Source organism: Eleutherodactylus coqui, chromosome 8 (genome assembly GCF_035609145.1).
Source record: "Eleutherodactylus coqui strain aEleCoq1 chromosome 8, aEleCoq1.hap1, whole genome shotgun sequence".
NCBI lineage: Eukaryota > Metazoa > Chordata > Amphibia > Anura > Eleutherodactylidae > Eleutherodactylus > Eleutherodactylus coqui.
In genome coordinates, this window is record NC_089844.1 from 129,670,480 (window position 1) to 129,814,658 (window position 144,179).

Consider the following 144,179-nt stretch of genomic DNA (forward strand, 5'->3'; position numbering starts at 1 on the left):
GTTGGGACCCATTAGCTTTTCCTATTTATGACATAATCAATGCTCCTGCCAAATTTCATGTTTCTACAACATCGGGAAGTGAGAGAATTAGGGGCAATGATGGAAATCGAACGATCTACGTGGGGGGGTCGTAACTGTCGACGATGCTCGCACGCGCGCCATTTATCCTAGCATAAATGTACTATGCCTATAATCTTCCCAGGAGTGTACTCAACAACTTCCCAAAGTTTCATGGCAATCGGATGAATGGTGTAGTAGCGCATAAAGGACAAACAGACAGACACACAGACACGCACGCAGACAGACACACAGACAGACATACATTCAATTTTATATATATAGGCAGTGGATATAAAAAGTCTACACACTCTAAAATGCCATGTTTTTGTCATGTTAACAAAAGTCGATTAAAAAGGAATCATTTCAGATTTATCTCCACCCTCAATGTGACCCATATCTGTATCATTCCTTGCAAAACAAACAAATATATTAGGGTGGAAAAATAAAAAACTACAATATTGTGTTTGCATAAATGTGCAAACCCTAAAACTAATACTTTGTCGCTGTACCCCTTAACTTCATGTCAGCATTCAGTCTTTCTGGGAAGGTGTGGCACATCTTGACTTGGCAACCTTTGCCCACTATTCGTTGCAAAAGCACTGCAAATCTGTCAGATTGCGAGGGCACATCGTGTGTAGCGCCCTCTTCAGGTCAACCCACAGATTGTCAAGGAGATTCAGGGTGGGTCATCCCAAAACTTTGATCTTCTGGTGAAACCATTTTTTTGTTTATTTGCAGGTCTGCTTTGAGTCGTTGTCATGCAGAAAGGTGAAATTCCTCTTCACCTTTTCAGCAGAGGCCTGAAGGTTTTGTGCCAGAATGGACTGATATTTGGAACGGTTCAGAATTCCCTCCCCCTTGACTAAAGCTCCAGTTCCAACAACATAAAAACAGCCCTAGAGCATAATGCTGCCTCCACCATCTTCACTGTAGGTTCGGTGGTCTTTTGGGGATGCGCAGTGTTGTGCCAAACATACCTTTTGGAATTATGGCCAAAAGTTCAGCCTTGGTCTCATCAGGCCATAACACGTTCTCCTACAGATTTGATGTAGGTTTTGGTAAAACCTAGCGGACTTGGATGTTTTTCTTTGTTAGAAAAGGCTTCCTTCTTGCCCCCCAGCTCAGACATAGAAAGTATCTGGGAGATGGTTATCACATGCAGTACACAACCAGTACTTGCCAGAACCTCCTGCAGCTCCTTTACTGTTAGTGTAGGCCTCTTGGCAGCCTCCTGCCCAATTTTCTTCTGGACTTTTCATCATTCAGAGCCAGCGCTTCCTGAAGGTATGATTTTTGAACCCCCTGACCATTAAGCGCTGGCTGAAGACTACATACAAGTGCCGCAGAACTGCTGGAGGGGAAGTGCGGCGGAGCCGATAGTGCCTGTTAGGTAATGTATTTGTTTTTTAATGCAGTTTATTTTAGGAGAAACCATAGGATTCCTCCGGTAAAAGTTGCATCGCACTGTACGAAAACCACAATTTTGTGCGATGTGATGCAAGACAAAAGAAGGCTCCATAGGGAAAACATTGCAAATCACGGCTGCATAGAGCATGCTGCAATTTTTTTTCTCACGCACTGTAGCAGGCTACAAACCATCGCTAACGTGAAGGAACCAATTGGAACGCATTGGCTTCATATACTCCAAAGATTTATTATAAAGTTATATACTGTCAATATTTACATGTAAAACAGTAAAATCCACACTATGTACAGAATATCAGGTAACAGAAGTTATAAAATACAAGTCATAAGGTTAATAAGACATAAATAATCCGCGATGTCAAGACTCATGTAGAAGCCCTTCTTAGGCCTCATTCACAGGCGCTTTTTTTTAAACTTGAAATTTTTTGCAAAGCAATGCAAATTCTTGCAAAAAATGCAGCATGCGACAAAATATGACAAAATGTCACATGTGAATGAGGCCTTAGTGTGTAAATGAGACGACTATATCTTATATAACACTCCCATGGATTTAGGAAAACCATAGGAAAAGTCAGAAGTTCAGACTAATTCACATGTAATGGATGCCATACATTCTCCGGTAATCCATGCAGCTCAACATCACATTTGATCAAATGTAGCAGAGCTGAATTTGTGGCTTAAAGGCAACCTACCACTACTAGGGAGGAGAAATGTCGTATATGATGGGGTCCCCAAACTATCACACCAGCAGTGCTGATGCTTGTTGGACGATCAGACGATCCTCTCTACTGGTGGTCTGTCGGGGGTCCTGAGCCCGGTCACCTTGTGTGCCCTCACACATCCACTGGTCCCAACACCTCCTAACAGTCTGGTCAGACAATCCTCTCTACTGGTGATCTGTCAGGGGCGTCCTGAGCCCGGTCACCTTGTGTGCCCTCACACATCCACTGGTCCCAACACCTCCTAACAGTCTGGTCAGACGATCCTCTCTACTGGTGATCTGTCAGGGCATCCTGAGCCCGGTCACCTTGTGTGCCCTCACACATCCACTGTTCCCAACACCTCCTAACAGTCTGGTCAGACAATCCTCTCTACCGGTGGTCTGTAGGGGGCGTCCTGAGCCCCGTCACCTTGTGTGGCCTCACAAATCCACTGGTCCCAACACCTCCTAACAGTCTGGTCAGCCAATCCTCTCTACCGGTGGTCTGTCGGGGGGTTCTGAGCCAAGTCACCTTGTGTGCTCTCACACATCCACTGGTCCTAACACCTCCTAACAGTCTGGTCAGACGATCCTCTCTACTGGTGATCTGTCAGGGCATCCTGAGTCCGGTCACCTTGTGTGCCCTCACACATCCACTGGTCCCAACACCTCCTAACAGACTGTTCAGAACGGCCTAGATGACGAGCAATTCATAGATCCGACCACCCAGCTTCTCACATCCCAATAATGCGCCCCTCTCAGACTCTGGTAACAGGGTTGAAATCTCTTCTCTACGTCGTAGAGGCGTCTAGTGGCCAACAAGCTCTACACAAGTAGAAGAAGAGGTCACTACAGACAAGGAGCTCCGAGAGCCTTTTATAGGCCAAGGGGGGAAACCACTTTTAGGGTCTCCGGTGACAAGACCGTTCATCTAATCACACCATAACTCATCATGTGTATATCTGTCTGAGATGGAACTGCATGCCCAGTTTTACAGCAAAACGACAACTTCTTCTAGGGGCTGGATTATCTTTTTCAAAGAGTGCATTTATTTCCTGACAGTAAGTTATATGCCTTGAGCTAATTGGAAGATCTGGAGGGAATCAATTCTAAGTACATTTGACCAAGTAGGTTAGCTTGAGAAGTAAAGTACTTATTAAATTTCAGTCCTCCAAACCTGCCAATCTTGGTGGGATCAGACAATTGTTGAATGTCTATAGGGGCTTTTCAACTTTCCCCTGACAGCTGCAGTTCTCTCCATTCAACACATTGGGCAAACCAACGAACATTCAGCCAACAGCTATTGAAGGTTTATGACCACCTTAAAGGGGTTGTCTAGGAATTTAACAAAATGGCTGCCGTCTGTGCAGCCTCCGTAAACCTGTCCTAGGATGCATCTCCAGATGGGAGAGGATGGGTTCGTGTGTGGAGCTTAAAGCCACATGGCCCTGTTAGGTTGAATAGTAAGTTTCACAGGAGCGAATAGTGTAGCCTTAGGCTCTATGTGGCCTGCCTCGCCCAATTACTACTACGGTCTAGAGATGCATCCTAGGCCAGGTGTCCACAGGCTGCATGTAAGGCAGCCATTTTGTTGAATTCCCGGACAACCCCTTTAAATAAATGGTCACTAACTTTTCAAAAAACTTGTGTTTATATAATAGCCAGTGTGATAACTTTCAAAGTGCTATTTTTCCAAATCATGGTTATTCCTCATGTACAAGTTTAGCAGCTTATTCTGAGAAGTCATATAAAATGTTAGGGATGCTTTAAAGCCTGTACTTGGCAGAAGTTGCACAGATATAAGTGTTCTCAATCAAGGGCAGCAATTTTTAAGCAAATCTACGGAGCAGCTGTCATCCAGACCGGATTTCCTGTGGCAGATTTTCAGTTCCACCATATATTATGTACACTATCCTACTAGAAGTAATTGGAAAACCAAGCAAGAATCAAAAGTAGTATTTATTTCCACAGGTTAATACTTACTAGGGCTACGTTGGTCCTTATAACATTGGATACTCCCCATGACATACTTTTTACTAATGTCTAATACACTTTAGCTGGTATTTCCCTCCATTCATCCTGCAAATACCTGGCAAGGTCTCTAAAAGAAGATGGATGCTAATCATATTTCCTGACCCGACGTTCTAGTTCATCGCAAAGATGTTCAGTAAGGCTCGGATCGGGACTCTGTGCAGTCAGTCCAATCGTGGAACAGCCCTACGCTCAAACGTAAAACAACATTGAATTTGTGACAAGGTGCATTGTCTTGTTGGAAGTATGGCTGACCATCCCCAGAGTATTACCACATTGTCAGCAGCACATTATTGTCTAGAATGTCAGGGTACACCTCTGTGTTCATGGTTCTTGTCTCTACAACCAACAGACCGAGACCATGCCATGTAACACATCCCAGACCATAATGGAACCGCCGCTGTTGGCACAACACACTTAGGGCTCAGTCACACGAGCGCTGATCCGCCCGCGTTTCTACACGATAAAATGGCCGCATGTGTTCTTTCTTCCGACCGATGCGGAGAGTCGTCCGCACCTGCAGTGCAGCGGTCTTATCCTGCAGAAACACAGGCAGATCGGCGCCCGTGTGACTGAGCCCTTAGGTAAAAGGAGTTCCCCAGAATCCCCCACATCCAGGTACAGCTATCTGATTTGTCATGATTTGTCATGCCATAGAACGTTCTTCCATTGCTCAAGTGTCTAATAATGACACTCCTTGCACCATTGTAAATGGGCGGATGCATTTTCTTTGTGAGAACATGCCAGGCATTTGCAGGATGAATGGAGGGAAATACCAGCTGAAGTGTATCAGATGTTAGTAGAAAGTATGCGACGGAAAGTATCCAAGGTCATTAGGACCAAAGGAGCCCCATTTATATTAACATATGGAAATAAATTCTACTTTTGATTCTTGCTCAGCTGTCCAGTTACTTTTCACAAGATAGCTGTACTCTGGCCACCTTTTCTGAGAAAAAGCCGCTAAAAGAACACTTTTCAATGCAAGCAGGGGTTTGTGTGTCAAAGAGATTTCACTGCAGTTCCTTCCTGGGAGAACGTTGCTTCTTGATTTCTGGCTTTGGTGCTTACACTACACGTTATTATATCTGGCAAGCTCAGCATTACTACATCATTACTATTGTGTCTGGCTATTCTTTCATAATCAAATTGGATTGAACGGCAGAATGTGGCCATGAACGAGCAGCCGGGGCACAGTTACAGTGATTCTGAACACATATACACGTCAGCAACTCCAGTCAAAGTCACATATAAAGCAGGTAATAAATAAAAGTATAGCAAGACAAAAGAGTGATGTCGGGGTAAAAGTGAAACTTGTAAGATAAGAGGGATCACTGATCGGATTTTATATTAAAACCTTTTACAGGCTGATTTTTTTTTAAAACAAAAATGGTAAAATTTAGGCCACTAAAAAAAAATTGAAAAGTAATGATCCCATTAGGGAACATTGGCATGTAAAAGGTTAAGGCTCTTTTATACGGGCTGATTATATTGGTCGTATGAACATGCCTGCGATCAACCGTCAAAGGAGAAAAGGCTTATTTGTCACCTGATCGCATCTTTCAGCCGGACACTGAAATCATTGGTTGTCGGCAGCACCTCTTCCAGTGTGAACAAGGGTATATGCTGCCAAGAATAAAGAACCTGATGCGAGCGAAAACTAGTTCAGTCCCATATAGTCATGATGATTGCTCCATGTAAATGGAAATAAGCTAATAATTACAGGCAGAAAACCTACCCCTATTAAAGAGGACCTGTCATATCACGATGTCCGGGGTGGGCTGCATTGCTCCGCAGTATGCAGCCCCACTGACTCAATCACTGCTTGTCTTTCATTCATACTCACCCCAGATTCCCCATATGGACTCTTCTTAGTTCCGGTTCTCGGTGATGTGAATCGGTCAAGTGGGCGATCTCATCTGCTCACCGTCAATGAGTAACATCAATGGGTAGAGAAAACAAGACATGAACGACTGACCGTGAGTAGGGAAGACGGCCCACTTGACAGAATCACAGTGCCGATCTACTCCCCGATCCAAGAGCCTGTACAGGCAATAAAAGGGAGAAGAAAGAAAACACAGAAGCAATAAAGCCACAGGGCCATGGATGTACAGCTATGCCATGATATGACTAGAGATGAGCGAACGTACTCGGTAAGGCCGATTTCGCAATCGAGCACCGCGATTTTCGAGTACTTCACTACTCGGGTGAAAAGTACTCGGGGGCGCTGTGGGGCGGGGCGTGGCGTGGTGGAGCAGGGGGTAGCAGCAGGGAACAGGGGGGAGCCCTCTCTCTATCCCTCCCCCCCATTCCCCTCTGCAACCCCCCGCTCACCCACAGCGCCCCCGAGTACTTTTCACCCGAGTAGTGAAGTACTCGAAGATCGCGGTGCTCGATTGCGAAATCGGCCTTACCGAGTACGTTCGCTTATCTCTAGATATGACAGGTCCTCTTTACAGGATCCTTATTTATGTTTTAGTTGCCGATTCAACCAATGATGTTGGATCGAATGACTGTCATATCTGACTGGCCACAACTTCTCCTAGCAAAATCTGCTATTTGTTGAGGGGGCGAGGAGCTATATTCGCTATGAGCAGCTGATTTGCAAGGCAGCCAAGGGGTTGTGTTATTTTATTCTATGTTTGCTGGAAACTCCAGCCTCTAAGACCCTGTTCATAGCAGCGTTCATAAATTCTGTTTAAATCCTGGATGATATAGCACAGCAATGCGGGAACTGAATGGACCTTATTATAGACTATGGCGTCCGCTTGGCTCCGTTCATTTGCCATAACCGGATCCGTTTGGCTAGTAGATTCTGTTCTCCTGCTGCCATAGTAGTGCAGAAAAAGAAACCCAATCTAAACAGGTAAAGGGCATTACAACTTTGGACGAACAGAGCTCATTGTACTTTTAAAGGCTGTAGCTCTGGTTCTATCAGGGCTACCGAAAATACTAAGATTTTTGGCTTTAGAATGATATTAAAAGCATGTTCGTAGCCCTTAAAGAACCAGAGTTACAGCCGTTTGAAGTTGGGTCAGGAAAACATAATTTACAGTTGTCATTTTTTAGTCAGTGTGTGTAGAGGAGAAAGGGAGGGGGAGAGGAGACCAGCCCACAGCAGAGAAGATCTGTGCTTCTCCTGTATATTTTCCTGTCATAGGGGAGGGGTGACATGAATTTTTGTTCATGTCATCACCCCTTCCATCAATTAAAGAGCATACTTGTTCTCCGATATAGGGTTTTCCCCAGAAAAGGAGTGAAATGATGAGGACTTGCTCATCTAATCACTCCTCTACACCGTTTAACCCTGCAGATGCTGCAGTCATTGCTGTCCGTGGCATCTAAATGCTTTTACAGAAAAAGAAAATTGTAAACTTTTATTTCCCCTTAAACAAGGCTTTTAATATAAAAAACTAAAAAAAAAAAACTAAAAAAATCCTACACTTACTTGGTATCACCACATCTATAACAACTCATACTATAAAATATTACATTACTTATTAAGAACAGAAAATATAATTAAAAAAAACCCAAAAAACTCCCAACTAGTCGTTACCCAGATTACCTTGCTTCCCTTAAACAGGAATAAAAAAAAATAATTAAATAGTAATCTATATTCAGAATGGTACCAATAACAATTACAAGTTGCCCCACAAAAAAACTGGCTTGATTCTGTCCTGGAATCCATTATATGCACCCAAAATCGGTTCCTATAAAAGCTAGAACTCGTCCGACAATATATAAAGCTGTCATACAGCTACATTAACAAAAAAATAAAAACATTATGACTACTGGAACACTAAAGGGGATACGATTTACCGGCTCTTATGGCTAAAATTAGTTATGTCACTAAGGGGTTAAAAATGCATTTAAGACGACGAGTTCTGCGTCAAATCTATTTACATGAGGCATAAATTCAAAATCTGTCGAGAGGGTTTTTCCAATTTTAATGTTGGGGGTGGAGTATTTTTTTCTGATCTTTTCATGTACATAAAAGGACGGTTCCTAACATTTCATCAGAGTATAAAAAAAACCATTAAAAAACCAAGATAAAAATATTTTTCAGCACAGATTCCGCGATGAGAATCCGCAGCAACTTACGGCACGTTACATGTGGATAAGGCTTTAAAAACCACTTCTATGTATACTTGTGGCGGAAAAATCTGCGCAGAATTGAGGATGCGCGGTGGATTTTTCCAAATCTGCGGCATATTGATTGTGGCGTGGATGTGGAACCTGTACTACATGTAACGCATACGGATTAGATGCAGATTGGCGGTGACATAAGATAGTCTGCAGCGTGCGGTCCGATGTAGTCGGGCAGCAAGTCTAGAAAACATTTTACTAAAAGGAAAAGGCACCCGCTCAGGTGGTGAAGGCACTAGCGACAGCGTTTCAGCCCTTTTAGGAATAGTCCTTCCTCCTCGCCGGCCGTGATGGAGACACAACGATGATGTCATCAGAGTCGTCGGAGTGCGGGTCTTCGGCGGGTGGCTGGGACTGGTCTGTACAAGCAGAGAGATTTAGATATGTAACAGGAAATGTATTTTAGGAGACAGCGTGTTACCGCACAGTAATCCAGGCTCACATACCAGACGGCGATCGCTGGGACCCTGAAGACCGGGAATGTGACCTCTTGGTTTTAGGCTCCTCTTCTTCTCCAGATACTATTTCTTCGCTGATCTCTCCACTGCTTGGACTGCCTGTGAAATCAAAGAAAAAAATGGGGATTTCTTGTCTGATAGTACACATTGTGTGAGTCTGTATGCCGACGCAATGGTTCTAGTGCCAACTCCATTCCATAGGACCTATGAAGGCATCATGGTGGGCTCAGTCCATCCAAGTACGATTTAGGCCTCCTTCATGGAGAATCCGCGGCGGGTCCCTCCTGCCCCGTGGACATGAGGGCTGAAAATGAGAATAAACTCACCTGCTCCGGGCGATGCGGATCTTCCCTTTTTCGCGGCCGGATCTTCTTTCTTCGCCCCGGGCACATCTGCCGGGCCGAAGAAAGAAGACCCTGCCGCGAAGGTAGGAAGATCCGCATCGCCCGGAGCAGGTGAGTTTAATTCAGACGCGGGTCTCCTGCGGATCCGGACGGCTTCCATAGGCTTTAATAGAAGCCTGCGGGAGCCGTCCCCACGGGAGACCCGCACCTAAATGGAGCATTTCATGCTCCATATTTTTTCTAATTCACTTTTATTGACCATCCGCGGGTATTTATCTACCCGCGGGTGATCAATGCATCCCTATGGGGTGCGGATCCGCGTGCGGGTGATCCGCTGCGGATTTAAATTCTCCTTTTCCCTGTGGACATGAGGCCTTACAGGTAGTCCAAAAGTACGGAGACACCTGAATACATGGAAAACAGTGGTTGGAAACGCCACCCACAAGTATGCAAAATGTACTCTACCCAAAATTTGAAGGGTTCTACGCTGATTGTCTGTCCTTAGGACGGTCCCATGTGCCCAGAATGATATAAAATAAATATACTCACAGTGGCGCCAGAACTTTGTTTTGGCGGACCAGCACCACAGCATCTGACAAGTGAGGTCACCCAGCCAGTAGGCCTGGTGACATTCTTTAAAGCTATCAGGTGAGCTTCTAATGTCTCCTATTGGCTGCAGTGATCACCACATGACCACTGCAGCCTGAAGTCAACAGAGACCAGAGCAGCCGCCAGGGGCATCAGGGGAACGAAGCAGCAAGACGCGAGTATTACTGTTTTTCTTTTTTATATATATGCCTCTTCCTCCCACTGCCACCAATATCTGTTATAAATGGAAACGCCCTTTAATGGGCTGATCTACAATACCAGATACAACAGTATTGGCATCGCTTCACTAGTGCTCCCACTACTCTTCCCTTCTCCTAGGCCATCAATGTCAAATCCCAGAATACCCCTTTAAGGCACTGACAAACTTATGTTACTAATACATATTAGGTAAACTTACATCATTGAATATTGCAGTTGTGCAAATGAGAAAAGTTAAACTTGACTATAAGGCTGCCTGCAGACGAACGGGTCAGATTCCGCATGCGAGAGCGCAACCCAACCCTGTGCCCAGTCGGCGACCCTGCATACCTGACTTTGCCCTTCTTTTTCTGTGCTGCACGTGGTCGAGTCGAACAGCCGCCAGACATGCGCAATGTAAATTTAAAAAAAAAAATGTTTATTTTTTCCGCGCCGCCGTTAGGCGATTACGTGGGTTCCCACGACCAATCCTCAATGTCAATTGCGGATGGGCCGCGGGTCGGACGTCTTCCATTGACTTCAATGAAAGCTGTCCGTGCAGACACCACACAAAAATAGAGCATGCTGCGATTTTTTCCTCCGCTTGTGGAGACCGCAATTGGCTTCCGCGAGTGTGCAGGAAGAAGCGATTTTCCGTAGTATGCTACGAACGGCATGTATGTGGATGTGCGGTGCGGATGCCAACTGTGGATTCTGCAATGCAAATCCGTTTGTGTGCCGGCGGTCTAAGTATAAATAATGGCTGCCGTAATAAGATACTGCGTACAAGATGGATCTACCCCAACTCGGTACACCGTGTCGGCTTCTCAGAAGGAATGGAGGCTCTATAATGACAGCATCATATTAACCAGGGAAGATAAAGCAGGAGGTGGAGAAATTACCCAGCGAGTGCTGCACACTGTGCCCGGAGGACTTCCTGGAGACGGGAGATCTTGTGCCGGATCTGGGACTCGTCTGGATAGGGCCGTCTCTGCCTTTCATCTCGTTATGCCTGAGACCAGAGCTGTCAGTGAAATCAGCAAAGCATGAGCGGCCTTGTGTAACATGTGCCAAGGATCCATGGTTATGTAGACACGGCATAGACTAATGCAAAGTTTAGACCGAACGATTATCATTCCGAAACGTCATTCCCACAAGCAAAACTGAATGATAATGGTTCCGTCTAAACACGAGCCAATGACTGAACACCAAATGAGAATGGCGCAGTTCTCGTTCATCCGGCATAAAAATCAGCGCCAGCTCATTGATTCGTCGGGTGGTTTAAACGCTGATCGCTCATAGGAATGTAAAATACTCAACGAGCAGTGAATGAGAACTGCATGCCGAGAATCATGCAGTCTAAACGGGTGGCCCGAGTGCGAACGAGCTGGTGAGGACTTCACCAGCTCGTTTGTGCGGGCAAATAAGAATTGTGAGATTTGTGGCCCGTGTAAAAGGGCCATAATAAATAAGGTCATCTCTTAAGCAGACCTTCCACAGCCTGGATGTAATTCTGTACAGATACATGGATATGGAACTTGCATGTTGGGAAAGCAAGTACAGTCATAGGGGATATTTACTAAAACTAGTTCAAAGGGAAAGGGAAGGAGATGCCCCCAGAAACCAATCATAATCCAGCTCTCATTCTGCAGCTTAGACAATGACCGTGTCCACCGGACTGGTTGCTTTGGGTAATCCTTCCATATTCTCTTTGCATCAGTTTCATTACAACGTTTAGTAAATATGTGTGATTTATGATGCACAGAACACATTCTCTACCATCGGCTGTGAATAAGATCTACCTTTGCCCAAGTATTTCTGTGCGGGTCAGATGAGCTCGAAACGTGGACTGCAGAAAGGTCAGATGGTCATCATCCTGGTGGAGGTTCTGTAGGGCATGACTGGCGGATGCGCTGCTCTCCTGTAGGAAATGTCACAACATAATAGTGAAGCGCTTCGATTAGCGGTACACATCAGGAAGGTTCCGGCATACGTTGCACATTGACTCCAGCTGTAAAGCAGTATACAGTTTGCGGTGACCCTTTAGGGTATGTTCACACATGGTGGAAATGGTGCAGAATTTCTGCAGCATAAAACACGCATCAAAACTGAGTCAAAAACCATCGGTGTGAATTTTAACAGTTTTTGATGTGAACTGCAGCAGACTTCACCCTTTCAATTGTGGATTTTGACATGGTACCCTAAGGCTAACTTCACACGGGCGAGTGCCATATTAGGCCGTGAATCACGGCCGATATTGCACTCATCGACATGTGATATCCTTGCGGATGCGAGGTGTTTTTATATCAAAACCCCCCCTCACATGATTTTGGGGAAGTAGCAATCCTCCGCCACGGTGGAGGATTATGCAGTTTCTCCAGTGTATTCCATGGGGAAACCTCGTGTTCCACTCGCATGTACCTAACACGCTGCAGCCGGCCTTATTGGAAATAATGGGCGATGCGAGGTCAGTCCAAAGATAGGATGTGCTGCGATTTGTTTCCCTGCGCAAATCTTGTGCATTGTCACACAGCGGAATTCAACTTGGAAAAATTCTTTTTGATGCAGATTTTTGTGTAGATCCATGTGCGGAATTTGCCCTGCCAGTGGGCGAGGGTTTCTCTGGGTGCCGCGCTATACCATGGGTGAGGGTGCCACACTGCACCAGTGAGTGCTGCAAGCCATTCCTTTTGCAGTATCCGATGTCATCAGCACCAAAGTATTAATATATGGAAGTAAATACTAGTTTTGATTCTTCCTCAGGTGTCCAATTACTTTTGCTGGGATAGTGTAACTGTGTTTGAGCCACTTAAGGAGGATAAATGCAAATTAAATCTAGGAAAACCCCTTTAAAATGACCCTCTGAGCCTGAAGAAATAAAGATGGCTGAACTGTCTCTCTGACTACCAGATACACACTGCGTATAGCATGCATTGGGAGTAGTACGCTACGGCTGGGCTCCCACGGGACAGATTTGCCGCGGAAATCTTGCAGCTTGGTCGCACAGAAAAGCTGCAAGATTTCTGCGGGATAACCGAAGCTTCAAAACTCGTGGTACTTCGCAGCGGGTTTTGGAGCGGTTTGGCCGCCAGCATTCCGTTGCGACTTTCTCTCCCCATAGAGAGGAGTGAGGCCGCAAAGGAAAAAAAAAACGAATTGACATGCTGCGGCCATCAATTCCACGCCGCATCGCTAGTTCCGCCTGGCTTTGCTGCAATGGAATGGCCACCCCATGTGGACGAGATTTTTGCAAAATCCCGTCCACATGGCTGGCTAATCCTGGGATTAGGACCCGCGGGCAGATTTGCCGCACAGAAATTCTGCACGGCATTTCCGCGGCAAATCCATCCCGTGTGAATCCAGCCTACATGCTGCTCTGGCTGGCCAGTACTCCATGTGCACAGCACCAGTCAATCAGAGCAGCATGTGGTGTATCAGACTAATGATGCATACCAATTCACAGCGTGCATCAGGCAGTCAGAGAAGCTGGAGTGGCCATCTTTGTTTCGCCAGGCCTGGAATGTCGCTTTAAGGGTACGTTCACACATACTTAGATCTGCTAAAGATCTGCGCCAAATTCCACAGCAAATCAGTGACGTGTGAACGTACCCTAAGGAAAGGCTAGATGACTTCCTAAATACATGACTTGAAAAAAAATAAAATAAGACTGTCCTTACCTGCCGGGCGAGGTTGCCTGATCCCGGAGACCCTATAGGAGAGGCGGCAGCTGCAGATAGCATTCTGTGTCTTGCTAGATGACCCCGCAGAGCTGCCTGAAGGAAGGTTGTCTGGGAAAGAAGGTAGACAGGTGAGTACGTCATGGAGACTGCAGCACATGATGGCGTGTAGCGTGTACTGTAATGTCCATCTCAGCATGCAATCACGTGTGGTTACCGTATGTATAAAGGACATTATTGCACTTTTCCATTTTAATGCACTTCTATGCACTAAGCAGTCGTAAGAGCCTGATAAGTCATATCAGATTATGGCTTGCCCATGTTTTACATGACAGAGCTGAAGACCTGTGATAGACGCTAAAGCTCCCAGTGCGATGATGTAATGATCACATAATCGTCTCCTTTGTCCTGGAGTCCATCTGTCTGCTAGTTTCATATCTGGGACACCAGGTCGGAGCTCCGATATCAGCAGCTGTCTGGCTTCCATTTATCGCCACGTCACGCACTACATTTATATTACGCTACTTACTTTTAGGCTGCTGGCACTAAGAATATCATTTCTATTAAAAGCTTAGAAGTCTCTTCAATGTTTATTAAAAAGCCTCCGGTACAAATTCCTGCCTTTAGTGGCTATAAAAAGAGCGCACGTCGCGTCTTACAAGGCATTATTAATTCTGCCCTTCTGTGCGGTCTGCGATTTTAGGAAGTAATAATGTAATAATAATCTTGATTTGTACAAGCGCCAACTAATTCCGCAGCGCTTTCAAAGCATGGGGGGCACAAACAAGACAGTTACACTTATTTGGGGGGAGACGGGGTGGGGTGGTTCAGGAGCTATAGGGGCAGGAGAGCACAAAAATGTACAAAAATTGTATACGGTATTTAATTGTTAGGAAACAGAACGGGTGGGGGTGATAAGGAGGAACAGGGGCAGAAGATGTATACAATGGGCAAAGTGGAAGGTGTCGGGAGCCATAGGGAGGGGTAGGGGGCATGTTGTGGGGGAAGTAGAGGATTGGATCAGGAGATTTGGTATGCCTCCCTGAAGAGGTGCTTCTTTAATTCCAGACACATGGAACCTGCATCAGAGGTTCCATGTGTCAGGAATTGTCCGATGTCTTGGGGTAGAGCGTTCCAGAGGATTGGTGCTGCTCTAGAGAAGTCCTGGAGGCGAGCATGTGAGGTTTGTGTTTAGTCTAAGTGTGTTAGCAGATCGGAGTGAGCGGGCTGGGTGATGTATGGACAGGAAGGAAGCGATATATGGTGGGGCGGCACCATGGAGAGCTTTGTGGTGAGGTTGCTAAGTTTGAATTTAGTTCTGTAGTGGATGGGCAGCCAATGCAGTGACTGGCATAGTGCAGAGGCGTCCGAGAGATGGTTGGATAGGAAGATGAGTCTAGCTGTCGCATTTAGTATGGATTGGAGAGGGGAGAGTCTGCTGCGCGGAAGGCTGATGAGCAGCGAGTTACAGTAATCAAGTCTGGAATGGATGAGGGCGACCACGAGTGTCTTTAGCGTGTCCGTGTTGAGGAGCAGACTGATTTTAGCAATATTTCTGAGGTGCAGGTGGCATGTTTGGGATGTGGGGGGTAAGGGATAGGTCAGAGTCCAGTGCGACCACAAGGCAGTGGGCATGCTGTTTGGGGGTTATTATGGTGCCAGACGCTGGAATGGAGATGTTGAGGGGAGGTCGGCTGGAAGGCGGAACGATGAGAAGGTCAGTTTTAGAGGGTTTAAGTTTGAGAAAAAGGGAGGACATAGTATAAGAGACAGCGGACAGACAGTCAGTGATGTTTTGGAGGAAAGGTGCAGAGATGTCACGGGAAGAGGTGTATAGCTGGGTACAATAAAAACTTGAAATGGGGCCTCATCCTTTTGTACACTCAGCTCTTCTTTCTCCAGGCCCATCCTTCCCATTAGATAGGCCTGCTTCACACGGACGTATCTGTGCACGCAAAATTTGAAGTGAATAGAATCCATTGATTTCAATGGTCTTGTTAATTTTTGTGTATTTTCGTGCGCAGTTCGGTTGCGCAAGAAAAAACAGCAGAATGTATATAGAAATGAATGGGGATGCAAAATGTGTGAGAAATACGCTAGGAAATGCGTGAAACACTGCGTAATTGCGCAGGAAAAATAACACAGCTGGAAATCATTAGACTAATTAGCCATTTCAATGGCTGGGAGCAGTGGTGCTTTTTTTTTTCGTACGCAAATGCACATTCTTGCAAAAAAAGCAGCAAAGCATACGTCAATGCGCTCGCAAAAAAAGCAGAGTTCCTTCTGCAAATACACTACCGTTCAAAAGTTTGGGGTCACCCAAACAATTTTGTGTTTTCCATGAAAAGTCACACTTATTCACCACCATGCGTTGTGAAATGAATAGAAAATAGAGCCAAGACATTGACAAGGTTAGAAATAATGATTTGTATTTGAAATAACATTGTTTTTACATCAAACTTTGCTTTCGTCAAAGAATCCTCCTTTTGCAGCAATTACAGCATTGCACACCTTTGACATTCTAGCTGTTAATTTGTTGAGGTAAGCTTGTGAAATTGCACCCCACGCTTCTAGAAGCATCTCCCACAAGTTGGATTGGTTGGATGGGCACTTCTGGCGTACCATACGGTCAAGCTGCTCCCACAACAGCTCAATGGGGTTCAGATCTGGTGACTGCGCTGGCCACTCCATTACCGATAGAATACCAGCTGCCTGCTTCTGCTGTAAATAGTTCTTGCACAATTTGGAGGTGTGTTTAGGGTCATTGTCCTGTTGTAGGATGAAATTGGTTCCAATCAAGCGCTGTCCACTGGGTATGGCATGGCGTTGCAAAATGGAGTGATAGCCTTCCTTATTCAGAATCCCTTTTACCCTGTACAAATCTTCCACCTTACCAGCACCAAAGCAACCCCAGACCATCACATTACCTCCACCATGCTTAACAGATGGCGTCAGGCATTCTTCCAGCATCTTTTCATTTGTTCTGCGTCTCACAAACGTTCTTCTTTGTGATCCAAACACCTCAAACTTGGATTCATCCGTCCACAACACTTTTTTCCAGTCTTCCTCTGTCCAATGTCTGTGTTCTTTTGCCCATCTTTATCTTTTTCTTTTATTGGCCAGTCTCAGATATGGCTTTTTCTTTACCACTCTGCCCTGAAGCCCAAAATCCTGCAGCCGCCTCTTCACTGTAGATGTTGACACTGGTGTTTTGCGGGTACTATTTAATGAAGATGCCAGTTGGATACCTGTGAGGCGTCTGTTTCTCAAACTAGAGACTCTAATGTGCTTATCTTCTTGCTTAGTTGTGCAATGCGGCCTCCCACTTCTTTTTCTACTCTGGTTAGAGCCTGTTTGTGCTGTCCTCTGAAGGGAGTAGTACACACCGTTGTAGGAAATCTTCAATTTCTTAGCAATTTCTCGCATGGAATAGCCTTCATTTCTAAGAACAAGAATAGACTGTCGAGTTTCAGTTGAAAGTTCTCTTTTTCTGGCCATTTTGAGCGTTTAATTGACCCCACAAATGTGATGCTCCAGAAACTCACTCTGCTCACAGGAAGGTCAGTTTTGTAGCTTCTGTAACGAGCTAGACTGTTTTCAGATGTGTGAACATGATTGCACAAGGGTTTTCTAATCATCAATTAGCCTTCTGAGCCAATGAGCAAACACATTGTACCATTAGAACACTGGAGTGATAGTTGCTGGAAATGGGCCTCTATTCACCTTTGTAGATATTGCACAAAAAACCAGGCATTTGCAGCTAGAATAGTCATTTACCACATTAGCAATGTATAGAGTGCATTTGTTTAAAGTTAGGACTAGTTTAAAGTTATCTTCATTGAAAAGTACAGTGCTTTTCCTTCAAAAATAGGGACATTTCAATGTGACCCCAAACTTTTGAACGGTAGTGTATATACGGCACTAATGCAAAGTAAATATGCGTATGCTCGTGTGAAGCCGGCCTTAATGGTAAGTCCACACATTGCTGAACTACCGCAGCAGAAAATGTACGACATTTGGATTTTGTTGCAGATTTGCTAAGGATTTCACACCCTTACTTGAAGACGTTAAATGAGCTGTGAAAATTTTCAGCATAAATTGGCATTTTGTGGATTTAACCACTTGACGACCGCATAATGTACATTGACATTGTGTGGTTGTAAAGAACGTATGAAGCGGGCTCAGGAACCAACTCCAGTCCATGCCTGGTGGCCATTAGCGGTTGTTCACTGCCGTGCACAGAGTTAGCTCTGATCACAGCAGTTAACTTGCCCTCACACAGACCCAACGATGGAAAAAAAAAAAGGCATGGGCCTCAGAATAAGGCCCAATACCCACAGGCGGGTTTGATTTGCAGGATCCACAAGAGACACCCGCGCGGAAGATCGGCAAATCAAGCCGGCCATAGAGCAACATGGGCGTCCACAAATGAAATAAAGCATGCAGATTTGATTTGCGGACCTTTTGGTACGGAAAACAAATCGCAGCATGCTACATTTCAGTGCGGATCCCACACGAACGGCTTTCATTGAAGTAAATGGAAGCCGTCCGATCCGCGGCCTGTCTGCAATTGCATTGCGAGAAAACAAAAGTTTAAAATAAAAGTACCGCGCATACGTGCCGACTGGCGCATCTGCAGATCAGGAAATAGAAAACCCGGACAGAATGCAGAAGACAGGTAACGGAGTGTCCTCGGCCCCGGACAGGGTCGGACTCTGCTATCTGTTTTTCTAAAATAGTAAAATATAAAAAAAATATATAAAATTGAAATCCTTGTAATTGTACTGACCCTGAGAACAAGGGTCATGTCATTGTTACTGCACCATGAAATTAATGCCCTTAAAACACCTCCCCCCATCCAACCCCCAGAAATTGTACAACTGCACTTTTTCTCACTTTATCCCATTTAAAAATTTTTAAAGTTTTTCGTTACATTATTTAGTATCATTACAAAATATAAAAGCAGGCCCGCAGACATGGAATTTCTGTGCGGAAAGTCCGCACGGCAATTCCGCCCGCGGCTGCTAATCCCGGGATTAGCCAGCAAAGTGGACGAGATTTTGCAAAAATCTTGTCAACACGCTGCGGCCGATCCATGGCAGCCAAGCCGTACGAAAACTGACATGCGGTGTGGAAGTCAATTCTGTGGCATGCCAATTCTTCTCTCGTTTCCGCGGCGCCCTCTCTCCTCTTATGGGCAGAATGCTGATGGCGAAAGCTCTCCAAAAGCCCGCAGTTTTTGAAGTTGCGCTTATCCCGCGGAAATCTCACATTTTTTCAGTGCGGTTCCACTGAAACTCCGTCCCATGTGACCCCAGCCTAATGAGTTCCTGATGTGTTCTTCTTCTTGTACAATTACATAGTGTTTCACGCATCTCCTAGCGTGAAAACTTCTATGGCGACTCTTGATGCGCAAATGCGCAGGAAATAGAGCATGCTGTGTTTATTTTTGTGCCACCAAAATGCGCAGGTAAATCTGCGCATGTGAACGAACCTATTAAAATCAATCGGTTTTATTCTCTGCGTATTACAAGCAGTAAATTTGGGCTTGCAAATACGCCTGTGTGAAGCTGGTTTCCCTATAGGTGATTGCTGATCGCTGAGGGTCCCAGCAGGGGTACACGCTGTGATCTGCTTATTTTCAAGGTATTCTTCTGAGGCTACTTGTACATGGACGATTAAAGTTCGGATTGAACAACACATGGATGCCCACTGTGTTTGCTCTCTGACATGCGAGACGCTGCACATTTACATGCATCTCAAAATATGCATCTCATGCGCAAATACACACTTGTGAAGCTGGCCTTAGGGCTCGTTTACATGAGTGGGGAATTCACGCAGCTGTTAGCTGCGCAAAAAAACCCCTTTAGCTGCGGAAAAATAGTCAGAACAAGAGGGACTGAAATTATGCGCTGCTGTAGAGACGGATGAGGGGACTCCCCGGGGTTTCCCTTCATCTTCCCAGGAGTTTCCTTCATTGCCAGGGATTCATTTTATCTCAGTGCAGCTGGAGGCGTTCCCTTGCAAGAAAGATAGAGGGATTGCCCAACTGCGTGGCTAGAGGGGTTCCCCTGCAGGGGAGATGGAGAGATTCTCCAGTCAGGCGGCTGGTGTGATTCCTCTACAGGGGGATGGAGGGATTTCCCAGCCACTTGGCTGGGGAATCCCTCCATCTCTCCTGCAGGGAAACCCCTTAAGCCACCCTGCTGGGGAATCCCTTCATCTCCCTTTGCTGGATGGTTCGTATAGTCTCCCATAGGAGTCTATGGACACTTCTGTGCTTTGCACACTAAAGATAGGTCAGGACCTCTATTTTTGCGCAGCATGGAATTTCAGTCGCTCATGTCCTATCATTTTAGCTGCGATTTTTTTTTTTTTTTTGTATGGCCAAAATTCCTTAGTCTGAATGTTTCCATAGGAAACCATTGGTTCTAATAGCTGCATTTTTTTCTTGCGCATGTAAGTTAGCTGTGCAAATTCCCTTTGTATGAATAAGCCCTTATGCTGTGGATGTTTGCTACGGATTTCACCCCTTCAATTGAAATTGTAAATTCCACAGCGAGTCTGAAACTAAATACGTATGCAGCTCATGCAGATCTGCGAAACAATCTGTGATATCATTGAGAGTAGCTGCTCCTGGCACTACAGCTCAAGTGATATGGGATGGTCAGCAGTGCCAGGCAAAGTCACACCGGAACAACATCGCTGTATCACGTACTGCAATCAGGGAGTGCAGTGTACTGAATGCTGGTCACACAGATCTCACCCCACCAATCATACATATAAGCCACTAATGTCATATCCTGCAGAACCCCTGTATGTCTGCTACTCTGGTAGTGCCGCACCTAAAAGTACAACTATATTCCCTCATTATATAATATATATTCATTATTAATATCTGCCGTCAGACAGTAATTTTGGGTGGATGCGGCATTTAAATCTAACAATGTAAAACAGGTTCTCCAAGTACTTTTATTATTAGAAATATCTGAAATCCGGCCAAGACGGAGACTGGCATGAACGGCCTGCTGCCAGCGGGCACCGCCATTTCCGCAACATCAGCAGAATGCAAATCTTGCTGAGCTATTGCAGACAGTCTGGTTGCTATGGACATGCTGCCTGACAGGTAGTCTGTACATCCCTAGCAACCAGCCTATCCCCAATGACTCAGGTCTTCAGGCTGAACCCACATAGAGGAAGACCTGAATATTCAGTCTCCCCCTGTCCAATAAAGTCATTGTGTAGCATCAGGAGATAATAATGCTTTACCTCTTCCAGGTGCTTCTTCTCTTTTTTCTGTGAAAACACGTAGAAGAGAATAAATAGTTAAATAAGGGTTAAATAGTCATTAAATGGTGTTCTCCAAGCATACTGTCCCATCTAAATTGGGGGATCCGCAGGACAATGACAGGTAATAGAACACCTTCCTCTCCGCTACATTGGAAAGACTGGTGTCCCGGAATCGGAGGGTTGTTTTAACCCCTTAAGGACACGACCCATTTTGGCCATGAGGACATTACAATTTTTGGTGGATTTTCATCTCTTCTTTTCAAAATATATTATTTTTTCTTTGGCATCGCTGCATTCAAAGTACCGTAACTTTTTTAATATTCCATGGACGGAGCTCTGTGAGGGCTTGTTTTTTGTGTTATAAGCTGTAGTTTCTATTGGTACAATATTAGAGTACATACGGCTGCTTTGATCACTTTCATTGCACTTTTTAGGAGGCAAAATGAACAAAACAAGCATTTTGGCTTTTTTTTTAGTGTTTTTTAAATATTTTATTCAGAGATAAATGTATGCTCAGTTCATTGTACAGGCCATTATGGATGTGGCAATACTAAACATTCCTTTTTTTTAAATTGACAGTGGATAAAAAAGGTTTTTTTCCTACAAATTTTTCACTTTTTTCCCACTAGTTTTTTTTCCACAACATATATTGTATGTCCCTGTAGGGGACTTGAACCTATGATCATATGATTGCTATGATAACACCTTGCAGTATGTCTGTACTTCAATGTATTCTCGCTATTGCTAGTGATCATATCCCATGGCAGACCTGGATGCCAGGCAATTGCATCCAGTTGCCATGGAGATCCATTGGTCCTCTGCAATGACATTGCTGCAGGCTGATGACATCACAGAGGGAGCACGCTCCTTCTGTGAACCTTCTACATGCCGGAATCAACATAGATTGCGGCATGTAAGAGGTTAACAGCACAGATCGGTGTTCTCAATGATCCCCGCTGGTGTAGTGGAAGGCTGGCTGTCAGTCACAGACAGCTGCTGATGGCATGGGCTAAATCTCTGAGCCTGTGCCATACACGGGACGTAAGTTTACATCCTGCTGTCTTAAGTACCAGCAGACAGGACGTAAACTTAAATCCTGCAGCGTTGAGGGGTCAGGGCTGATTTCACCTACACTCAGCATTTTTATCTACTTTTTTATTTGAAAGCCAGATGTTACTTTAAAATCTATATTGAAATCTGAAATCCATTACCCTATCCAACCAACAGTGTCTGGACACCTGAGCGGTATGACCAATATATCTAGTAGCGCGCAGTTCCCGTTGACGGTGCTGACACTGACTTGGTTTCCACCCACTTGCCGATTCTCAGTGTGCTCCTGGATAGTGGAAAAGTGAGATCTGCAATCAATCCCTCCCAGCCGTTGTTTGCCCCTTCCAGTTAGTATTTTGGGTGGTTCTTGGTTTAGGCATGATATGTCACTCTCTTCTCCGCCTTGTGATCACCTAACTCACAATTCATCTGGTAGCCTGGCATGTAGCGGAAATGTCACAAACTGATAGTCCACTAATGTGACAACCAATGATGATGACACTTGGAAACGCTGGAAGTTTCTTGGAATGATGCATGTTAAGCAAGAAAGGAAAAAACAAACTATGGCTGAATCCTCCAAGGGTCGGCATCTTATGTAGCATGGTTTAGGACATGCGACAAGGGTCTTCATCTTATGTAGCATGGTTTAGGACACATGACAACAAGGGTCGGCATCTTATGTAGCATGGTTTAGGACATGCGACAAGGGTCTTCATCTTATGTAGCATGGTTTAGGACACGTGACAACAAGGGTCTGCACCTTATGTAGCATGGTGACAAGGGTCTGCATCTTGTGTAGCATGGTTTAGGGGACATGACAACAAGGGTCTGCATCTTATGTAGCATGGTTTAGGACACGCGACAAGGGTATTCATCTTATGTAGCATGGTTTAGGACATGTGACAATAAGGGTCTGCATCTTATGTAGCATGGTTTAGGACACATGGCAACAAGGGTCTGCATCTTGTGTAGCATGGTTTAGGACACGTGACAACAAGGGTCGGCATCTTATGTAGCGTGGTTTAGGACATGTGACAACAAGGGTCGGCATCTTATGTAGCGTGGTTTAGGACATGTGACAACAAGGATCTGCATCTTATGTAGCATGGTTTAGGACACGTGACAACAAGGGTCGGCATCTTATGTAGCGTGGTTTAGGACATGTGACAACAAGGGTCGGCATCTTATGTAGCGTGGTTTAGGACATGTGACAACAAGGGTCGGCATCTTATGTAGCGTGGTTTAGGACACGCGACAAGGGTCTTCATCTTATGTAGCATGGTTTAGGACATGTGACAATAAGGGTCTGCATCTTATGTAGCATGGTTTAGGACACATGGCAACAAGGGTCTGCATCTTGTGTAGCATAGTTTAGGACACGTGACAACAAGGGTCGGCATCTTATGTAGCGTGGTTTAGGACATGTGACAACAAGGGTCGGCATCTTATGTAGCGTGGTTTAGGACATGTGACAACAAGGGTCGGCATCTTATGTAGCGTGGTTTAGGACATGTGACAAGGGTCTGCATCTTGTGTAGCATGGTTTAGGACATGCGACAAGGGTCTGCATCTTGTGTAGCATGGTTTAGGACATGTGACAAGGGTCTGCATCTTGTGTAGCATGGTTTAGGACATGTGACAATAAGGGTCTGCATCTTATGTAACATGGTTTAGGATACATGGCAACAAGGGTCTGCATCTTGTGTAGCATGGTTTAGGACACGTGACAACAAGGGTCTGCACCTTGTGTAGCATGGTGACAAGGGTCTGCACCTTGTGTAGCATGGTTTAGAGGACATGACAACAAGGGTCTGCATCTTATGTAGCATGGTTTAGGGGACATGACAACAAGGGTCTGCATCTTATGTAGCATGGCACAGGACACGTGACAACAAGGATCTGCATCTTATGTAGCATGGTTTAGGACACATGACAACAAGGGTCTGCATCTTATGTAGCATGGTTTAGGACACGTGACAACAAGGGTCGGCATCTTATGTAGCGTGGTTTAGGACATGTGACAAGGGTCTGCATCTTGTGTAGCATGGTTTAGAGGACATGACAACAAGGGTCTGCATCTTATGTAGCATGGTTTAGGGGGCATGACAACAAGGGTCTGCATCTTATGTAGCATGGTTTAGGACACATGACAACAAGGGTCTGCATCTTATGTAGCATGGTTTAGGACACATGACAACAAGGGTCGACATCTTATGTAGCGTGGTTTAGGACATGCGACAAGGGTCTGCATCTTATGTAGCATGGTTTAGGACACATGGCAACAAGGGTCTGCATCTTGTGTAGCATGGTGACAAGGGTCTGCACCTTGTGTAGCATGGTTTAGAGGACATGACAACAAGGGTCTGCATCTTATGTAGCATGGTTTAGGGGACATGACAACAAGGGTCTGCATCTTATGTAGCATGGTTTAGGACACGTGACAACAAGGGTCGGCATCTTATGTAGCGTGGTTTAGGACATGCGACAAGGGTCTTCATCTTATGTAGCATGGTTTAGGACATGTGACAATAAGGGTCTGCATCTTATGTAGCATGGTTTAGGACACATGGCAACAAGGGTCTCCATCTTGTGGAGCATGGTGACAAGGGTCTGCACCTTGTGTAGCATGGTTTAGAGGACATGACAACAAGGGTCTGCATCTTATGTAGCATGGTTTAGGGGACATGACAACAAGGGTCTGCATCTTATGTAGCATGGCACAGGACACGTGACAACAAGGATCTGCATCTTATGTAGCATGGTTTAGGACACATGACAACAAGGGTCTGCATCTTATGTAGCATGGTTTAGGACACGTGACAACAAGGGTCGGCATCTTATGTAGCGTGGTTTAGGACATGTGACAAGGGTCTGCATCTTGTGTAGCATGGTTTAGAGGACATGACAACAAGGGTCTGCATCTTATGTAGCATGGTTTAGGGGACATGACAACAAGGGTCTGCATCTTATGTAGCATGGTTTAGGACACATGACAACAAGGGTCTGCATCTTATGTAGCATGGTTTAGGACACATGACAACAAGGGTCGACATCTTATGTAGCGTGGTTTAGGACATGCGACAAGGGTCTGCATCTTATGTAGCATGGTTTAGGACACATGGCAACAAGGGTCTGCATCTTGTGTAGCATGGTGACAAGGGTCTGCACCTTGTGTAGCATGGTTTAGAGGACATGACAACAAGGGTCTGCATCTTATGTAGCATGGTTTAGGGGACATGACAACAAGGGTCTGCATCTTATGTAGCATGGTTTAGGACACGTGACAACAAGGGTCGGCATCTTATGTAGCGTGGTTTAGGACATGTGACAAGGGTCTGCATCTTGTGTAGCATGGTTTAGGACATGCGACAAGGGTCTTCATCTTATGTAGCATGGTTTAGGACATGTGACAATAAGGGTCTGCATCTTATGTAGCATGGTTTAGGACACATGGCAACAAGGGTCTCCATCTTGTGGAGCATGGTGACAAGGGTCTGCACCTTGTGTAGCATGGTTTAGAGGACATGACAACAAGGGTCTGCATCTTATGTAGCATGGTTTAGGGGACATGACAACAAGGGTCTGCATCTTATGTAGCATGGTTTAGGACACGTGACAACAAGGGTCGGCATCTTATGTAGCGTGGTTTAGGACATGTGACAACAAGGGTCTGCATCTTGTGTAGCATGGTTTAGGACATGCGACAAGGGTCTTCATCTTATGTAGCATGGTTTAGGACACATGGCAACAAGGGTCTGCAACTTGTGTAGCATGGTTTAGGACACGTGATAATAAGGGTCTGCATCTTATGTAGCATGGTGACAAGGGTCTGCAGCTTGTGAAGCATGGTTTAGGACACGTGACAATAAGGGTCTGCATCTTATGTAGCATGGTTTAGGACACATGACAATAAGGGTCTGCATCTTATGTAGCATGGTTTAGGACACATGGCAACAAGGGTCTACATCTTATGTAAAACATGCTCATGTGACACAGGCCTTAAAGGGGTTGTCCCGCGGCAGCAAGTGGGTCTATACACTTCTGTATGGCCATAATAATGCACTTTGTAATATACATTGTGCATTAATTATGAGCCATACAGAAGTTATAAAAAGTTTTATACTTACCTGCTCCGTTGCTAGCGTCCTCGTTCCCATGGAGCCGACTAATTTTCGCCCTCCGATGGCCAAATTAGCCGCGCTTGCGCAGTCCGGGTCTTCTGCAGTCTTCTATGGGGCCGCTCGTGTAGAATGCCGGCTCCGTGTAGCTCCGCCCCGTCACGTGCCGATTCCAGCCAATCAGGAGGCTGGAATCGGCAATGGACCGCACAGAAGCCCTGCGGTCCACGGAGACAGAGGATCCCGGCGGCCATCTTCAGCAGGTAAGTATGAAGACGCCGGACCGCCGGGATTCAGGTAAGCGCTGTGCGGGTTGTTTTTTTAACCCCTGCATCGGGGTTGTCTCGCGCCGAACGGGGGGGGGGGGGGGGGGGGGGGTTAAAAAAAAAAAAAAACCCGTTTCGGCGCGGGACAACCCCTTTAAGGTGGTTGATTTATAAAGGAAGTCCCTCTATTTCTCTGTGTAAAGAAATTTGAAAAGAGAGCACTGCCACCTAGTGGTGAAACAAGAAATTGCACATAGGGAAGATGTACCAATACCTCTGCAATGCCAGCTATTAGAAGGCAGCATTCCTGCAAGTCAATGTCAGATTTTTAGAGAAGCCTTATAATAATGACTAGGAAGTGCAAGCCAAGCCAGAATACCAGAGGTATTGTTCCATCTTCTCTATTTGGTATTCTGGCCTGGCTCACAATTCCTAGTCATTGTTATAAGGCTTGTATAAAGAGTCTGACATTGACTTGCAGGAATGCTGCCTTTCAATAGGTGGCGCTGCAGAGGTATTGTTCCATCTCCCTTATCTGCATATTTCCCAGAGGAGCATGGATGCCTTATAAGTCTCCTCAGATCTTCAAGGTGCTTCCCCTAAGGAGAAATGAGAATATTCCTGACCCATGACATCATTGAATGGCTGTGATTGGCTGAAGGCGCACGTGTTAGCAATCACACCCATTCAATGATGTCATTGAATAGTGTGATTGGCTGAAGCCACGTGTGCTTTAGCCAATCACAGCCATTCAATGATGTCATGGCTGCCGGCGTGTGTATTAGCTTTCTGGAAGCGGGGATTTCAAGCCCCACATTCAGAAAGCTATGCTGCGGCGGGGACGAGGAGCGAGCGACAGCCTGCCGGAGCGAGCGACATCCTGCCGGAGCGCGACAGAACGCCGTGGGAGGTGAGTAATAAAATTTTTTTTTTTTTCTCCACTGAATACCGGCGTATAAGGTGACAGTTGGGGGGTCGTCTTATACGCCCCGTCGCCTTATACGCCGGTATATACGGTATGTATTTTTGTGTTTTGCTTTTTTATTATAAATATTAGAAAGGGGGTTTTCAACCTTTAAATATCCTATAATTTTTACAATGGTAAAAAAAATTTTCTGCACCTATTAATTTTTTTTTAGTGCGCTTAGGGAACTTGAATTTGTGATCATTTGATCACTTATACAATGTACTGCAATACTTAAGTATTGCAGTATATGGTATTTCCAGGGACATTTTATTAAGACAGGCTACAGGCCTGTCTTAATAGGCAGAAATACATGGCAGCCGTGAGGGCCTACAGAGGATAAATGCTGATATTGGCTGTTGTGGACCAGTATCAGCTGTTACACAGAGCTTACCCTGGCCATGTATGGAGTGGGATCAGCTCCTGATCCCACTTCATAAAAACCCTATGCACCCAGGACATTTTATATATATATATATATATATACATATACACACACATATACACACACACACACACACACACACACACACACACACACACACCATGTGGCATGAAGGGTTTGAGGACTGCCAGATTGTGTTCCTGGTCCTCTGTTAGTGAACGCTTCCTATTTGTCCTATGTAAAGTCAACAGTACCCGCTATTCTCATTGTGGTGATCCCTATTGTACATTTGCATACCAGAAGCTTACCCGGCCTTTATACAGCCTCCAGTTTTTCTGGATAAGCTGCGCTGCCTCCCGTTTTCTCTTCTTCTCATCTCCGCTGATGGAAGCATAGGATCCCTGCCGTAATGATGTGCCCGATACACTCCTCGCTGAGCTCGGCCGGGACCCATGGGATTCCTTCTGTGCCTAGGTAGAAATTCAATCGCCAATAAAACTCTGTTTATCCGCAGACTGATCTACTTAGCTTAAATATATATTCACAGCTACTACAAGGCTACATGGGGACCATGCTTAAAAACTGAACCATAGCTTGAGCGTTTTTTTTAACCTTTGAGGATTGAAGAAGGATCAGGATGGGCAGAAACAAGTCCTTTACCCGTACGCCATGATGTTTTACATGGCCACCCATTCACTGAATGTGCACCGTCTAATGCTACATCTCATCTGTAATGTTGCATGATTGCGATTAAAATGTGTGTCTTCTGCTTCCCTCAGCATTCATGGGTTGTCCATATATTCTATAGGTATGTCACCTATAGAGCCACTTTACAGGAAGTAACATAAATGAACCTTTTTTGCAGCTTCGAGGGCCGCCCCCTTTTCACGCTTCTCATCCTCCAGCTCGGCTTCTAATTTCCTTATTTTTTGGCTCAGCCGGTTAATTTCTTCTCTGTGATGTTAAATGAGAACACAGTGAATATAATACACAACGGTTCGTCTCCAAAAGAAATCAGAAAACCGAGACCTGGCAATCTAGTACGCCTCATACGGTAGCAATTCACACAGTGAAAGGCTTGGGGTTAAGCTAGATGCAGACATTAGGTTTTAGTTTGTGGTGCTCAGCGGATAGTTCTTGAAGCGTACATTCACATGTAGCGGAATTGGTGCAGATTTTCCACAGTGCACCAAAATACGTGTCCATTTCTGCATCAAAAACCGCACCATTGGTGTGGATTTTGACACGGATCCGCAGTAGACTTCGCTCTTCTGTTTTAAAGGGTGAAATCAGCTGCAGATCTAAATCCACTTTAAAATCCAATGGTGCGGTTTTTGATGCGGAAATGATGCAGATTTTAATGAGATGCGCCTGCAGTTACAAGCACTGGCCACTACATGAGTCAGAGCTGCAGCTTCCACTCTACTCCAGTGTGCAGCAGCAATGAGAGTGAGCGACCGATCCGCTAGGGTCCCAAGCGGCAGACCCCAGCCAATCAACTATTGATGACTTATGCTGAGTCATTAATAGTACTTCCCTTGAAAACCCCTTTAACATTAGTAAGTCATACTGGATATAAACCCTTTGCACACAATGTAGAAAGATCAGAAAAGCCAGAATAGCGCAATCATTCACCTCTCATCTTGTCTATCCTTCAGTTTTTGCAGCGGCTTCTCAAGTTCTGACTTCTCCTGCTGCAGTTTTTTAAAGTCGGCTCTGTATATAGAACAACATTACAGGTATCAGAATCAATACCCCTTTAATTATAGAGACTTATTAATTAGAGTACTCTTCTGCTTACTCCCTTGAGCCGAGTCGTTCCTGTAAATACGCCCGATCTTCTTTTATTTTCTTGACCAGGTTCTTCAACCTTTCACATTCTTCCAGAGGTTCAGGCTTCTGGACTGATGGACCATCACCCTGACTGGCACTAGCTGTTCCCGGCACTTCTACTGACTTGCCCTGCTCTGTAGACGATTTCTGCGTAGCTTCTAGTTTCTATAAATGTACAGAATAGAGGATTTAAAAACATATTGTAAGGGCCTTACCTTATTCTAAGTGCTAGATTGTCTTTAAATGTGTTTTCTTTACTTAGACATTTATGGCACATTCACAGGGTACGTCATAAAGGTGCAGAAGATGCAGGACCAACAAGTGGGACTTGCGCCTATTTCCAGAACTAGGTCCCCCAGCCTGCTTGATGAGGCACCTGCTGGCAGTAGCATGGTGGTGGTGAACGGATGGAGAGGTAAAATAAATGTATAAATCTTTTCATTTGTATAGCGCCAACGTATTCCGCAGCGCTTTCAGGTAATTTGTTCATTACCCCCCCCTCCCCCCACCAAGTTGGGTACTCCTTTCACCGACCTCGGAAGGATGAAAGGCCGAGTCAACCTTGAGCCAGCTACCTGAACCATACAGGGATTGAACTCGCAAACTTCAGGTCGTGAGAGGTGTTCTCTCTACTAACTTCTGTGCAAGTCAGAGAAACAGCCAAGCATGCTTACTGTGATCCCCGTTCTGGAGAAAGATGTGGATATCACCACTGGGACCTGCAGCTACCAGCATCTATGGTATATCCTGTGGATATGCCATAAGTGTTGAAGGTGGGGATATTCTTAATTTGTAGGCTCACCAATCTCCTAAAGTAGTAGGATTCCTTTAACCCAACATCACCGGGACCTGATAGGTGTTAATTTATCGGCTATTCTGGATTATTAGACACTAAAAATATATATAAAACTTGCTTATAAAAAGGTAGAAAATCTTCAAGGAGAAAGGCCATAAAAAACTGTAATGGGGTATTAAGCTATAGACATTCAAGTTGCATCCTTCAGACACATTATAGATGTCTGATAGGTCTGGTCCCATCTTTGGGATCACGATTAAGAAAACAGGAGTTCCACAACTTTTGCAATGTTAATGAAATGCTCAAAAACGATCAAGAAATTTAGGAGGGGTACAGAGCAGGTTGAGTCTATATGATGCTCGTTCCATTACAGTTTGGGGGAGTCACAGGAATCTAGTGCACCCATCTATCTCTGCAATTCCCATAGACTACAATGGAGAGAGCCACGACACCACCTATTGGTGAAATAGAAGAAGAGTGCAGAAACAGAATATAATATCTTATCCAACAATTATACATGTATGTGTGGAGTACAATAAAAGCGATAGGCTGACCTAGATGGACAGATAGCTTTTTTCAGACTCACACACTATCTTGCTGTTATAATCCTCCGGTTCGAGATAAAGCAAGATGGCTGCACCGCTTGTCTTTCTGTGCATTAGTGACACACTGGTAGTCTTAAGGTCCATTTAGATGGGATGAATGTTGGGCAAACGATGCCCGACACTCGTCCCTGTGTGTCCTCGCTCTTGTGCTGTTGCACGGGAGCCAGTATAGCTCCTCGCTCCCCCGCCCCTCTCCACTGACTTAACATAGCAGCCGTTCAGTACTGAACGGCCACTATTTACACTGAACAGTGAGCGATCAGCTCATAGTCTATCGTCCATGCAGCATAAACAATGGGCTGATCGCTGATCGCTTATCATTCACTGTAAATAACAGACATTCAGTACTGAACGGCCGCTGTGTTATGTCAATGGAGAGGGGCGGGGGAGAGTGAGGAGTGAAATCTCCTGCAGCCGCCTCACTGTGCGCCAGCGATACTAGCTCCTGTGCAGCAGCATGAGACCTAGTATGTGCGGGGATGAGTGTCAGGCATCGTTTGCCCGACACTCGACCCATCTAAAAAGGCCTTAAGACACTAAACACTACTTGATTGGCCGTCACTGCTCACATGAGCAGCACAGGTAAATCAGATCAGTGTGTAGTGTCTTATACTATAATGTACCACCAATGCACAGGCTATCAAGCCATCTTGCTTTGTCTGGGACTGGAGGATCGCCTTAACCCCTTACTGCCCATTTTTTTGAGTTTTCATTATTGTTTCTTGGATCCTTGGGTTCCAAGGGGTCGTAACTTTTATTATTTTTCCATCAACATAGCTATAAGAAGGCTTGTTTTGTACGGGACAAGTTGTGTTAAATGGCGCCATTAAAAAATACACCATATAAAAACTTTTAGAAAACGTTAAAAAAATTATTTTGAGAGTTTTGCTTTTGTGGCGTTCATGGTGCGGTAAAAACGACATGTAAACGTCATTCGATAACTCAGTACCATTATGATGTGTAGTAGAGGAGCCGCCACTAGGAGGCTTGAATTCCTTTTATCTCGAAGTCTTCAGAGGCCAGCAAAGACCTTTCTAGGATTATTTGGGAGAAGTGGACGATCCTGGGGAACAGTCAATTTAAACTTCCCTTACGACACCGAAGAGGGGTAATTACCCTTGCTTGAGCTGCTCTAGTTGTGGAAATATACCGAAAGGGGATTGATTTCGTCATCCATATACTAGTAGGATATACAAAATTTGATGACTCTATACATGCAGATTGGGTTAGGTTGTCTGCGTGTTGGAGTGTCCATGTAGCAGGATGTATATTGGTGAAACAACTACAGAAATATCTGAACAAACATAAAAGTACAATAAGACGACAGAATATGGCTCTATTAGTCTCTGGACATTTTTCTGGAGGTCGGTCATTCCATTAGCCACTTGAGCTATAGAGTTATTGATCATGTGGCACCTCTGACCAATCAGTGATACCTGGGAGGTATTGTGGGCTGAGCATGCGTATTAGTATCCCCTGAAGTGGGCGAGAGTAGGGGCGGAAGTATCCCGATGGAAGGGGTCACAGAGGTATGTAGCATGCGCAATGGACCAGGAGGCCACCAAGACGGGGAGTGCAGTCCGTTCGTGTGATGGCTCACTGCAATGATTATTACCTGCATATGTTCAACAGGTTATCTATATGTTTTATTATTATGTGAGGATCTTAATGGCTATACCATTTTGATGAATAATTGATTTGTGCTATAGAAAGCTTCATTCGTACCCTTATTTACTTGTGAAGGGCTCATTCTACAGTCGCAATGTCACTGGTGTACTTTTTTGCTTGACAAAGTTAATCTTGAGGAGTGCTGACGTCCAATTCAAATTAATTATACAATCCTCTGGATGTATGAGACTTAATTTATCCAGGCCGTCCTTTGCACCCAATATACTGTGAGGACATTGGCGCTGCTGCCGATTACTTTGTGAAGTTTACATGCTGCAGTCAGGACTGACAGTGGATGTAAGCTGTTAAACAACGGCGATCAAAGGTAGCTGTGATCGTGGCTTTTTGCAATGGGTGTTGGCTGTCAGAAACAGCTGGGTATGCAGCAAGCTGGACTACCGAGCCCTCTTCAGGCCCACCATGCACCTCTATGATGTACGAGTCGCAGAGGCTGAAGGGGTTAATGATTCTGGTGGAGGAAAATTTTTTCGCTACCCTGCCGACTCACCTTTTCTAATTCCGAAATCTTCCTCACTAGTCTCTGCTTGCTCCACTCACTGTAGCCTAGGATGAACAGAGCGGAGTGTAAGCACAACATCTTAGGGAACGCCATAAAAACATACGTGTTTCGGTTCTTAGCATTCATAGTATCCAGATTGAATAGAAAAATGGATGCGAATGAGAGAAAGCTGAGGAAATCTAGCTGAAAATTACCAAAAAAAAAAAAAAAAAGCTACTCCCAGTCTTCCTTCTGCTGTCATCTGCTTCCATTTTGCTATATACTAGTACAAATCCAAATATGATAATTACTACAGACACCCCAAAAAACATGACATTCTTCCCATATGCAATTAATTGACTTCTGGTCCTATAAATACTGGAATTGTACCATAGTGCTCTCTAGTGGAGAAACTGGGAAATACAGACCATAAAGCCTTGAGCAATAGTCATTCCATTTAGAGGGGTAGCCTGAAATCTAATATTGATGACCTATCCTTAGCTAATATTTGATTGGTGTGGTTCTGCTGCTTGGGACCCCTGTTGATCATCTGTTTGAAGAGAACGAATTGCGCAGGTGAGCGCCACGGCTTTTGCGCAGGCCAGTGATGTCACGTTCATTCATCACATGGCCTGAGAGCAGCCCAGTAGCATTCAAGGAAATGGGATTGAGCGGCTATACCAGGCGCAATAAATTATGGTGCTGGGCTTGGTATGCAATGACAAGGCTGTGGTGCTCACCTGATTGCCATGGCCTTTTCATGCAGCTGATCAGATATTGATTATGTACCCTAAGGATAGGTCATTAATAGAGATGAGCGAACGTACTCGTCCGAGCTTGATACTCGTTCGAGTATTAGGGTGTTCGAGATGCTCGTTACTCGTAACGAGTACCACGTGATGTTCGAGTTACTTTCACTTTCTTCCCTGAGAAATTTGCGCGCTTTTCTGGCCAATAGAAAGACAGGGAAGGCATTACAACTTCCCCCTGCAACGTTCAAGCCCTATACCACCCCCCTGCAGTGAGTGGCTGGCGAGATTAGGTGTCACCCGAGTATTGAAATCTGCCCCTCCCGCGGCTCGCCACAGATGCATTCTGAGATTAGTTCAGGGAAAGTGGTATCTTGGTGGAGCTGCTATAGGGAGAGTGTTAGGAGTATTTTAGGTTTCAAGAACCTCAACGGTCCTTCTTAAGGCCATAAATCTTCTCTATATGCGCTCAATGGGGCCGGCGGCAGCAGCGCCGACCCCATTGAGAACATATAGAAGACAAATCCTTCTTCTCTGCCACAGCTGTAACAGCTGTGGCAGAGAAGAACGATGTTTGCCCATTGAATTCAATGGAGCCGGCAATACAGCAGGTTCCACTGAATGCAATGGGCTGCCGGCGTGCGCGGGGATGAATTGTCGGGAAGGGGTTAAATATATAAGCCCTTCCCTGCAATTCATCCAGAAATGTGTTACAATAAAAATATATACCGGCGTATAAGGCGACGGGGCGTATAAGACGACCCCTCAACTGTCACCTTATACGCCGGTAATACAGCGGAGCAAAGAATAAAAATCATTACTCACTTCTTCTGGTGTTCTGCGGCGCTGCTGCAGGCTGTCGCTCCCTCCTGGTTCCCGGCAGAGTATAACAGTTCCCTGTTACAGCTATGGCAGAGGAGAACGATCTTTACGCTGACAGGGGGGGGGGGGCACTCTTGCCGCTATTGTGGCTTAATAGTGGGACCTGGGAACTTGAGATGCAGCCCCTCGCCTGCCCTATCCGTTGCTGTGTCGTTCCCATCACTTTCTTGAATTGCCCCGATTTTCACAAACGAAAACCTTAGCGAGCATCGGCGATATACAAAAATGCTCGGGTCGCCCATTGACTTCAATGGGGTTCGTTACTCGAAACGAACCCTCGAGCATCGCGAAAATTTCGTCCCGAGTAACGAGCACCTGAGCATTTTGGTGCTCGCTCATCTCTAGTCATTAATACTGGAATCCTGGAAAACCCCTTAAAGCTGAAAATGTGATTAGTTAATTGTGAGAAACGTCAAATTAAATCTAAATCATCAGCAACTAATAGTGAATGTACGATGTATCTACCTTTCGATCTGGTGGATGTAGGTGACTGTCCCATCGCTCTATCCAGATCGGCTTTTAAACTCTTGTTTTCTTCCTGCAGCTCCTTGACTTGTTTGGAGAGTTTCAGTACAGCCGCGTTCAGTGCTTTTTGTCTCCTGAGGGAATCTTTACTTTCTGGTGGAGGCCTAAAAAAAAACAAAAAAAACAAACAAAAAAAAAATAATCACAGCATATTTTACATTTCATACTGGACCATTCTCAGCAGTTGGTAGAGATTACAGTGCGAGGACCCCCGGCTATTTCTCTATACCACTTCAGGAGCTCTGAATAGGAGGAGGCACACATTTAGGGTATATCCACATGCGGTGGATCCGCTGCAGATTTGCTGCAAAAACCAAATGGTTTGGATTTTGCAGCAGATTTGGTGCGCAAATGCTGAGGATCTGCTGTGGATTTCGCCTCCCCATTTGATCGGGTGGAATCTGTAGCATTCACCGACATGCTGAGCATTTAAAATCTGCAGAGATTCATTTGCATCGTAGATTTTTAACGCAGCATACGCACAGGGTTTCTTTAAGGCCTCTTTCACAGGGCCATTAAACTGGCACGAGTTTTGTCCTGTCCGACACAGGCAGAACCCACAAGGAAAATGAACCCATTCACTTGGATTCCCCAAAATGAACCATTCACTTGAATGGGTTTATTCACATGGGCAATTTTTCACTCGGACTAATGGTCCACGGTTGAAAAGTTGTAAGTTCCAGAGAGTCCGTGTGCAGTGCGATGCGAGTTGCACCCAAGAATGTTGGGCGCAACTTGCATCGCCCAAGTAAATACAGCCTAAATGGCATTCACACTGCTGGCACTGTACAATGCTGAGGAATTTCTGCAATATTACCACAATGTGTGAATATACTGTAATGGTGCTAACTTGTTCTTTGAAACTGAGTGCATAGCCTTTGGATTATCAGTTCTGTGGGGGTCTCACATTTGGTACCCTTGCCGATCAGCTGTTTGAAGGGGCTGCTCCAGCCAGCAAAGCATATGCTTCACTGTTAACCAGGCTCGGATCCATATCTTCAGCACTGGCTGTGCCTGGTGTTACAGCTCAGTTGCATTCACTTGAATGGGACAAGGCTGTAAGAACCTACAATACCAATGTCTGGTAAACAATGTGATACTCAGCAAACTACCTTTGAAAAGCTGCTTGGTGCCGAAAGTCAGACCCCCACTGATTTAAAGCTGTTATCCCAAAATCGAAAGTTATCCCCTATCCGCAGGATAGGGAATAACTTTATGATCAGTTGGGGTCTCACCACTGATACTGAGAACCAGTGTCCTGTGTCCCCTTCCTCCTTATTATGGGCTTACTGCACCCCCACAGTGAAGAGGAGGTTGAATGGAGCAGCGGTGGCATATATACAGTGCTGCATCATTCACTTCCAGTTGGATGACCAGAAATAGTCATGCAGAAGCACTCCACAATTTCCATCAGCCCCTTTGAAACAAATGAAGCGGTTGCCGAGCATGCGTGCCCAGTGCTCCACTTAGTCTGTTGTCACTGAGGGTTGGGAAAGCCACCAAGAGGGACAGAAAGGACCCCTGTTCTTAGGATTGGTGCGGGTCTCAGCGATGAAACCTCCACTGATCATAAAGTTATTCCCCTGAATAACCCCTTTAAAATTAATGGCCTATCCTAAGTATAGTGACTTTGAAGCGGTTGTTCCACGATAACTATCTGATCAGCGGGGTTTGACTGCTGGGACCCCCACAGTTCCCAAGATGGTGATCCTGAAAGTTTCTGAAGGAATAGAAAAATTGGCATGCATGTGCACTGCTGCTCCATTCATTCGAGTGGGACTGGTGGAGATAGCCGAGCACTTAACTTGCTATTTTCAGGGACCTTCTGGATTGGTGGGGGTACCAGTGATCAGACCTCCACTAATCAGATGGTTGTCTCCTATTCTGTGGATAGAGGGCAACTTTATTTTATGGGGCAACTCCTTTAAGCAATGAAAACTGTACATATCTAGTGAGATCACATGAGCTTATTGGTTTGCAAGTACCATTACAGTGGATAAGTATACAGCTGCCATTTCTAGTGGCTTGGACATGTTGGTATGTTGTCACAGACAACACAGTAAGCAGTATCAGACATAGGGCAGTCAGTGTGATCAATGAGTGGAACAGGTTGCCACAGGAGGTGGTGAGTTCTCCTTCAATGGAAGTGTTCAAACAAAGGCTGGACAGACATCTGTCTGGGATGATTTAGTGATCCTCCACTGAGCAGAGGGCTGGACCCGATGACCCTGGAGGTCCCTTCCAACTCTACCATTCTATGATTGATCAGTCCTTCCACCAACCTTTGTTGTTCAGCCTCTGCTTTCGCCAACAGCATCTGTAGCCTCTGGATCTGTAGAGTTCAGACAAAATGCAAATCACAATTAATTTTCTTTATTGTCATCACCATAGGGGACAATTTCTATTTCTAAGTATTGATCTGGTTGATCGGTGTTGCAAGGGACATAGTGGTGGTTGTTGTTTAAGGGTAAACCTAGGTTTTGCACATGCGCATGGAATATGACTCTCTGTGGACGTATCATTTTGAAAGATACAATGTGGAAGAAGTAACCAATTGCTCTAACTTTTGTGGAGTACACTGTAAAGCAGACCTGGGCAAAGCACGGCCCGCGGGCCACATCCGGCCCGCTGAATAGCTCGGACCGGCCCGCAAAGAGTGTCCTGGTGACTCACCAATGAGTCCGGTGCTCATGTCCACGGGGAAAATCGGGCCCGCTACGGATTCTACATGTCGAATCTGCAGCGGGTCCCTCCTGCCCCGCGGACATGAGCGCTGAAAATACAAATAAATGACAATAAACTCACCTCCCATCCGCTCCGTTTCTTCTCTTCGCGGCGGCGTCATCTTCTCTCGTCGCGGCCGGATCTTCATTCTTCGGCTCGGCGGATGTGCACGATGACGTCGGTGACGTGCCCCGCGCATGCGCCGGGCCGAAGCAAAATGATCCGGCCGCGGCTGAGAGAGGATGGCGCGGCGCCGAAGAGAAGAACCGGAGCGGGTAAGTAAAATGTGATTTTTGTGTCCCGCGGATCCGGACGGCTTCCATAGGCTTCAATAGAAGCCCGCGGGAGCCGTCCCCGCGGGAGACCCGCATGAAAATGGAGCATGGTCCAGATTTTTTCATGCTCCATTTTTTTTTAAATCACTTTTATTGACGATCCGCGGGTATTTATCTACCCACGGGTGGTCAATGCATCCCTATGGGGTGCGGATCCGCGCGCGGGAGAAGAGTTAAAATCCGCTGCGGATTTTAATTCTTCTTTTCCCCGTGGACATGAGCCCTAAGTGATGCCACTGTAACTTCTGAGTGGAGATGGGAGTGCTCCTTACCGCTCCCCTCTCCATTGGCAGACACGGGGGCCGCGCCGTAAAACGGGGTGAAACACCGGGTGTTCACCGCGCCGTATTACAGCGCCATTCATTTTCAATGGCGGCCGTATTCTGGCCGCAAATCGGGCGGCTGGAATACGGCCCCATTAAGGCAATGTGCATGGAGCCTTCGTATGTTGGTCTGGCCCTCTAAAACCATTCCAATTTCTCATGTGGCCCCATGGGAAAATTAATTGCCCACCCCTGCTGTAAAGTGACAATGCCCGGCTTTGATGTCTGTCATCATATGTTACCTCTTCATAGTAGGTTTCCATCGCTATCCTCATCTCTTCCAGGCTGGTGGTTTTTAGCTCAGTCTGGAGCTTGCTATTAAAACAGAATAGTACATACATTGCATCACTGCATATCATCACCCAACAGGATAGCTGTGCCATTTAGTCCATGTAGCTGTTACTAGGAAAAAAGGTTTAAAGGGGTTGTGCCAAGTTATACCCTAACCACAAGATATGATCAGTGGAGGTCTAACCGCTAGGACCCCCACCAATCCGGAGAACGGGGGGCCTGAAGGTCCCTGCATGAAAGAAGTGGTGTTTGTACAGGCGTGTCACAGCTCCATTCATTTCAATGGCAGCACTGGAATTAGGAATCTCCAGCTGTAACTGAAATAAATGGAGTCACAGCGAACGTGCACAGCAGCCCCTTCATTCATGCACCGACCTTCGGGGCCTCGTTCTTGAGATCAGTAGGGGTTCCAGTGGCTTGACCCCTAGCAATCATAAAGTTATCCCCTATCCTATGGTTGGGAAATAACTTTACAACTTGGCACAACCCCTTTAAAGTCACCCTCCATTTTGGGGACAAAACTCTGTCCCAGGACCAGAGAAGAGGAGAGGTAGATTGCCTGCAGTTGTTGTTATCGGCTTTCCCCGTGATCTGCCAGTTCCAGGTCAAATATTCAAGCATCCAACATGGCTGACTTCAGATTACTTAATACGCTAAGTGCATTGACAGAGTTAGGCCTCCCTCAAATAGGCGTTTACAGAAACGCAGCATTTTTCAGCGCTGTGTTTATTGCGGTTTCAGGAGCGTTGTCATGCATTTTTGACAACGTTTTGGTCACGTTTGCAGAACAGCTGAACCCGCAGCCAAGGTATCACAGCTGCAGGTAATCACTTTATTGTAACGACGTATTCACTGGTTTGACTCCTATTTAAAATATAACTTTTTATAATAACTAATAAAAAATATATATCCCCACAGAGAGAATCAAAAATGTATTTGTGGTTAAAAAACTATAGTCAACCCATTCTAGGAGTGGTACATAGATAGTGATCGAGAAGCTCTAGTACAGTTTAAATAGAGATGAATGTTCTGTACTTCCTTGTTTAATTAAGGAACATGCTTGACAAGAAGCTGAGAAGAAAAATCAATACTCTCCTAGCTGGTGCTGTCCAGTGTGCCTACAGTGTTCTCTGGTGCTCCCGGCACTTGTCATCGCCGATAGAGGATCTTTTGCTCGTGACGTGGTTTGAAGACCCTGCCTCCAGCAAGAGATTGCTCTGATTGGCAGCAGGCTCAGCCAATCACAGCCAGCACTGGATGCACCAATGGCTGAATGGCTGTGATTGGTGCATTGAGCGCCGCCTCTAATTGGCGGAATCGGCGCTTCTGAACCAATCAGGGAAATCTCTTGCTGGAAGGCAGGGATTTCAATCCCCATCACTAGCAATAGATGCTGTGTCGGCTTGACAAGTACCCGGTAGCCAGCCTGTAGCTCCGGAGAGCAGCGACGGGACCCCGACGGCGGCAGCTAGGTGAGTATTCATTTATTTTTTTTTTTAAGGCCGTGCAGCTACCGTGTTTCCCCGAAAGTAAGACAGTGTCTTACTTTCTTTTTATCCCCAAAAGCCCCACTATGTCTTACTTTCGGGGTATGTCTTATAATAAAAAAAAATCATTACTCACCTCCCCCGGCGTTCTGTCGCGCTCCGGCAGGATGTCGCTCGCTCCTCGTCCCCGGCGCAGCATTGCTTTCTGAATGCGGGGCTTGAAATCCCCGCCTCCAGAAAGCTAATACACAGGCCGTCAGCCAGTTACAGCCATTCAATGACAGCATTGAATGGCTGTGATTGGCTGAAGGCGCACGTGGCTTCAGCCAATCACACTATTCAATGACATCATTGAATGGCTGTGATTGGCTGAAGCCACGTGCGCCTTCAGCCAATCACAGCCATTCAATGATGTCATTGAATAGTGTGATTGGCTGAAGCCACGTGCGCCTTCAGCCAATCACAGCCATTCAATGCTGTCATTGAATAGTGTGATTGGCTGAAGCCACGTGCGCCTTCAGCCAATCACAGCCATTCAATGATGTCATTGAATAGTGTGATTGGCTGAAGCCACGTGCGCCTTCAGCCAATCACAGCCATTCAATGCTGTCATTGAATGGCTGTAACTGGCTGACGGCGTGTGTATTAGCTTTCTGGAGGCGGGGATTTCAAGCCCCGCATTCAGAAAGCAATGCTGCGCTGGGGACGAGGAGCGAGCGACATCCTGCCGGAGCGCGACAGAACGCCGGGGGAGGTGAGTAATGATTTTTTTTTTCTCCACTGTATATACCGGTACGGTATGTCTTACTTTCGGGGTACGGCTTACATTGGCCGACCCCCCCTGACACCCCCGATACGTCTTACAATCGGGGGTGTCTTACTATCGGGGAAACATGGTAGCGCTTGTGAGCATGAAATCCATCGTTCCTGATAGCAGGGACTGCAAGAGGAGTTCTTCTTCTGTGGGCAGGGCTGAAAACATTGTTATTAGCCAGCAGCCCTCCGCAGAACAAAGGACATGTATTTAAAGAACAGACCACCTGCTGTAAATGTATCTTCAGGCAGCTCATTAACATGCAAATGATGTTAATTAGCTGCTAATTGACATTAGTGCCCATTAGTAGCTATGCAAAATGATTGCTCAAAACTGTGACTCAAACCGTCTTTTGAGCAAATTTTGAGTGATCATCTTTGTGTGTTTAATGGGGCTTAAATCTTCCAATGCACTATGCCTGCTCTCTGATTGGCTACTGCTGATCACGTCAGGAGCACTGGCCAATCAGAGAGCAGTGCAAAGTAGTATGTATTTGGTAGTTAGACAATTGCTGCAGCCATCTTTGATGGCCAAAAACAGGGCCCAGGACTACTAGATCGGATGGGTAGCAGAAAACAACTGCAGGTAATATACTCGCTTCTCCTCCTGTCCCGGGATAGAATTTTGTCCTGAACCTGGACATAACAGGAGAAAAGAAAAAAGCACAATAAGTATGAGCTTAAGGCCTCCTTCACACGGGCGACAAAGTTGCTACAATGCTACAAATCGCATGTATGAGAAGCCCATGCTTTCCTATGGGTTCCTTGACATATGTGATGTTTTGTAACATGCAACAACCCGCACAAAAACCTCCCAGGTCCGGTGATATGCCCACAACTCGTGAGGTTTTGTAGCCCATGTTTCCCTATGGAGCCTTCCTCCCTGTTGCATCGCACGAAAACGCAATTTTCATGTGGTGTGATGCAACTTTGACAGGAGGAAATCCTACTGTGAAAGCCATAACCTAAGCCCTAAGTGCAGGGAAAAATAAAAAAAACACATACATCACCTTATAATCGCTCTCTGCCGTCGCCTCTCCCCGGGTCCTGGCACTGCTTCTTTCCTTCATCGTCCGGATTGAAAAATCCCCGCATCCTGGAAGCGCCGGCTGTGATTGGCCGTCCTGAAAATCCTCGCATGCGATGCTACAAAGTCACGTGACTTTGTAGCGTCACATGCGACTTTGCAGCACTACAAAATCGCAGGATTGCCACGAGAAGATGCAGCAATATCGTACGGTGCTGCGATTCTGTGTCGCCCGTGTGAAAAGGCCTAAAGGGAACTTTTTGCAAGATTTCACTTCACTAAACTATTCCAAATACATTTTCACCTTTGCAAACACATCTCTAAATAGATCTCTCCATCCGTGCAGTATACTCACTAGCTCTAGATGGTCCACCAGGAGCATACGGCAATGTCTGAGGCGCAGACAATATTTATATCACCTGTGGAATACTGAGGAAACCCAGAAAGCCTGACCTGTGGGGTCCCTGAGGACTGGAGTTTGGGAAACGCTAATTTAGATGAATGTTTGGGATAATGGCAATAAGTGGAAATGCTCCCCGGAGTACTACTCTAACTCCGTAGTGACAAAGCTTTTTTGTTTTCATGTTCGTTTTTTCCTCCTCCCTTTTAAAAAAATCGTAACTCCTTTATTTATCCATCAACGTCGCTGTATGAGGGCTTGTTTTTTGCGGGACGACTTGTATTTTTCAATGGTGCTATTTAATGTACCATATAATGTAGTGAAAAACATTAAAAAAGTTCTAAGTGGCGAAAAATAGAAAAAAAAAAATTCTGCCATCTTTTGGTGCGTCTTGTTTCTACTGCATACAAAGTGCAACAAAAAGTTTATTCTATGGATCAGTACGATTACTACGATACCAAATAGTAGAGGTTTTTTTTTTGCTGTACTACTTTTATTTTTGTTCAAAGATATTACATTTTTTCAATTATCTTCTGCCGCCATCTTCTGAGCGCAGTAACTTTTTTATTTTTCCATTGACATAGTTGTGCGAGGACTCATTGTTTGCGGGACGTCCTGTAGTTTGTGTTGGTACCATTTTGAAATACATACGACTTTTTGATCTCTTTTTATTGCATTTTTTTCTAGGAGACAGGGTGACCAAAAAAAGCGCATTTCTGGTGTTCTTTCTTTTTACAGAGTAAATACTTTAATAGATCAGAATTTTACGGATGCAGCGATACAAAATATGTATTTTTGTTTCATTATTTAGAAAGTTTTTTTTTTCTTTTACTTTTATTTCTTTTTAAAAAAAATTAATTTGTAACATTTTATTGATCTTATTTTTACTCCCTAGGGGACCACAACTTGCGATGATTTGATCTCTACTGCAGTATGATGTAATACCATAGCATTACATCATACTGCTATCTGACAGACAGTCTATCAAGCCACCCCACAGGGATCGCTTGACAGGCATTCTGTCATGACAGCCCTGGGACCTTTCAGAAGGCCCCTGGCTACCCACATGGCCCCCTGCGATTTCCGTACAGGGCCCCCTGCGATTTCCGTACAGGACCCCCGACCGATGTTCGGGGGATTTAAATGTCGCTGTCAGAATTAACAACGGCTTTTAAAGGATTAACAGCCCCGATGAGCCGCGCGGCTCGTCGGAAGTGTTGCCCACGAGTGTCAGCTGTAATTAACAGCCGGTACCCACGATGTATGGACGGAGAGAGCCGCACAATCTCCGTTCATATATGTCCTGCAACGGCAGGATGTAAAACCACAATAGGGTGGTCACTAAGGGGCTAAGTATGTTGTACAACAGGGCACTTCTAGACATACATTTGGACATTTATTTACAAGGGTAAAATCTGCCGACAACAGAATAGTAGGGTGAAGCCTGCTGACTGGTCCATTTAATGAGTGTCAGACTGAGACAGAAGGAGAATGGGTCCTGCATGTGAGAGCTAACAATCTACAGGGGTAAGAGGAAGGAGTCAAGAAGTGCAGGTGGAAGGTGCTTACATGGTAGTGTAGGGCAGCAGGGTTATGGTAGGATTTTCTGAAGAAGTGGGTTTTCAGGTTACTTTGAATGCTCCAGTGGTGGGAGTATCTTTTGTGCTGGGGTAGTGAGTTCCAGTGTATAGGTTGGATGTATGGAAGTGGCAGGTTTATGTACAAATGTAACTTCTAGGATGCCCAGATGGAGGTTTTAGATTTGTAACGCCCAAATTTTGGCTCTATAGCCGCTGCACTCCCAGCATACACTGGGAAGGTCTGCAATAGCTAGACAGCAACAAGTTGGGTTCTACTGACCATGATCATTTCTTCCAACCTAAAAGAAAGTAATATATTAAATGTGATAGATATTGTTGCACTTGATACCTTAAAGCATTATCTTTTTCTTTACATTGCTTTTCCAACTTCAGAATCTTCTGTTTGAGATTATTCACCATCTGCAGTGAAAAGAAAATCAGAATGTCATGCATGGTTTGTAACTATTTAGGTACAATTTGGATGATGACCATTTCTGCACTTTTAGCATTTCTAAAAGGGTTTGTTTTCATTCATGATGTTGCTAGCCTTCTAGAATATATATGTCAGCTGGTATTACCTTGGTTAGTTACTCTTTTCTATCTGAAACGCCTGAAGTTCTTCTCCTCAGGTGGTCATGTGATCTCCGTTCTGAGAAGCTCAGATCTACTTGGGTTATGTGTGAAGTTTTTAGTCAGTTTCTCTAGTGTGTGTGATGCCATTATTTGGACCTTCAACAAACTGCCTAGAGGAGGACACGGGCACTCCTATCACAGCTGCAGTCACACAGTCATAATAGAGGAGATCACAGCTCATCCTCCTGACTGTATACTTCTGGTCTGAAGATTATTTAGGTGAATATAGAGGATAATGATAATTAAACTTTCCTCCCAGTAGGCAGAAATGGTATAGCCTCTAGCTAATACTGAGCTGATGCATCATGATATAGATTTAAAAGTGAAACCCAAAAATCTCACCATCAAGATGATGACTGATAAGCATCAGACAGAGGACTGAAGTGCATGGAAGCGACTGCAATACACAGAGGAGACCTCCAGAGTGTAACAGGTGAGGGGTGCAGGGATGGAACAATGTGTTTTTGAGGGCAGGCCCTTTAAATGGATGTTTTATCCTATTTATCAGTGTGCCATTGTTTTTTGTAGTGTTTCAGCCATGGAATTGCATTATTATGCAGAGGAAAACACGCAAGAAATGCATAGGACATGCAGCAGAATAACATGCACTGGATGCAACATACATGTCATGACAGGGATGTTGCAGCGGTCACACGACAGTACACACAACATCTGTCCCCTCCCCATATTTAAATCAGTTAAGAAACATATATTCTAACTCACCAAACTGCTGTCGCTTCTTTTGTCCACCAGGCTCCTAGCAAACTCTGAACCCTATAGTTATAATTAAACATAGTGATTAGTTTTCATACTACATTGGGCAGCCCCATGTGTAGCTCGATGTGTAACAACTTCAGACCCCTAGCACTGAGGCTCCACAATGGCATCCATTTGAGCTGCAATACCAGATGCAATTAGTGGACCACAGTACTACTGTCTCCAGAAGTAAGCAGCCATGTTTTGCTAATCACATATGACCCCTTTAACCCCTTAATGACATGGCCTATTTTGGGCTTAAGTACGCAATGATTTTTGGCGGATTTTCATCTCCATTTTTCAAAAGCCATAACTTTTATATTTTTCCGTCGACACGGCCATGTAAGGGCTTGTTTTTTGCGTGGCGAGCTGTAGTTTTTATCGGTGCCACTTTTGAGTACATAGACTATATTGTAAAACTTTTATTATTTTTTTTTATGATAACAGGGAGAGAAAACGCATCAATTTTTTTACAGCGTTAATCATGCAGCATAAATGACACAATACATTTTTTTCTGCGGGTCGGTACAATTACAATGATACCAAAATTATTTAGGTTTTTACACTTTTTTGCAATAAAACCCATTTTTTTTGGAAATTTTTTTTTTCTCTATTGCTGCATTCAAAGTCCTGTAACTTTTTTATTTTTTGATGTACGAAGCTATGTGAGGGCTTATTTTTTTGCGAGACGAGCTGTAGATTTTATTGGAATATACGGCTTTTTTGATCACTTTTATTGCATTTTTTGGGAGGAAAAATGCTAAAAATTAGCATTTTGCTCTGTTTCTTAGTGTTTTTTTTACGCTTTTTGCCGTACAAAATAAAAAGCGTGTTCAACTTTTTGTACACGTCATTACGGACGCGTCAATACCCAATATCTGCCATTTTAAATTTTTTTAACCTTTTTTTATGCTAATATTAGAAAAAGCACAAAAAAAAGGTTTTTTTTTAAACTTTTTTTTTACATTTTTTTTTTTTTTACGCAATGCGAGTCCCTCTGAGGGACTTGCAGCACAGCACTGATGACCGCTTTGATAAGGCATGGCAGGGCTACTGCCCTGCCATGCCTTATTGCTTATAAAGCGATCATAGGCATTGGCACTACAGGACACCAGTGCCATGGCGACAGGCCGGACTCTCGCGATAACATCGTGAGAGCCGGCTGGAAACACAGAGGGAGCGCACTCCCGCTGTGAACTCTTTCCCTGCCGCGATCTACTTACATCTCCGATGCCCCCCCGCTGTTGCAGTGGGAGGTCGGCTATCACGGACAGCCGGCTCCTGCTGCGGGATAGCGCGAGATCAGTCATGATTTCGTGCTATCCCGATGACGTAAGGGTACGTCATTTTGCAGGAAGTACCAGCCTGCCATGACGTACGCTTACATCATGGGGTGGGAAGGGGTTAAAGGTTTGTTTTTCTAATCAACATATTTGCATGCAAAAAAAAAAAAAATTCAAATGGAATTGATTAAAATGTTTTTTTTTTTTAAAACGGTTTCCTCCTAAGCTTGTAGTGCACATCTGTCCACTGCATGTTGGAGGACTGAATTTCTTGCAAAAAACAGGCTCTGCATCGGAGTCGGTTTACTTCACAGTTCACTTTTACAGCAGTAGGGGGAGTGATTTTACATATTATAAGACCGCTTGTATAATGATACTGCGGTCATGTCAGTGAAGGGAGCTGAGTCCGGTCACCGTTCATGGTTTGCTTTTTGACAGCTCTGTCTGCCACCACTGCTACCAGGGAGCTGCAGAGAGAGGAGTGAGATTACTCTACAGGCAGCAGCACTGATAGATTAAGGCCGCCTGCAGACGGCCGGGTCGGATCCGGCTGCGAGAATTCTCGCAGCCGGACCCGACCCGAGCGCCTGCAGAGAGCAGTGCGGAACTCACCTGCTCCCGCAGCTCTTTCATGTGCCGGCTGCCGCCCGGCTGGCGCGTTCGCAGAGCGGAGCCAGCGAGTGACGTTTCTGTGCGGGGAATCCTGCCGCGGAATTTCCGCCTGTCTGTAGGCGGCCTAAGATGTCAGAAAAACGAACCATGTTTTGGGACGGTGATGGGACCCGGCTCACTTCATTGACAGGACTGCAGTGGTTAGTGCTTGTAATTTTAAGCATATAGCAACACTTACCACCAGGACTTCTGAGCTGGATCAAAGAGGTTGCCCAGTTGTAAAACATAGAAGGTCTATCCTCAGGATATGTCATCAATAGTAGATCAATGGGGTCCGTTGTCAGGGACACTCGCCAATCAGCTGTTTGCAGGTCTATGTACTTGTGCACTGAGCTGTTTTCTGCAAGAAGCAGACAGCTCCGTTTCCACTGCAGTGGCCAAGCTTAGTATTGCAGGGCCACTTTGCATTGAAGTAAATGGGATCTTGGCCTGCAATATTGAACTTGGCCACTGCAGTGGAAATAGTGCGGTCTGCTTCCTGCAGAAAACAGCTCATTGTATTAACACACAGACCCAGCAAACAGCTGATTGACTGCGATCCTGGTTGGCAGACCCCCACTGATCTATTATTGATGGTTTGTGCTGCTCACAGGCCATCAGTAGTTTGTAACTGGACAAGCCCTTTAAACATTAAACTAATAAGTTATATTAAAATACCTCTCCCCTTCCCGCTGTCTGCTTTTATATGTAAAATCCCTTTTTTCTACAATAAGTGGACTGTGAAGAACCCCCTCCCAGGATCTCAGTCCTCCAGTTTGTAAAGTGTATAGCTGTACATTACAAGTGTGATTACAGGGGCACACAATGCTTCACAGGAGTCAAAAAAAATAATTGTTTGGACAAATATACAGCAAAACAGGGAACTCCATCCTGTGTCCGAGGCGCTATTACAGAACTACAACTCCCAGCATGCCCTTACAGCCAAATGCTGGAAGTAGTTGTAGATTATAATCATTAATAACTTCCAAAGGGTCGGTTATCCGGGGATTACTCCGATTGCCAAATTGGAGTCGGGAAGGAATTTTTTCCCCCTAAGTGGGGAAAATTTGATCAACATTGGAGGGTAATAGGCTGAACTGGATGGATATGTATCTTTTTTCAGCTCTACATACTATGCTGCTATGTTGCTACCTTGTTTCCCCGAAAATAAGATAATGTCATATCAATTTTTGCCCCAAAAGAGGCACTGGGTCTTATTTTCAAGGGGGAAGCTTTTACTCACCTGGCCAGCGGTGTATGGGTCCCTCGTACTGGCGCTGTGGCAGACTTCCATGTCCTCTGCACTGACATATCACTCTCTTTCTGGTGACAGGGCTTTGAATACCCTACCTCCAGCAAGCGAGTGCTGTGATGGGATCACAAGCGACGCTAGCTCATCCAATCAGAGCCGGCGCTTGATGAACCAATAACAGCCATTTGGTGATGTCATTCACTTAACGGCTGTGGATGATCGAGCGTCGGCTCTGTTTGTCTGGCGTTCGATCCAATCACAACACTCACTTGCTGGAGGCAGAGTATTCAAAGCCCTGTCACCAGAAAGAGAGTGATATGTCAGCGCAAAAGACATAGAAGCCTGCTGCAGTGCTGGAGACCAGCACAGGGGACTCAGGGGCCGCAGGCTAGGTGAGTATTACGCTTTTTTTCATGTAGTTCAGTTGGAGTTTATTTTCGGGGGATGGCTTATATTTCAAGCCTTCTCTAAAAGATCAGGGTAGGGCTTATTTTTTGTGAAACACGGTCGCAGTTTTGCAACAGTTGGAGTGCACTTGAGTAAAGGATGATGGGTAATGCTTCTTAGTTCTGGATAAAACTCACTCTTGAGGGATCCAGTAACTGTTCAATCTGACGGTCTTTCCTGTTGTTCTCCTCCTCCAATCTCCTGAGCTTTGTTTTCATTACATCCGCCTCGGATTTCTGTGCATGTAACATCTGAGATAGGAAAAAAAAATAATACGCAGGAAATAAATAATCTTCCGAAAATTAAGTAATATCAGTGACATCAGCAATGAGAGACCCTCAACTTCTATTCTGCGTGAGCTCTTTTTAATACTTAGTTATGCTGAGTGAGAACCACTACCAGCCATTGTGTTCATAGGGGTGTATATATAGTTATGCAGTTACTTTCACCCTCCTCTGCTCTAGTCAGTCATCACTACACTTTTCGCATTCTATTCATAAACCATGAAGTACAGGATGAAGTTGTAGGATAGGAAAGTGTTAGAAACAATGCGCAATTGTGTGGTGAGCTTCTTCTACACTGTGTGTGCATTGTGTGTTTACTGAATGCAGTGGTGCAAGCGATAAACAGATCCATAGACACTCCCATTCACTGACACAGGCCAATTTGGCCTCCGTTCAAGTGGTTTCTGTTAGGGTTTCTGTTTTATTACTGCACAGAATAGCACAGAGGTCTGCAAGTGGAGCCATCCAATAAAATACATACTTACTATGTGGCATGTGGGTTTTTTTGCAATGGCAGTCTACTGGAGACAGATTTCACCAAGTGGCATCTGTTAGGGCTCATGTCTATGGGCGGATTTGATTTGTGGAACCCGCAGGGAGATCCGCAAATCAAGCGCCATAGAGATGCATGGGCATCCGCAAATCAATTTAAGCATGTGGATTTGTTTTGTGGCCCTTTAGGTCCAGGATACAAATTGCAGCATGCTCCATTTTTCTGTGGATCCCTCATTGGTGTCAATGGAAGCCGTCCAACCCGTGGCACATCTGCAGCTGACACTGCAGACGTGTTGAGGATCCCGCCGGACAGCAGGAGATTTGAAAAAAAAACAAACTGTACTGTGTATGTTTGACGGCAAGCCGTGAGGACCATGCGCAGTACAGCGAATCGGGAAGTGGAGGGATCCGCGCGGATGTTGGGGATCCCACTACCGGGGAAATGCAAGTAAATAGGGCTCACTGGCTGCGGGCAGGGCTGGATTCCATGCGGGATTCTCTGCACGGAATCCGACCCGCCCCTGGGAAATGAGGCCTTAAATATATACATTTTGAAGGTTTCCTTCTAAAGTCCTCCTTTTAGACACTTTGGACGCACACAGAAATCGCATTGTGAAAAGTGCCGTAAAACAGTTATCCAGGGTTGGAAAAAAAAAGAAAAGCGCTGCCATTGTTGATGGGTTGTGTCTGGTAGTGCAGCTCAGCTATAGGCCGAATGCCCACAGACAGATTATCGCTGCGGAATTCGCCCCTGCCCACGAGCGGAAATCAACTACGATTTTAGCAGAGAATTGCAGCCCGTTTTATTTTGTGCGGAAAATCGCACAGATGGCTTCCATTGCAGTCAATGGAAGATGTCCGTCCTGCGATACTGTGAGCACTGCAGAAGTATCGTGGAAATCCACGTCACTGCATGCGCTGCACTGGCTCGCCAGCTGAGACACTCACGGAGGTTGCAGACAGGTGGGTATAGGGTCTTTGAGGGGCGCCGGTCCTAATTCCGCTGCGAGATTTCGCAGTCGGAATCCGACCTGGCTGTGGGCATGAGGCCCTACTGTAGTGAATGGGAGCGGAGCTGCAATAGCAGACACAACCCACGGCAAGGGTGGCACTGTTTGGAAAAAGCAAGCAACTTTTTCTAACCTTCGACAACCGCTTTTAGGGAATTGCAGTGTTGTTTATATAAGACATGATTATCATCAATCAACAGCCGGCAGATCTTCATAATAGAATCCCTGCCCATAATACAGTAACCATAACAGATGTCTATTGTATCCAACAACACAGACAGACACCTTTTTCAAGTCTAAGATCTGGTCATACATGTCCTCTTTCTCTTTAAAATCCGGCGTCCCGGGTACGTAACCTAGGATGAAGAACAACATTAAATGAGCTTAATATCAGAATCAATTACATTGCCAGCAAGATGTCTCAATACATGAAGACATCTCGGGAATCTGCGTTACAGCTGGCGCGCCATGGAGGCTCCAATGGAAGCTCTGACATAAGCTGATGTATAAGCATATGCCGTCCATTGACTCCAATGCTAAGAAACCATATATGTATATATAAATATATTTACACACGCATATTATAATATATATATATATACACACACACACATTTTATGGTGGCCCACTGGATAGGGAAGTGTACTCTTTTGGTCTCCGTCAGGTGATTGAATCCCAATGGCTAAGTCTGATGTATATGGCAGGAGTGTTTTCCAGTGTATACACCAAATACAGGATTCAGACACTGTGTACACAGAGTCTAACTGCTATTACCCTGTTTCCCTGAAAATAAGACGTACCCAGAAAATAAGACATAGCATGATTTTCCAGAATTTTTGAGGATGCAAAATGATTTTTCAGGCTTTTTGAGGATGCTTGAAATATAAGCCCTACTCCAAAATTAAGCCCTGCTAACAGTTAATTAAAAAAGTCAATTTAAATAGTGTCCAGGCAGCTATACATGTAAAAAAGTTAAACCTTTTTGAACAAAAATTAATATAAGACACTGTCTTATTTTGGGGGAAACGCGGTATATACTACTAGATTGACCCAATGTTTGCTGCGGGAACATAAAATGTTTGCTAAAATAGTGGTTAATGTTTTAAGAACTGTCAAGCCGAGGATTCAGCTTGCACTTTTCGCCGTCCATGACTTGGTCTTTTAGGGACATGGCAACAAACGGGTAAGCACCTGATATGAACACCGCTTAGCAATGCTTGACTCTCACTAGCGGCGCTGTTGGCTGAAGCACAACAACGCCGCTACACTTAACACAGGAACGTTGACCTTGCCTGACGGATCACTCAATGTATCAAAGACAAATTTCAGGATTTTTACGGCGGTAGTAGGGATGTCACAAATCTAATGACACCAAAGGTCACACAAAGGGGTCAAAGTGCGGTGCAAGAAAAAGCCTGCAGGTTTTATTATATTAGATACGTATAACGTAGTTACCATTACTAGAGGAACGGGAATATTTGGGTTTCTTCATGCCAAGAGCTTCCTTTAAATACTCCGGAGTGCTGCTGCCAGGGCTGACCCAGGCCTGACCAATGTCCATGTCCGATTTCAAAGGCTGAGTAAGGCCTGAACGAGGAAACACAAGAGAATGATACAAGGGGATGAAATATCACAAAACGCCGCTCACTCTGCAAGACTGATCACCATCAGAAACTCAATCCCCGCATTTCATATTATGTCATTTTTAAGGTGCTTTTAGACGGAACGATAACCAATCAAAAAGCGTTTAAACGAGCGAAAGTGAACGATAATCGGTCTGTCTAAAAGGTCCACAATTCTGTGCTAATTTCCCAATATATCTTTATAGCAGTACTGGATTTTTGATCATTTTGAGCTGCCTGTAGCCACCACTAGGGGGAGATTAGGAGTTTACAGCATACTGCGGGATATTCACTAACCTAAACGCACTAGAATTTTTCTCAATTTGCACCAAAAGTTGTCTTATACTTCTTGCGCCACGTTTATTATGTGTATATGACACTGTCTGTGCTTCTCTCATCAAACAGGTGTGGATTATTAGAATAAGATGTGGAAAAGGTGGCATGGGCTAAATGCAATATCACATGTCAATTGGTACTGCAGTTTACTACTAAGAACTTCAATGGAACTTCGCTACAATACCAGACAAAATCAATAGATGGGTATAGGGCACTGTTTCTGGAAGAAAGCAGCCATGTTTTTCTATTTCTGTAGAACTATTCCTGTTGTCCAGCTTTGATCTATTCTCAGGATAGGTCATCAATAGTTGATCAGCTCTTAATCAGCTGCTCACCGGGCCGCTGTTACAGTGTACAGGACCAGAAGCGGACAGCTTGAAAATGGCAGGTACTCTTCCCATTGAACTTCTTGCCCCGTATGGTGCAGAATGTTAAGGCAGCAGAAATGCACTCTTGCTAACAACCTGAAGGTTGCAAGTTCAATTCCCGCGTGGTTCAGGTGACCGGCTCAAGGCCTTCAATCCTTGGAGGTCGGTACAATGAGTACCCAGCTTGGTGGGGGGGTAATTACTTGTAATTACTTGAAAGCGCTGCGGAATAAGTTGGCGCTATACAAACAGGATGTTTTTTTTTTCAATGCTCTCCAATATCATTGCAGAATTAGGAAGTCATCTGAAAGCATGGGTACGCCTTACGTCAACTCTAAGGATTAGAATGGGACTATGACCTCAATAGACATGAAGAGACTTCTGTCAACCGACAAGACTTACTAGCATGAAAGCTAAAATACAGATTCATTTTGTAAGATAGATTATTCTGACCCCACAGAAGACATAGAGCTCAGATCTTAAAATTGAAAATGACATTTCCATATAACTGGAGCTTATTGTTCCTTCAGTTTGATTGATGTGGCTTTAATTAAAGCTTTTAGAATGTGTTCTACAGAACAAAGCCAGGGCATTACCATTGCCTTGTTTTAGAGAGGCCAGCCATAGCTGTCTTGGTACTTTCATCATTGGGTTCTCTGTGTGCATCTGTCCCGTCCCTTTGAGAGATCTCCATACAGGGGCTTTTCTAGGGTTTAGATTTGCGCTGGCGAGATAAGGAGAACCTGCGAAAATAAATGAGAAACTGATTAAATCTTCTGAAACAATATAAATGACAAAGAGAAGAGAGTTGCATTTATTAACAGTCCTCTCTGTATAGGGGATGACATGACAGTGATGAGAATGGGGCAGAGATAATAGGATGAGTTTATTACATTCATCAAGTATTTTAGCTTTGCAGTTCATGCTGTTTTGCTACCATTTCTATAAACCTGAAGACCCTGTGAATTCTACTACCGATTACCCAGAGCTGAGCTCTGGCAGGAGGAAAACTACAATACTGTGGGGCCAGAGCATAACTTGGGCAGAAGTGAGGGTGCAAGTAGAGCTGCTGTCATCATCAGCAGCACCTCCCTGCACAGTACTAATTCAGATTAATATTTTTTTGCTGCTTTTCTTTTGGGGAAATGACAGGAAAATATTTTTGTGTACTTTTTGTCAAACAAACATTACAAAATGCAGTACATTTGTGGTAAAAACTATTTTCTAGTGACTCCTATCCTCCCTTCTATATTGGCACTTTATGTAATCTGTTCCATCCTTAAAGGGGTTATCTCAACTTTAAAATGTGATGGTCTATCCTGCTGATAGGCCATCAATATTTGATTAGTTCTGGGGTGCCCCCAAGGACCCACGATCACCTGACCGATAGGGCCGCGGCGCTCCTCAGAGCACTGTGGTCAGTTCAATGATTACATTTGAGTACAATCCTCTTCATGCTCTCTATTTTTATAGCAGCCTTCAATTCAACGGGACAAGCCTGCCGTATTCTGTGTGCATGCTGGAAAAATTCCCCCAAAAAACGCATGCAAGCACCGTAACCACTTGAATCACTTGATTGGCAAGGTTCACGACAGGAGACCCCCACCAGTTAGATATTAATGGCCAATCCTGAGACTAGATAACCCCTTTAACTGTAGCTCCCCTTTCCATGTCCATGCAAAATAACTCAATGAATAAAAATGCATAATAAATTATGGTAAATAAAGTTTTTTTGAAAACACTGGGGTTTCTATTTTTTTAATACAACAGCGGGTGCAAAATTCAATTTAATTGACTGCGGTTGGGCCAATGATTCCCTATGGGGTAAATTGAATGTGCGGAATCCGCAATTCAATTTTGCTAGTTAACATGAGGCCTTAGGGGTTAATTTACACTAAAGTGACCCAAATTATGTGCCGAGAAAATTTACATGAGACATAAATTAAAGAGAACTTATCACCATCTTTTCTCAGTCCTCTGAGCATAAGCATAAAGACTCCCTCACATGGGCGACATGGCATAGTTGCGAGAAAAGCGCAGTGATATCGCATCACTGGTCCGTGCGATATCGCTGTGTTTTCTCGTGGCAATACCATGATTTTGTAGAGCTACAAAAGCACGAGTGCTGCTACAAAGTCTTTGTAGCACCACTTGCAAGGATTTTCAGGGTGTGGTGGGAGGAGGGGCTTGAAATGTAAGCCCTACCCCGACATTAAGCCCTAGCTGCAGGGATTTTTTATTTAAGTATACATCACCTAGAAGCGCTGTTCGGCACTGCTGCTGTTTCCTCCCAGTTCCCGGCACTGTTCTTCTATCTTTTCTGGTCGGAGAGTGCAAAATCCCTGCCTCCTGGAAGCACTGCCTCTATTTGGCTAACGCTTAGCCAATCACAGCCAGCACTCGATAAACCAATCACAGCCATTCACAGTGTCAGCCAATCAGAGGCAGCGCTTCCAGGAGGAGGGGTTTTTTCAAAAGATATCACAGGGACCAACGATGCGATATCACTCTGATTCTCTCATGGCGATGCTGTGTCACCAGTGTGGAGGTAGTGACAGCAGTAATGATTGCAGGGATATGTCTGCTGTGTAGACCTGTGCAGTAGTTTGGGAGAAACTTGCATTTTATTAATGGCAGCAGCAAGACACAGGACTACAGGAAGTAGTCTTCAATATTCATGTGCTGCACCTAACCATGCCAACCCCACCCTCTAGCTACTGACAGCTGACTATGCATAGTAACAGGCAAACCGCAATCAATCAGTCACTAGAAGGTAGGGTGGGCGTGGCTAGATACAGCTCATGAATATCGAGGACTACTTCCAGTAGCCCTCTGTATCTGATTGCTACTAACAAAACGCAACTAAAACACAGATACATATAGAAGACATATCAATGCAATCAGCATGCCTGTCACTACCATATACTGTTCTCAGAGAAAGGTGTTGATGGGCTGTCATGGCAGCTAAGTGCCTAATGAAGGTCTACAGGTTTGTCATCTTAGTACTGTTATTAGGCCCTAACAGAGGGCCTAATAAGAGTACTAATAGGATAACACGGATAGGTACAGTAAACTGCAGTACAGACGTATTGCAGTGTATTATACAATGATCAAGTGATTTTTCTGTTTCTCAGGTATTGGTACGCCCCACTGGAGAGGTACACAAGTGAACACTTACTCTGTGACCTGGGTGGTTTGCTTGATTTCTTCTTCTTTATTTTCTACAAAAAATAAAAAGTTGAAATAGTATTTTATATCTGTATTCAGACATGCACTATGGAAACTGAAGATACGTGAAGTAACACACATTTATGAGAAGATTTAGGTCAACGCGTGGCTCATAGTCTGCAGGTTAGTTCACACTAACATTTTTTTGGCGGATCCTGCATTACAAAAAAACAGTACTGTATAAAGTAAAAGTGAAATGGAAATTAACAGAAAGCATTCTTTCCATTTTTTGGAAATCTGATGGATCCACCTAAAAATGGAAACCATACTTTAGAATAATTTCCATTTCACTTCTGTTTTCACTATTTTAAATGGATCTTTTTTTGGACTGCTTTATCTTCCCCTCCCTTCCATTATTTAAGTCTCATACTCTTTACGCAAGCTCAGAAAAGAATGGGATATTTAAAAAAATGGAACGGAAAATCAGATGACAACGAACTGCTTTGCGGTTTTTTTCAGTCTCTCGTTGACTACAATGTAAAACAATGTAACCATTTTTGTTCTGTTTAGTTTTTTTTACTGGAAACAGAAGCACAGAAGTCTTCTGAAAGTGTTAATTTTCAATGCATTTCTACATTTCTAGGACATCTGAAACGTTTTCTTTCCGTTTTGCTGCTCGCACAACAGAACAGCTGGACGGAAAGTAAAACAGGGGTGTGAAATGGCCCTCAACGCAACCCAGTAAGACCTCTCCCATTACTGCGACAGAATAAATCGTCCCCCATACCTTATCGGTGTCAGATTCGTACGTAATAGCAGAAATGGCGTCATCGCCCAGCGGGGACAGTTCACGATACTACAAATAAGCAGAGCGAGGATTATAAGGTCTCACCAATAAACATTAAAGACTAGAAAAAAACAGTCAAAAAGAAAATAATCAGCAGTAAATAACACCAGCATTTTACTGGAAAACAAAGTTAGGAGTTCAGATAACTAAGGGTGGTCCTCCAAGGGGAAGGGTGGTCCTCCACAGAGAAAATCGCAGCCATATCACATCTATGTTCAGTGCGATATCACTGCGTTTTCTAGCAGCAATATCGCGATTTCGTGTCACTACAAAGTCGTGTGTGGCGCTACAAGGTTGTGTGACTTTGTAGTACTCTTTTACTGGGATTTTGGCGGGGGCTAAAATATAAGCCCTTCCCCGAAAATAAGCCCTACCCACATAAAAAAAAAACATCACCTAACAGCTGCTGTCAGCTCCGCCATGCGTCTCCTCTGCAGCTCCGGCAGAATTGCTTGTAGTTTTCAACCAGCACTTCCTGGTTTGGAGGTTTAAAGTTCCTGCCTCCAGGAAGCGCTGGCTCTGATTGGTTCTCGTAACACCACGGCTCAGCCAATCACCACAGCACTCGATCAACCAATCACAACCATCGCATTGAATGGCTGTGCTTGCTTCATCGAGCTCTGCCGCGACCAGCACTCGAGAACCAATCAGAGCCAGCTCTTCCTGTTGGCGGCGATTTGTGAACCCATGACCAGGAAGCGCTGGTTGAAGACTTCAAGCAAGTGTTCTGGGAGCCAGGAGATATGTGGCTGTTAGGTGATGGGTTTTTTTAACACAGCTAGGGCTTATTTTAGGGCTTTTACAATAGGACTTCCAACTATTAAAGTTGCATCGCACCGCATGCATTTCGTGTAATACCATGCAACAGAAAGGAAGGTTCTATAGGGAAACATGGGTTACAAAACATTACAACTGTACAGAGCATGTCCCGATTTTGTATTTTCACAATGTAGCAGCCTATAAAACATCACTAATGTGAAAGAAAGCATGGGCTTCACATTCAAGCGATCTGTAGCGCTGTCACATTGCGAGAAAATTGCGCGATTTTGTCACCTGTGTGGAACCAGCCTTAAGCTTCTGGCTCTGTCCACACTCACAGCAGGCCAGATAACAGCTGATGGCCGGGCCCTGAGCAGAGGACCTCCATCAATGACCGATCCTGAGGAGAAGTCCTTCATACTTAAGTTCCGGAACATCCCTTTAAGGGTGCCTACCCACTTGCGTTGCCAATTTTCGCGCGTTTTTAGCGCGTTAATTTCAGAGCACAACATGAGGCGTTGCATTTTTGCAGCCCTCCATTGACAATCACGGGTGCATTAAGAGAAAAATAAGGAGACATATGCAACTGACAGTTCCTATGTGAAAAAACCCCACGAAACGGAAAAAAAACCCAGATGGACAAGAACACATTCTATACTAATTGCTCTTGAGAAAAAACACAAAACGCATTTTAGCATCGCAGGAAAAAAAAACACAAGTGGGTAGGCGCCCTAATACTTATCATAACACAGAATACCAACTGAGAGGTTCTATAACCGCAGCCGGTAACGTACCCCGTCTTCAAGTTCCTCAGCTTCAGTCCCATTCTCACTGGACAGCCAAGACATTTCTCTCTACACCCAACTGCTCCGGACTGCGGCGCTGTAACACAAGCACAATGTTGTCCGGGGACGGCACATATGGGGCGGACTATCCACCGGGAATTTTACTGCTTTTTAAAGTCCGCAACGGATCTGCGCGGCTCCATGCGATCTCATCGGGGATTTAGCTGCAGCAGAATTCACCCAATATACACGGCAAAGGGCGAAATCATGGTGAGAATCCACATCGCAGGCGGATTCTGCGTATGTTTTTATGCGTCACATGACTGGCGACGGTAGAATGCTGATGATTTTCCACACTCCAATCTGCCCCATGTGACCATACCATGAGGTCGCCTTCATACACGGTAGAAATGCTGCAGAATTTGCGCTTCCGGAATCGCGGTGGAATGTCCGCAGCATTTACATATAAGCCATACGGAGAATTATAAAACCTCCTCCACATGATGTGCACATTTCCTGCAACGCATCTGCAGAGTTTTCCAAAATCGCTGCGGATTCTAAATCCACGCCGCGTCCGTTTATACTGCAGAGTTCAACCCATCAAATACAAGGGTTCACCTCCGCAACATTTACGAAACTGAAAACATGGCCAAAGCCACAGCATTTAGGCTGGGCTCATATGGTCACAAGCGCGATTCGCTTGCCGAGGCCCACAGCGGACTTCAACTGTGTGCGCGGCCGCCCATATGCAATGTAAAATACACTGCGCCAATCTCCTTCAGGCTGCCATGTTGCTGCTCAACTGAATTGTGTGAAATACGCACGCAAGAAAATTCCCAGCATGTTTTATCTTGGCGCATATTATGTGTACATCCACACCAAGATAGCGCAAGGCGATTGGCGTCACGCAAGTACTTGCTCACGTGCATGTCTCTGGCACGCCGCGAATTACGACCGCGTGAGCCCGACCTAAAATACACAGCAGGCCTATACCTGAATATTTGGTGCTGGAGGAAACTCCTACGAATTCCTTGGACCGCCAAGATCACGAACAAAACAGCGCTAGACCGCAGCAAACTAAAGTTTTCATTGGAGGGCAAAATTACGAAACAGGGACTTTTATACTTCGGCCGCATAATGTAAGCTAATTTATTAGGAGCAACGGTAACGCTTTGAGTGGTCAGCGGTAGAAGAATAAGACCTGGCGCCAAAGAAAGCGCTGGCTTGTTACTATTAGAGCCGACACCAACATGCGAATGATCAAACTGAAAGAAGCCGCACAAAGCAGAACCGCGTGGAGAGGGACGATCCATAAAGTGTACGAGAGTCGCCCCGACTACACAGATAAAGAGACATAAAAGATTCCCAGCGCTGATACTTGTGTGTTTGCTTTCAGGTGGAAATGCCTGAAGTAATTATGTGTCAGTATGCAGTGCTGGAGACTTGCATTCTATTCCCCGATGTACATGACACAGCGCCCCACTCCCTACCTGCATCCAGCAACACCACGGGCCCTGATGCTCAGCTGAGGCTCCGGGTTTCTCATCGAGTCCTTAGCAACCGAAACCAAGGAGGAGACAAAGCCTTCCCCTGCAACCCGGAGCCATTTCTGAGTGTCCCGTCACTGACTCTTCGGCCGCCATATTTGATTTGGGCAATCGACCTTTTTTTCTTTTAATTATTTATAAAATATATATTTTTCCTATTAAGTTTGAAAACGCATTACTTTCAATATGAATTTAATTAGAAATATGTAATAAGATGTCTTTTTCACAGGGCACTTCTCTTTTCCCAAATTAAAGATGGCCGCCGTGTTTCTCCGGCGCTCTGATGACGTCACGCCCCCGCGGCCTCCAGGATTTCCAGCATGCTGTGACTACTGGGGCAGTTCGGTAGTGGTGTATACATATATCGGTGAGGAGGAGGGCTGATACCTCTGTATAGGAGGCCCCGTGTATATGGCTAGTAAGGGCTGCAGTTGCCCATAGCAACCAGGGAGACTCCAGCATTTAAGGGCAGGTTGAAAATGAAAGCAGTGATGTGATTGGTTGCTGTGGGCAACTGCATCCCTCTCTCTGCACTAGATGTATGCATGAAGCCATGGGGATACGGCTGGTTATAGGGTGGATGGGTCAGACATGGCGGCTGTTTCTGGGAAAATCAGTAAAAGGGTTGATGCCCGCAGGTTAAGTCATCTGTAGTTAATTGCTGGGGGCGGATGGCGTCATAGGGGACGGCAGCGGACGCGCCATAGCTGGCTGCACTCCCATTGAAGTCCACGGAAGCTGAGGCAGCTGCTACACTTCCGTCTCCGCAGGATGTTTTTCAAAGGACGCTTTCACGGCATCCCAACCAACCCGTCTGAACGCGCCCTTCGGGTGTGGACACACCCATGATTTGTCTGTCCAATTTTTGGACAGAAATATGAAAATAGAAGCCATTCATTCGCACCGGTGGTTTTTGACTATTTGCGTCCGATTCTTGGACCACATTAGGGCGTATAATGTCTGGCGTCCCGTACATCGGGCGGCACACGAACGAGATCTTGGGTATAACTCACAATTGTCTGTGTGCCTATAGCCTTAGGTTAATTTCACACGGGCGGGTGCGATATCGACAATGAATTAATTTCACGCGGCCTGATATTGCGCTCACCAACATGCGATTTCCCTGCGTATGCAAGGCGTTTTTATATCAAAACCTCCTCGCATCACTTCGGGGCAGTAGTGGAGTATCTCCCGTTCTTTTCAATGGGAAGGTATCGCATCGCACTTGCGTGCACCTAATATGTGGTGTGACGCTACCGCCGGCCTCACGAGGGCACAATCAAAGATAGGACGTGCCGCGATTGGTTTCACTCACTGCAGAAAAACATCGCTCATCTGTGTGACCCCATTCAAAATAATGGGGTTCATATTCGTGCGAGGTTTGTGCGTCTTGCAACACAGCCTTAGCCTGGGTTCACACAGGGCGGATTTGCTGTGGTTTTGCCGCGGATTGCCGTTGCATATCCGCACTGCGGCAAAACCGCTGCGTTTGCAGTGCAATGCAGCACAAATGAGATTTGCCAAAAAGCTGTTCTCACAGGACGGATTTTTTTCCGCACAGCCGCAGTGCGGATTTGCAATTGCGTTGCGGTTTTAAAAGATGCAGCATGTCCATTCTTTGGTCTTTTCCGCAGCGCTTTTTTGTCCATAGGCCTCTATGGACGCAGCCAAAACCGCGACAAATACGCAGCAAAAGTAAAAAAGTGCTGCGGAAAAAAACGCTTGCGGATATTTCCGCACAAAAATCCGCAGCAAAATCCGCAAACCAAAATTAACATTTGAAGCGGTTTTGCTGCAGAAGCAGTTCTGCGTCAAAACCGCGACAAATCAGTCCTGTGTGAACCCAGCCTTAGAACAAAAAAGCTTTTATCCACAATTTTCCCTTAACCCCTTAATGATGGGCCCACTTTAGCGCTCATGCCCACCAACGTATTGGTAAAACATTGTATGTCTCCGATATTTGTAGACACAGGCTGTGCCGGCAGAGGCTGCGGATGGCACTGCGCTCCATTCATTACAATGAGAGATTCCCAAGTGCTTTCTGTACTACCTGACCTGCACTTCCTTCATTCAGGGACTGATCACTCTCCGGTCTCGTGATTAGTGGAGGTCACAGAGTGGTAGAGTTGGAAGGGACCTCCAGGGTCATCGGGTCCAACCCCCTGCTTAATGCAGGATCACTAAATCATCCCAGACAGATGTCTGTTCAGCCTTTGTTTGAACACTTCCATTGAAGGAGAACTCACCACCTCCCGTGGTAACCTGTTCCACTCATTGATCACCCTCACTGTCAGCTAGTTATCCCGTGGGGTACCCCTTTAAAGAGTAACAGTACTTTTCAGAAACCTTTGCTATCGGAGAGACATGTCAAAAGTTTTGATCAGTGGGGTCCTGCTGCTGAAACCCCCACTGATCGCTAGAACGAGGGGGAACAGCACTCACCTGAGCACTATTCTCCACTCCCCCGGCTGTCTTTGCTGGTTTTTGGATCCCCCTGACAGCTTAAGGGTGCACTCAGACGACCGTATATCGGCTGGGTTTTCACGCCCAGGCGATATACGGCGTCTCTCTCTGCAGGGGGAAGAGGCTGGAAGAGTCGGGAGCAGTGCTCTGAGCTCCCGCCCCCTCTCTGCCTCCTCTCCACCCCTCCCTGCACTATTTGCAATGATAGGAGCCGGGACGGGCGTGGGGCTAAGTTCCGGGGAGGCATCACACTCGCGTTCACCTAGCACGTAGTGCAACGCTACCGCCGGCCTCATTGAAATCAATGGGCAATGCTAAGGCTGCATCCGCACGGGGGCCAATTTGCAACTAAATGTTCGCAGTGGGCATTCCGGAGCAGATCAGCAGTGGGCAGCCTGCCTCTAAACCTGAACTGTTTGGTGCAGATTTTGGGGCAAGTTTTATCACGTATTTCTGTTTGAAATTCACCCCCTCACTGAAAAGAGAAGAAGTGAACTCCGCAGCGCAAACGGCGATTAAATATACATGCTGAGGAATTCAATACCGCAACGCATGTCAACTTCCACATTGGTTTTAAGCAGACTATTTCCGCAGGTTGTGGATGAGATTTTCAAAATCTCATCCAGCTTACTACTGTAAATACCGTGGAATGTCCGCATGGAGGGTCCGTACGGAAATTCCACAGGAAACCTACCCCGTCTGGACTTCCCCTAATAGGTCGATGTGCTGTCCGTGTTCAGTCAGTAAAACACGGATAAGAAAATCGCCCATCCGAAGGAGCTCTTAGTGGACTGTAGACGTTGGAGTTCTTTGTAAATCTTCCGGGGAGACTCGCTAACAATCTGATGTCTCGGCTCAGCCGGATGGTCTCTTGATGTGAGGAACAAGAATTGGATGTTTTTTTTTTTAATTAACCGATTCTGTATTTCTCAGAGATAAGCAGCTACATAAGTACTTGGTAGCTGCTTATTGCATTCCCTTCTTCTGTTCTAGTGGGGTAGAACACATTGATAGACGTACGTGGGCATGTGCCAAAATGGGCAACCATGTTGGGGCAGCTGCAAGAGGGCCGATGAGAGTGTTGCTGTCTAGAAGTCCTCACGAAGGGACCTTGTGGGCTTGTAGCTGCTAATGTATTCTAACGCCTTGTATTTTGCCCAGGGGTCACTATGGACGTGGAGTGTTCCCAGCTTCTGCCTGATGTCTGTGGGGTCCTGGTTGACAACAGGCAGCTTATTACAGATGACTCCATCTATGAGAAGCTGCTGGACTGGTTTAGGTGCCTGCTTGAGACGGGTAACGTGCGCCCGCTATGGCTGCGTCCACATTTATGTTAGCTGTACTTTCTATTATGTTGACCGTTTTCTTCTCTTTCTTGTAGTTACGGCTGAGGGGCTGCTGAAGGAGAATCCATGTATTCCAGAACTCTTCCAACAGGTGCTGCGTATAGAAGAGGTGGACCACAGCCTCCTCGCCTTTGCTATCAGATTAGTTGGAGTCTTGGCGGCTCAAGAAGAAGGTTTTAAATATCTGATGGTGAGTAAAGACCAATTCTCTTCAGGGGAGTATGTAATCTCTCGGTTGGCTGTATTCAATGTAGTACAAATATGAGGATAGGGGTGCGTTATACACTGAAGGGACCCTTTATTAGAGATGGAGACCCATCACGATTGGAGCTTCTATGTATGGAATTAAGACCTGTGACCCCAAAGTACAGCATAAAATCAAGCAGCAAGTTTCCGTGGATCACTTTCAGTTTGAATCCACATTAGATGGGCAAATCCAGCGATCTGAACAACTTTCAACAAGGTCTGGTCATTAGTGGTAGACTAGCCGGGGCCAGGATTTCACTGCCAACCCTGTGGGGTTCTCTTGTGCAATGAGGTGTCTGGATTATACAGAGAATGGTTGGATTGATGAAAGTATCTAGTGAAAGGCGATCCTGTGGAAGGAAACAACTCATCAATGAAAAGGGATCAGAGGAGGATGTCAGGAATTGTTCTGATGAACAGGCAAATTGCAGCCAATTACATCCCTGGTGCTCCAACTAACGTTTCTAAATGCAAAACTTGTCGTTCCTAAGCACAGATGGGCTACAACAGCTGACGACCAGTTCCAGAGCCATTACTGTCTAAGAGAAACAGAAAGTTGAGACTCCTGTTGGCAAAAGAGCATAAAACTTGTATCACTGAGCGGAAAAACATCACCTGGTCAGATGAATCCTAATTTCTGTTGCATCGTGCTGATGGGAGTCAGAATTTGGCGCAAACAGCATGAATTGATGACCCCTTCCTGTTAGCTGAGGATGTCAGCACCTCCATCTAATTTGCAGCAAATACAAGAAGCTTCCTGTCCATTTAGGCCAATATTCCTGCAGAACGGTCTTAACACCGAGTGGGATCCATACCACAATGCATTGCTGCGGTTCTGAAAACCAAACTAGGTCCAATGTGCTACTAGATGGAGTTTCTGATAGAGTGGTCATTCAGTGTACATATGCGGCAGGGGTTTGACTTTCCTATAGACTAATATATTAATTCTGCCCAAGACCACGTCTTCCCCTCGCCTCCTTAATATGTAAGTGTCTTACAAGTGGTTTACACATAGGGAAGTCAAAAAGATGGAGTATGATAAAGGAATGTTTAGTGGGGATGCATACGAGGCGTTGTCCGTGGTTTGTCTCCATATGCAGCATGAACGGTTTGTCTGCTTTTCCTAACTCTCCTCCTTGTTCATTCAGTCTGATGGTGTCATACAGAACATGTTCGGAGAGCGTATCTACACCAAGGATACATGGAAGGATGCGTCCATCAGAAGAGCGTGGATCCAAGGCCTGCGGAGTATGGTACAGCACCACGAGGCGTTACGCTTTCTGCATTTAGGAGGTAGGGGCAGTACTTAGAGATACTGTGGTGCTTCTTGTGTAAATCTCTTGTAGCTTACTATTAGGGCCTCATTCGCACAGGATAGTGTGATATCAGGCCGGCTCAATATCGTACTCACCAATATGCGATGTCCCTGCGGAAGTAGCAATCCTCTGTCGTGGCTTTTGACTGCAGTGGAGGATCGCAGAGTGTTTCCCATTGTTTTCAGTGGGAAACCTTGCATCGCACTCGCGTGCACCTAGCATGCCTTATGATGCTTTGCAGACCCTATTGAAGCAATGAGCGATGCGTTCAGAGGGAACACCCAAATTTAGGACATGCTGCAATTTTTTATTTTTTTTGTTTTCCTTTATAAATTTTTTTTTCCTGCACTGCAATGTGGGAAAAAAAATCGCTTATGTATATGGACTAAAATGAGTATTGCTGCATGTGCAAAATGATCAGATGCAACTGGGAGGGGGCGTAGCTTGTTGGGGGCGGCACAAAGCATGCACTTCTTCATATATTAGGCTCATTGAGCTCCAGGAAAAATAATGCTAAGACCAGCATTTGAAACGCCGGTCTTAATAAACTTCCCCCTATAGGCTTTATTAGGGCCGTCTAGTATCCAGAGCGGACAGCCAGTAACAAATGGCGACTCTTGCTCAGGTTATGGCCCATCCACGGATCATATGTTTGAGCATCTATTTGAATGACTAGTATGCAGTAGTACGTTTTTCCTGTTTCGACCTTATGTAGCATCTAAGTGTTTTTGTTTTCTGTCTCCCACAGGAATAATAGAGACAATGTTGAACCTGCTGATGGACTCCAGCCTGTTTGTGGCATCTGCGGGCAGTGACCTTGTAGCCTACATTTTTGTCATGTTTGTTAAGCTGACGGGACATTCGGCAATCGACCGTGTATCTGATCTGCCTGAAGTAGCCTTAAGAATCCTTCGTCACTTGGAGAAGCTACTGATTTCTGATGTTTCCCAATCAGTTACTCAGTCACTAAAAGCTCTGACCGCCATCTTTAGAGACTGCACTGACACAATGGCCGAGGTGCTGTGGCCACGTATAGCAGAACTGGTAAATTCTCTTCTGAAGCAGAAGCCTATTCATACTGCACCTCATCTAGAGGAACTGTTGCTTGCCATGACCAGGTAAGTGAAAAATGATGTGGTGTTTAGCCCCTTAACGCTATAGGGCTTAAGTTTATGTCCTGGTTGCCTGGTACTTACAGCAACATGATATAACTTACAGCCTGTGCATAGCACGGGCTTAGAAGCAATTCCCATTAAAAAATAAGTAAATAACAAAGCCAAAAAGTTTATTTTGTTCATTTTGCCTCCCCCCCAAAAAAAACCATAATAAGGGTGCATTCAGATGACCGTATATCGGCTGGGTTTTTCCGCCCAGCCAATATACGTCGTCTCTCTGCAGGGGGGGGAGCCTGGAAGAGCCAGGAGCAGTGCTCTGAGCTCCTGCCCCCTCTCTGCCTCCTCTCCGCCCCTCTGCACTATTTGCAATGGAGAGAGGCGGAACAGGGGCGGGGCTAATTCTCAGAACTTAGCCCCACCCCGCCTCCTTTCATTGCAAATAGTGCAGAGGGGTGGAGAGGAGGCAGAGAGGGGGCGGGAGCTCAGTTCCTGCTCCTAGCTCTTCCATCCTTCCCCCCCCCCTCCCTGCAGATGAGGATACTGTATATCGGCTGGGCGTGAAAACCGAGCTGATATACGGTCGTCTGAATCCACCTTAAAAGTAATGAAAAAAGTTGTATGTACCCCAAAATGGTACCAATAAATACTACAGCTCATAAGGGAGATGGAATAATACCTCCACAGTGCCACCTATTGGAAGGCAGCATTCCTTCAAGCCAAAGTTAGGCTCTTTATACAAGCCTTGTAACAATGACTGGAAATTAAAAGCAAAGCCAGACTCCATATACAAACAGCTGTTTCAGGGTGTTTGCTCTTCATCAGTGTATAGTAGGAGTCTGGCTTTGCTAGTGAGAGGCCTGGGACACAGGTCAGAAACGCTATCTTTTTTCCTTAAGGAGAAAAGATAGTGTTTCTCACCCCTGTCCCAGGCCATGTTAGAGCAAGGTCCAGGCGCAGTGAGGCAGTCTTACTAATAATAATTGTGCCTAGAACTTGTCACATGTGCCAAAATCTTGCGCAAATGCACCAAAAATAAATATTTCAGTTCACCTCGCTTGACAAGGGGCATGGGTTTTTAACCCATAGATTTTTAAGGCATCTTGGTAAGGTATGCAATACATGCTCTTATTGCTGGGGTCTCAGTTTTAGATGCACTAAACCAATAAACAAAAATAGCGGCAAGGGTGCACCTGCTTTTTAAGGATTATGAAAAAAGTCCAGTGATGCCGTAATCCTTAAAAAGAAGGTGCACCCTCGACACTATTTATGTTTATTGTTTAGGTGCATCTAAAACTAAATACATTTCGCAACTCTCATCATTTTGTGTACACAGTTCTTATAGAGACCTATTTGTCTCCATGGTAACAGACTACAAACAATCTTTGTGTAGTCTGGTCCTGTAGTCCTTTGATGGACCATTTGTCCCCACATCTTCCTAACCTACCAAGAAGTAGAGGACATATGGAAGGTGTGTGACTCTTGTTAAAGACGGGGCTAAACAAGGTTCGGGTGGCACTTTTTTTCCTCAAAATGTTCACATTTGTTGGTCTAGATTTCCAGTTCTGTGTAATCCTCAACACAATCTATGGGCGTCCATGAAGCAGGCACTGAGAAGTCTAAGTCCATTCCAGGCTGGTTCCTTGGCATTTGGCATTTTAAAGTCCAAGTCCTGGTAAGCACAACTTTCAGGTTTATCATTGAGGGAGTATCCCCTGTTTTGTAAGGTGGCGGCAGATTAGTTTACTAGTGTCCTACCAGATTATCACTGTCCCCTCCTTCAACTTTATTCTATGCACACATCATTGGCACCTTGCAATGTTATTTCATGTACAGCATTAGGATAAGTTCACATGGGCGTATGTGTATTTCAGTCCGTGAAGGCGCAGTGTTTTCACGGAATGGAAATCGCCCATTCCCTGTGTATTACGTTCCTTCTACGTTTTTCTAACACGCATAAACGCACTGCATATTCACGCATGCAGAAATAAAACGTAGAACGGCCCATTGTTTTAATGTGCAAGTATGTGGTGGCTACGCAGGTTTCCTGTGTATTCAGTGGGTATTTACATGGGCCCATTACCTTCTATACAGCCACTATACTGTATGTTCATAGGGCTTTAAAAAGAATCTGCCATCACCTTTCTGGCTTCCTCTGGGAGAATAAGGCGTGACGATTGCTATGATGCGTCTGTTATATGTGTCTGTACAGTAGTTTGTCAGAAACGTACACGTTATCAGTAGCGTAAAACACATAGAGGACCACAGGAAGTGGTCCTCGATATTCATGAGCTGCAGGCTAACTCCACTCTCCAGTCACTGATTGATAGCTGTCTTTCTTTGCACAGGGTCATTGCAGAATGGGGTGGACTAATTGCAACACCAACAACACCATAAACTAAAGCACCTTTTACACAGGACAAGTGTCGGGCAAATGATGCTCGACGCTCGTCCCCTTTTATACTCGCTCCCATGCTGTTACACAGGAGCGAGTATCGCTGGATCGTTCACAGCGTGGCCAGCAGGGAGGTGAGGCGGTTGGAGGAGAGTTCTTTCCCCCCACCTCTCTCCATTCACTGTAAGCAGCGGCCGTTCAGACCGAACAATGTGGTGTTTGGTTTTTAAGCATGCTGAAACTGGATGATTCTCGTCCAATCGTTCAGTTTCTGCAAGCTTTTACACGGGACAGATTGCCATGTGCGCTTTCTTCCATACAAGTCTATGGAGAGCATGGGCACAGAAACCTGAAAAGTCACATTTCTGTGTGGCAAGTGACTTTTGGCAGGTAACAGCGCAGACACCGGAGCGTGGGCAAGTATACAAATACATCCTCTGGCTCTGTGTCACTAACAGCACCATAACTTAGTTTTTGGTGCTGTAAGTATGTGGCAGGTTTCCTTTAAACCTCACACACGTGTATTATACTGTAAATTACACGAAAAATCCACAGTAATTCTGCAGCGCGTCAATTAACCCTTTTATTCCCTCTCCTTAGACTATATACATTATGTATTTTATGTTTTTGCTTTCTTTCCAGTCCCCAGGACGTCAGCCTGCAGGCTGTGTGTGTTCTGCTGCAGCCACTAGACTTTATACTGAGAAGCTCAACTACAGACTTTGGCCAACCAGGTATTATCTAATTTACTGACTTAGAGGGGCTGTCTGGTTACAGGATAACATGCCCTCTTTAGTGCTAAAATAAGAAGAGGAGCGGAACTTACCAGTTCCCTGCTGCCACAATCCAGCGCTGCAGCCCTGCTGTTGTCCTGGCAATTCTTGTGAAAGATTTCATCACCAGATGTCAGCTGACCGCTCGTTCTTCTGGCATCCGCACTCACATCCTTATCATCATCATGCCAGGAGTTTGGGAACATGATGCTGCTGCTTGATTGGTTGCAGCGGTCACCTGACTTCCGATGAAATCATCTGTCACAACAAATGCCTGGACCATAATGGGGCTGCAGCGCTGGATCGCTGCGGCATGGAACAGGTAAGTACTGTTCCTGCAATTTAGTAAACGGACAACCCCTTTAATGTCATAAATGCTGTATAGTAGAACAAAGCGATATTTTTGTTAATGTTGCTCCTCTTATTTTTAGGCTTTCTTGATGAGTTTGTGTCTGATCCTGCCGTAGTTGAGAATCTTTTGTCTGAAAAGACCTCGTGTGTCAGCCTCTTATGTCAATGTCTGAGCCATCTGACGGAGCTGTGTGAGAAGGTAACTTCTAAGAGACATTAGATCTTACATCATTGTAAAGAAGGTCACTGCCTATATTACTTTGTACAAAAATCTGATTTGTCTGGGAATAAGAACAAGGAAAACATGGAGGTGTAACCGCTGCCAATCCACCGTGTCCTTTCCTCAAGCAGCAAGGTGCCAATTTACCTGGGAGCTGTAGCCTAGAGTAATATGTGACAGATGGGTTGCTACGGACACATTGCCTGACAACCACTGTTACGTGACTCTGAAACACTGTATCCATAGCTAAAATTATGCCTCAATGAGGGCATTATTAATCAGATTTTCCTGAAAGAGAATGTCGGGTGACCTATGCCTACTGAATGACTCTCAGCACTTGGTAGGGCACTTAGAGACCTGCCACCACATACCTTTCATGGCTTATTGATTGTAGCAGAAAAGAAGTTGAATGCGGTATGCAAATCATATTCAAAGCCTGACAGTTGTTGTTGGTCCCACTCGTGAACCGTTCTTAATGCCTTCCCCTCGGTTTGGATTGACGGTTCTAGCCTTAGGTGATATTACTGTATGCAGCATTGAAATTGGGTGCGGCGCATGCGAGGTATCACAAGAGGGTGAGTATTACGCATGCGCTGGGCTGTGAACAAAGAGGTGCATGTGCAAAATTTCAATGCAGCATACAGTGATGTCACCTAAGTCTAGCGCTATCAATCAAGGCCAGGGGGCAGGAGCTGGGTGATGTTTAGCAACGACAACCAGAGCACTTGCTAAATTTGGGGATCACCCTCGAGGCACTTGTGACGTAATTTGCATGCAACGCTAGACTTAATTTCCTCTACAGTTAATAAGCTATGAATTGCAGAAAGCCATGTGCCCACATCTATAAGTGCCATACCAAGTGCTGTGAGTCCTTTGGGAGGCATATGTATTTCTCTAAAGCAGGTAACAGACAAGCGTACTCCAGCTGCTTAATACGAATGGGTGGCCCACTTGACTGCGGGTAGCCTAACTCAAACTGTGAGCTTCCTATGATCCTCATAGCTCGGGTTAGGAGACCTGCGGTCAGGCCGGGATACCCATCTATATTACAAATGCTTAAATATGGCTGGAATATGATCGCCTTTCACCGGCCTAATTGCACAGGTGGAGACCTTCTTTAGGACACGTTGATTTCATTTTCCTTTCTCCAGGATTGTCTTGCTGTGTCGTTTCCCCATAGCTCTATACAGAGTTCTGTGCTGCTGATTCTCTGCTATTGCATCGGACAAGCCGTTTCTTCGTCAACTGCAGGGTCCAATCTGGGCAGGTCACTGATAGGTTCTCTTCGCGTTCAAAGATCAGCGTTGGATGCGATCGGAGGTCTTTCTCGTTGGCCATGTGAGACAAATACTGACTTAATATTTATAGTACATAGTAGTATATTACTATCATGTGTACCTGCACCTCGATCATTTATCATAACTGTTCCAGTCATCTGTCTTATTAACATGCAATTTCTTTTTTAGTGATACCAGACTCCCCGATAAAGACATGTAACGTGCTCACTGCTTATGTAGAGAACCCAGAAACCGACCCCACAGTAAGAACCCTTCATTACTACACGACTGTCCGTGCCTTAATGCATTTGAGGTTTCAAGAGATTCAGTTTTTGATTTAGTTTTTCCCACTTTTTTGCTGCCCTGCTGTTTGCAATCCATTTAAAGATTTGGAGCACATCTTAAGCCACTTCCCATGCTGCTGTTTTGCATAGCCCTGCTCCAATCAGAATCCGTTGCATATAGCAACTACCAGTGTTCCTAGGTGCCTGTTACTAGAGAAGCTATATGCCCAACGACAGGCAGTGGATTGCCAAAATGTTAAAAGGGAGACCCTGAGTAGCTGCCACGTCAAATTTGATTTTCAGTTGTAAAACAAAAAAATGTTAATGCAAGTATACCACAAGATTGGTGATACACACATACACTGTTAGACAAGCATAAATGACGTGAAATGGTTAGTGTCTGTTTAAATGCAGTTAGTAGATAAATACAGAACTAATTTGTGATTAGGGTTAGTGATATTTAGGACATGGCGTTTTTTTTACTCTTTTTTTCCATATTGCACATTGAATAAAATAGTATTTCTATTCTCCTCTAACTGGCTATGACCGAATATCAATATTGCAGTAGATCTGATTAGTATTTCTACAGCGTCAGACCTATATTGAGCTATTCTCTGTACAATGTATGGGATGGTGGAGGTCAGCACTTCTGTGATTTAACCGTCTCTAATTGCCAAACATATATTCCCACCTTATACCGTGATGGTATATCACTAGGATATGTCATCCCTCTGATTGGTGGATCTCCACTGATCCTGAGAAAGAAGGGGCTGCAGTGTTAATTTACTGCTGCGTCCCCTTCAAAGTTGTCCTCACAGAGCGGCGCTCCCAGATACCCATCTTTTCTTTTTTTGCCAAGCGGATTTCAAATTTGTACTGTAGTTTGTACAAATGAATGGGATTTGTCATGGAATCAGTGCGGATTCCATGTCAGTTTCCACCATGTGTACACAGCCTTGCTGTATCTTACTGTAAGAATGTAAAGTTTACTGCATCCCTGTCTCCACTTTAGGTTCTGAAGAAGGCATTCCAGGCATCGCTGAAGTGGCTCCAGGCCTGGCACACATCAGATGAGCACTGGGCAGAGGGCAGACGGTTTCTTGAAGGTCTGATACAGATACACACATTCTTGTGAAAAATACATTCTCTAATATGCTAAGACTAAAATCACATCTGCCCCAGGGATTCTGTTTTCCTGTTCCGTTAGTGGAGCAGGAAAACGGAATCTCCTAAATTAACTGATCCGTCTCATAACGAAACCAAACTGTGCCAAACGGACCCTATTGATTATAATGGGGTCCGTTCAGTTCCTGCACCTGTACGACATTTTTACTGGACAAATAAAGTTTTGCATGCACAACTCTTTCATCCGGGTTTGAACCGGAGGCTCTGATTGGAGGCTCAGGCGCAGATGTGAATAGAGCCTAAGACGGACATTACGTTCCTCACCATATCCTGAAACAGGGTGCTTACATACTGTTTGCTAGGATGTCGGAGGTATATTTCCTAACGTATACCTTGAACCGCTGCCGCAGTATAGGTGTACAGTGAAATCTGTGACCACTAGGCTCTAGAGATGAGCGAACGTACTCGGTTCGGGTGTTTTTGCACTCGAGCACCGCTTTTTCTGAGTAACTGACTACTCGGACGAAAAGATTCGGGGGGCGGCGTGGTGGAGCGGGGGGTAGCAGTGGGGAACGGGGGATCTCTCTCTCTCTTTCTTTCTTTTATTTTTTTTACTGGATATCTCTGTATAGAATAGAGCAGCAGACTTTACTATGTCTTATAGCAGGGAAATAGGAAAGTAGGCCAGATGAAGGCTTAAAAAACACTCTTCCGGCCTCCGTCAGGTGAAGGGGGGCTATGGATGTTTATTTGCAAGGACTTTTCCAGTCTCTGCAGTAAATGGACACTATAAAACACACTGTGAAGCCACCCAAAGTGAACAACTGCCCCAGAGCTCCATAATAGCGTACCAGAAAATTCTCACTACCCATTACATTTTAAATAAACTCATTTAACTCTTTAACAGCATAGCGTTTTTTCCCCCTCCCCCACTCAACCCTCCTTCAAAAATTCATAACTTTTATTCCTCCACCGATGTAGATGTCTAAGGGCTTGTTTTTTGCGGGATGAGTTGTATTTTTCAATGGTAACATTTCATATACCATATAATATACTAAAAAGCTTTTAAACATTTCTAAGTGGAGTGAAATGGGAAAAAAAAAGACGCAATTCCTCCATCTTTTTCGGTGTATGTGGTGGGGGACTTGCGAGCTTTTTATTGCTCATATAGCATAATGCTGTACCATAGTATAACATTATACTGCAGGCCTTCTGTCAAGAAATGCCACGGGCACACTCTGATAGACAGTCAGTCTTGGCAGCTCTAAGGGGCCTTCAGAAGCCCCAACCCCCCGCCCCCCCCCCCCCCCCCCACCGCTGCTATGAACAGCACGTCACGCTCTCATTGCTAGGAGGACATTTGGGACCTACGATCACCGATCAGGATTAATAGCCATGATCAACGCTCATGCTGATTGCAACTGTTAGCTATCAAAGACAGCCAACACCAACTGTGCATGGAGCAGGGCCGGCTCCACACTCAGCGTGTAAATGTATGCCTGGTGTGCGGATCGGTTAAACCAGTGTTCCCCAACTCCAGTCCTCAGGGACCGCCAACAGGTCATGTTTTCAGGATTTCCTCAGTGTTGCACAGGTGATGTAATTATTGTCAGTGCCTCAGACATTACCACAGGTGCTCTTCCCATAGGAGATCCTGAAAACATGACCTGTTGGTGGTCCCTGAGGACTGGAGTTGGGGACCCCTGGGTTAAACGATGTAATTCATAGCTGAACGTGCAGTTAATAAATCCCAGCTTGATACATAATGGTTTACTTTATTTTCCAGGTCTTTGTCCTGTGATGATGAAACGTCTTTGTAGTCCTTCTTGGGAGGTTCGCGACACCACATTAGAGTTCATCACCAACATCACGGCTTCTGTTGAAGGTACCCAGAATTCACTGCTGTCTAGTGAACATACAGTAGATCCATATAATATGACAAAAGACTAAGCCCCAAATTAATTTTTCTTTCAATTGCGTCTTAAGTGTGAATGAGACCTTATACTATTTGTTTGGTTGTAGGACATGCAGAGGTTGTACATGTTCTGAGTAATGCTGGGATTCCACAGCTTGTCCTGGATCTTCTTAAGGACCCTGAGAGTTATGTTCGCGCAAGTGCTGTAACCTGTATGGCACAGATCATCGATCTCACTCATACTTCAGTGGAAACTTTAAAATGCGAGGTTGGTGTTTATCTGTTGGGAGTTGTTATAGTTAGGTGTAGGCTAGTGACAGACGGCCTTAAAGGGGTTGTCTGCTTTTTACTGCTTTTTACAGTTTTTATATCTTAAAAATAGGAAATCATACATTTTATAACTTAACTAAAGAAATAAAAACTGTAAAAATCAGTAGAAAGTCGACAATGCCTTTTACTGCGGGTTACGCATAAGGAACTCAAGAGTAACTCGCATTGAACAGCACACAGACTCCTGTCCGTGTGTTGTGCTATATACTTGGCTATGAAACAAACAGCAATAGGACATGTCATGAGTTTATTCACACGGATCATATGTGTAGCCTCATAGGCTATAATGGAGCCATGTACTGTCTGTGGAATTACATGGATGGGACACGGCCTGAAAATACAGCTGTGGGCCAGTAGCAGAGGGTTGAATTAACTCTTTCCAATCCAATGTGTATCCTGGTTTTCCTAGGGGGCTTACTCTTTTTCTGCTATTATACAATAGCACTATATGCTGGCTAAAGCCAGTACTGCATGAGGTGACACGTTGGATAGGCTCCGAAAGCAGAGAGGCTGGCAATATATAGTAGGAGAACCCCAACGAACGTCTTCCGACATTGGAGCTGTACAGCCTTAAATCATAATGTCTTCAGAGGTCAGACAGTGGATTGGAAAGGGTTAAGAGGCCAGTTGAGGAGAGGGGATAACTTGCTGATCACTAGGACCCCCAACAATCCCTAGAAATGGGGCTCCTACGTGTCCTCAAACGTGGGCAGCTGTGAGTTACCACTCCATTAATTTCTGTGGAACCACTGGAGATAAGAGTTCTAGTGCTTGGCTATTTCATTAAAATAAATGGATTGGCGGGGTGCATGTGTGACCACCACTGCCCATGCTTCAGGATGTGCTGGAGCCCCACCGCTATCCCCTGTCCCACCAGATAGAGGATAACACCATTAAGGGTATTTGAGGGATTAAGCAAGCCCTGAGCTAGAGGAAACGGATGTAATCAATAATTATGTCCTCTTTCACAGGATCTGGTGCCCAATCTAATGGACATCCTATGTCACGACACAGAAGGTTTTCCCAGGAGAGCAGTGGTAAAGGTATTCTGCAACTGGCTTAAAAAGGGTCACGTGCAAAAGTTCCAAGACTCAGAAACTTTTCTGTCACAGATTCTGGAGATAACGTGCAAGGACTTGGATTGGGAGGTGAAGGTCAATGCATTGGACCTTGCCAATTTTTATATATCCCAAATACTTGAAATGGGACCTTCCCAAAGCTGCCCATATACTATAGGGCTACCATCTAGCAAAAGTTCAGTTTGCATCTCAGATGCATTGATGAAATGCCAACAAGTGGGGCTTTTCCAGGCCTTATTGACTTGTCTATGCGACTGTGACCGACCAGTGGCTTTAAAGGCCTGTGAAATCCTCTTTGCTGTGAAGGCAGAACTGTGCGATGGAGACTCCTATTCCTCAAAACTGCATGGAAGAGACTGGCTGGAGCACACCATAAAAGAACAGCAAGTTACACGCCGGGCTGGTAGTGGAGACGGGCAGCAATGTCCAGAATGGATCACTGGGGTGTTAAAAAAGATTGATTTGGAAAACATGATGTGTTCCCTATCAAAAAGTAGTGATTATTTACGGGAAACACCTTTGTCACTGCTGCAGGACATCAAAGCCACCTTATGGGGGGGAGAAATGCATGATGCCGATTGCTATTGATATGTAAAGTTTAAAGGAAAACTGTCAAAAGGATATTTTTTAAACTTTTTTTATTGAAGCTATAAATTTGAATACAGCACCAAAGAGTTTCTATACATTAATATATCCATAATGTACATAGGGCATGGGACTAGTAAACTGAATGCCAAGTGTATCCACAAGTCTATCTTGCCATATTACAGCCAATTCAACTGCACGTATTGTACCAATATTTAATAGTCCATATAGTGAATGTATCTCCTGGGCTCTTGCACTTCTATAGGGTCACTCTTACAGCACCATAGATCCCTAGGATTACATCAGCTCTGCACTTTCAATGACTGAGATTTGTTAAAGTTCATGGTCAAGACCACCAAAAACTGACTGAAAAGCTGATATCCAGAGCCCTAACATAATGCCACCACTTCACCGGGATGAATAGGATCTGTCCTGGGTACAGGATACACTCTTGATAAGCGGCTTGTGCAAAGTCAGGAAACTTGTCTACGTCTGGATTTTCAATGTCTACCTACGATGGATAAATGGCTGTTAGCATTATGATGTATAACTAAAGTCATTGTAAAGCAGAAGGTCACTTACCTGACTGGTGTTGTGTAGAAGGGAGCTATCAAATGGGTACAGACGCTCAGTTTCACTGACGGAGTACAAACGGAGGTACTTTCTGCCTACAATCTAAGGAAAAATTATATACATATATAGAACCTATTGCAGGTTATTATACATTCAGAGCAAGATATGAACCCGCAATCCCTTAATCACCGGCTCAATAGAGTTCGTTTTTGCCTCTAGATTTGAGCAGACAAAAGGGGTTTTCCGAGACATAAGAAAAAAAGTTAAGTCTTAAAATGAACTAAAATTGAATAATCAACTATCCCATCCGCTCCTCATCCAGTGCTGCAGCCCCAGTGCTTGTTGTATGGAACCCAGGAGAAGCAGTGATTCTTCTATGGTCGCTGAAGACTGAGTGGATGAGCGGTCAGGTGCACAACGAACCGCGTGGGACCGCCCACTGGACAGGAAGCGGCTGGGATAATTGATTATTCAATTTAAGTTCATTTTAAGCCCTTTTACCTTTTTCTATGTCCCCAAACACCCATTTAAATGCGCAGGTTATTACAGTCGTGCAGATATTTAATATTTTTGCATGTAATATATTCCCATTAAGAAACTATTTGAAATCTTTATTTTATATCTATAATATATTTACATACTAACTGCTAATACACTCTAACAGCAGGCCTAGCGTATAGTCATTGAGTCCTTTCTAAGCCCTCAGGGGGCTGACTATACATGGGCCCCCCACTAACTGTGTCACTGGAAAACCTGATGACCTATTAGAAAAGGGGTGTGCCCTTTGGTCATCAAAGGGCTAGAGGGCCAGGATCAGAGGTTCTGCCAATCCAGGTCGTTAGAACTAGAGCTTTCCTGTCTCAGAACATTGCTCTAAGAACAGTTTTTACTTACATCATTAAAAACGCTCTCCCCACTAACAGGTGATGCCAAAAGACAGTGGGTGGTTATTAAAGGAATTGTATTAGATTAAAGCAACACTCCAGTTTTGGGACAAAATACGGTCCTGCGACTGGAGTAGATGGGGGTATATTCCCTGCACTTGTTCTCTGCAGTCCATCTGATCTACCAGTTTTGGGTCCCATTTTTAGCCATCCAAAATGGCAAAATACAAGCTTCAGACTACCTAATCCCCATTGTGCATTGATTGTGTTAAGGCCCATTTAGACACAACGATTATCGTTCAACAGATGTCGCTCAAGCGACTTTTGAGCGATAATCGTTGTGTCATTTACAGCGCAAGATGATCACTCAGGCTGAGCGATCACCTTGCGCTGCCAGCGGAGGATGCAGAAGACAAGCGGGGTGTCTTCGCTTGTCTTCTGCATCCAGCTGTTCCCTGCTCCGAGCGCCCGGCTGTTAGACAGCCGAGCGCTCGGAGCGGAGGATGCAGAAGACAAGCGGAGTGTCCCCACTTGTCTTCTGCATCCAGAAGTTTTCTGCATGGAGCGCCCGTCTGTTATAAAGCCGAGCGTTCCCTGACGGGTATGGAGAACAGAGCTGGACCGCTCTGTTCTTCATAGACTGTGATCAGGGAGCGGGATACAGCTGAAACAATAGTATCAGCTGTAGCCCGCTGTGAATCCCTGATAAGGCTCATCGTTGTCTCTCAGCACGCTAAAAGACAGCAATGAGCGAAAACTGCACGATGTCAGTGCTGTTAGACACAACGATTATTGCTCAAAAGATGGCTTTTGAGCGAATTCTGAGCAATAATCGTTGTGTCTAAATGGGCCTTTGGACTAATAATGCATTAACAGCTCTGGACAATCAAAGAGCAGGTATAATGTGAACAGAACTGTCCAATCAGTGAGCAATACACAATGTGCATTAGGTAGTGAGAAAATCGCAGTGGTCATCTTGGATGGCAGAAAATCAGGACTGCGACTGACGGATTGGACAAACAAAAGAGAACAAGAAGTGCAGGTAATATACCCCCACCGATCAGCTGAGCAGGAACTATCATTGAAATTAATGGGAGCCATATCTGCAGTTACATGCGCCGGCCACTACATGGGAGGTTGGCGCGGAGACTTCCGCTCCAAATACACAGAGGACAGAGCAGAAGCCTCTGCACCAACATCCTTAAAGTGCCCGGCACTTGTAACTGCAGGCTCGGCTCCCATTGATTTCAATGAGAGCCATGCCGGCAGTTACAAGAGCCGGCCACTACACGGATCAACTATTGAAGACCTTGATGATAGGTCATCAATAGCATTCCACTGGTAAACCCCTTTAAGATGGTCATACACTGAAATATTTTGGCTGACATGACAATGGAATTCCTAATTACATTGCACATGGCCAACTTCGGGGCACTTCTGTTGACTAGAATCACTCAATATTACATTGTGTGGCGTGCAGCCGTGTCATAAATCTACCTTCTGTTCTGTAAGCTTTCCCCTACAATAATAGCCGGATCTATGGCAGGCTGGCTTATATTGCTGCCATGAAAAAGAAAGCTCCCAAAAATGTTACAGCTACACAGAAAATAAAACGCAGGTAATATACTATAAGAACCATTTGGACCCACCTGGGCTAGGAAGTTTTGCTGAGGGTCCTGATGAAGGGGAGAAACAGTCCCTGCCGGGCCAAACCAGGCATTAATAGTGATATCGTCTTCATCGCCTTCCCCGAGGCAGCAATAGTCTGGGATACCGATATCCTCCTTAAGTTCATGTATCTGTTCCCAAGACAGAAGACAGATCTCTACCGTTATTTTGCAGCTCTGTTACTGCCGCCTGCAATCCACCACATTCTCCTCAGTAAAGTCTATCGGTCATTTAGGTTTGATGAATATTTCATGCGGTTCTCAAATAACAGGAACACTCAGAATTTTACATATATCAAGTTTTGTCTTTCAAAAAGAGCTCCACCTATGTATTGTTTGTGTTACCTCTTCAAGATGTTAAAGGGGTTGTGCAAGAACGTGAAACCCAATCCTGAAAAACCTTTTTAACCCCTTAATGACATGGCTTTTTTTTCCTGGTTTTTCCTCTCCAGTTTCAAAAAAACAAAATTCTTATTTTTCCGTAAATTTAACTGTCTGAGGGTTCCTTTTTTTCCCTGAAGATGAGCGGAACCACGGCTGTCCAGCAATGTTATTAACCCCCTAAGGACCAGACATTTTTCTACAGATTTTATCCATGTGGTGGTTTTACTGCCCTATTTTTTTTTCCTTCAGCTACCAAAATTATTTTTGCTGTGTTTTTTCCCCCCGTGACATATAGGGTGATTTTTTTTTTAATGACTTTTTCACAGACTTTTTTTTTTCGTATTGTTGGGAGGAAAAAGATTTTTTTAACATTTATACTTGTTTATTTTAGCGTAAAGATACTAATTAAAAGAAAAGTAAGTGAGCAGGTTCTTCATTTCGTTTCAGACGTTTTAATATATGTTATGTAAGGTTTTCGATTACAGGTCACGTACGGCGAAAGTTTTAGTTGGCGTCGGCTTTGGGTCATTTTCTTTTTTATGTATTTTTTTCATTTTATTCTTTAATTTTCTCTTACTTATTTTTGTAACTATTTTTTTTACCATATATGTTCCCCATGACGTCATATAAAACCTCTGGGGGACATTCACATAGTCTAACAGCTGACAACCCCACCTGCTCCTACTTGATTGCAGGAGCAGAGGCTTTAATCCTGCAACATATTTTTGCTATTAGGCGGGATTGAAGCCCAGGACCAAGCAACGTGAATTTATAGCACTTGGTCCTTAAGGGGTTAAAGAGATTCTGTCACCAGGTTTGGGCAGCATGAACCTGGGACATGGATGTCTGTTGCCCGCGTGGTTGTATTCTGAAATGCTGTAGTATTTCAGAATAAATACACTTTGATGTTTGATTTAGAGCTGAGCTCCGGGTTACGAGCTATGATAGTGTCTCCCCACCTGCAGAGTGACAGCTCTCTTCCCGCTTCTGTATAGGAAGTGAGCTATCAGTCTTCAAACAGTGGGCGGGGAGAGGCCAGCGGGCCCATACGGTGGGCGGGGAGAGGCCAGCGGGCCCATACGGTGGGCGGGGAGAGGCCAGCGGGCCCATACGGTGGGCGGGGAGAGGCCAGCGGGCCCATACGGTGGGCGGAGAGAGGCCAGCGGGCCCATATGGTGGGCGGAGAGAGGCCAGCGGGCCCATACGGTGGGCGGAGAGAGGCCAGCGGGCCCAACCCCATGACCTGGAGCTCAGCTCCCAATCAAACTTCAAAATGTATTTATTCTCGAACGCAGTGGGTGTTTCAGAATAAAACACCCACATAGGGCAACAAGCATCCCTGTCCGGGGTTCACACTGCCCTGGTTCAGTAAGCACGAACATGATGCCAGAATCCCTTTAAGGGCTTTGGGGCTGGCGACTAATGTCATCTCAGTTGGGCCGTATTGTCTGGAGATCCACTGGGGTGATCTCTCAACATCCGGACTTATATTGCATTCACAGCCATCATGCAGTGCAGTACAAGGGGACTCGGACGTCTCCTAAACTAGAACATTAATTACAGTTATACACCTTTACCTGTTCAAACAGTTGATGCTGAGCGAGGTATCCCCTGCGAGCCGGCTTTATAAAAACAGATAAAGCAATAAATTAGACAATACAATGACAGCACAGGCCATCTTCATGACAGTAAGGACGGGTCAGACATCCATTATTGTACTTTTCCTGTCTTAAAGGATTTTATGCAAATAAAGCTTAAAGGGGTTCTCTGCTTTTGTTAGGTCCGCTTATAATAAACGAATCCCAGGGTGTCCTATGCTGGGACGGTCAGGGGTCAGCTGTAATCTATGGAGGAACCCAGCAGCAAGCTCTCAATTCCCCTGCAGAACTACAACAAGAAAAATGAAGTATTACCCAGTTCCCAGTGATATCAATAGGTTGTGAAAGCAATGCATGGACATGGCGGATCCTCCAGAGGGAGAGGGACCCTTGTAACTGCCCTGGATTCTTGGTAATAGATGAATAATCCTCAATTCAAGACTCTCATCTATTAACACACAATTCCCTCATAATACTGACGACGGCTTTCTAAACTAGGCAATCCATAAAATCTCAGGCCACGTAACTCCCATATACTTGGTTTTCTCACCATTCTCATCATTTCTAAAATATCTGCTTGCTCTCTCTGAATGAGAACATTTCTTATTAACATTCAGGAGCTAAAAACTTGTCCTGAAGCGCAACTTTTCTTATTTAGAGCTCATTCACATGACCGTGTGCGTGAGAAACGTGGTCATACGCAGTGCATTCGCTATCCATACACGGTCTCTACCGGCAAAACGCTGCAGGACTCCAGCAGCGTTTTACATATACGGTTGTTTTTAAATGTATATTTACCGCATAGGTTAAACATACATAGAAAAATTGCATATATTTACATCTAAGTTTAAGCATAAGTGTATTCTCTATTGTCCTGCAAACAACTCATGAATCCCCGGATGAGCAGCACGTGTTACCTACCTGATCCAGTATATAATTACTGATAAAGTCATTAACAGTCATCAGCCTCTGAGACCATTCTGCGTCCGTGTATCTGGATCCCAGCTCCACAGGTACAGTACGACAACCGGCCACTTTCTGTATATATTCCACACTGTTGGGTAGAAAAAAAAAATAGTGAATCAAACGTTTACTGATATAATCTAATATGCGAATTCAAACAGTGCGAACTACTACTTATGTACTGAGGTAGTCCTATTCAACGGGAGCTGCGCCTGCAATACCAACCCGGGCTGCACTATCTAAATACCCCTTTAACTGTTTAGATGCCATGGTCATTCCTGCCCGCAAAATCTCAGCAGCTAGCTTAAACGGGGAAGGCGGGAGTCCCTCCAGCATCCCATCAGCCCCCCTTGTGATAAGCCTATAAACTTGCATGGTAGCCCAGAGAAGGATCCCCGGGCTGCTGTGCATGTATGGCTATTAAGCTGCATCTATGTCCTTTGATAGGACTTGAGAAGCAATACTAAAAAGTACCAGATGCTGAAATATAGAAGTACTTTAATATATAGTACAAGTAATCAAGTGATCGCAAGTGGAACTAAATAAAAATGCAAAAGATAATAATATAAAAAATATACTAAAAAAAAGTTTCCCTTTTTCATATAAAAAAATAAAATAAACAAATTTGTATTGCCGCTTCTGTAAAAATCCAAACTGTAATAACATTACACTATTTATCCCGCATGGTGAATTGCGTAAGAAAAAAAAAAGTGCATTACCAGAATTCCATTTTTGAGGCAACCTGTTCTCTAAAAAAAAAATTGAATAAAAAGTGATCAAAAAGTTTTGTGTGTCCATTTTTACCGCAACATGAAAGCCGTAAATATGAACCCCTCACCCTCCAAATCGCGCAGTTGTGTTTTTTTCCCCATTTCACCCGACTTAGAAATGTTTAAAAGTTTTTCAATACATTATATGCTACACTAAAGTGTACTATTTAAAAATACAACTTGCCCCAGAGATCCCTAGTACAACCATGTCGATGGAAAGATTTTTTCTTTTTATTGCCTCTTGGAGGACAGGGATAAACAAAAGCCATGAAAACCGGAGAAGTCGCTGGTCTTGAAAGGGTTAATCTATAAGTGGATAGAGAAAGCAGTAATCGCAGGCTCACTCAATTCATATACACTATTACTTGAGCAACCCCTTTAAGGACATTGGTGCCAGCGTAAAAAAAAAAGTTTTGTAAAATGGCCGGGCATGCTATAAAATAAAATTTTTTATCTCTCTCCCCCCTTCCCCAGGAAGCTGCGGAGTGACTCTGGTGAATCTTCCGCTGTCTGCATTGGCCAGGAGTCAGGTGACCACTGCAGTCAATCAGAGGCCGCAGCATCCCGTTTCGAACTCCTGGTATCATGGCTCCCACGATGTTGAGCACTGATGCCAGGAGAACAGGAGGTGATTTTTTTTTGTTATTTTATAGCATGTACAGCCATTAAAAAAAAAACAAAAACTTTTTTTTATACTCGGACAACCTCTTTAAGATGTCTCCAAACCGGGTAGTCCAACTGCTAGCAATACGGTGTCCTTGGTACCATCTTACCTCCATTTCTTCATGCACGGCCAGTGATCAATGACCCCTTCCAGTATGACCGCTTTCTGTGGTATCAGGTAATTGTGTCTGAACTCTTCAAGTGAGGGGCAGCGGACAACTGGAATGGTGGTAGCTATGTGCAGGACCGGGGTGAGCGGACGGGGGATTTTCTGTGCAGAAAAACAACCACCAAGTTATTACCACAGTATGATCTTCTGCAGACTACAGACATCGGGGCAGGTTTACTATTGAAAATCTGCCAATTTTCTTGCAAAATTGCACAAGAAAACTGTCTTACATGGTTTGCACCACATTTCTGATGTGCTTTAGACACTTTCTTCAACACACTAAAAAAGGGGTGTGGCTTCATGAAAAGAGGGCAGGGTCTACATGCACCACTATTTTGCCATAAACTAAGCCAACTAAACGATGATATAAACTTTTAGCTTGTCTAGTCTCTGAGAGTCCGTCTTATTCACACGACCGATATACGTTACCATCTGATGCATTGGATTCCGATGCATCAGATCATACAGGCGTATTCCTGTGGCGTAAAAGCGCCCGGACTGCGCTTTTACGCCGGGCAGGAAAGATAGTCCTGGAACTATCTTCCAGGCCGGACTACGGTCGCTGCCATAGACTTCTATGAAAGCCAATGACAGTTACCAGAGAAGGGAGGTGGGAGGGTCTTTAGCAGCGGAACTGCTAAATTCCCTCCCCCTTTTCTTCTCCTCTTCGCCCCTTGCCGCTGTTCGCAATGGGAGGGAGCGACATCACATTCCAAACGCATGTATATGAAGGCCATGGTTTCGAACAGGTTCTTTCACATGAGAGATGTTTTTTAGCCTGAAAGAACCTATTGGAAACCATGAGCTTCACATACATGCGTTTTGTATCGATGTCACATCGCTACAAAATCGTGTGATTTTGTAGCCCATATGAAACAGGCCTCAGAGAGGACTAATAAATCTGCCCCCGTGTCACAATCATAAATCACGCACACCACAATGACACCAGTTCTCTATGCATAATTACCTCTGGGATCTGGCTACTCGGTTCTGTTCCCGGCTCCTTTCCTTGGGTATCTTTCGCCCTCTTTCGTATTTTCTGGGTGAGAACTGCAGGAGGAAACAAAGATATCCGTAAAGAAGAAATGCTACATGATAGATCACAGACATGAATCAGATTCAGGGTTTTAAAATTCAATTTGAAACAAAAAAAAGTTCAATTTTCTGATCAAGCTGCTGGCCATAGGGACCGCCGAGATAAATGCTATAATACTGGTTCTACAGGATTGCTGGGAATGTAACTAGATTTCCTGCAGCTTCAGGTGCCTAGGAAGCCAGGGACAGTCATGGGCGCATGCTCAGTGACGCGAGGTGTACTGTCCTCAGCTTCATGTGTGTCAGAATGCATGGATCTTGGCAAGGATCTGCAGTGCAAAATATACTGCGGATTTTCATGTACATCTGCACCAAAATCCATGCATGAACATACCCTAAAGAGGTTTTGCTATCCCAGAAAGTGATGGATATCGCTAAGTGGCATCACTTTATGATCATTGGGGACCCGACCTCTGGGAACCTGACTGATCATGAGAAAGAAGACATTGCAGCACTAATGTTTCTCTGCACAGTTGCACTCCTACACATCTGCTGTGCAGCCAGCCCCATTCACTTGAATGGAGTTCTGTTGTAAGCCCCCTGCATAGTGTGTGATCAGGGTGCCACTATGCAAGGAATTACTGTGCAGCCCCTTCATTCTCAGGATCAGTGAGGGTCCCAGATGTCAGATCTCCCCTAATCATGAGGTGATGCCACCTAGCAATATGCTATCACTTTGAGATAGTGTTAGGTTGTGCTTCTGGGACCAATAGTACTATGGGTTTCCAGCAGGGGCGTAACTATAGGGAATGCGGTTGCTCCTGGGCCCAGGACCATTAGGGGTCCCATAAGGCCCATCTACTCCATATAGTAAGCCTAGTAGTATGAATAAAGCATATAGTTGGGGGCCCTATTACAGATTTTGCATTTGGGCCCAGAAGCTTCAAGTTACACCTCTGGTTTCCAGTAGTACATATCCACAGGTGTGACATGATTGAGCTGGCTGGGTGTGTTGCTCTCCAGCCAGCCAATCATCTCCAGTCTGTTACATATAAATATCAGCCCTCTTACTTGAGGGAGCTCTATGCGTGTGAGCTGGTTGCCAGACATGTAGTGTGAATAGTCCTGTTAAGTGTGTATGCATTCCATACTGTGTTAGTGTAAACTGTGTCCTGTGCTGCTTGGATCATTTACCATCTCTGGACTAGTTAAGTCCTTAGGTTCCAGCGCAGGGCCGTCCTTCTCAGGACGATCGCCCTGCTTGCAGGCAGGTTTCCTGGGAGTAGTTGTCTTGTTAAAACAGAAACCTGTGAGACAATATGGACCCGAAATGTGGGCTCACGGGCTTAAGTGTCTTGGCCAATTCATGAACCAATACCTTGTACATATGATAGCTATTCCATTTGGTTATGTGTACAGGTATGGTGGTGGCGAGTGTCTTGAGTGCTTGTCCGTCCTTGGTTTATGTCTGTCAATGAGTCCAGTGTGCAGTTCAACTTCCCATTTGTCCGAGCCGAGGCAAGGCGCACCCTGCGGACATAACAGATAGCAATTCCCCTTTAAAAAAGTATTGCTATCTTATGAATTTAGGGCACATTCACAGGAAAGACTCTGCCTATTACAAGAACAAGAGTCTCCTAATGATTGTTTGCCACTGCAAAACAGCCACTAGTGAATAACACTAGTGGCCATGTTGCATTGGCTCCAACAGAGAGATGATTGCACTTATAAGTGGCCCTCTCTATTGAAGACTATGCAAGTTACGTAAAAATCTGAAAGCTGCTTGCAGACTCTATTGATCAAAATGGGCTGCAACAGCACATGGGGGTCACCAGAGATCAGGCCCCTCATTTATTAGACATTTATGTTTAGGACATGCCATGAATGTCCAAGATGGGAACACTGCTTTAAAAAGTTTTCCTGTTTTCCCATTGTAGCATGTGATGGCATACTGTTATTCACCAGCTCACTTATTCCACATTATCCATGGATGATATACCTGTTTTACACTCTGGGGGCTCCACTGAGTCCTTGGAAAGGGGTTGACTCAAAATTTGGATTATTCTACTTATCACATTGTCCATGATCTCAGCTCCCAGGAGCAACGACATGTCACACACCCGCAGAACCTCCTCCTTATTGACAACCGGCCCCCTGCAAATTCCGACCACCTTAAACAGGCAGCCGTAAGAATATGCAGTCCTCCAGTCCCGGGATACATCCCTCCATTTGCAACCATTCAGCTTCTCCCAGCTGTAGTCCATAATCAGCTCCCCCAGCTGCCGACATCGCCCCGGGTCATGCGTATAGATACTGGCTGCTGCCTCCTTCACACACATAACAACGGCTCCATCCACCTCCGGGCCGAGGACCTGGGGGAACTCCTCAAGGCTAGGAGGCAATATGGACTGGATCTGGGACCACAGTGATCTCTGCATCTGCTCTGCTTGGTGGATCCTTGGGTCCTGGGGACTCTTCACATCACCTCCTACTGGTGTCATAATGGGATCTTACACAGCATTGCCTACACCTGCAAGGGGAAACAAGAACAATCATTGAAATCAATTTCAAAGTAGGTGAATACTGTCAGTGAATGGAAACATTCAAGGCTCAATAGGGTGCTGTCAGTGGATGGAAACATTCAATGCTCAATAGGGTGCTGTCAGTGGATGGAAACATTCAAGGCTCAATAGGGTGCTGTCAGTGGATGGAAACATTCAAGGCTCAATAGGGTGCTGTCAGTGGATGGAAACATTCAAGGCTCAATAGGGTGCTGTCAGTGGATGGAAACATTCAATGCTCAATAGGGTGCTGTCAGTGGATGGAAACATTCAATGCTCAATAGGGTGCTGTCAGTGGATGGAAACATTCAAGGCTCAATAGGGTGCTGTCAGTGGATGGAAACATTCAAGGCTCAATAGGGTGCTGTCAGTGGATGGAAACATTCAATGCTCAATAGGGTGCTGTCAGTGGATGGAAACATTCAAGGCTCAATAGGGTGCTGTCAGTGGATGGAAACATTCAAGGCTCAATAGGGTGCTGTCAGTGGATGGAAACATTCAAGGCTCGTTGGGGTGCTGTCACGTGTGGCAGAGTACTCCGCTGTGGAAAATCTATACCAGAATTGATATCAAATATGCGGAATTCCTGCAGACCACTACGTATAAAAGCACGCTGAAAGGCCCATTCACATGGGTGTATTTCCTGTCTGAGTGCTGTCTGTGTATTTCATGGACGGCGCACAGACCAATTATAGCCAATTGGGTTATTCACACATACCGATGGTTCATGTGAAAAGATATATAAAAAATTACTAGCAGCATGTCCTTCTCTGGTCTGTATCCCGCTCCAGAATCAGACATTGGCTCTTCTGCTTGCAGGTACTGGGCAGCAACTTGTCAATGTGTTGTCCAATGAGAATCTTGTGTGCAACTCTCATGTGAATGGGCCCTTACAGCGTACCACAGCTTCAAACCACACATCTGTATCAGTTGGACATGGCCGGATAGGTGGATGTAAGTAAGTATGCTGCCATTCCCTGACAAGAAGCAGAGATTTTGAAAAAGGCAACTATCAGATACACAAAGTACATTAGAAAGTTGCAGAACTTTATACTGTATTTACATAAAAAAGGAAAATCCCTTTACATTGGACACAGGTGAACAGTTACATGACTGATCGTGACTTGAGATGAGCGAGCACGCAGTTACTCAAGCGAGCATCTCTCTCCTCAAGTAACTGACTACTCCTCCGAGCATATGCGGGGGAAGGGGGGGGGGGAGTGACAAAGATCTCTCTCTCCCCTCTGCCCCCCCACATGTGCTCGGAGGAGTAGTCAGTTACTCGAGAAGAGCGATGCTCGCTCGAGTAACTGCCTTATCCGAACGTGCTCGCTCATCTCTAATCGTGACTGACAAACTGCGCCAATCATGCAAGAACTTTTTAAGTGTGTAGGACAATAATATTTTTTTCGAATACAGATGCTACAAATCGCCACAAGTGCTTGGTGCCACCACCATGCCAACCTCCTGATGCTATTCTGGCAAAATGCCCAAAGTACACTCTGTCCAAGAAAATCCAACCCCTAGATGAAGTTGCCATTTTACTACAAAACTCGGCATGCAGTTCCATCTCTTCCAAGCTAGAGGCGGTACAATAGGGTACTATAGCCTTCATGCCCACCCGTATCACATCCAGTATCCAAGCTAGAGGCGGTACAACAGGGTACTAGAGCCTCCATGCCCACCCAGATCACATCTTGTATCCAAGCTAGAGGCGGTACAACAGGGTACTAGAGCCTCCATGCCCACCCAGATCACATCTTGTATCCAAGCTAGAGGCGGTACAACAGGGTACTAGAGCCTCCATGCCTCCCGTATCACATCTTGTATCCAAGCTAGAGGCGGTACAACAGGGTACTAGAGCCTCCATGCCCGACCATATCACATCTTGTATCCAAGCTAGAGGTGGTACAACAGGGTACTAGAGCCTCCATGCCCGACCATATCACATCTTGTATCCAAGCTAGAGGTGGTACAACAGGGTACTAGAGCCTCTATGCCCACCTATATCACATCTTGTATCCAAGCTAGAGGCAGTACAACAGGGTACTAGAGCAACCATGCCCGACCATATCACATCTTGTATCCAAGCTAGAGGCGGTACAACAGGGTACTAGAGCCTCCATGCCCTCCGGTATCACATCTTGTATCCAAGCTAGAGGTGGTACAACAGGGTACTAGAGCCTCCATGCCCTCCGGTATCACATCTTGTATCCAAGCTAGAGGCGGCACAACAGGGTACTAGAGCCTCCATGCCCACCTATATCACATCTTGTATGAAGGCTAGAGGCGGCACAGAGTACTAGAGCCTCCATGCCCTCCGGTATCACATCTTGTATCCAAGCTAGAGGCGGTACAACAGGGTACTAGAGCCTCCATGCCCTCCTGAATCCCATCTTGTATCCAAGCTAGAGGCGGTACAATAGGGTAGTAGAGTCTCACTACAAGGGGTCAGTTTTCCGCAATAAATGCTCTTTTTGCCCTGATCTTGTAATCACTTATACCAGCGTTACAATCACAAAGTTTCATTCCTCTGACAACTCCTTCTGGGGGGGATTGGTTTGGCGATGAGTGTAAGCTGTGTCCCACCAGCTGTTGTGAAACTACAACTCTCAGCATGCCAAGCAGCCTGTGGCGTTAAAGAGGAGCTATGAAAATCTGCAAAGCTGAGAGTCTAAAAGGAAGGAAGCAGTAATCTCTCGTTCCGCCCGGAGATCCAGCACTGCAGCCCCTGCTGTTCCTCACCAGCCCTGGTATACATGGCGGCAGCAATGACATTTAATACAGCAAATGACTGTGGCAACCAGTTGGTGTCCGAGGCGGTCACGTGCCATAGTGCTGGCATCATTGTGCCCATCACTGACTTGTGATGCCAGCGATAGAATCATGTGACCAATGTGGCCACTGACTGCCGAGTATCTGGCTGGCACTGTAGTGTATGCCACCTGACATCTCTGTCGATGCCACACAAAGGCAGAAAGGGCCTGGACTTTATGATGCCTGTCATGTGCCGCACTGGTTATGTACTGGAGCATCACCGGGCCTGATGATGATGCCAGTAACCGATTCTTGGGGGTCCGGATGGAATACAAACCCTGCCACCATTTCCAGAGGGCAGGTTGCCAGCGGGTCTCCTCCAACGTGTTACAAACCACTCCAGGCTGCAGTGTCTGCTCTGTGATGCTAAGCACAAACACTGGACATTTATGTATGCATGACGCTCCACCAATTCTGTGCACTGAGTGTATTACATCACTGTTGTTGTGTGATGACATCATGCACAGGTGACGTCACCCCGTAGCACAGGCATCACCAGCCTCCTCCCCTCCCGGCTGAATTTGGAGGAGGGAATATTGGCGTTATAGAAGGCAGCGTAGCCTGCAACTACAACTCCTAGCATGCTGGGAGTTGTAGTTCCAAACGTCTATTCAATCATTGCACACTCATATATTCCGCTCAGTCACACAGAGACACGAAGGCAGCCGACTGCTGCGGCCATTACAGCTAATATACCTGCGGCGCGTCCCGCCTCTTCCAGCACCACCGGTGACGTCACTTCACTCCGTACCTGCTATTGGCCGGAAGGAGGCGGCCGCTGATTGGTTCATTCTGCTGACAGGAAAACGCTCAAAGCGAGAGCTCAGCGCCGACTTCCCGCTCCTTACTAGTGTTCATCTATTTTGTCAGTTTTAACCCTTACCTGTTCACGGGCCATAAGAAATGTTACTTCCTGGTGCGGTTATGAATGCACACGTCATGACATTCGTTACACAAGACTCCACATAAAAATGATCATCTTCCTAAAATGTTAATAAAACCTGCTGATACTGCAAAAAACAAAATGCCATTGACCCTCCAAATACCCCACACAACTAGTGAAAGAAACAACAACTTAGGCCTCCTTCCCACGGACGGATCTCCGCTGCGTAATATGCGGCGAAAATCTGCTGCGTTGCCCGCAGCTATTAGGTTCTATTGAACCTAATAGCTCAATGCCCACGGTGTGGAATTCCATCGCGGAATTCCGTACCATGAAATCACCCGTCCTCACCCGCAGCATGCTCTATTTGCTGCGCGTGTATGCACGGACAGCTTCCATTGCGGTCAATGGAAGCTGTCCGTCACGCTATCTTCCGCTGTAGCACAGCGGAAGATAGCGTGAAACCGCTTCCCCGCCAGCCGCGTCATATGACGCGTCCAGCACGTCATGTGACGCTGTGGGCGTGTCATATGACGCGGCCGACGCGTCAACGCTCTATTGCACATGCGCACCGAAGCGTCATGTGGGACGGAAGACGCCCGATCCGGAGGTAAGTATTGGGGTCTTTGGGGGGGGCGCCGTGACGGGCTCCACCGCGGAATTCCGCGGCGGAGCCCGTCACGGCCGTGGGAAGCCGGCCTTAGTGTGTATTTTTGGCTCCCGCCCCCATTTTCGTTTCTCCCCCCCCATCGACGTCGCTGTATGAGGGCTTGTTGTTTTTTGCGGGATGAGTTGTATTCTCCAATGGTGCTATTAAATGTACCATATAATTCACTGAAAAACTTGTGGAAATTCTAAGTGGAGTAAAATAAAAAAAAAAAGCGACATTCCGCCATCTTTCAGTGCGTCTTGTTTCTTCAGCGCACAAACTGCAACAAATATGACCTGATACTTTATTCTCTGGGTCAGTACGATTACTATGATACCAAATTTATATATATATTTTTTTTGCTGTAGTACTTATATTTTTTTTAAAAACATTCATTTAAAAAAAAATATTTTCTGCCGCCATCTTCTGCGCACAATAACGTTTTTATTATTCTGTTGACTCAGTGGTGCGAGGGCTCATTTTTTTGCGGGACATCCTGTAGTTTCCATTGGTATCATTTTGGAATACATATGACGTTTTGATCGCTTTTTATTGCATTTTATCTTGGAGACAGGGTGGCTAAAAAAGTGCATTTCTGGCATTCTTTTTTTTTGATGACGTTCACCATGCGGTGGTAAATAATGCATTACTTTGATAGATCAGTATTTTACGGACGCGGCGATACCAAATATGTAGTTTTGTTTTATGATTTAGATTCTTTTATTATAAATATGGCAAAAGAGGGGTGATTTTAACTTCCATTACTTTTCTTTTAGTCCCCCTAGGGGACAACAACTTGCGATGCTTTGATTGCTCCTGCAGTATGATGTCATGCTATAGCATGACATCATACTGCAATCGGGCAGACAGTATTTCAAGCCACCCCATGGGGATGGCTTGAGAGCCAGGCTGCTAAGACAGCCCTGGGGCCTTCCAGAAGCCCTCCAGGGCTGCCATGACACCTGCACGGCTTCCTGCGATCTGATCGCAGGGGGGCCATATAGGACCTCCAAACATTGTTTGGGGGATTTAACCCCTTAGTGACAAAGCCTGTTTGCGCCTTAGTGACAGAGCCAAATTTTGGAAATCTGACATGCGTCGTTCAACATATCATAACTCCGTAAAGGCTTTACATATCCAAGTGATTCTGACATTGTTTTTTCGCCACATGTTGTACTTCATTTTGGTTTTAAAAAGAGACCGATATAATTTGTGTATATTTATTAAAAGTACCAATATTGGAAAAATTTTGAAAAAATCGTCATTTTTTCACATTTTCAACCGTAATATCTCAAATATGTTCAAACATACTGTACAAATTTTTGATAAGATATATATTTCCATCTGTTTACTTTATTCTGAATGCACACTTGAAAAACTTTTGTGCTTTTTTTAACCATTTAGAGGACGTACAAATATAACATTACTTTTCAGCATTTTGAGGAGCACTTTGTTTTCCTGCACCAAGCCAAGTTTGCAAAGGCTCATGAGTGTCAGAGTAATAGATACCCCCACAAATGACCCCATTTTAAAAACTACACCCCTTAATGTATTTACTGAGGGGTGTCATGAGTATTTTGACCCTACCAGTTTTTTTCAGGAATTAATTCAATTTAGAGGAGAAAAAATAAAAATTCATATTTTTGCAAATATGTCATTTTAAAGACATATTTTTTTCCTATAGAGCCCATGAAAATGAGGATTTACACACCAAAATGGATACCCCCGTTTCTCCCGTGTTCAGAAACATACCCATTGTGGCCCTAATCTTATGTCTGGATGCACAACGGGGCCCAAAACGAAAGGAGTAGCCGGTGGTTTTCAGAACATAAATTTTCCTTGAAGGCGTTTTAGGCCCCATAGCACATTTGTAGAGCTCTTGAGCGGCCAAAACCAAAGAGAACCCCGACAAGTGACCCCATTTTGAAAACTAGACCCCTTAACGAATTTATCTAGGGGTGTACTGCCCATTTTGACCCCACAGTTTTTGAATGAATTCAAGCAAAACAAAAGGAAAAAATTGTGATTTTCGTTTTTTTGTCAATTCTATTATTTTAAAAACAGCTTTTTTGTACAGCACACACGACTGAAGCTTTGCACCCCAAAATGGATACCCCTGTTTCTCCCGTGTTCAGAGACATACCCATTGTGGCCCTAATCTTATGTCTGGATGCACAACGGGGCCCAAAACGAAAGGAGTAGTCGGTGGTTTTCAGAACATAAATTTTCCTTGAAGGCGTTTTAGGCCCCATAGAACTTTTGTAGAGCTCTTGAGCGGCCAACACTAAAGAGAACCACCACAAATGACCCCATTTTGAAAACTAGACCCCTTAACGAATTTATCTAGGAGTGTACTGCCCATTTTGACCCCACAGTTTTTGAATGAATTCAAGCAAAGCAAAAGGAAAAAAATGTGATTTTCGTTTTTTTTTGGCAATTCTGTCATTTTAAAAACTGCTTTTTTTGTACAGCACACACATGAATGAAGACTTGCACCCCAAAATAGATACCCCTGTTTGTCCCGTGTTCAGAGACATACCCATTGTGACCCTAATCTTTTGTCTGGATGCACAACGGGGCCCAAAATAAAAGGAGTAGTCGGTGGCTTTCAGAACAGAAATTTAGCATGAAAGTGATTTAGGCCCCATTGCCCACTTGTAGAACCCTTGAGCGGCCAAATCGACAGAGAACCCCCACAAACGACCCCATTTTGAAAACTAGACCCCTTAACGAATTTATCTAGGGGTGTACTGTGTATTTTTACACTACAATTTTTGAATAAATCTAAGCAAAGCAGTAGGAAAAGAATTACAATTTTCATTTTTTTGGCAGTTGTATCAATTTAAAAACAGTTTTTTTTGTACAGCACACATAGGAATGAAGACTTTCACCCCAAAATGGATACCCCTGTTTGTCCCGTGTTCAGAGCCATACCCCTAGTGGCCCTAATCTACTTAAAGGACACATGGCTAGGCCTATAATAGAAGGAGCACCCGTTGGATTTCAGGGTACAACGGAATAAATTCCAGGCCCCATCGCCCACTTATAAAGCCATTGAGCATCCAAAACGATGGAGAACCCCCCACAAATGACCCCATTTTAAAAACTAGACCCCCTAACGAATTCATCTAGGGGTGTACTGCGTAATTTGACCCCACAGTATTTGAATAAATCTAAGCAAAGCAGAAGGAAAAAATTACGATTTTCATTTTTTTTGGCAGTTGTATCAATTTAAAAACAGTTTTTTTTGTACAGCACACATAGGAATGAAGACTTTCACCCCAAAATGGATACCCCTGTTTGTCCCGTGTTCAGAAACATACCCCTGGTGGGCCTAACATACTTAAAGGACACATGGCTAGGCCTATAATGGAAGGAGCACCCGTTGGATTTCAGGGTACAACGGAATAAATTCCAGGCCCCATCGCCCACTTATAGAGCCATTGAGCATCCAAAACGATAAAGAACCCCCACAAATGACCCCATTTTAAAAACTAGACCCCATAACGAATTCATCTAGGGGTGTACTGTGTATTTTGACCCCACAGTATTTGAATAAATCTAAGCAAAGCAGAAGGAAAAAATTACGATTTTCATTTTTTTGTCAATTTTGTCAATTTAAAAACTGTTTTTTTTTGTACAGTGTGCATAGGAATGAAGACGTTCACCCCAAAATGGATACCCCTGTTTGTCCCGTGTTCAAAAACATACCCCTTGTGGCCCTAATCTACTTACAGGAAACATGGCAAGGCCTATAATGGAGGGAACACCCGTTGGATTGCAGGGTACAACTGAATAAATTCCAGGCCCCATTGCCCACTTGTACGGAATAAAAATTGACACCTTAAAAAAATCCCCCCCCCCCACTCCGCGCCCTTTTCGGCGTTCCCCAAATCTTAGATAAAAGTAATAATGTGAACTGTGTAGTATTTCCAAAGACGGGTAATTACGGAGGCTGGTTGGGATGGGTACATGGGGCAATAAAAACGGTATCCCCCCTCCTCTCATGCTTTTTGGGGGGTATTTAGTGACCTCAGTAGCGGGTATGGGGTGTAAAAAGTGGCGCTCTGTGAGTCTCCGTAATCTCGCTGAGCTGCGGCGGTTTCACACAGAAGGCGCTCAACAAGCTGCTCCTGGAACTGCAGGAAGGCGAACGTTCCCGGGGCTTTTTGTAAATTACGGATTACAGGTAGTGGTCTGAATAACGCCGGGCTCACATGGGTGTAGGTGGAATCTGCTTGCGGAGGCCCGCAGCGGATCCCAGCTGTGAGCCCGGCTGTGACCCTGCGTACGGCCGAGTAATGTACTGCGCATAACTGCCTACTTACACAGGCGGTCATGCGCAGTATATATATATTTTTTGTTTGTATTTCCCGTGCCGTCGCTTAGCGATGACGTGGGTACCCGCAGCCCGTATACAACGTAGTTGCGTATGGGCTGCGGGTATATCCGCGACCATGGAGCACAATGGGCTCTATGTTGATATCCGCGGTAAAATAGAACCTGCTGCGTTCTCTTTTCTGTGAATGGATTACACAATTCCGACCCACTAATGTGAGCAGAATTGTGTAATCCAATGCGATTGATCTGCGTATTACCACATCGGTGAGGGGAGATGAACCTTCACCTTTTTTTTACTTTTACGTGAACGCCATTATCCATTGGATAACGGCGAACACGTGATCAGGAACCGCTCACCGCGCCCCTCCCCCCCCCCCGTAAAATCTCCAGGCTCTCGGCTAAGTTTTGTAGCCAGGAGCAGGGAGATTTTAAATTACCACAGCTTTTGCGCATGCGCCTGCCATTTTGGCGACATGCGCGTGCGCAGAACCTGGGTAAGGTCCGCGGATAAATCCGCGGGCCTTAGGTACGTCATTTCATCCTCCTTCACAGATATGATCCGTGGGGGGAGATGAAACGCAAGCTTTTTTAACTTTTTTTTTTTACTTTTTACACTTTTTTTTTTTACTATACATGATCACTGTCATCCATTGGATGACAGTGATCATGTCCCCAGTGACATCCCTCTGCTCCTGGCTACACATAGCAGCCAGGAGCAGAGGGATTTTAAATTTCCCGGGGCTCGAGCCCCTCTGTGCATGCGCCCGATGTCAATCATCGGGCTCGCTTGCGCAGAAGGGGACTCCGGTCCCAGAAGACCGGGACATCGCTGAGGACTGGGGGTGAGTATTTTCACCTCCCCTCATGTATCCGATCCATGAGGGGAGGTGAAACTTTACTTTTTTAAAACTTTTTAAACTTTTTCGCGATCGCCGCTATCCAATGGATAGCGGCGATCGCGGGCCCAGGGACCGCTCACAGCGGTTCCCGGTAACACCTCCTGGTTCCCGGCTACCTTCAGGAGCTGGGAGCCAGGAGATTTTAAATTTCCGGGGGATCACGGGCTTCTACGCATGCGCCTGACCTCATCGTCTGGCGCGATGCGCAGAAGGCCGGCGGCGGGTCCGGGAGGACCAGATCTCCGGGGGACACTGCCGACAAGCCGGGTGAGTATTTTCAGCTGCCCTGATGGATCCGATCCATCAGGGCAGCTGAATATCTGTCATTTTACACCTTTTTATTTACTTTTTTGCGATCGGCGCTATCCATTGGATAGCGCCGATCGCAATGCCGGGGGGGGGGGGGACTGCCCACATCCTGGGATGACAGCTCCATGCTGTCGGCTACCTGCGGGCACCGACAGCATGGAGCTGTCACGTCCTCAGGCAAGTGGGCATTAATCCTAAGAGGATGCATAAAACTACGTCCTCTAGGATTAAAGCCCACTTGCTGAGGACGTAGTTTCCCGATGGGGCACTCGTTAAGGGGTTAAATGCCGCTGTCAGAATTGACAGCGGCATTTAAAGTGTTAACAGCCTGTTGCTGCCTGGTGTCGGCTGTTATAAACAGCCGGCGCCCTCTTCTGCGCGCAATACCTTTTTTATTTTTCCATTGACGTGGTTGAGCAAGGACTCATTTTTTTACGGAATGTCCTGTTGTTTCCATTAGTACCAATTCGGAATACATATGACTTTTTGATCCCTTTTTATTGAGGTTTTTTCTGGGAGACAGGGTGACTGAAAAAGTGCATCTTTGGCGCTTTATTTTTTTTGGACGACGTTCACTGTGCGGGGTAAATAATGTGCTACTTTAATAGATCAGACTTTTACGGATGCGGCGATACCAAACAAGTATTTTTCTTTTATGATTTTGATTTTTTTAATATAGATATGGCAAGAGGGGGGTGAGTTAAACTTTTATTACTCTTTTTTCTTTTTGCAATTAATAAAACTTTGTCTTTTTTAAAATTTTCTTTTAAGTCCCCTGGGGGACTACAACATGCGATGCTTTGATCGCTACTGCAGTATGACGTAATGCTATAGCATTATGTCATACTGCATTCTGGCAGGCAGCCTATCAAGCCACCCCACGGGGATGGCTTGATAAGCAGTCTCTCAAGGCAGCCCTGGGGCCTACGGGACCCCTGAACATTGTTTGGGGGATTTAGCCCATTCCCAATCCAATTTGTATCCTGGTTTTCCTAGGGGGCTTACTCTTTTTCTATCGTTATACAATGGCGCTATTTGCTGGCTAAAGCCAGTACTGCATGAGGTGACACGTTGGATAGGCTCCGACAGCAGAGAGGCTGGCAATATATAGTAAGAGAACCCTGACGGACGTCTTCCAACATCGGAGCTGTACAGCCTTAAATTATGTCTTCAGACGTCAGACAGTGGATTGGAAAGGGTTAAATGCCACTGTCAGACTTGACAGCGGCGTTTAAAAGGTTAATAGCCACGGACGTATGGCCCGCAGGTGTCAGCTGTAATAAATAGTTGACGCCCGTGCTGTATGAAGAGAGGTCGCCCGGCAACCTCTCTTCATACATACCCCGACGCGGGAAGGCGTTAATCCAGGATAAATATCCAATACAAACACAAAAAGATACAGTCAGGTGACCTGAGGACATTTTATAGAAAAAGGTTAAAGATTCTTCCTCTGTGATATGGTAACTGTGGATGTGGACCCCTCCCGAATCTAGATGCCCGAGAATCACATACCTCCTGCTCTATTAATTTCTACATTTTAGTAATGTTATACTTATTTGAATGTTTGTATTAATTTTCAGGTTATAAATAAAGTTATTGCAACTAAACCTCCAGTTCTATATATTGTGGTGAACTGTTTTGTGCAATAATAGAGACAGAAGGTAACAAATAACCCCTTTAGATTACGAGTAGAGATGAGCGAACGTACTCGTTACGAGTACTTACGCACCCGAGTACCGCCATTTTCGAGTACAGCAGTACTCGCGCGTAAAGATTCGGGGGGCGCCGTGGCGGCACGGGGGGTAGTAGTGGGGAGTGGGGGGGAGAGGGAGAGAGAGAGGGCTCCCCCCTGTTCCCCGCTGCTCTCCCCCGCACCGCCGCGCCTCTCCCCGCCCCCCGGCGCCCCCGAATCTTTACGCCCGAGTACTGAAGTACTCGAAAATGGCGGTACTCGGGTGCGTAAGTACTCATTAAGAGTACGTTCGCTCATCTCTAATTACGAGATAAATCATGACCACTTTGCATTCTTGCATCCGAATTCCACAGCAATGTTCATCCATAGCATGCTATGTTAAAAGATTCTTCCCTGCCCACAAGTGGAAATCGACTGCCATTCTTCTACTCGCAGGGGTAAATCGCAGCATGCTTTATCTGGTGCGGGAAATTGCACAGATGGTTTCCATTGCAGGCAATGGAAGCCATACAATCTGCGGCAATTCCAAAATGTCAGTTTTGAAATTTCAGCTTATCCGCACCATCTCCGGTTCATTTTTCACATGATTGCAGAAGACAATCACTGGCTTCATTGGTCACATGACTGTCACACAGACATGATCGCTAAGACCAGTGATTGGCTGCAAATGTGACATGAAATGATGTACTTCAAGCTCAGTCCCATTCAAAGGAATTGGAGAAATACCGTGTGGTGTCCCGGAATTGTACTGCAGGCTAATTTAGGGCGCACAAAAATCAAAACATGAGTATGACCTTTTTCTTCCAGTTTGATCCATGCCAAAGTGTATATATTGAGAGAACAACACGTTATGGTCAAGGGGATACGAAATACGCAAAGGCTATGTTCTGTTTAATAAATATAAAGGAAAAATTGACATAGACATGGTTAATAAAATACATTTTATTTTGACAGCTTCCACCTCCGATACCGGGGACGGGGTTGTCCGAGTATAAAAAACATGTTTTAAATGGCTGGGCATTATATAAAACAAAAAGCAGCACTACTTACCTCTTCCCCCCTTCCTGTATACAGTGAAGCGGCTCCGGTGAAGACCCCACTGTCAGCTCAGACCATAAGGTTGGATTCAGACGACTGTATATCGGCTCGGTTTTCACGCCGAGCTGATATACGGTGTCCTCATCTGCAGGGGAAGGGGGGGAGGATGGAAGAGCCAGGAGCAGGAACTGAACTCCCACCCCCTCTCTGCCTCCTCTCCGCCCCTCTGCACTATTTGCAATGAACAGGGGCGGGGCTAAGTTACGAGAATTAGCCCCATCCCGCCTTTCCTCATTGCAAATAGTGCAGAGGGGCGGAGAGGAGGCAGAGAGGGGGCGGGAGCTCAGTTCCTGCTTCTGGTTCTTCCATCCTCCCCCCCCTGCACACGAGAACAACGTATATCGGCTCGGCGTGAAAACCGAGCCGGTATACGTTCGTGGGAATGCAGCCCACGTCTGTGACCGCTGCAACCAGTCAGCCATAACATTCAAACCAATGACAATGTTATTCACTTCTCCTAATTATCTCATTTAGAAAATACAAGCACTGCGGGTCGGCGCAACATTTTTGTATTTAAAAAAAAAAAAAGAGAGACTGGATTCAAGAAGTGAAAATTTTACTTTTTTTTTTAATTAAACACCAAGGAAAAAGGGAGGAGATAATATAAATTAAGATAGAATGTACATTAATATTTAAGCAAAAAAGATAAGTCCATGGTTGGTAATTCATGAGAGGTAATTCATCATAAGAAATTCGAGTAATACAATGGTGTTTAATTCATTCATGCATTTTTTCACCTAAACACCCTAAAGGCATTAAACCTCAAGTCAGCATAAAAAACTCCATAAAAATACACGCTGAGTCTTGGCTAAACGGTGCCTGTAGTTGAAGAACAGGAAAATGCAAAAAGAAATTGCAAAAATGAAGCAAAAGATAGTCCTGGGGCTGTCCTGACATACAGTGATATGGGTTAGCCAGGCTAGCGCCACATGCTGGAACACAGGCAGGATATCATTGCGCAGCACAAGTGTCTCTCCCTCCGGGGTCAGCTGTCTGAGGCTCCACAGTCCAGCTTTTCATTGACCTTTGCAAAGCAATTTTACCTAGACTTTAGGACGGCACCATCTTTTTTGAACGAGACTCCCAGGATCTTGATGAAGTCCAGCTGGATGGAGAAAGGGGTAGTCAGGATGTACTCTGTGAATATCATGGCCTCCATCTTCCCGCAGTTGACCTCGGCTCCCAAAGCTTGGCCACATTCCTCACAGGTCAGGATAAGCGCCGTCACCAAACGCTGATCTGACAGAAAACTGTCATGTCCATTGTCGAGCAAATACTTGTCCACTTGACGATCTGGTCCGGCGCAGCGATCCCTCTAATCTCTGGATGTTGCTAATTAAGACTCTATGAAGAAGTGTATGACACAAACAAAGAGGAGAGGTGAAAGAGGGCAGCCTTGCCTGAGCCCATAGAAGACCGAAAAGGGGTCAGTCGTCTAGCCGTTCCCCAACCCTATGCTGAAAATGTCAAGGTATATCAGGGAAATTTATTATTATTTTTTTGAATACTCACCTGCTCCACGTTTAGTCTGAAAATCGGACTCTTTTCTGACCGTTGTATGTGTATTCTCACATAGAAGTGTATGAAGTCTATGGAACAGAATGCGCATGGCGATCTGAAAATTGTCAGATTTTTGGACCACATGTTGACTTCACCAGCGGAAAGCATGGAAATGGGGGAGCGGGCAAGTATTTAAAAAAACATCCCCCATCACTCAGTCATCTCCACGAAAAGCACCACAACTAGAGGCCCATTTACACGCAACGATTATCTCTCAATATTCGTTTAAACGACTGAAAATGAGCGATAATAGTTACATGTAAACGCTGCCATCGTGAACTTTGTGTCTGAACAATGACTTTTCAAGTGCTGCAGAATAAGTTGGCGCTATACAAATAAAGATTATTATTATTGATTTTAAGGTGAGCTTAAAATTCATCTCTCAGCCACAGAGAGTTAAAGTTTCTCCCAACACACCGCATGCTGTGCTCGCCGCGGGGAGTCAGCAGATAACATTGTTAATTGCTGACAGCCCTGATGATAACAATGCAGCTGCTCACACAGTTGGGTGTCTGACTAATCACACACTGGGCTCTGCAAACAGCTCCTGGAAGCTCATATACATGCAAATGAAGATGATAAAGTGATAATGGACGGAAGCGGGGCACCATCACCATAAATGTCCGGTCCTGCCAAAAAACAAAGAAAAAGATGCGGTTGAAAGGTGGTGGTGGTGGGGGAACGTTGCCAGAAAGGACCAGTCTCGCAAGAATACGGAATAAGGGATACGGAAGGAAGCACAGGATCGTCACCATAAAGGGCTAGTCCCTCCAAAAAACAAAGAAAGGGATGCGAACGGAAGTGCTCCAGAAAGGGCCGGTCCTGTCAAAGAAAAGAAATGGGTGCAGACAGAAGCAGGGGAGCGTAGCCAGAAAGGGTCGGTCCCGCCAAAAAACTAAGAAAGGGATGCGGACAGAAGTGTGGAACCGTCTCCAAAAAGGGCTGGTCCCGCCAAAAAACAAAGAGAGGGATGCAGACAGAAGCAGAGGACTGTTGCCAGAAATGGCTGGTCTTACCAAAAACAAAGAGAGATGAGGAAGTCGGGGCCTTCACCAGAAAAAGGTCCGGTCCCGCCAAAAACAAAGAGGGATGCGGACAGAAAAGGGGGATCTTCGCCAGAAAAAAGGCCAGTCCCGCCAAAAACAAAGAGGGATGCGGATGGAAGTCGGGGACTGTCACCAGAAAAAGGTCCGGTCCCGCCAAAAACAAAGAGGGATGCCGATGGAAGCAGAGGACTGTTGCCGGAAAAAGGGCTGGTCTTGCCAAAACAAAGATGTGTGCGGACAAAAGTGGGGGACCATTGCCAGAAAATGGTCCGGCCCCGCCAAAAACAAAGACGGATGCGGACGGAAATGGTGGACCATTGCCAGAAAAAGGGCCGGTCCCGCCAAAAACAAAGAGAGATGAGGACGAAAGTACAGGCCTTCACCAGAAAAAGGTCCGGTCCCGCCAAAAACAAAGAGGCATGCGGACAGAAGCCGGAGACTGTCGCCAGAAAGGGTCGGTCCCACCAAAAGACAAAGAAAGGGGTGAGGATGGAAGCAGGGGACCGTCGCCAGAAGGGGCTGGTCTTGCCAAAAAGCAAAGAAAGTAATGCAGACAGAAGCAAGGTACCATCGCCATAAAGGGCTGGTCCCACCAAAAAAAACAAAGAGAGGGTTGCAGACAGAAACAGAGGACTGTTGCCAGAAATGGCTGGTCTCGCAAAAACAAAGATGTATGCGGACGAAAGTGGGGGACCATTGCCAGAAAAAGGTTGGTCCCCCCCAAAACAAAAAGGGATGCAGACAGAAGCCGGAGACTGTCGCCAGAAAGGGACGGTCCCACCAAAAACAAAGAAAGGGATGCGGAGGAAAGAGGGGGACCGTCAGCAGAAAAGGGGCTAGTCCCGCAAAAAAACAAAGAAGGATGAGGGGGAACTTCGCCAGAAAAAAGGCCAGTGCCGCAAAAAACAAATAGGGATGCGGACGGAAGTCGGGGACCGTCACCAGAAAAAGGGCCGGTCCTGCCAAAAACAAAGAGGGATGCCGATGGAAGCAGAGGACTGTTGCAGAAAAAGGACTGGTCCCGCTAAAAGCAAAAAGGGATGTGGATGGAAGAGGGGGACCGTCGCCAGAAAAAGGGTCGGTCCTGCCAAAAACAAAGAGGGATGCGGACGGAAGTCGGAGACCGTCGCCAGAAAAAGGGCCAGTCCCGCCAAAAACAAAGAGGGATACGGACGGAAGAGGGGGACCGTCGCCACAATTAGGGCTGGTCCCGCCAGTAACAAAGAGAGATGCGGACGGAAGTCGGGGACCGTTGCCAGAAAAAGGGTCGGTCCTTCCAAAAACAAAGAAGGATGCGGGGGACCGTCGCCAAAAAAGGGGCTGGTCCCGCCAAAAGCAAAGAGGGATTCGGACAGAAACTGGGGACCGTCGCCAATAAAAAGGGCCGGTCCCGACAAAGACAGAGTGTTGCAGACGGAAGCAGGGAACCGTCGCTAGAATACGGACCTTCTGATTTAACATTCATATCCAGTGTAGAAAATCCACCTTGAATGCAGGTAGTCTAACGTAGCTACAGGCAATATTTTATCAACGTCAGCAACAACATTTGTAGGAGAACTGCAATAAAAGAACAAATTCAGGGAAGACGCAGTTTTTGCCATGTGGTCATTTCTGCTACACTTTTACCGTTTCCTGAGTAAATGTGTACCTTAAGCTATACTCACACTGTGTTTTTCTGAAGTGTAGGAGAAAAAAAAACCATGCTTTTTTGTTTTAAGAAAACTTTTTAAAAACACTGCAATTTTTTTTCGCTGCATATCAGAAATGTATGCAAAAGACACTAAAAATGCTCAGTGTGACTGCAGAATAAAGCAATTACTTTACAATCCCCTCATATAAAAGTGTTTCCCATAATATCTAACAATCAGCTGTTCAGTATATAAACATGAAGACACAATTAGTCTAGACAGATGTGAAAAATAAGACGCAGAAACAAAAACACTTATCTGCGAATGTCCACCTAGAGCGGCCAGAAGCTCCTCACGGACAGGGATGATGTACGCGGCTATCAGCGAGTAACAGCGGCTATATCCACGTAACGTCCACCTAGAGCACCCAGAAGCTCCTCTCGGACAGGGATGATGTACGCGGCTATCAGCGAGTTATATCCACGTAACGTCCACCTAGAGTGTCCAGAAGCTCCTCTCGGACAGGGAAAATGTACGCGGCTATCAGCGAGTATCAGCGGTTATATCCACGTAACGTCCACCTACAGCGTCCAGAAGTTCCTCTCAGACAGGGATGATGTACGCGGCTATCAGCGAGTATCAGCGGTTATATAGACGTAACGTCCAGCTAGAGCATCCAGAATCTACTCTTGGACAGGGAGGATGTACGCGGCTATCAGCGAGTATCAGCGGTTATATAGATGTAACGTCCACCTAGAGCGTCCAGAATCTCCTATCGGACAGGGATGATGTATGCGGCTATCAGCGAGTAACAGCGGTTATATCCACCTAACGTCCACCTACAGCGTCCAGAAGCTCCTCTCGGACAGGGATGATGTACGCGGCTATTAGCGAGCATCAGCGGTTATATTCACCTAACGTCCACCTAGAGTGTCCAGAAGCTCCTCTCAGACAGGGATGATGTATGCGGCTATCAGCGGTTATATCCATGTAACGTCCGCCTAGAGCATCCAGAAGCTCTTCTCTGGCAGGGATGATGTATGCGGCTAGCAATGAGGAGAAGTTAAGGTGTAGCAGAGGCAGCAGAGCTCAGGTGACTGTTGTAGTGGCGGCGCTGCAGGAACTGCCTGTGTGGATGGGTTCTATCTGCATCTAAAACTATAGGTCTATAATATTATAATAAAGCCCTTTCACAGTTACAGACTAAAAACTTGAAGATTCTTTATTAGGGATACTCTAAAAAACATATATGGGCTGACATGCATACACAACGTAGAAAACGAAGGATAAATAAATACCCTTTCTCGACAGTAGCCTCCACTTTATTAAGTGAGGGAGATGTCCTTCGTCCACACGAATGGGTCATATCGGGTCGTGGGGACGAAGGACAGCCCCCTCTCCAGCAAGCTATATTCCTGTAAGGTAAGACTATAATCAGACAGGTTAACAATCTATAACAATTCTCAGTGGTCCGACAACACTATCTTTTGGTCGCGTTTCATAGACGACATCCTCGTTCTATGGAAGGGTACTCCCACATCATTTGAGACCTTTGTGGATGATCTAAACAAAAATACCTTGAACTTAAGCGTCACCAGCGAAATCAACTCCACAACACTACCCTTCCTGGACCTACGGATCCAAAAGAATGAGGATGAGACCATTTTATCCTCTCTGTTTCGTAAATCAACGGCCACAAACAGCTTGCTAGGGTGGCACAGCCATCATCCTACGCCCCTGAAACGCGGTATCCCGAAGGGTCAATTCCTTCGCTTGCAGGGAAACTGTTCGGATGAGGACTCCTTCCTCATGGAGAGTAAAAAATTGATCAAACGGTTCACAACGAGAGGTTATCCTGAGGATGTGGTCCTTGAGGCCTACCAACATGCCTGCCGACAGAAACGTTATTAATAGAGATGAGCGAACACCAAAATGTTCGGGTGTTCGTTATTCGGAACGAACTTCCCGTGATGCTCGAGGGTTCGTTTCGAACAACGAACCCCATTGAAGTCAATGGGCGACCAGAACATTTTTGTATTTCGCCGATGCTCGCTAAGGTTTTCATGTGTGAAAATCTGGGCAATTCAGGAAAGTGATGGGAATGACACAGTGACGGATAGGGCAGGCGAGGGGCTACGTGTTGGGCTGCATCTCAAGTTCACAGGTCCCACTATTAAGCCACAATACCGGCAAGAGTGGGCCCCCCCCCCTCCCAACAACTTTTACTTCTGAAAAGCCCTCATTAGCATGGCATACCTTTGCTAAGCACCACACTACCTCCAACAAAGCACAATCACTGCCTGCATGACACTCCACTGCCACTTCTCCTGGGTTACATGCTGCCCAACCGTCCCCCCTCCCCCCCCACAGCGCACACCAAAGTGTCCCTGGGCAGCCTTCAGCTGCCCTCATGCCACACCACGCTCATGTCTATTTAGAATTGCGTCTGCCATGACGAGGGACCGCAGGCACACACTGCAGAGGTTGGCACGGCTATGCAGCGACCCTCTTTAAAAGTGGCGGAGCGATAGCCCACAATGCTGTACAGAAGCAATGAGAAATAGAATCCTGTGCCACCGCCATCAGGAGCTGCACACGTGGGCATAGCAATGGGGAACCTATGTGCCACACACTATTCATTCTGTCAAGGTGTCTGCATGCCCCAGTCAGACCGGGCTTTTTAATTCATAGACACAGGCAGGTACAACTCCCTATTGTGAAGTCCCTGTCGACCCACAGCATGGGTGGCTCCCTGGAACCCACCGGCGGTACACAGAAATATCCCATTGCATTGCCCAACACAGCTGAGGTAGTAATGTTGTGCGTAATACAGGTGGGCTTCGGCCCACACTGCATGCCCCAGTCAGACTGGGGTTCTTTACAAGTGGACACATGTAGGTTAAACTCCCTGTGGACCCACTGCCTGGGTGGGTGCCAGGAAGCCACCGGCGGTACATAGAAATATCCCATTGCATTGCCCAACACAGCTGAGGTAGTAATGTCGTGCGTAATACAGGTGGGCTTCGGCCCACACTGCATGCCCCAGTCAGACGGGTTCTTTAGAAGTGTACAGATGTATTAAAAACTCAGTGTGCACCTACAGCATGGGTGGCTCCCTGGAACCCACCGGCGGTACATAAAAATATCCCATTGCATTGCCCAACACAGCTGAGGTAACGTCAGCTGTAATGCAGGTGGGCTAAAAATTAATTTGATTACACTGTAGGCGAGGGCCCACAAAAATTGCTGTATCAACAGTACTAATGTACATCCCAAAAATTGGCCATGGCCAGCCAAGAGGGCAGGTGAAACCCATTAATCGCTTTGGTTAATGTGGCTTAAGTGGTAACTAGGCCTGGAGGCAGCCCAGTGTAACGAAAAATTGGTTCAAGTTAAAGTTCCAACGCTTTTAAGCGCATTGAAACTTATAAAAATTGTTCTGAAAAATTATTTGAGTGAGCCTTGTGGCCCTAAGAAAAATTGCCCGTTCAGCGTGATTACGTGAGGTTTCAGGAGGAGGAGCAGGAGGAGGAGGAGGAATATTAGACACAGATTGATGAAGCAGAAATGTCCCCGTTTTGGATGGTGAGAGAGAACGTAGCTTCCATCCGCGGGTGCAGCCTACGTATTGCTTACGTATCGCTGCTGTCCGCTGGTGGAGAACAGAAGTCTGGGGAAATCCAGCCTTTGTTCATCTTGATGAGTGTTAGCCTGTCGGCACTGTCGGTTGACAAGCGGCTACGCTTATCTGTGATGATTCCCCCAGCCGCACTAAACACCCTCTCCGACAAGACGCTAGCCGCAGGACAAGCAAGCACCTCCAGGGCATACAGCGCTAGTTCAGGCCACATGTCCAGCTTCGACACCCAGTAGTTGTAGGGGGCAGAGGCGTCATCAAGGATGGTCGTGCGATCCGCTACGTACTCCCTCACCATCCTTTTACAGTGCTCCCGCCGACTCAGCCGTGACTGGGGAGCGGTGACACAGTCTTGGTGGGGAGCCATAAAGCTGGCCAGGCCCTTAAAGACTGTTGCACTGCCTGGGATGTACATGCTGCTCGATCTACGCACATCCCCTGCTACCTTGCCCTCGGTACTGCGCCTTCTGCCACTAGCGCTGTCGGCTGGGAATTTTACCATCAGCTTGTCCGCAAGGGTCCTGTGGTATAGCAACACTCTCGAACCCCTTTCCTCTTCGGGAATCAGAGTGGGCAGGTTCTCCTTATACCGTGGATCGAGCAGTGTGTACACCCAGTAATCCGTAGTGGCCAGAATGCGTGCAACGCGAGGGTCACGAGAAAGGCATCCTAACATGAAGTCAGCCATGTGTGCCAGGGTACCTGTACGCAACACATGGCTGTCTTCACTAGGAAGATCACTTTCAGGATCCTCCTCCTCCTCCTCCTCCTCCTCAGGCCATACACGCTGAAAGGATGACAGGCAATCAGCCGGTGTACCGTCAGCAGCGGCCCAAGCTGTCTCTTCCCCCTCCTCCTCATCCTCCTCATGCTCCTCCTCCTCCTCCTGTACGCGCTGAGAAATAGACAGGAGGGTGCCCTGACTATCCAGCGGCATACTGTCTTCCCCCGCCCCCGTTTCCGAGCGCAAAGCAGCTGCCTTTATGGTTTGCAGGGAATTTCTCAAGATGCATAGCAGAGGAATGGTGACGCTAATGATTGTAGCATCGCCGCTCACCACCTGGGTAGACTCCTCAAAATTACCAAGGACATGGCAGATGTCTGCCAACCAGGCCCACTCTTCTGAAAGGAATTGAGGAGGCTGACTCCCACTGCGCCGCCCATGTTGGAGTTGGTATTCGACTATAGCTCTACGTTGTTCATAGAGCCTGGCCAACATGTGGAGCGTAGAGTTCCACCGTGTGGGCACGTCGCACAGCAGTCGGTGCACTGGCAGCTTAAAGTGATGTTGCAGGGTGCGCAGGGTGGCAGCGTTCGTGTGGGACTTGCGGAAATGTGCGCAGAGCCGGCGCGCCTTTACGAGCAGGTCTGACAAGCGTGGGTAGCTTTTCAGAAACCGCTGAACCACCAAATTAAAGACGTGGGCCAGGCATGGCACGTGCGTGAGGCTGCCGAGCTGCAGAGCCGCCACCAGGTTACGGCCGTTGTCACACACGACCATGCCCGGTTGGAGGCTCAGCGGCGCAAGCCAGCGGTCGGTCTGCTGTGTCAGACCCTGCAGCAGTTCGTGGGCCGTGTGCCTCTTATCGCCTAAGCTGAGTAGTTTCAGCACGGCCTGCTGACGCTTGCCCACCGCTGTGCTGCCACACCGCGCGACACCGACTGCTGGCGACATGCTGCTGCTAACACATCTTGATTGCGAGACAGAGGAGGAGGAGGAGGAGGAGGAGGAGGGTGCTTTAGTGGAGGAAGCATACACCTCCGCAGATACCACCACCGAGCTGGGGCCCGCAATTCCGGGGGTGGGTAGGACGTGAGCGGTCCCAGGCTCTGACTCTGTCCCAGCCTCCACTAAATTCACCCAATGTGCCGTCAGGGAGATGTAGTGGCCCTGCCCGCCTGTGCTTGTCCACGTGTCCGTAGTTAAGTGGACCGTGGCAGTAACCGCGTTGGTGAGGGCGCGCACAATGTTGCGGGAGACGTGGTCGTGCAGGGCTGGGACGGCACATCGGGAAAAGTAGTGGCGACTGGGAACTGAGTAGCGCGGGGCCGCCGCCTCCATGATACTTTTGAAGGACTCAGTTTCCACAACCCTATACGGCAGCATCTCAAGGCTGATGAATTTTGCTATGCGGACGGTTAACGTTTGAGCGTGCGGGTGCATGGCGGCGTACTTGCGCTTGCGCTCGAACACTTGCGCAAGCGACGGCTGAACGGTGCGCTGAACTACACTGCTGGATGGGGCCGAGGACAGCGGAGATGAGGGTGTGGGTGCAGGCCATGAGGCGGTAGTGCCTGTGTTCTGAGAGGGGGGTTGCATCTCAGTGGCAGGTTGGGGCACAGGGGGAGAGGCAGGGGTGCAAACCGGAGGCGGTGAACGGCCTTCGTCCCACCTTGTGGGGTACTTGGCCATCATATGTCTGCGCATGGTGGTGGTGGTGAGGCTGTTGGTGTTGGCTCCCCGGCTGAGCTTTGCGCAACAAAGGTTGCACACCACTGTTCGTCGGTCGTCAGGCGTCTCTGTGAAAAACTGCCAGACCTTAGAGCACCTCGGCCTCTGCAGGGTGGCATGGCGCGAGGGGGCGCTTTGGGAAACACTTTGTGGATTATTCGGTCTGGCCCTGCCTCTACCCCTGGACACCGCACTGCCTCTTGCAACCTGCCCTGCTGATGCCCTTGACTCCCCCTCTGAAGACCTGTCCTCCTGAGTAAGCGTTGCACACCAGGTGGGGTCAGTCACCTCATCGTCCTGCTGCTCTTTCTCCGAATCCTCTGTGCGCTGCTCCCTTGGACTTACTGCCCTTACTACTACCTCACTGCAAGACAACTGTGTCTGATCGTCATCATCCTCCTCACCCACAGAAAGTTGTTGAGACAGTTGGCGGAAGTCCCCAGCCTCTTCCCTCGGACCCCGGGAACTTTCGAATGGTTGGGCATCAGTGACGATAAACTCCTCTGGTGGGAGAGGAACCGCTGCTGCCCAATCTAAGCAGGGGCCCGAGAACAGTTCCTGGGAGTGTTCCCGCTCCTGAGCAGGTGTCATTGTAGTGGAGTGAGGAGGCTGGGAGGAAGGAGGAGCAGCAGACAGAGGATTCGGATTTGCAGCAGTGGACGGCGCAGAACTGCGTGTTGACGATAGGTTGCTCGAAGCACTTTCTGCCATCCAGGACAGGACCTGCTCACACTGCTCATTTTCTAATAACCGTCTCCCGCGTGGACCCATTAATTGGGCGATGAATGTGGGGACGCCAGAAACGTGCCTCTCTCCTAATCGCGCAGCAGTCGGCTGCGACACACCGGGATCAGGAGCTCGGGCTGTGCCCACACCCTGACTTGGCCCTCCGCGTCCTCGGCCGCGTCCACGTCCTCTAGGCCTACCCCTACCCCTCAGCATGCTGTATTACCAGTGATTTGATTTAACAGGCAGGAAATAAATTGGCGCAAGACTGCAGGCCAAATATAATTTTTGCCCTTTTGGGAAAACGAAAGGCCCCACTGCCTCTAGTGAATGAATAATCTAAGTTTAATAACTGTGCTGTGTCCCTGCTTATGTGTCACAGAACGTGAGGGTAGCAGAGTTATTATAACTCTGGCAGAGCAGGTATTTTTTTTCCCAATTAAGGAAAGCAAATGGCGAAGCCAGCAGTAAAGCGTAGCTGGGTGCGTATGATTTAGCAATGTTTTTCACGCAGCTCACACGTGTCCACAGGCGTTAGGACGGACAGAGGCTGGACAAATAGATTTGTTTTCAGTTTTTTCCCACCGAAAGGCAGCACTGCGTATATTCAATGAACATGAGAAGTGTAATAACTGTGCTGTGTCCCTGCTTATGTGTCACAGAACGTGAGGGTAGCAGAGTTATTATAACTCTGGCAGAGCAGGTATTTTTTTTCCCAATTAAGGAAAGCAAATGGCGAAGCCAGCAGTAAAGCGTAGCTGGGTGCGTATGATTTAGCAATGTTTTTCACGCAGCTCACACGTGTCCACCGCCCGTAAGGACGGACACAGACTGGACAAATAGATTTGTTTTCAGTTTTTTCCCACCAAAAGGCAGCACTGCGTATATTCAATGAACATGAGAAGTTTAATAACTGTGCTGTGTCCCTGCTTATGTGTCACAGAACGTGAGGGTAGCAGAGTTATTATAACTCTGGCAGAGCAGGTATTTTTTTTTCCCAATTAAGGAAAGCAAATGGCGAAGCCAGCAGTAAAGCGTAGCTGGGTGCGTATGATTTAGCAATGTTTTTCACGCAGCTCACACGTGTCCACAGGCGTTAGGACGGACACAGGCTGGACAAATAGATTTGTTTTCAGTTTTTTCCCACCAAAAGGCAGCACTGCGTATATTCAATGAACCTGAGAAGTTTAATAACTGTGCTGTGTCCCTGCTTATGTGTCACAGAACGTGAGGGTAGCAGAGTTATTATAACTCTGGCAGAGCAGGTATTTTTTTTCCAAATTAAGGAAAGCAAATGGCGAAGCCAGCAGTAAAGCGTAGCTGGGTGCGTATGATTTAGCAATGTTTTTCACGCAGCTCACACGTGTCCACCGCCCGTAAGGACGGACACAGGCTGGACAAATAGATTTGTTTCCACTTGTTTTTCCACCAAAAGGCAGCACTGCGTATATTCTATGAATAATAACTGTGTTGTGGCCCTGCCTATACAATTCTTTCCCTGCAGTATCAATGGAGGGTGGAATGCTCTGCAGAGGCGATTTTGAGAAGCCCAAAAAAAATGCAGCACAGCTAACAGCAGCCTGGACAGTACTGCACACGGATAAATATGGCCCTAGAAAGGACCGTTGAGGTTCTTGAAGGCTACACTCACTCCTAACACTCTCCCTGCCTATGCAGCACTTCTGTCCCTAATGCCAGGTGCAACGCTCTGCAGAGCCGATTTTGAGAAAAAAAAAAATTCCACTGCTAACAGCAGCCAACACACAGCTATCAGTGGCCCTAATAAGGACCTTTGGGGGGTCTTGAAGCCTACACTAACTACCAATTCTTTCCCTACAGCAGCTCCGGTATAAACAGCACTGTCCCTCATCTAACTCACAAGGCATGTGTGGCGAGCCGCGGGAGGGGCCGACTTTTATATTAGGCGAACACCTGATCTCGCCAGCCACTCACAGCAGGGGGGTGGTATAGGGCTTAAACGTTGCAGGGGGAAGTTGTAATGCCTTCCCTGTCTTTCAATTGGCCAGAAAAGCGCGCTAACGTCTCAGGGAAGGAAGTGAAAGTAACCAGAACACCGCATGGTGTTCGTTACGAATAACGAACATCCCGAACACCCTAATATTCGCACGAATATCAAGCTCGGACGAACGCGTTCGCTCATCTCTAGTTATTAACACCTCGAGTGCGCCCCTCTGAATCACATTCATGGGTGATAGACACATACGATACAGCTTCTAGCCAGGTACACCATACTCTATCCCATTATTGGGATATTCTCAAGAACAATCCAGACATCAGAGACTATATTTCTCCTAAGCCTTGTATTACCTTTCGACGTGGCCATAATTTGAAAGACCACTTAGTTAAAAGTCATCTATATCCAGACGAATCAAGACTGACGTGGCTGGGATCTAACAAACCGCCTGGCACCTTTCCCTGCCATAACTGTGCGGCTTGCCGCTTTATTCTCAAGACCAATTCCTTTACCTGTGCCGTCTCCAATCGTACTTACCAATGTCATGACTTCATCAATTGTAAGACCCGTAATATCATCTACATGGCCACATGCCCATGCCCTAAAAATTACATAGGGAAAACAATACAACAGTTTCAACGCAGGATTCTTGGGCATGTCGGGAATATACAGAGACACGAATCTACACCGCTTGCTGATCATATCTGGTCAGTGCATAATGGCGATGCACACACCTTGAAATTTCAAGGTATAGAACTGCTACGTACGAATTGGAGACGCGACAATGTGGACCAGCGTCTCTTGCAAAAAGAGGCGTCATGGATTTTCCGCATGAATAGTCTTCATCCATCTGGACTTAAAGGGGTTGTCTCGCGGCAGCAAGTGGGGTTATACACTTCTGTATGGCCATATTAATGCACTTTGTAATGTACATCGTGCATTAAATATGAGCCATACAGAAGTTATTCACTTACCTGCTCCGTTGCTAGCGTCCCCGTCTCCATGGATCCGTCTAATTCTGATGTCTTCTTGCTTTTTTAGACGCGCTTGCGCTGTGCGGTCTTCTCCCCTTCTGCTCGGTCCAGGCACAAGCGGCGTTCTGGCTCCGCCCCTTCTACGCATCATCGCGTATCTCCGCCCCGTCACGTGTGCCGATTCCAGCCAATCAGGAGGCTGGAATCGGCAATGGAACGCACAGAGCCCATGGTGCACCATGGGAGAGAACCGCAGTGCATCCCTGGGAAAGGACCGGCGGCCATCTTAGGGAGAAGATTTTTTAAAGTCCTTATTTCGTCGGATTGGTAAGTAGCAAGCGGTTTAAAAACCGCTTTAATTTGCTATTTTATGCCAGGGGGGTGACAGGGGGAATGGGGTAAGGTAAAAATTTGAGGTTTGCCGCGAGACAACCCCTTTAACGAGAGCCTTTGCTTCAACTGCTTCCTGGAATGACATAACTTATCAATTTGCAATTTTTCCTTTTCTGACATCAAAATTATACTGTTTCCGAGCTTACCTTCTTCTTCAGCCATTTAACTCTATTATGGGTTATTTTCATATCAGCACCTTGTTTTTATCCTTAAACAATGGTATTTCTATCGTTTACGTATCAAGAACAATCGTGATTTTTAAGTATGTCAATACTGGACTTGTTATTTGATTTAGTTAGTGTTCCAACAAACACACAAAAGAGCCTTTTTGACCAATGTCATCCTTTATTTATATATAAGCATCTGAACAGAGTACGCTATTATGCATCATGCTGTTACAGCAGGTTATATCTGTGCATCTCTTCACTGCCCGTCAGCCTGGTGGAATAGGGCTCTTTCCTGACGTTTTTATGAATGGGACACTACCTCTGAGTCATGTGATTGATCTAGCGGTCACATGACTGAGCGTGATGACGTCACGACGGCATGCTGGTATGCGTGATGACGTCACGCGCACACGCTGACACTCGGGATCTCTGAACTAACTACTATGGAGGATTTCGAGAAATCAGTAACAGCGGTAAGCGATCTGAAACCACCGCTGTGACCTAATGACATCTGTTTAACCCTTTCCAATCCACTGTCTGACGTCTGAAGACATTCTGATTGAAGGCTGTACAGCTTTGATGTCGGAAGACGTCTGGCAGGGTATTCTTACTGTATATTACTGGCTGCTCTGTTGTCTGGGGGCCTCTCCAGCATGTCCCATACTGCGGTACTGGCTCTAGCCAGCAGATGGCGCCATTGTATAATGGCAGAAAGAGAGATCCCCCTAGAAAACCCTGAATCCAAAATTGGATTGCAAAGGGTTAACTATCAAGATTCTTAATTTAACACTAATGCCTCCTTAATTGTCACTCTAGATACATAATTACTGTGGTTCCGCCTAAGCCACTCCCGGGTGTCACCCATTGGAGAATCTATCATCCCCCTCCCATAGGGGCAGTCCAGTAGTGACTACATAACATGCTGACATTCAATCTGGCATTATACCTGTGGTTCACCATCAGAGCCACAGGTCTTAGACCTTTCTGTTCATTTATTTTTTCTTTATTTTGGTGTCTCCTTGGTGCTCTGACCTAAATGGCTATTATATATAGCAGATAGATTAGATCAGTGTTTGTTCTCATATTTTGTCTTTCGCGGTATACCGGTGCTTAGATATTCAGCTATTATAAATAGAAGCTAGCACTTTGACTACTCCTAAGCGACTTGGCTTATATTGAGCCAGGGACGAGAGCTGCAAATTTAGCCAAAGGACAAAGCGGGTATTCTGGCCATATGTCCATTGAGCCAATTTTTGTTATTTATCCGGCTCCGCTACGATTTATACTCTGTAACACTCTGATCTCAGAGGGTGATAGTCTGCTGAAGTAGTTGATTACAAAGAGTGACTACCTCTATATATATCACTAGATAGCCACGTATTATCGTGACTATCTTACTGAACAAACAGCGCCTTGTTTATACAGGATTTGAATTTATTATCAAATTTACTATCAAATCTGAGCTCCCATACGACAGTATTCGAATCCTCTATACATGTCAGATCTATTATGATCATCAAGTGCTGTATCATAGACTCACTGTTCTATCTAGGCTCCTGATGAACCACAGTTAAGACTGTGGGGAAACGCGTCGAGCTTCTCTTATATACCGATTTCTCGATCGTGAGCTCTTTAGAACTGTTTGAGACATCCTTATCTATGGGAGAAATCCCCTTGTGTTCATTTGTCTTAAACAGCCTGGGATATCATTTTGCTTTATCGAATAGATAGCAGTAACCCTGATAGATTGGCAATTTGTCGTCTTTTGCACTCTGAAAGGGTAATTGATTACTACCATCATCATATTACCACCAGGGTTGAGATTGCTAGGAAATCTAGAAAAGTTCGGCCGTGCATCAAAACACTCTTTACACATGGTGAATGAACTTATAAGTCCTAGTATTGTTTCCACTAGCACTTATTTATGATCAAGTCTCCTTCATATATATTAATAAAGTGGAGGCTACTGTCGAGAAAGGGTATTCATTTATCCTTCGTTTTCTACGTTATGTATGTATGTCAGCCCATATATGTTTTTTAGGGTATCCCTAATAAAGAATCTTCAAGTTTTTAGTCTGTAACTGTGAAAGGGCTTTATTATAATATTATAGACTTTTCCGTCTCTGTGAATAGTTTTCTTTTGATGGCGGGTTTTCTGTCCAAAGACTTAAATACGTCTCAGTGGCTGTCCGAAGTCGGCTCGGTCTTTTCAGAGGGTGAATTTAGGGCATCTCATCAGAATCAATCCATTAAAAAATGCTTTAAAGACCTCACACATTTATATCGCGAATACGTACGTAATTGGTGGGAGGTGCAAGGCTTACAAAAATATATTGAGCATCGCATTGTTCCAAGGGGCTTACGGAACCCGATTGTACCTCCCAAGCGATTCCAAAATCCGACCTTTTTGAAAAAATGGGAAGATTAATCCACCGCGGCATCCTTAAAACTCATCAACCTCTTGTTAGATGAAGAAAAATCTACGTTAGGAGTCAACCAAAAAAAGCTGGAGGAACAGATCGAAAGAGCAAAATCTTTTAATATGGATCCTGAATACCTGTCGAAAGAAAAAAACTCTATATTCAAACATTGAAAAATATACAACACAGATCAAGGATAGAAAACATACACAATTTAGTTGAGACCTCATTGACTTTAAAGACAACAGGGCATACACCAACACCTCGGGCCGCTCTGAGACCGAATTAAGTTCGTCTGATTTCTCCGAAAGCGAGACAGTGTCATTGCGTCGCCCTACACTGAGACGGTTTAAGGGACGTTTTCAACCCCGTAATAGGGACCGCGGTATAAGACCACAAGAAGGGACCTTCTCCGAACCCCCTATCTCACAATATTTTTTGAGGGGGAGACGGGAAACAGCAGGTACCCAATGATATCTTTGGTTGTTCCACCATCCTCAATCCCTCAATCAGACTGTAGAGATAGTACAGCCAGTACAATTAATGAGATGACTATGATAGAGACAGATCCAACTCCCATTGAAGACAAGTTACAGATTGTTAACCTGTCTGATTATAGTCTTACCTCACAAGAATATAGCTTGTTGGAGAGGGGGGCTGTCCTTCGTCTCCACGACCCGATATGACCCATTTGTGTGGACGAAGGACATCTCCCTCTTCATTTGCAAATTGAGATGGAGGAAATTCTTTGCCATCAAGGACAAAGAACGCCTTAGAGAGTTGGGACTTAACATTTCAGACCTCCCTGGCCTACGGACTCTACAAGACCTTGAGGACGAAAATAGGAGAATAGAGGGCAGTGGTCCTTTTACGGACCTTAAACCCTCATGTAAAAACAATCCTCCATCACTCTACAGTCCTGAAATAGACATTTTCGAGAAATTGGTTAAATATGATCTCAAAACTTTGAAAACTTCTCAGAAATCACACTCCAATCTGACGCAAGGGGAAACAAGGGCTCTCAAAAACTTAGAAAAAAACAAAAAAATTATTATAAAACCGGCTGATAAAGGCCGCAATATTGTGGTACTCAATAGACGACAATATGTGGATATGTGCCGCCGCCTACTAAATGATCCTTTAACCTATGGCATTCTTTCTGGTGACAATACAAACTCGTTCTTGACTCAACTACGTAATCTTCTACAACGTGAACTGGCTTCTGGTAACATCGACGCAAACGAATACCGCTATATGTGTCCCTCTAGCCCAACCATCGCCACCTTCTATGCATTACCAAAAGTGCACAAGGGCACCAATCCCATCAAAGGTCGCCCTATTGTTTCTGGGGTGAACAATCTTACTCAGAATGTAAGCACATATATCGATAAGATTTTACGCCCATATGTTCTGTCCCTAAGATCTTATGTTAGAGACACCATGGATGTCCTTCGGCTACTCGAAGGCATCACGATAGAACCTGATGTCTTGCTAGCACCTCTCGATATTGAATCGCTTTACAGTTCAATCCCGCACGAAGGTGGACTAACGGCAGTAACCTTTTTTCTTCAACAGAGAGGATCACACTTCAACAGCCACAACCAATGTGTCGTAGACCTCCTTGAGTTCATCTTAGAACGCAATTATTTTGTGTTTGGCTCCGAGTACTTCCACCAGCTCAGGGTACAGCGATGGGGACGCCATGTGCCCCATCCTATGCTAATCTGTACCTGGGCTGGTGGGAGGAAAGGGTCATCTATAAAAATTCTCAGTGGTCCGACAACATTATCCTTTGGTTGCGTTTCATAGACGACATCCTCGTTCTATGGAAGGGTACTCCCACATCATTTGAGACCTTTGTGGATGATCTAAATAAAAATACCTTGAACTTACGCGTCACCAGCGAAATCAACTCCACAACACTACCCTTCCTGGACCTACGGATCCAAAAGAATGAGGATGAGACCCTTTCATCCTCTCTGTTTCGTAAATCAACGGCCACAAACAGCTTGCTAGGGTGGCACAGCCATCATCCTACCCCCCTGAAACGCGGTATCCCGAAGGGTCAATTCCTTCGCTTGCAGGGAAACTGTTCGGATGAGGACTCCTTCCTCGTGGAGAGTAAAAAATTGATCAAACGGTTCACAACGAGAGGTTATCCTGAGGATGTGGTCCTTGAGGCCTACCAACATGCCTGCCGACAGAAACGCACTGAGTTATTAACACCTCGAGTGCGCCCCTCTGAATCACATTCATGGGTGATAGACACATACGATACAGCTTCTAGCCAGGTACACCATACTCTATCCCATTATTGGGATATTCTCAAGAACAATCCAGACATCAGAGACTATATTTCTCCTAAGCCTTGTATTACCTTTCGACGTGGCCATAATTTGAAAGACCACTTAGTTAAAAGTCATCTATATCCAGACGAATCAAGACTGACGTGGCTGGGATCTAACAAACCGCCTGGCACCTTTCCCTGCCATAACTGTGCGGCATGCCCCTTTATTCTCAAGACCAATTCCTTTACCTGTGCCGTCTCCAATCGTACTTACCAATGTCATGACTTCATCAATTGTAAGACCCGTAATATCATCTACATGGCCACATGCCCATGCCCTAAAAATTACATAGGGAAAACAATACAACAGTTTCAACGCAGGATTCTTGGGCATGTCGGGAATATACAGAGACACGAATCTACACCGCTTGCTGATCATATCTGGTCAGTGCATAATGGCGATGCACACACCTTGAAATTTCAAGGTATAGAACTGCTACGTACGAATTGGAGACGCGACAATGTGGACCAGCGTCTCTTGCAAAAAGAGGCGTCATGGATATTCCGCATGAATAGTCTTCATCCATCTGGACTTAAAGGGGTTGTCTCGCGGCAGCAAGTGGGGTTCAGCACTTCTGTATGGCCATATTAATGCACTTTGTAATGTACATCGTGCATTAAATATGAGCCATACAGAAGTTATTCACTTACCTGCTCCGTTGCTAGCGTCCCCGTCTCCATGGATCCGTCTAATTCTGATGTCTTCTTGCTTTTTTAGACGCGCTTGCGCTGTGCGGTCTTCTCCCCTTCTGCTCGGTCCAGGCACAAGCGGCGCTCTGGCTCCGCCCCTTCTACGCGTCATCGCGTAGCTCCGCCCCGTCACGTGTGCCGATTCCAGCCAATCAGGAGGCTGGAATCGGCAATGGAACGCACAGAGCCCATGGTGCACCATGGGAGAAAACCGCAGTGCATCCCTGGGAAAGGACCGGCGGCCATCTTAGGGAGAAGATTTTTTAAAGTCCTTATTTCGTCGGATCGGTAAGTAGCAAGCGGTTTAAAAACAGCTTTAATTTGCTATTTTATGCCAGGGGGGTGACAGGGGGAATGGGGTAAGGTAAAAATTTGAGGTTTGCCGCGAGACAACCCCTTTAACGAGAGCCTTTGCTTCAACTGCTTCCTGGAATGACATAACTTATCAATTTGCAATTTTTCCTCTTCTGACATCAAAATTATACTGTTTCCGAGCTTACCTTCTTCTTCAGCCATTTAACTCTATTATGGGTTATTTTCATATCAGCACCTTGTTTTTATCCATAAATAATGGTATTTCTATCGTTTATGTATCAAGAACAATCGTGATTTTCAAGTATGTCAATACTGGACTTGTTATTTGATTTAGTTAGTGTTCCAACAAACAAACAAAAGAGCCTTTTTGACCAATGTCATCCTTGACGCGGGTATCACGGAGTGAGCCTCTGTGACCTATCCCCCCACTTCCCTGTAACCCACCAAAACAATACGCTACTACTTCTAGTTTGGATAATTTTGGCCACAGCGGCCATTTATTTAACCTTAAGTTTAACAATGGGTAAAAAACACAATAATAGACAACCCACCAAAAAGGGGGAAGTCCCCGGAGCCTACAACCCCCTCTGTCGCCTCACTACAGGGAAAAGGATCTTCCGTACTGCCTCCCGTCGCCCTCCCACTATCCGACTCGGGAGACCGAAGATCCCTCCCGCTACCGCCCTCCCGTCGCGAGACCGCCGACTCGGGAGGCAACACACACACGGTTGCCCCTAGTCGCCAACCTCCCGACTCAGAGACCCGCTAGCCGTTCCTAGGCCAGCCGACTGGTCTCCGCAGGGACTACGGCCTGACAGAGCCGGGAGGCGACAGACCTACCGCACACTGTAAATCAACAATGGGGCGGGAAGGGGGGACAGGCAGCCATCGGCCCTCCGCTCTCCCCCCCCCTCGCCCCGCATCCTAACTGGCTCCGAGAACTCCACCCCCCCTCCAACTGCCGCTATGACAATCTACATATCACCTCCAAAGCGCCCCCCCCCTCCCTCTCACTAAACTTTCACCCCTAGCTACTAACCAACGGGCGGGTGGGTGGGTCTTCCTCGCTGTCTCCGTCTTCTTCTCTTCTGCTCCTTCTTCCTTCTGCTGCCGACTGAAACTCCTCCTCCTGCTTTTCCCGCACTTTCTAACTGCTCCCCCCTCCCTATTCTCACCCCCCCCCACACCTCTGCACTACTGTTAACCCCTAGCCTCCCCGTTAACCCTGTCATGTGCTGCCTACATATATACGCCTGCGGCTAATATTCCGGCGCTTCTTTATTTATATATAAACATCTGAACAGAGTACGCTATTATGCATCATGCTGTTACAGCAGGTTATATCTGTGCATCTCTTCACTGCCCGTCAGCCTGGTGGAATAGGGCTCTTTCTTGACGTTTTTATGAATGGGACACTACCTCTGAGTCCTGTGATTGATCTAGCGGTCATATGACTGAGCGTGATGACGTCACGACGGCACGCTGGTATGCGTGATGACGTCACGCGCACACGCTGACACTCGGAATCTCTGAACTAACTACTATGGGGGATTTCAAGAAATCAGTAACAGCGGTAAGCGATCTGAAACCACCGCTGTGACCTAATGACATCTGTTTAACTATCAAGATTCTTAATTTAACACTAATGCCTCCTTAATCGCCACTCTAGATACATAATTACTGTGGTTCCGCCTAAGCCACTCCCGGGTGTCACCCATTGGAGAATCTATCATCCCCCTCCCATAGGGGCAGTCCAGTAGTGACTACATAACATGCTGACATTCAATCTGGCATTATACTTGTGGTTCACCATCAGAGCCACAGGTCTTAGACCTTTCTGTTCATTTATTTTTTCTTTATTTTGGTGTCTCCTTGGTGCTCTGACCTAAATGGCTATTATATATAGCAGATAGATTAGATCAGTGTTTGTTCTCATATTTTGTCTTTCGCGGTATACCGGTGCTTAGATATTCAGCTATTATAAATAGAAGCTAGCACTTTGACTACTCCTAAGCGACTTGGCTTATATTGAGCCAGGGACGAGAGCTGCAAATTTAGCCAAAGGACAAAGCGGGTATTCTGGCCATATGTCCATTGAGCCAATTTTTGATATTTATCCGGCTCCGCTACGATTTATACTCTGTAACACTCTGATCTCAGAGGGTGATAGTCTGCTGAAGTAGTTGATTACAAAGAGTGACTACCTCTATATATATCACTAGATAGCCACGTATTATCGTGACTACCTTACTGAACAAACAGGGCCTTGTTTATACAGGATTTGAATTTATTATCAAATTTACTATCAAATCTGAGCCACCATACGACAGTATTCGAATCCTCTATACATGTCGGATCTATTATGATAATCAAGTGCTGTATCATAGACTCACTGCTCTATCCAGGCTCCTGATGAACCACAGTTAAGACTGTGGGGAAACGCGTCGAGCTTCTCTTATATACCGATTTCTCGATCGTGAGCTCTTTAAAACTGTTTGAGACATCCTTATCTATGGGAGAAATCCCCTTGTGTTCATTTGTCTTAAACAGCCTGGGATATCATTTTGCTTTATCGAACAGATAGCAGTAACCCTGATAGATTGGCAATTTGTCATCTTTTGCACTCTGAAAGGGTAATTGATTACTACCATCATCATATTACCACCAGGGTCGAGATTGCTAGGAAATCTAGAAAAGTTCGGCCGTGCATCAAAACATCCTTTACACATGGTGAATGAACTTATAAGTCCTAGTATTGTTTCCACTAGCACTTATTTATGATCAAGTCTCCTTCATATATATTAATAAAGTGGAGGCTACTGTCGAGAAAGGGTATTTATTTATCCTTCGTTTTCTACGTTGTGTATGTATGTCAGCCCATATATGTTTTTTGGAGTATCCCTAATAAAGAATCTTCAAGTTTTTAGTCTGTAACTGTGAAAGGACATCTAGAACTGGAAACCGCTGTGACCTTGCAAGATCTCCATGGAAACCGCTATGACCCCACAAGACCGCACATACATATACCTGCAGAGGGGGACAGGACTGTCCGGAGGCCCCTCAAACCAAGGATTTTCTTTACACATTTTAGGCGAATTTCACACAAATTAAAATTTTGCACCAAAATACATATCAAATTCTGCACATGATTTTTCTAGAGATTTTGGTGCAGATTTCACTTGTCTTGGGATGAATAAAAATTACATTAAAATCTCCTCAACATACAGAGACCGTCGCTGTCAGGGATCTGGGGTCCAGGTACGGGAGTCCCTGAAAACAACCCACAACTACTGTCCCTACCTACTTTCCCCCCTTGGCTAAGCCCCAGTGCTACAGCTGGCTACGGTCCGGTCCCACTTACACTTACTAGGGAAGCGGGGCACAGGGACCGATACAGACAAACACTGGAAATGAACAAACACAGAGGAGAGTCAGACAGTCCAAGTTAGCAACAGGAGGGTACGCGGTACAAAGGGGTCAGGCAAAGCAAGGTCAGATCGGAAGTCCAAGGGTCAAGAGCCGGGAGCACAATCCAAATATGTGGGTGTAGCCTGGAGACACACAAACACTGACAATGCAGGAAGGAACATGTTTAAATGCTATCAGAGTTTCTGCTCCAGCAGCTGATTGGGGCGGGGAGCCTGACAGCAGCAGAAGCTAATCCAGAGTACAAGCAAGCCTTCCCCTAGCACTAGTTGGCCGGGTGGAGATAAAGGATGCATGCCTGGTTGCCATGGCAATGGGGACAATGTGCGGAACGGCGCCCGACGCATCCCCAATAACCCGGCAGTGGCCAGGGCTGGTCACCAGCACCAGGGTTTTTCCTTCGCCGCCCGGTTGATAGGACCAGCGGTGCAACTGGTCCTGACAGTCGCCAGAAAAAGGGCCGGTTTCCGTCATTAACAAAGAGAGATGCAGACAGAAGAAGGGGACCGTCGCCAGAAAAAGGGCCGGTCCCTCCAAAAACAAAGTCAGATACAGATGAAAGAGGGGGACCGTCGCCAGAAAAAGGGCCGGTCCCACCCAAAACAAAGAGGGATGCGGACGTAAGCGAGGATCGTCACCAGAAAAAGGGCCGGTCCCGCCAAAAACAAAGATGGATGCGGACGGAAGAGGGGGACCGTCACCAGAAAAAGGGCTGGTCCCGCCAAAAACAAAAAGGGATGCGGACGGAAGTGTTACGCCTGTCAGCTCATAGTTGACTTTGCTAGCACACCTTGTTCTGTCCAGACTAGCCAGGGTTAACAGCTCCTGTGGCTTTCAGTCAGGTTAATTACCCTGCTATGCATCTGAGAAGGGTGCTGGTGATTGACAGGTCTATCTACCTATCGGCTCCTCCAGCCTTTCTATAAGATCCAGCTCTTGCTGCCTGGGAGTTGCCGATTATTCTTCAATTTTCAGTGTTCGCTGCGTAGCCCTGCGACTCTTACCTGCTGGTAATCTGGCCCTGGTACCTTGTGCCTTTCCCTCAGTGTGCTAGCCAGTCTGCCTTTGCTTTTATCCTGCTTCTGTCAGCTTGTTCGCTAGACCTCGCTGTTATCAGCCAGGGTTTTCCAGTCTGCCTTTGTTTTTATCCTGCTTTTGTCAGCTTGTCCGCTAGACCTCGCTGTCATCAGCCAGGGTTTGCCAGTCTGCCTCTGTTTGTATCCTGCTTCTGTCAGCTTGTCCGCTAGACCTCACTGTTATCAGCCAGGGTTTTCCTATCTGCCTCTGTACTGTTTGTATTGTTCATGTTGGCTTTGTCATCTGCCTTTCCTGTCTGTACTAGTGGGTAGTATTCTCTTGCTTAGGTAATGCGGTCCCTGCCTGTTCCCTCTAGGAAGCGTAGGGTCAGAGTTGGCGGCCTGGACTTGTCCACCATTAGGGCTATCTCCTGGAAGGAACAGTGGCGTAGGTTTAGATCAGGCAGCCCCGCGCCGTGCGTACCTACGCACCCCACTAGTACCGTAACAGGAAGTGGGAGACCGTCGCCAGAAAAAGGGCCGGTCCCGCCAAAAACAAAGAGGGATGCAAATGGAAGCCAGGGACTAACACCACAAAAAGGTCTGGTCCCACCAAAAACAAAAAGGGATGCGGACAGAAAAGGGGGACCGTCGCCAGAAAAAGGGCTGGTACCGCCAAAAACAAAGAGGGATGCGCACGGAAGAGGGGGACCATCGCCAGAAAAAGGGCCGATCCCGCCGAAAACAAAGAGGAATGCGAATGGAAGCGGGGGGCTGTCGCCAGAAAAAGGGCCGGTCCCGCCAAAAACAAAGAGGGATGGGGATGGAAGAGGGGGACCGTCGCCAGAAAAAGGCGACCTGCGTTTTACTGCACTTCTAGCAGAGCTCGAATGAGTCCCTCAGTCTTACACAGTTCTAGGTACCTCACAGCTCAGCCACTGGTAACCAATAAGCTGCCAGCGCTGCCCACAGGAGCTGCATGTTGCAACCAAATTCTAGCCTGTGTGAAAGCACCTTGAAGCTTCATTCACCTCAGTGATGGGGGTTCTGTCGATGATCTTCACTAGAAAAAAGGATTAACTAGTGCAGCAAGCTGCACTATTGCATCCCGTAAAGACTACCCACGTCCTGGCTGTGGAGGCCTCTGATGGGCAGCAGGGGGGACATGTCTCCTGAGCAGGGTGTCAGCAGCAAGTTGTCAGTTGAGTGGCAGTTACAGTCTCCAGAGAGTGCGCGCATCACGCAGCATATATATCCCCATGACATCCTGAATGGGAAGTGCACCTCGAACACAGCGCAGAGCTTTGTTGTCCTCGGTCACATGACCTGGGCGCTAGCGGCGGCGAGCTGAGGACCACAGCTGAGCTATCACCACCCTCAGTAATGGCACCTGGGGTGGCCCACATCTGCCGCACTCCCCTTCCTACGCCACTTCTATAGTTTCCATCAGTTTGCTGTGCAAGGTCTGGACTTCATCCTCCTTAGCCATAAGCTTTCCCTGAAAATCTTGGTGTCTCTTTTTATGTAGATAGTTTTCGACTTTTTCCCATCTTCTCTCTGCCTCTTGCATCTGAGCCTTTAGTCCAGTCCAGCTTTGTCTCCTCACTCAACTTATAGAGCCAATGTCCACGGGTGGATTTTAATTATAGAATCCGCGCGAGTCTCCCAGTCTCTCTCAGCGCTCATAGGGATGCATTAGCATCCACAAAACAATTTAAAGCATGCAGATGTAATTTTTTTTTACCGGCGTGCAGATTGCATGCGCAGGAAGAAAACACATCATGCTTCATTCTTCTACAGTTCCCGCGGGACGTCTTCCACTAAAGTCAATGGAAGCCGTTCGATCCACGGCACAGCCACAGCTGTCACTGTGGACGTGCTGCGGATCTGCGGGAAAGCAGGAGATTTAAAAAAAACAATTGCACTGTGCATGCGCCTGGCACGTCGCCGGAGTATCAGGGCGCATCCACCATGCTGAAGAAAGAAGATCCAGCCAACACGGAGGAGACCTGCGCTGGATCTGGACAGGTAAGAAAATGTATTTTCCTGTCCACGTCTGTGGACACGGCTGGATTCCACTGTGGGATTCAGCAGTAGAATCCGTGCGTGCAAGTGGACATTGGGCCTTAGGTGTCTCTTCACACACCTTCTAGGTGCTCTCCTTAAGGAGAAACAATACTCTTTGCGATTGATGTTTATAGGCCTCTTACTAGGCAAGCCAGAAGCCTTCTGTACGCTGATCAGGATGGGGGGGGGGGGGGGGACAGCTCTCTGTATAAAGTATTCTGACTTGTTTTTCAATTCTCAGTCATTGCTATAAGGCTTCGATAAAGAGTCTGACATTGACTTGCAGGAATGCTGCTTTCCAATAGGTGGCGCTGCAGAGGTATTGTTCCATTATTCTGTCTAAACACACCTTAAATCAGACTTGTACAATCTATCATTTCTACATAAATGTCACATTGTACAGTGATGCTCATAACTCCTCCGTCAGTCTGATGTGAGTATCGCCCTATACTTACTACTTGAAATTGCTTGTTTAGGTTTTTCTTACATCTCTGTGTTCTCTTGTGTTATAAACGATATGATGAATTGTTAAGCCATTCTTTGTTGTTAATATCTGTCATTTGCTTTCTGCTTTTTATCTTTTTTATGTAATTTATAGTATTTTACATGTTAGTGTGATCATTCTATGTAGCATCTCTTTCTGTCCAATATACTACAGTGTAAATGCAATTATATGAAAAAGTAACTACTCTCCAGAAACTTATAACAAAATATCAGTATTCAGTTTGAGCAATACTGAAATAAAAGTCCTGCTTTTACCGCATTCTTGTTTAATTGTACTATTTTTGTAAGAAAAACATGGCAGAAAATGCACAGATATGGCATTTATTTCTATGGAAAAGTAAGTACACCCTTCGGTTGTTTTTCACACATTGTAGTTATATTATGTTTTTGCAGCATTTTTCACAATATTGTGGCAGAAAGCTGCAGCTTTACTGCCATCTAGGAAAATCCAGACAAAACTGCAATATTGCTACAATATGTGAATTTTATCACTAACATAATGACCTATAATTACAATAGGGATTACCATATCAGGAGCAAGGGATTAGAAAAAAGTTAGGGTTAAGGCCGCCTGCACACGAGCGGAAATCCCACCGCGGGATTTCCCGCGGGATTTCCGCCGCTGAAAGTTTGCATAGGAGTGCATTAAAATACGCACTCATATGCAGACGGCCGCGGTTTGGCCGCGCGAAATCTCGCGCGGCAAACAAACCGCGGCATGTCCTAATTTTCTGCGGGGCACGCACTCACCCGGCCGACGGCTCCGGTCTGCGCATGCGCCGGCTGCGCGGCAGCCGGCACATGAAAGAGCCGGGGCCGCCAGGCACAGGTGAGTACGCGCTCGTCCCTGCAGGCGCTCGGGTCGGATCACGCGGCGAGAATTCTCGCTGCCGGATCCGACCCGCTCGTCTGCAGGCGGCCTAAGGGTGAATGCACACGGGCGTTTTTGAATTGTGGAATCTGGAGCGGGTAATGCAAAAAGGATTCGCAGCATCCATTGAAGTCAATGTAAGCCGTCCAACCCGCGGCCCATCCGCAATTGACATTGCAGACGGTCCGCGGATTCCACGGGAAAAGCAGGAGTTTGAAAATAAAATCTATACTACGCATGTCTGACGGCGAGCTGTGCGGACCATCTGCAGTACAGAAAGGAAGAAGAAAATATAGGGTCGGCTGGGCACAGGGTCGGGTTCTGTTGCGGGCTCCCGTATGCGGAATCTGAACCGCCTGTATGCATGCGGCTTTATTTACATCTTGTAGTCATGTTGTGTTTTTTCCATAAATTTTCAAAAATCACTGTAAAACTGTTGCATCCTGCTGTAATTGGCAGTGACAATCAGTCCATAGAATGTATATACTGTAAAAAAGCATCTAACTCGGCAACATCTGCCATGGGTCAGGATGAGGAGGAGGTGCAGGGCTGGCACGGATTCTGTTCGTTTTTCTGTAGGGCTTGCCCTCCTCCCTCTATATAGAAAAGTGGTGGCACAGTGGGCAGGCCAAGTAAGCATTGACTTAGTGTGGTCCATTAACCACCCCCCCGATGTGTATTCAAGGCTGCCAGCCACTAAACCCCTATTACTTTTAGTGTAGCACTAGAAGCCCTGTTAGTGTGGAAACTCTGAGCCCCTCTGGCTAGGGACAAGGTTGCAAACATGACCCTTATAGCTACACCACTGCTTGGACATAATCACTTTCCCAATGCAAAGAGCCTTATCTCCTAGTCCAAATGCCCAACTGCTATCCAGTACTCCAGCCTTGTGCTGCCATAACTACTTGTATCATCGGATTTGATTCCAATATTATTGTCATCTTTGTCACTGATTCTTAATGAAGTGAACAAATATAAAATCTGGTTCTTGAAGTTGTCTGTAGCTAAACCAGTATGACACCATAGGTTTCATTACCAGAGAGTTTGCTGCTGTATGTGTGCAGTCATCTGGATGTCATCATTCTTATGTAGTATAACGACTATCATCTACAGTGATGTACATGAAGGAACTCTAGAATGAAGCTCGTTTTTCAGTTGACTTCATATTTATAGATTTTAATTATAAACACTCATTTGTTAACTAATTGTAACTTTTAGTACTACACGGAACACCAAAAAGTAAATGAGAAAGTTAAGTGGACGCACTCCTCCCCATCTACATCCCAGGGTTAGCATATGTAGACATGAAATTGTAAAGCAACAGCAATCCCTAAATAAGATTTGTATGTCCTTACTAGAGATGAGCGAGCACCAAAATGCTCGGGTGCTCGTTACTCGAGTCGAACTTCCCGCGATGCTCGAGGGTTCGTTTCGAGTAACGAACCCCATTGAAGTCAATGGGCGACTCGAGCATTTTTGTATATCGCCGATGCTCGCTAAGGTTTTCATTTGTGAAAATCTGTGAAATTCAAGAAAGTGATGGGAACGACACAGAAACGGATAGGGCAGGCGAGGGGCTACATGTTGGGCTGCATCTCAAGTTCCCAGGTCCCACTATTAAGCCACAATAGCGGCAAGAGTGGGCCCCCCCCCAACAATTTTTACTTCTGAAAAACCCTCAATAGCAAGGCATACCTTAGCTAAGCACCACACTACCTCCAACAAAGCACAATCACTGCCTGCATGACACTCCGCTGCCACTTCTCCTGGGTTACATGTTGCCCAACCCCCCCCGCACGACCCAGTGTCCACAGCACACACCAAAGTGTCCCTGCGCAGCCTTCAGCTGCCCTCATGCCACACGCTGGCCTCATAGCCACACCACCCTCATGTCTATTTATAAGTGCGTCTGCCATGAGGAGGAACCGGAGGCACACACTGCAGAGGGTTGGCAGGGCCAGGCAGCGACCCTCTTTAAAAGGGGCGGGGCGATAGCCCACAATGCTGTACAGAAGCAATGAGAACTCCAATCCTGTGCCACCTCCGTCAGGAGCTGCAAACGTGGGCATAGCAATGGGGAATCCATGTGCCACACAGTATTCATTCTGTCAAGGTGTCACATAGCTCAATCCACACTGCAAGGGGAAAGCCGTCAGCGCTCTGCCCCCTACCCAAGTCAGTCAGTGTCTTTGTGTCAGACAGGTCAAACACCGCAATGGGAACTAAGTTTGCACCAACAGCATAGGTGGGTCCTAGGAAACCCAAGACATGAACCAAAAATTGTTCTGAGCGGCCAAACATGGCAGACTTGCACTGCGCCCACGGCATAGGCCTCGGCCCACAGATTCAGCAATCCTAGGCTGGAAGCGGACTTTCACTGCACCCAGGACATAGGCCTCTGCACAAACCCTCAGCAATCGTGTGCCTACAGCGGACTCCAATGCTAGCGTAGCTGTGCACGTCTCATTAGCGCTGTATTGCTCCTGTAGTTTGTCCCAATGCAGTGCCCCGGATAGTAGAGCTAACGTCAGATTAAATACAGGTGGGCTTCGGCCCACACTGCATTCCCCAGTCAGACTGGGGTTCTTTATAAGTAGACACAGGCAGGTACAACTCCGTGTGGACCGACAGCATGGGTGGGTCCCAGGAAGCCACCGGCGTTACATAAATAAATCCCATTGCATTGCCCAGCACGGCTGAGGCAACGTCAGATTAAACGCGGGTGGGCTTCGGCCCACACTGCATGCTCCAGTCAGACTGGTTTTTTTTTTATAAGTAGACACAGGCAGGTACAACTCCCTAATGTGAAGTCCATGTGGACCCAAAGCATGGGTGGCTCCCTGGAACCCACCGGCGGTACATAAACAAATCCCATTGCAGTGCCCAGCACAGCTGAGGTAACGTCAGATTAAATGCAGGTGGGCTTCGGCCCACACTGCATGCCCCAGTCTGACCGGGGTTTTTAATACATAGACACTGGCAGGTACAAATCCGTAATGTGAAGTCCCTGTAGACCCACAGCATGGGTGGCTCCCTGGAACCCATCGGCGGTACATAAATGTATCCCATTGCAGTACCCTGCTCAGCAGAGCTAACATCAGATACAATACAGGTGGGCTTCGGCCCACAGTGCATGCCCCAGTCAGACTGGTAATATGTACCTTAACAGTAACCGCGTTTCTGGGAATGTGGTCGCGACTGCGGACCTAGTAGCGCGGTTTTATTTAGTTGGTTTTCGGAATGTGGCCATGATTAAGTGGGCCGTGGTGGGGGGATGGTGGGGGGGCTCTCTTGTTGTGTCGTTAAAGGTGAAATTCTTGGACTGTCACCAGACGGACCAATGCAAAGGTATTTGCCAAGAATGTTTTCATTCTTGGAGGAGGAGGGGGATGTTTTTGAGGCACTACGTGTCCTCTCCACGTGTCCGTAGTTATATGCACCTTAACAGTAACCGCGTTGGTGGGAAATGGCCTCGCCGCCATCATGTCTTTGGAAAGCCTCCGTTTCCACACCCCAGTGACATAGCATTAGCAGTGGTATAGGCAGAGCCCAGAATTAGTAACATTTCAGCGGTAGCATTAGGGACAGGCCCCAGTAACATATCACTAGCAGCAGTATAGGGGGAGCACAGTATTAGTTCCATTTCAGTAGTAGTAGCAGTCAAGACAGTCCCCAGTAACATATCACTAGCAGCAGTATAGGGGGAGCACAGTATTAGTTCCATTTCACTAATAGTAGCAGTCAAGACAGGCCCCAGTAACATATCACTAGCAGCAGTATAGGGGGAGCACAGTATTAGTTCCATTTCAGTAATAGTAGCAGTCAAGACAAGCCCCAGTAACATATCACTAGCAGCAGTATAGGGGAGCACAGTATTAGTTCCATTTCAGTAGTAGTAGCAGTCAAGACAGGCCCCAGTAACAATTCCGAAGCAGCAGTACAGGGGGAGCACAGTATTAGCTCCATTTCAGTAGTAGTAGCAGTCAAGACAGGCCACAGTAACATTCCGGTTGCAGCAGTTTAGGGAGATAACAGTCTCTTTTACATTTCAGTAGTTGCAGTATAGACAAGGCCCCAGTTACATTTATGTAGCAAAAGTGTAGGCCAACCCCACACACCTTGCTGTACCATGAGTGGGTGCGAAGCCCATAAAAATTACTAGGATTACACTGTAGGCGAGGGCCCAAAAAAATTGGTGTACCAACAGTACTAATGTACCTCAGAAAAATTGCCCATGCCCAACGAAGGGGGCAGGTGAAACCCATTAATCGCTTTGGTTACTGTGGCTTAATTTGTAACTAGGCCTGGAGGCAGCCCAGTTAAAATAAAAAATGGTTCAGGTGCAAGTTTCAACGCTTTAATGAGAATTGAAACGTAAAAACATTGTTTACAAAAGTAATATGACTGAGCCTTGTGGGCCTAAGAAAAATTGCCCGTTCGGCGTGATTACGTGAGGTTTCAGGAGGAGGAGGATGAATATAATACACAGATTGATGAAGCTAAAAGGTCCCCGTTTTTTATGGTGATAGAGAACAATGCTTCCATCCGCGGGTGCAGCCTACGTATTGTTTAGGTACCGCTGCTGTCCGCTGGTGGAGAAGAGAAGTCTGGGGAAATCCAGGCTTTGTTCATCTTTATGAGTATAAGCCTGTCGGCACTGTCAGTTGACAGGCGGGTACGCTTATCCATGATGATTCCCCCAGCCGCACTAAACACCCTCTCTGACAAGACGCTAGCCGCAGGGCAAGCAAGCACCTCCAGGGCATACAGCGTGAGTTCAGGCCACGTGTCCAGTTTCGACACCCAGTAGTTGCAGGGAGCAGAGGTGTCACGGAGGATGGTCGTGCGATCGGCTACGTACTCCCTCACCATCCTTTTACAGTGCTCCCGCCGACTCAGCCTTGACTGGGGAGCGGTGACACAGTCTTGCTGGGGAGCCATAAAGCTGGCAAAGGCCTTGGAGAGTGTTCCCCTGCCTGCGCTGTACATGCTGCCTGATCTCCGCGCCTCCCCTGCTACCTGGCCCTCGGAACTGCGCCTTCTGCCACTAGCGCTGTCAGATAGGAATTTTAACATCAGTTTGTCCACCAGGGTCCTGGGGTATAGCATCACTCTCGAACCCCTTTCCTCTTCGGGTATGAGAGTGGAAAGGTTCTCCTTATACCGTGGGTCGAGCAGTGTGTACACCCAGTAATCCGTAGTGGCCAGAATGCGTGTAACGCGAGGGTCACAAGAAAGGCATCCTAACATGAAGTCAGCCATGTGTGCCAGGGTACCTGTACGCAACACATGGCTGTCCTCACTAGGAAGATCACTTTCAGGATCCTCCTCCTCCTCCTCCTCAGGCCATACACGCTGAAAGGATGACAGGCAAGCAGCATGGGTACCCTCAGCAGTGGGCCAAGCTGTCTCTTCTTCCTCCTCCTCATGCTCCTCCCCCTCCTCCTCCTCCAAAACGCGCTGAGATATAGACATGAGGGTGCTCTGACTATCCAGCGACATACTGTCTTCCCCCCGCCTCCATTTCCGAGCGCAAAGCGTCTGCCTTTATGCTTTGCAGGGAACTTCTCAAGAGGCATAGCAGAGAAATGGTGACGCTAATGATTGCAGCATTGCCGCTCACCATCTGGGTAGACTCCTCAAAGTTTCCAAGGACCTGGCAGATGTCTGCCAACCAGGCCCACTCTTCTGTAAAGAATTGAGGAGGCTGACTCCCACTACGCTGCCCATGTTGGAGTTGGTATTCCATTATAGCTCTACGCTGCTCATAGAGCCTGGCCAACATGTGGAGCATAGAGTTCCACCGTGTGGGCACGTCGCACAGCAGTCGGTGCACTGGCAGATTAAACCGATGTTGCAGGGGCCACAGGGTGGCAGCGTCCGTGTTGGACTTGCAGAAATGTGCGCTGAGCCGGCGCACCTTTCCAAGCAGGTCTGACAAGCGTGGGTAGCTTTTCAGAAACCGCTGAACCACCAAATTAAAGATGTGGGCCAGGCATGGCACAAGCGTGAGGCTGCCGAGCTGCAGAGCCGCCACCAGGTTACGGCCGTTGTCACACACGACCATGCCCTGTTGGAGGCTCAGCGGCGAAAGCCAGTGGTCAGTCTCCTCTGTCAGACCCTGCAGCAGTTCGTGGGCCATGTGCCTCTTCTCTTCTAAGCTGAGTAGTTTCAGCACGGCCTGCTGACGCTTGCCCACCACTGTGCTGCCACGCCGCGCGACAACGACTGCTGGCAACGTGCTGCTGCTGACACATCTTGATTGCGAGACAAAGGGTTGCGTAGAAGGAGGAGGAGGAGGGTGGTTTAGTGGAGGAAGTATACACCGTCGCAGATACCACCACCGAGTTGGGGCCCGCAATTCTGGGGGTGGGTAGGACGTGAGCGGTCCCAGGCTCTGACTCGGTCCCAGCCTCCACTAAATTCACCCAATGTGCCGTCAGGGAGATATAGTGGCCCTGCCCGCCTGTGCTTGTCCACGTGTCCGTTGTTAAGTGGACCTTGGCAGTAACCGCGTTGGTGAGGGCGCGTACAATGTTGCGGGAGATGTGGTCATGCAGGGCTGGGACAGCACATCGGGAAAAGTAGTGGCGACTGGGAACCGAGTAGCGCGGGGCCGCTGCCGCCATCATGTTTTTGAAAGCCTCCGTTTCCACAAGCCTATACGGCAGCATCTCCAGGCTGATCAATTTGGCTATGTGCATGTTTAACGCTTCAGCGTGCGGGTGCGTGGTGGCGTACTTGCGCTCGCGCTCAAACAATTGCGCTAGCAACGGCTGGACGGTGCGCTGAGAGACATTGCTGGATGGGGCCGAGGACAGTGGAGGTGAGCGTGTGGTGCAGGCCGGGAGACGGTTGTGCCTGTGTCCTGAGAGGGGGGTTGGATCTCAGTGGCAGGTTGGGGCACAGGGGGAGAGGCAGTGGTGCAAACCGGAGGCGGTGAACGGCCTTCGTCCCACCTTGTGGGGTGCTTGGCCATCATATGCCTGCCCATGCTGGTGGTGGCTCCCCGGCTGATCTTGGCGCGACAAACCTTGCACACCACGGTTCGTCGGTACTCTCAGTGAAAAACTGCCACACCTTTGAGTACCTCGGCCTCTGCAGGGTGGCATGGCACGAGGGGGCGCTTTGGGAAACAGTTGGTGGATTATTCGGTCTGGCCCTGCCTCTACCCCTGGCCACCGCACTGCCTCTTCCAACCTGCCCTGCTGCTGCACTTGCCTCCCCCTCTGAAGACCTGTCCTCAGTAGGCTTAGCAAACCAGGTGGGGTCAGTCACCTCATCGTCCAGCTGCTCTTCCTCCGAATCCTCTGTGCGCTCCTCCCTCGGAGTTACTGAAATTACTACTACCTCACTGATAGACAACTGTGTCTCATCGTTATCGTCCTCCTCACCCACTGAAAGGTCTTGAGACAGTTGCCGGAAGTCCCGAGCCTCATCCCCCGGACCCCGGGAACTTTCCAAAGGTTGGGCATCGGTGACGACAAACTCCTCCGGTGGGAGAGGAACCATTGCTGCCCAATCTGGGCAGGGGCCCAAGAACAGTTCCTGGGAGTCTGCCTGCTCCTCAGAATGTGTCATTTTAATGGAGTGAGGAGGCTGTGAGGAAGGAGGAGCAGCAGCCAGAGGATTTAGAGTTGCAGCTGTGGACGGCGTAGAAGACTGGGTGGTCGATAGATTGCTGGATGCACTTTCTGCCATCCACAACAGGACCTGCTCACACTGCTCATTTTCTAATAAAGGTCTACCGCGTGGACCCATTAATTGTGATATGAATCTGGGGACCCCAGAAACTTGCCTCTCTCCTAATCCCGCAGCAGTCGGCTGCGATACACCTGGACCAGGAGGTCGACCTGTGCCCACACCCTGACTTGGGCCTCCGCGTCCTTGCCCCCATCCACGTCCTCTAGGCCTACCCCTACCCCTCAGCATGGTGTATTACGAGTAGAGCAGAAACGGAATGCTGTAATTAAATGTGCCACTTATTGGCATGTGGTTGGAGGCTGACTTCGCTTACGGAATGCACAGCAGAGCCAGGAAACAATTATGCGCAAGCCTGTAGTCAGACCTAGGTGCGTATGACTGAGCTACTGGAATTCACAGGGCAGAACCAGTCAAGTGACCAAAGCCAGTGGTAGGCCTTAAGTATTTTGCTTCAATTTTTTAAAATGGTGAGGTGAAAAACCAGACAGACACCGTATGCAGCGTATATACAGTATGTATACTCTTTCCCTCTGGGGGGATGACGGCGATCATGTAACGGGCACAGCAGAGCTAGGAAACTATTATGTGCAAGGCTGGGTATTAATCAGCGACTACTACCCCCAGCACACACGCCGTAAACTGAAGACGGTCACAGGCAGGCCAAATATAGTATTTTTTTTCCACTTTTTGGGAAAAAGCCCACTGCCTCTGATATACCCTGTATTTGGATTTCCCTGTTGGAGGATGACTGTGGTTACTGAAAGCCCAGTGCAGCCAGGAAACAATTATGCGCAAGGCTGGGTATTAATCAGCGACTACTACCCCCAGCACACACGCCGTAAATTGAAGACGGTCACAGGCAGGCCAAATATAGTATTTTTTTCCACTTTTTGGGAAAAAGCCCACTGCCTCTGATATACCCTGTATTTGGATTTCCCTGTTGGAGGATGACTGTGGTTACTGAAAGCCCAGTGCAGCCAGGAAACAATTATGCGCAAGGCTGGGTATTAATCAGCGACTACTACCCCCAGCACACACGCCGTAAATTGAAGACGGTCACAGGCAGGCCAAATATAGTATTTTTTTCCACTTTTTGGGAAAAAGCCCACTGCCTCTGATATACCCTGTATTTGGATTTCCCTGTTGGAGGATGACTGTGGTTACTGAAAGCCCAGTGCAGCCAGGAAACAATTATGCGCAAGGCTGGGTATTAATCAGCGACTACTACCCCCAGCAGACACCCAGTAAACTGAAGACGGTCACAGGCAGCCCAAATATAGTATTTTTTTCCCCTTTTTTTGAAAAAGCCCACTGCCTATATAGCCAGTATACCTCTGTCCCTGTACCACTGTCCCTGCCTCACCAGTACTGCCCCTATACTCTGTAAAATGACTGCAGACTGAGGACGCTATGGTCTGCACGCCCGATATACAAAAAATAAATAAATTGTGCAACACTGCTAAAAGCAGCCTCAACAGTACTGCACACGGTCAGATGTGGCCCTAAGAAGGACCGTTAGGGTTCTTGAAGACTAAAATAACACCTAACACTCTCCCTATAGCAGCTACAGCAAGACAGCACTTTCCCTGATCTCTCTCAGCATGCATCTGTGGCGAGCCGCGAGCGGGGCAGATTTAAATACTTGGGTGTCATCAGATCTCTCCAGCCACTCACTGCAGGGGGGTGGGATAGGGCTGGAATGTCACAGGAGGAAGTTGTAATGCCTTCCCTGTGTTTCTATTGGCCAGAAAAGCGCGCAAATTTCTCAGGGAAGGAAATGTAATGGAGTCGAGCACCGCGTGGTACTCGTTACGAGTAACGAGCATCTCGAACACCCTAATACTCGAACGAGCATCAAGCTCGGACGAGTACGCTCGCTCATCTCTAGTCCTTACCAATTCCCAATAAAAATTGCAATTACCCTGTTTCCCCGAAAATAAGATGCGTCTTATATTAATTTTTGCTTATATTTATTACCGCCTATACTGCACAGTACCGTAGTTGTCACCACAAACCAATACAGCTAGACAAACTGTGAAAACAAAGCAAAAATTACTCAATGACAGTCATGTCATCATTTTCTGGCACATCATCATAAACATCTGAACCCGGAATCTCCTGCTGAATTTCTTGACACTCCATTTCTTGTAAAATCTTTGGGCCAAAGCAGGAAGGTTTTTGCCCCAAGAATCTTCCACGATTCCTTTCTTGTACTCAACAGAATAGCTCTTTTTTTTTGCGCTTATGTTTAGGGGTAAAAATATACGGTAGCAACATTGTTTATTTCTTGTACTTTAGACTCTTCAGCAAAAAAGCAGACACTCCCTATTGAATCAAAATGACACACAAAAAATAAGAGCTGTAAAGTACCTGGCTCCCACACACTGTCTGGAGACTGTAATGCTCACCCCTTAAGGCTGGAAATACACTCTGTGAGAACCCAGCCTTAAGAATCACACATATGGTTGCCTGACTCACACACAGAGCCATAAAAAAAAAATAAGGGCTGTAATTTAGTAACGTACCTTACTGCAGACAGAAGCTCCTGTACCACTTGTAAGCAGGGATGGTATTGCAGCTTCCGGCCACCAGAGGGAGCTCATCACAGCAGACGTGTGCAGGAGCAACAGGATGATACTATGGAGTTTTCCAGCCAGCAAGGGGAGCTTATAACAACAGCACAATTGTACAGCACTGCAGGAGGTAGGAGACAACGGGGATGGCAGCAGGGGACAGGCCTCTTGACTTGCCTGCACACTTTAGTATGCCTTATTATCGGGATGTGTCTTATATTAGCGATTTCTGCAAATTTCTTAATGTGTCTTATTTTCGGGGGTGCCTTATTTTCGGGGAAACACGGTAGTACTATTAGTAACTATAGCAATCAGCAAGTATACAACATAGGTGCTGTCATACTTTGTGTAAGGTTTAATGTAGTAATGCACACCAAGATGAAAATAATGAAATTCTACAAATCTCGGTATAAACTGGCACAGTACATATATGGGCTCCCCACATTTGAAATAGCAATCATCAGATCATTCATGTAAATGACTGTTACAGTATATAGACCAGGGAATTGTAGGCTGTCCAAAATGGTCGTTCTTTACAATGAAAAATAAAGTTAATATATGCATGACAACAATTACAACTAGTGATAGATGTCATCACAGGGTTGCGGTGATCTGTCACTTAAAGGGGTTGTCCCGTGGCAAAATTGTAAATTTTTTCTCTGCCCAGTCCCCCTCCTAAAGCAAACATGATAATCTACCCGTGGAAAGCGATTTTAAAGAGAGTTTCTACTCACCGTTAGATCGTTTCATGAAGTTATAAAAATTCTTCTTCCAAGATGGCCGCCATCATTTCCCAAGGTGCACCGCTGGTCTTCTCCCATGGTGCACTGCGGGTCTTCTCCCATGGTGCACTGTGAATGTTCTTCTCCATTGGCTGATCGGCACCATGTGACAGGGGCGGAGCTACACAATGACGCTGAGAAGGGGGAGGAGCCAGGACGCAGCTCGTGAGCAAGGACCTTCCAGAAGGGGATTCCTGTCTGTGCAAGCGCGACTGTTCCGGCGACCAGAGAAGCAGTTTGCTCATCGCCATGGAGACGGGGACGCCAGCACCAGGAGCGGGTAAGTGTATAACTTCTGTATGTCCAATATTTAATGCACGATGTATATTACAAAGTGCATTAATATGGCCATACAGAAGTGTATAACCCCACTTGCTGTCGCGGGACAACCCCTTTAACATAGCCTATTAGACCCTGCCTCTTGCCTAGTCTAAAAGAAGAACTGTCATAAGGAATGCAGTGTAGTATACCAGCGATTGAATGACTGCATCTTCAAGTCGGGGACTAAAAAATTGTGAAGAAATAAAATTTAAAGAAAAAAGTAAAACAAATACACATTTTCCCCACAAAACACCTTTTGTAATTGAAAAAAAAAATAAAGTAAGAAATACTTATAATACATGTTGCCGCATTCGTAATCACTATGGCTATTAAAAGCTGTTATTTAATCCACATACGGAATTATGTAAGAAAAACAATGCCAGAAATGCTGTAAAGTGTGCAGAGGTTGTATTTAAAAAAAAACACAACATAAATTGGGCATTGCTGTAATCAAGCTCTTATTGTTGCTCTGATTCATTCTCGTGTTGGTTATTATAACTCACTGTTGATTGCTTTTCCCCTAACTAAACTCTGCCCTCTTAAATCTATCCTGTATACAGGCACCATACTCATCTTTTTATCCAGTTGCTACACTGATGCTTGCACCCTGTGCCAGTCACTACACTGATGCCTCCACCCTGTGGCAGTCCCTACATTGATCCCTCCCTCTTGTGCCAGTCCCTACACTGATGCCTCCCCCTGTGCCAGTCACCGCACTGATGCCTTTACCCTGTGCCACTGACTACACTGATGTCTCCACCCTGTGCCAGTTACTACACTGATGCCTCCACCCTATGCCAGTCACTGCACTAATGCCTGCACCCTGTGCCAGTCACTGCATTGATCCCTTTCCCTGGTGCCAGTCCCTACACTGATGCCTCCCCCTGTGCCAGTCACTGCACTGATGCCTTTAACCAGTGCCAGTGACTACACTGATGTCTCCACCCTGTGCCAATCACTGCACTAATGCCTGCACCCTGTGCCAGTGACTATACTGATGTCTCCACCCTGTACCAGTCCCTACACTGATCTCTCCCCCTGGTGCCAGACCCTACACAGATGTCTCCACCCTGTGCCAATCACTGCACTAATGCCTGCACCCTGTGCCAGTGACTACATTGATGTCTCCACCCTGTGCCAGTCTCTACACTGATCTCTCCCCCTGGTGCCAGTCCCTACACTGATCCTCCCCTTGGTGCCAGTCACTACACTGATGCCTCCACCCTGTGCCAGTTACTGCACTAATGCCTCAAACGAGCAAACAGTGACAGTCATTTGCTTTAAAATGCAGTTAGTTTGCATGCAAAAATAATCTTTTAAATGTTTTTGTCATTTGTTCGTTCACTTAATGTTTGGTCTTCCAAAGGTCTGTGCCAGCGAATGGGAACGTCTTAATGATCGCTTTTTACATGTAATGACCTGCAAACAACTGAATGATGATTTTTCTGTCTGCATAAAATGAAGAGCGACTGATAAAGGAACAAATTATCATTTGTCGTCCAATCATTCGCTGTGTTTATACTGAACAACTATCGTTCAAATTTGTATGATCCAACAGTTGTTTGATTGCTAATTGTTAAGTGTAAAAGAGTCTTTAGTTTCATCATAGTCCAAACCTCCCACTCCCATCTCCATATTTCCCAAGCTGCACCAGTTCTCTGGAATGCGCTAACCATAATGCACTATTATTATCTTCAGGAGACAGTTCAGAACTAAGAAACTAATCTAAGCTCATAAACTAGATTCTAGTGTATGATTCAACCAGTCATTTCACTAAATGTACAGAGGATCCTTCCTTCAGAGTAGATGGGAGTCTGTTCACAATGCGCCAAGTCTTTATGTTTAACACTTACATGCAGACTGTAGCCATTAAGCCCTGACCCATGTGACTGTGTACCATACATGGGCATACAGAATGCCAGGGCATACTCTCTAACATATCCTAATCTTACCAATGCTCTTTAGGTATACATTTGGTAAATAGTGCTATATGGATGCCTTTGGTTATATGCAAAGTAAATATTAATGTATTATAGCCTAAGCCCTCCCAGAACTATTATTCATATCTCTATGATATATTGTAATTTTATTTTCTTAGCTGCTTATTTATGAGAACGAATGTGCAGATTCTATTTTGTATCTTTTTTTCTGTCCTGCAGTTTCCAACCATGGAACGAGAAATACATGAAAACCTGTGTTATCTGTACTGGGACAAACACAATTCTTCAGATCCACAAGACTTATCTCCTAGCACAACCCACCCAAGTGCCATCCAGTATTCCAGCTTTATACTGTCCATCATTACTTGTATCATCGGATTGCCCGCCAACATTATTGTCATCTTTGTCACTGGATTCTTAATGAAGAAGAACAAATATAAAATCTGGTTCCTGAACTTAGCTCTAGCAGATTTCACCTTTCTTCTGTTTCTACCATTTCAAGCCGTGCTTGCAATAAGAGGAATCTGGCCCTATGGACCCACCATGTACAAATTATACCGTTTGGTTACCTTTCTTAATATGTATTGCAGTATTTACATGCTCACAGCACTAAATATTGTTCGAGCCTTGTCTGTAGCTAAACCAATATGGCATCGGAGGTTTCATTCCCAGAAGTTTTGCTGGTGTATGTGTGCGGTCATCTGGGTATTAGTGGCCATATGTGGTACTTCAGCTTTATTCAGTGATTTATATAAAGAAAACCCATGCAGTCTCTCTTTCTACGATTCTACCAATTTAGTAAACATCCCTAGTTTCATTTCAGAAAAAAGTAAGCCACTGTTTTTGCTCCCCTGGGAAATTGGAAGAAATGTCTCAGGCTCAGACCCAGAATTTGGCAAAGACTGGAGGAACACGGTTATTACAAAGCAGCTTCGTGCAGTTTCACGTGTAATGTTTGGTTATATTATCCCGCTGTGTGTTATCCTGCTCTCCAATATCATCATCGCTCTTAATGTGAAGAATTCTAAGATGCAGACATTCTCCAGACTGTACAGACTGATCACTGTTACAGTTATGAGCTTTTTCTGTACCAAGACCCCATTTTTTTTAACAGTTATTGTGTTCTTGGTGTCTCTTCCCACTATGAAGTTCACTTTGATAAAAAAACTTTTTAGCACTTTCCCACTGATGTTAAGCATTGCTGCTACTAACAGTCTCCTAAACCCACTGGTGTATGTTCTAGTAGGGAAGAAAGTGAGGAGGGAAATTGTGTGTTTTTTTAGGAAGAAGTAGATACAGTACGTGTTTGAGAATTAGAGAGAAAAGAGCGACTTCTGGCTTCAACCTGACACATGTGATTTTTCTTTCACAATTTTCGCTATGGACCCTTAAAGG

General features: G+C 46.0%; 3 protein-coding genes across 4 annotated transcripts; 1 reads left to right on the forward strand and 2 right to left on the reverse strand.

Moving 5' to 3' along the window:
- Window positions 1-6,811: 6,811 nt before the first annotated feature.
- On the reverse strand, window positions 6,812-60,481 carry IQCE (IQ motif containing E). Of its 2 annotated transcripts, XM_066576404.1 has the most exons (24): window positions 60,421-60,481; window positions 58,940-59,027; window positions 57,327-57,395; window positions 56,550-56,592; window positions 53,968-54,114; window positions 52,501-52,632; window positions 51,331-51,401; window positions 49,394-49,507; window positions 45,591-45,641; window positions 44,584-44,654; window positions 38,879-38,951; window positions 37,537-37,586; window positions 35,195-35,358; window positions 33,108-33,163; window positions 29,499-29,695; window positions 29,333-29,413; window positions 28,552-28,651; window positions 28,006-28,167; window positions 20,894-20,920; window positions 13,625-13,735; window positions 11,750-11,868; window positions 10,850-10,971; window positions 8,806-8,916; window positions 6,812-8,718 (listed from the first exon to the last, which is right to left on the reverse strand). In XM_066576404.1, the coding sequence occupies exons 2-24, from the start codon at window positions 58,991-58,993 to the stop codon at window positions 8,618-8,620; spliced, it is 2,226 nt and encodes a 741-aa protein (XP_066432501.1). In that variant the 5' UTR covers window positions 58,994-59,027; window positions 60,421-60,481; the 3' UTR covers window positions 6,812-8,617. The 2 variants fall into 2 exon arrangements, with proteins under 2 accessions (XP_066432501.1, XP_066432502.1); XM_066576405.1 differs by lacking the exon at window positions 58,940-59,027 and having other exon boundaries at window positions 60,421-60,455.
- A 290-nt stretch (window positions 60,482-60,771) lies between these two features.
- On the forward strand, window positions 60,772-77,653 carry BRAT1 (BRCA1 associated ATM activator 1). The gene is made up of 14 exons (XM_066576406.1): window positions 60,772-60,844; window positions 64,102-64,236; window positions 64,322-64,476; window positions 65,681-65,825; window positions 66,597-66,966; window positions 68,516-68,635; window positions 69,998-70,089; window positions 70,560-70,678; window positions 71,851-72,037; window positions 72,166-72,239; window positions 73,273-73,366; window positions 75,172-75,270; window positions 75,408-75,568; window positions 76,602-77,653. Exons 2-14 carry the CDS (start codon window positions 64,110-64,112, stop codon window positions 77,295-77,297), a joined length of 2,439 nt encoding a protein of 812 aa, XP_066432503.1. The 5' UTR covers window positions 60,772-60,844; window positions 64,102-64,109; the 3' UTR covers window positions 77,298-77,653.
- On the reverse strand, window positions 77,349-92,123 carry KDM8 (lysine demethylase 8). Its single transcript, XM_066576407.1, has 9 exons — window positions 92,075-92,123; window positions 88,000-88,530; window positions 85,933-86,015; window positions 84,907-85,067; window positions 83,322-83,454; window positions 82,380-82,424; window positions 80,401-80,550; window positions 77,877-77,969; window positions 77,349-77,805 (listed from the first exon to the last, which is right to left on the reverse strand). The coding sequence occupies exons 2-9, from the start codon at window positions 88,499-88,501 to the stop codon at window positions 77,641-77,643; spliced, it is 1,332 nt and encodes a 443-aa protein (XP_066432504.1). The 5' UTR covers window positions 88,502-88,530; window positions 92,075-92,123; the 3' UTR covers window positions 77,349-77,640.
- Window positions 92,124-144,179: the final 52,056 nt, after the last annotated feature.

Bases quoted from the DNA above. Each gene is read 5' to 3' on its own strand.
- IQCE (XM_066576404.1), bottom strand. From the start codon at position 58,993: ATGTCTTGGCTGTCCAGTGAGAATGGGACTGAAGCTGAGGAACTTGAA. The intron at 20,921-28,005 runs GTAAGCTTCTGG...GTGTTTTCACAG, and splicing joins GGAGGCTGTATAAAGGCCGG to AAAAAAGAGAAGAAGCACCT. The intron at 13,736-20,893 runs GTAAAGCATTAT...CTTCTTTCCCAG, and splicing joins AGAAGAAGCACCTGGAAGAG to ACAACCTTCCTTCAGGCAGC.
- BRAT1 (XM_066576406.1), top strand. From the start codon at position 64,110: ATGGACGTGGAGTGTTCCCAGCTTCTGCCTGATGTCTGTGGGGTCCTG. The intron at 64,477-65,680 runs GTGAGTAAAGAC...TTGTTCATTCAG, and splicing joins AAGGTTTTAAATATCTGATG to TCTGATGGTGTCATACAGAA. The intron at 72,038-72,165 runs GTGAGACAAATA...TTTCTTTTTTAG, and splicing joins AGGTCTTTCTCGTTGGCCAT to TGATACCAGACTCCCCGATA.
- KDM8 (XM_066576407.1), bottom strand. From the start codon at position 88,501: ATGACACCAGTAGGAGGTGATGTGAAGAGTCCCCAGGACCCAAGGATC. The intron at 86,016-87,999 runs GTATATCATCCA...TTCCTCCTGCAG, and splicing joins GCCCCCAGAGTGTAAAACAG to TTCTCACCCAGAAAATACGA. The intron at 77,806-77,876 runs GTAAGTGACCTT...TATCCATCGTAG, and splicing joins TTCTACACAACACCAGTCAG to GTAGACATTGAAAATCCAGA.